Source organism: Thermobia domestica, chromosome 4 (genome assembly GCF_964235325.1).
Source record: "Thermobia domestica chromosome 4, izTheDome1.hap1.1, whole genome shotgun sequence".
NCBI lineage: Eukaryota > Metazoa > Arthropoda > Insecta > Zygentoma > Lepismatidae > Thermobia > Thermobia domestica.
Window position 1 is genome coordinate 14,764,289 of NC_137457.1, and position 119,069 is coordinate 14,883,357.

General features: G+C 35.7%; 2 protein-coding genes across 6 annotated transcripts; one reads left to right on the plus strand and one right to left on the minus strand.

Moving 5' to 3' along the window:
* The first annotated feature begins 19,068 nt into the window (after positions 1-19,068).
* LOC145683739 (uncharacterized) lies at positions 19,069-28,253 on the plus strand. Its single transcript, XM_081755267.1, has 2 exons — positions 19,069-19,491; positions 28,091-28,253. Exon 1 carries the CDS (start codon positions 19,098-19,100, stop codon positions 19,431-19,433), a length of 336 nt encoding a protein of 111 aa, XP_081611393.1. The 5' UTR covers positions 19,069-19,097; the 3' UTR covers positions 19,434-19,491; positions 28,091-28,253.
* Positions 23,489-112,223, minus strand: LOC145683738 (trophoblast glycoprotein-like). Of its 5 annotated transcripts, XM_081755263.1 has the most exons (4): positions 111,915-112,223; positions 70,465-70,529; positions 43,528-44,574; positions 23,489-23,641 (listed from the first exon to the last, which is right to left on the minus strand). In XM_081755263.1, exons 3-4 carry the CDS (start codon positions 44,539-44,541, stop codon positions 23,603-23,605), a joined length of 1,053 nt encoding a protein of 350 aa, XP_081611389.1. In that variant the 5' UTR covers positions 44,542-44,574; positions 70,465-70,529; positions 111,915-112,223; the 3' UTR covers positions 23,489-23,602. The 5 variants fall into 5 exon arrangements, with proteins under 5 accessions (XP_081611389.1, XP_081611388.1, XP_081611391.1 ...); XM_081755262.1 differs by lacking the exon at positions 70,465-70,529 and having other exon boundaries at positions 111,915-112,222; XM_081755265.1 differs by lacking the exons at positions 70,465-70,529; positions 111,915-112,223 and adding an exon at positions 57,951-57,973.
* Between the last annotated feature and the right edge of the window lie 6,846 nt (positions 112,224-119,069).

Below are 119,069 nucleotides of genomic sequence, written 5' to 3' on the forward strand. Positions count from 1 at the left end.
TTTACGTTTCGGTATCATCTAAACGGCGTGACAAACATCTTGGTATTTGAAGGCGGCGCTCCAAGTTCCCTTTAAATGCTGCTAGCAAATGAGAGGCCAGCGGTATTGCCACGTTTATTTTGTACACAACCACATCTATCCTCTGGCACCTCACCGCGCTGTAGTTCGTCCGCTTAGCACTCGGCAACGTCGCGTTAGAGCTTGCGTTTTATTCGTTTAGCTGAAATGCCAAGATGTTTGTCACAGGCTTTAGTCCCATTGATTCCCTGATGTTAATTTCAGTAGTGAAAGCAGATAAATATGACTGAATTTTTGCTGTATCTATATGATGACTATGTAGTTGGTTATATAGAATATCTAGATGTTGCGTAACTAAGTGAAAAAACTGGCCAGAAACAAAATTCTTCATTCAATAAGCATTAGGGCAGACGCTTAATGTTGTAGTGCTTGAGGTCTCGGATTCTGACAAAATTTGGAAGCACTCATTTAGTTCTTCCTGCTTTTCGTACACCACATTAACAGACCTAGATACCGCTTTGCAAAACAAGAATCTAAAACTGCCGTTCTGTTATGAGAGTGAGAAGAAAACCGGGATAGCAGAAAGATTAGAAAATAATCATCTGGCTTTAGTGTTTTAGCTGAACTATTACAAAATTTAATTGATAATCAAAACAGTGCACAAAATTTTACAACACCATTCTGCAGTCTTTCAACATCTTCTCTTCCCTCCTAGGGTGAACGTGAAGAAACATTGAAACACGAACGTAATTATTTTAAATAAAAAAATTTAGTACCAAATTTCATGTTTCTAGTATTAATACTTACAATTCCTACTCTCATTTTCCTTTTCTTCATTTTCTTCCCTTCCTACCCTCATTTTCCTTTTCTTCATTTTCTTCCCTTTCTACCCTCATTTTCCTTTTCTTCATTTTCTCCCCTTCCTACCCTCATTTTCCTTTTCTTCATTTTCTTCCCTTCCTACCCTTATCTTCCTATTCTTCATTTTCTTCCCTTCCTACCCTCATTTTCCTTTTCTTCATTTTCTTCCCTTCCTACCCTCATTTTCTTTCCTTTATTTTCTTCTCTTCCTACCCTCATCTTCCTTTTCTTCATTTTCTTCCCTTCCTACCCTCATCTTCCTACCCTCATTTTCCTTTTCTTCATTTTCTTCCCTTCCTATCCTCATCTTCCCTTTCTTCATTTTCTTCCCTTCCTACCCTCATCTTCCTTTTCTTCATTTTCTTCCCTTCCTACCCTCATTTTCCTTTTCTTCATTTTCTTCCCTTTCTATCCTCATTTTCCTTTTCTCCATTTTCTTCCCTTCTGAGTCAAATGTGAAAAAACGCTGCAACATGTGTCTAATAATTCACTTCCAAACTTCGTACACATAAGTGTTGAAAGTCTCATACAAGGACTATTTATGTCGATCCGTTCGTCTGCCCATTTGTAGACATCGACAAGTATCAGAGCAAAAACGGAAAGACATCGAGGTTTTTTTTTTCAATCAATTCAGCGTCCTAAGAATATTCTTCTCCCCTCCGTTAGCCCTCTATTGAAACCAAAAATGCTTGAAAATTAATCATTTATGGTTTCAACGTTTATCGTCATAATGAAAACGATAATTAACAGATTGCGAAAAGCTCCTTTTCCAATCGTCTCGGCGTCTCGAGACAACATATCATGACGGTCCACACCACTCTACCAAAACCGGAAGTGGTTCAAATTTACTATTATTTCCAGTATCAATAGCGATTTTCATAAAGTAAAAAATGCGAAAAGATATCAAAAAGCGTTGTTTTTTGCAATCGACTCAGGGTCTCAAGAATACGTTCCATATTCTCCGTTAACCCTCTATTCCAGTGGTTCTCATCCTAATTCCTAGTACGATCCTCATTTTATCACATCCTCTTGCCAGCGACCCCTTTATAATTTCTGATTTGTAATAAGCTTGTGTGGGATTTTTAATATACCTATTGCGGAGATCTCACGATATCCATCTATTTCTATAATAATAGAATCCATTTCTTGTATATAGTGGATACAGTAACTTACTTCAAAGCGAATGGAATCAAACCAAATTTGGTCAGTTCATTCATATTACAAACATCGAATCCGGTCTGTCATAATGTTTCAAAATGGAGGCCGTTTGAAAATTTTAAAACTTCATAACTCCCTTAATTTCGAGTCATATAATAAAAAATAAGTGATTTCTAATTTTGATTTTAAAAAAACTTACACAGTTGCTGAAAAAAAAAAGTTATCCAGTGTTTTAAATGAGTTGATAATGTTCGTCAGAACGATTGAGCCGTACATTGCCGCACTAGTGAAATCACACCATGTTCAGGTATCTCGTTAGTTTCAATTTTAATTGTATTTCAATGTCCAAGTTTTGTTGCATTTGTAATTTTCTGGTATTCCAATATGCAGTTCTCATTAATTTCATATCGTACCTGTTTCATTTGAATTGATTTTTAAACAACTCTGCGCCTGTTGAAAATGTTTGGTAGACCAATTTTTTGTTGTCCTTAACAGTACGTATAAAAATAAAAATATGTTTATCAGAACAAAATTAAAAAAAAAAATATTTGAAAATGGTTCCCGGTATTACATTCTAATTCTAATTATATTTATGTAATTATATCTAATTACATTCTAGTTATATAAAAATATGCCTATCAGAACAAAATTTAAAAAAAAACCGGTATTTGAAAATGCTTCCCGGTATTACATTCTAATTATGTACTGATCTTCGCGACCCCCATGAAACCTTCTCGCAACCCCCAGATTGAGAAACCCTGCTCTATTCAAACCGGAAGTAGTTGAAATCAACTGCTTCCGATTTCAACATTAGTCTACATAGTACAGAAACGGTAATAGCGAGAAGCTGTTTTTTTTTTTTTTTTTTTTTTTTTTAATCGATTCAGTGTCTGAAGAGAACATACCACTACCACCCGTAACATCCTATCAAAACCGAAAATTCTTGAAATTTACTAGCACTTCCAGTTTGAATATTAATGTCCATAGACCAAAGCAGAAAGAGACAGCGAGTAATGACTCTTTCGTATGGATTCAGAGTCCGAAAAACAGGTTCTATCTTTGATCTTATTCCCCCATTGCAAGCAGTAGTTAGACAGGGCCGGATTTAGCATTTTGGCGCCCCTAGGCCCAATATTTTTTTCCGCCCCCTAGTCTGGTTAAAGTTACTTTCCTAAAAAAAACTTTATTAAAAAATTATATCAGGCCTATATGTTAATTACTTAAACACCACTCCACGATGCAACTTTATCATTGCAAGTTTTTTGAGGAATTTACTTGGTTCTGGGCTTAACAAAATACCGTTAATGTATTAACAAAAGATTGGTGAACTTTACCAACAATTGTTTGTTCCAATGAACTTCAAAATCAGAATGCTTTACTAGCCTGATTTTTTAAATCAATTCAAAAAATATGTTAAGTTATGGCTATTTATTTTTATTTCTAGATATTTTTAATTTTTTCTCTCTCGGCCGTGCGCCCCCTGGGAGCTTGCGCCCATAGGCCCGGGCCTACCGGGCCTATTGGGAAATCTGGCCCTGGTTATAGAGTATTACTTCAAGTTTGAGAATTGAATTCGTGAAAGTTTGGAAGTCTCCAATAGAAACTCACTTATTTTAAATGATAATTCCATGTACCTAACTTCATGGGCCTTATGCAGAGTCGTTTTGACCCGTGATTAGTGCCATACTGAAGAGTTCGACTAATATATGTTTCCTGAAGTAGTCAGGTCTTTAGTATGACGCTAATCATACGTCAAAACGACTCTGCATAAAGCCCCATCTCTCTAACCTTCTCCGATATATGGACATTTCAATATAATCATTATCACCCCTACTTCTCCCCTTCCAGAAATCTTTCCTTAGTGGGACCTTAAGTAACAAATCCTATGAATTGTCCAAATTTAAAGCTTTTATCTTAAGCGGTTTGGCCTGATTTTTGATTAGTCAGTTACTTACTCAAAACTTACGCTATTATTCTATGTATAGAGATAAGCGTTTTGAATCACGTAAAACGGAAAGAAACATCTTAAATTTGTTTCTGTCTGTTAACTTGTTTTGAGGAGCAAATAGTACGACGTGCATTGAAGATAACTAACTAACTAACTAACTCTATGGTCTATGGAAGCCGAAGGTTCAATGCCGCGTTCACAAAACATCTCAACTGACTTCTATCCTTAGCCAATTGAATCCAGTTTCTACTTTGTATTCCTATCTCTGCCAAAGTTATAACACCTCCATATTTTCCCCTCAGGACTAGTAACAGATAGAAACGTGCTGCTTGTTTTAAAATACGCGTGCACTCGTTGTCTATGCGTGACAGAGATGGCAACTCTGTTACTCTATTACTTTATATGTTACTCTTAAATTTTCTTTACGTATTATTTCTGCTAATGCCGTACAATGTTTTTCTTCCTCTGAATCGAGAATATTTTAATGGTTCTGGGCAGGGTCGTGCCGTGAGCGGGCGAGAGGAGCGAGGGCCCCGGGAGCCGAATAAGGGGGCGAAAAAATCAGGAGAAAAAATGAAAAAAGATAGGAAAAAATACTTGGAATATATATATATATGGGGCGCCGTGGCGCTGATTTTCCACGGCACGGCACTGGTTCTGGGTGATTACAATTCTTTTCTCTTTTTCAGAATTTTTTTGTTTTCATACGTTTTGCTTTGCAGTATGGCATTCGTTGGAGAACCTGAAAGAAAAATCAATAAGTTATTAGAAAAATCAAGGGAGAGTGTAGTATATGAGATGACAATAAATGTTAGAAAAATAAAAGCCATAGTGATTGAAACGAAGCAGTCGTTGTCAAATAGAGAAGTAGGAGGGAAGAAAATAGAACAGGTGACTAGTTTTCGATCCTGTGTAGTATTATTAGTGATGATACGAAGTGCAACTATGAAATTCAGGAATGGCCAAAGAAGCCTCTAGGAGGAAGAAAAGATTTTGTGGGAGATTGAATAAAGAGCTGAGAAAAAGACTCATAAAATGCTTCGTGTGGAGCAGGGCCGTGCCGTGGAAAATCAGCGCCCGGGGCAAGAGTATACGACGGCGCTCCCATATATATTCTAAGCATTTTTTCCTATCTTTTTCCTTTTTTCTCCCAAATTTTTCGCCCCCTTACTTCGGCGCCCGGGGCCGTCGCCCCGCTCGCCCCCCCCCACGGCACGGCCCTGATGTGGAGTATTGTACTATATGAGTCAGAAATATGGGCATTACGCATAAATGATGAAAAACGACTGGAAGCTTCCGAAATGTGGGTGTGGAAAAGAATGGACAGCATTAGCTAAGTCTAGCGGAAAAAGATCGAGGTGGTGTTAGAAATGGTGGCGAAGGAAACAACAGTTTTAGATATTATTTTAAAAAGAGGAAGAGAAACTGATTGGGACATTGGCTAAGAAGGAACTGTATTATAAAGGATGTGCTAAAGAGTATGGTGGCAGGAAAGACAGGGAAGGGAAGAAGGAAGTTACAAGGAAGAGGATAGACGGTATTAAAACAAAATCATACCTGAAGACGAAGAGGTTAGCGGAAAACCTTGGAGCATGGAAGCTTCTCAGTGGCGGCAAGTGACCCGTAAATTATAGCAAATACCTATGACGATGATGATGATGCTTTTTGGTGTGATGTAAGGAGCTATTTTTCTTTATTTACGAAATTCCAGCACACTTTTATCAATGTTTGTTAAAATGTTCTTAACTGCAGAAGTAAACTAAGTTCAAATGTTGATACTGTGTACTCAAGCAGATTTAGAGATTTTTCTTGAATTGAAGAAGTCCTGTCATTTCACAGTCACAATCACTTTTGAACGCGAAGTATCATTTTTTTATCACATTATATACAGCACTTATCATGGTATATTCAGCCCTCTATCTATCTTCACGGTATTTGTATGCGTATTTCTATTGAAAAATATTGCACTAAAATCAGAGGCATGGTTCATAAATGTCGAATTGAAGTAAAATCTTGAATTATATGCAACACATATCACACATCACTGAATTTACACATCAGTCTCTGCATATCAAATGATGTGATCATAACACAAATATTGTAGATAAGTTTAAATGCTCTTACGTAAACAGTTTTTAACATACCGTAAATTCTTAGAACCAAAAATAGCTACAAGCTGTCAGTTCTAACACACAGTTATTATAAATATGAAACTGACATATTTTGAAACACATATTAAGACTTATCAAGTTATTTTCTTCGTAATACACCCTGGCGTATTTAGGGAGGCTATCGGGCTGAAGTCCCCCTTCCAACGAAATAAATTTGTTAGTTTTTTGCATTACACGTACAACAATAATCCTTCTTACCATTTCTAAGAATTTCATTGACTTTCCATTTTCTTATGCTCTTTGTTCAGAAATAATAGCTACTGTGTTTGTCAAATTTCATTCCATGTAAGAACTGTGTTCTTTTTCCTTTCTTTCGTCCAATCTATTCTTCTGTTTCTTTGTTTTAGTCATTAATTTCTTTTGTTTCTCCTAACCATACTTTCTACCGTTTTTAGTTGTAATTCAAGTCGGCTGTCGTCAGTAACACTAAAACAAGAGGAGCTGATAAGCGAAACTTGTGTTCAACATCAACTTGCACGGATACCAACATAACGGGACTTTAGCTATTATAGCAAATGTATATTTACATTGTTTAGTTATAAAGGTAAATGTTTGAATTAAAGAAAATCAAGAGGAGAGGATAAGTAGCCCGGGAAATTAGGAAGGCCAAGAGGATGCTTCCCTTTTCTTCTATGAATAGAATAAAAGGTTAGATTAACTACTAAATTTTAGTCTGTGTTATATTACATAAGATTCACCAGTCTGCAATTCATGCCAATAAAACTGCAATCAGTATACAGTGAAACCTCTACTAACGGACACCTCTATAAAGCGGACACCTCCCGTAACGGACATATTTTGTAATCCCCAAACACTGTAATAGGAAAAATCATATTGGCAAACCTCTATAAAACGGACACTCTCTAGTACGGACACGGACAGTATTTTCTGTCTTTTATAGGTATTATTTACCTCTGTATTACGGACACTTTCTCTAGAAACAAGTTGAAAAATACAGTAAAAATTCATTTTTAGTACCTGTACTTCATACATGTGTCACCAAGGAATCATTGTGACAACATTTTGCCTCCTCAATTGTGTACTCAGCAATCCAGACGAAGCATTATCTGTTTAACAACACCCTCATGTCCTTTGCTCGCATTTCACTCCCACTCAACCTGTTTTAGACGCAAAAGTGATTGACAGTTGCCTGTGGACACGTTATTCTACTTCCCTCTATAATCTCTGACCAAGCAGAAGACAAATTTACAGTGCCCGAGAATTAACCTGGCAGTGACGTAGACTTCGCTCTTGCTCAAATGCTATCCCACTGGTTATAGCAGACGCTTCGTTCAATTCAACGTCCAATCACAGGAAAGAGAAAATGCGCGAACACAAATACCAACTTACAAGCACGCTCCCTTCTGTACAACAGGAAAGCGAAAGGAAATGAACCGAAATGGGAGATTCATTTTTGATAAATATACTTCTCATCTTTGTATAACGATAACTGGAGTTCGAGGAGACATAAATGCTACATTTTTTGCTATTATATTTATATAACTTTCATGAAGAACATGGTTATTTTATATTTGAATTTTATATTATAAGTATGTGGAAAATAATTTTAAATGATAGTCATTTATGTTTATTATGTTCTAACAACACTCAGATTTCAACATGCTACAAACTTTCGTTCTATTGAAGATAGACACAAACATGCTGTGGACGAAATGGGAAGGGAAGTCCATACTTTATTTTAATGAAACTCCCATGTCTTTACATATCTCGGTTCTTGAGTTAGAGGATGATATGTGAACGTGTTTCCTGGTCGCGGAAACAGAACGTGGGGGTTAGTGAATGTAGCTTCGAAAAGTATAACATTTACCAATAGGACATAAGAACAGCACTTCCAGGAAAAACAAACAAATTCAAAAACAAAAGCTAAATGAAATGAACTGAAAAGCGCATGTTTTCTTTGTGTAGGGCTGTACAGTCTGTGCTGACTGGTGAAAGTTGTCAATCCTTTGTTTTATTCTCGTTCTCGAAATTTTGTGTATAAGAATAGGTGATGGTACTCTAAAGAAAGGCAAGCCGTTGCATTGTGATACAGGAGACATTGTTTTTAATGTTTACAACTTTTCTTGCAGCAAACAATAATAAATCTGACAGTGTTCATGAAACCTCCCGAGCAACATGTGTCATTGAGAGATCCATGTGGTGAATTGTGAAAGAGAAGGAGTAAAGTCTGGACAACATGTCGTAACACCCTGTAAAGCAAGGCCAAATACACAGAAAAGATAAATAAATTTAGATTCTTTCGATGAAGTAGTAGTTCGTAGAACAATTCACAATCTCTATGCTGAAGGCATTGTCGCCACCTTAACCCTTATCCGGGTAACCGGGGCCTCCCAGGCCCAGTAGCTTCATTTTTCTAAAATTTCTCAATAACCATACATATTTCGAAGACATAAAATACTGAATTCTTCTATCTTTCGTCGAAGTTAAAATCATGAACATATCGAGTTGGTAAAGCTTTTTTTTTTTTAATTTGAAAATCTTTTCCTGGCGTAACCGGGCAACCGGGGCCTAGGAGGCCCCGTATAACTTTAGTGAAATTCCTGTCAAATATTAGATCAAATTGTCACATAATTATATATTGAACACGTGACTATTGTAACCTTTAGTCGGAACAGTATGCGGCAACAGACATTGAATTTTGAGTGTTCTGCACTTAAAATATATACTGGGCCTGACAGGCCCCGGTTGCCCGTTGATGTTACAAAAATGTCTGGACCGGATTTGCTATTCTGCTTGGGCGGCTTACAAAAGCGTGACACGAAGTTTCGCTACTTGACAGAAATATATACCGGTACATTCTAGACTAGTCTGAACAGTAAGTGACAATAGGCATTGATTTTGTGTATTCTGCACTTAAAATATATACTGGGCCTCAGAGGCCCCGGTTGCCGGTTTACGTTACAAAAATGTCTTGCCCGGATAAGGGTTAAATAAATTATTGTGCGAAATTAACAAAAACATTGACTTCAAAGGTTTTGAGTGGGCATTACAACAAATACTGCGCATGTTGAGATTTAGGTTAAAAAAAAAAAAAAAAAAAAAAGAATTCTATTGGAAATAGAAAACTGCTTTTTGAAAGGAAAGATATTGTCGTTTGACGACATGAATATAGGGTCTAATCTTATTTTTTCTTTCTTTGTCGTAACAATGCACATATATATGCTAGTATTATTCAAATACATTGTTATCTAAATTCTCTCTACTTCGCTACCAGCATTATTTTAAACTGTAGTTACGACGTGACGTGCGAAGCGTTCAGTGTGCCACTTAAGCACTATTTGTGAATAGCGTAGGTTGGTAGCCTTGCAACTGAGAGCGTTGACGTCACTGCCAAGATAGTTCTCGCCGACTACGCATAATGTCTAAAAAAAGAAAAAGACACTACTGGACTGCAATTAACCTACAAATTAAAGGAACATACTGTAAACGTAGTAAGTAGTGATAAGTGTAAAGTGCAGAAAATTATAACATCTTATCTCCATGTTGTGTCTAGAACATAGAGTACTGAATGGTAGAGGATAATTCCAGGTTCAGTATCATTTTGGTAATATTCTTAAATACATGATTCATGCAATTATTTTCTTCTAATTGGACATTACATTGTTTACTAGTTTACGTAAGGAAATATTGATACCTCTCTAAGGCGGACACCTCTCTATAACGGACAGATTTTGATTCCCCACGGCTGTCCGCTTTAGAGAGGTTTCACTGTATTTAAGTTTCAACTTGTCTCAACATTTTCTTTCAGGTAAAAACGTACACTGATAAAACAATATTTTCATTTTTTATTAAAATGAAATCAATTAAGTTGAAATGAAAAGACAAATATTCAACGTGTGTTTGCAGCAGCGTCATCTCAAATTTGCCTGGGGGCGGAGTAAGATCCTCTACTAACATACGAGTTTCACGTTTTTTCCTAGTATATTAGTAGACAATCAATTAAAATATATTTAATTCTCAAATTCAGGTGGGCAGTTGCCCCCCTACTTCCCTGTGTTGTGCATAGTTCCCCGAAACAAAATCTTAAATACGCCACTGGTAATACAAATTAGCACCTGAACCACTTCAATTAACAGTAATCACGTATAGTGAAATGTAATTTACATCTCATTTACAGCACTTTTTTTTTATTGTAACATCTTTGCCAATATTTTAACTTTTAACTATTATCTCAAAAGTATCCAAATTTAGCTCAAAGTTACAATGCATAGCAAACTGTTATCCTTTTTAACAAAGATTATGACCAGTGGCGTATTTAAGATTTTGTTTCGGGCGGATATGTACAAAACGGGGAAGCAGAGGAGACAATTGCTCACCTGAGTTTGAGAATTAAAATTATTGTAATCAATTGTCTACTCATAACTTATAATAGGAACAAACGTGAAACTTGTGTCAGTGAAGGCTCTTACCCCCCCCCCCTCCAGCCAAATCTGAAATGACGCTTGTGTAAACACACATTGAATATATGTAATCTCATTTCAACTTAAATTATTCATTTTACAAAAAATTGAAATATTGTTTTATCTGTGTACGTTTTTACCTGAAAGAAAATGTTAAGACAAATTGGAACTTAAATATACTGATTGCAGTTTTATTGGCATGAACTGCAGACTGGTGAATCTTATGTGATATAATACACTCCAAAATTTAGTACCGTCAAATGGGGTGAATAGAAACATGGGGGTGAATAGAAACAAAACTCCCAGATTAGTTTTGGATTTATCTGGACGATAAATTAATCAAGAAAACTGAAATTTCTTAACATAGTCTTATAAATTGTTCAGGGCAGAGACAAAATGTTTTCCTGAGTTGGAAACACTGAGATAGAAGACAGTAGCATTAATGTGTTACTGAAATCTTACACGGTATTTTAGCGCTCCTCAAACTTTCTTGGTAAGTATGACATTTTCATGTTTCTTGTATTTGAACATATGCCTATTTTGTAGTTTGTTGTTTCATTTACTGACGTTCATAGTTAAAGTTTTCCTTTTGTAAATTATTTTTAATCAAAATTTAACTTTACTGGGTTATTGTTATGATTTTTAATTAGTGGGGTGAATAGAAACACTTCTTGAGGAGTGGAAAATTCTTGAGGAGCGGAAAAAGAGACCTGGTAGAAATGAATTAACCACCCCTAAGGACAAATTTCCAAGTCTTCTTAAAAACAAGAAATGTGTGACAAACTGAAGGAGGAAAATATCAGGGCTGGATTTGAAAAGTGTGGAGCTTTTCCCCTTTGTCGAAGCCAAATGCTGAGGATGCTGCCAAAAAGAGACAATGAACGGGAAGAAACAGAGCAGCAAAAGACATCTCAGACTGTAAACCGTTCCCTTATGTTTTTTCAAGAGCATGAGAAAAGATGAAAAAATTAAACAAGAGAACAAGAGAGTACGAATAGATGTTTCTGGTAAGAGTTTTGGTTTGTTTTCTGAAAATGATGCATTTTCATCAAATCACAACGAAACTCAACCTACCCTTGTATTGTCGGAAGAGGAGAAAGACAGCATTCCAGACGATCACGAACTAGATTATGGTTTTCTAAAGCTGGTGATTTTGCAGTGGTAAAGGTTTATGAGAAGCTAAAACTCGATGAGACTATTCACTACCCAAGTGCGAAAATGTGAACATGATGGATATGTGGGAGTGTTTTAGAAGCGAGCACATAAACAATGAAATTTTCAGAAACTTCTGAAGAATCGTTCTTACTACATGAGGATATTGATACGAAACTGTTCGGTTTTATTAGGAGTTCGTCACCACACTTTAAGTATATGATAAGTTTCGGGCTCCTTCGTGTCTAAGCGGTTAGCGTACGCGCCTTTGGCGTGGGAGACCCGGGTTCGATTCCCGGCGGGGGCTCATGTGGTTCTGATTCCACGTTAATCAGTAGGTCCACGTCTCATATAGCCTCGCTGCTGAACGGGACGGTAACCTCAAAATCAACTTAACTCATGATAAGCTTCCCTGGTGATTTCAGCGGTTTAAATCTTATTCAAATATCATCAAAACTGTATGGTCGTTTGTACCTATATTGTGCATTGTATTGTTTTATAAGTTTGTAACGTAGGTAATACTGGTCTTATTGAACTTGTATCTTGCAGATATCAAATAAATAGTTCGTTTCAACAAATACGCTGTTTCTTTTTACCTTTCCAATAGTATAAAAGAAACAACAATGAAAATAAAGTCATTGTTTCTATTCACCCCTACCCATGGAGTGAATAGAAACATTAAGAAAAATCAAGGTGAAGAAAAGTGGAGTTGATAAATTAATATGACGTTTACTGAAGTTCATTAGCATATTAAGACTCTTTTTTTGGAATTATCTGATACGCGAAATCTTTAACATCACCAGACTTATATACTCATATAGCCAAAAATGTGTTTCTATTCACCCCATTTGACGGTAGTGAATATAACCTTTCATTCTATTCATAGAAGAAAAAGGAAGCATCCTATTGGCCTTCCTAATTTCCCAGGCTACTTATCCGCTCCTCTTGATTTTCTTTAATTCAAACATTTACCTTTATAACTAAACAATGTAAATATACATTTGCTATAATAGCTAAAGTCCTGTTATGTTAGTATCCGTGCAAGTTGATGTGTAACACGTTTCGCTTATCAGCTCCTCTTGTTTTAGTGTTACTGACGACAGCCAACTTGAATTACAACTAAAAACGGTCGAAGGTACGATTAGGAGAAACAGAAGAAAGTAATGACTAAGAAAAAGAAACAGAAGAGTAGAATGGACGAAAGAAAGAAAGAAAAGAACACACTTCTTACATGGAATGAAATTTGATAAATACAGTATTATTTCTGAACAAAGAGCATAAGAAAATGGAAAGTCAATGAAATTCCTAGAAATGGTATGTACAGATTATTGCTGTACGTGGAATGAAAAAACTAATAAATTTATTTCGGGGGAGGGTTTGAGCCCGATAGCGCTCCAAATACACCACTACTCATAACACATCAAATACACCACTACTCATAACACATCAAATACACCACTACGCCACTATACAACACATACGCCGATGACACATGAAATTTATTTTTTTCGTAATTCAAGTTACCGTCTAAATTCTTTGATTACTCAGCAATCATATACAATGAAATATAATTTTCAGCATATTTCTTGATTGTAACATCTTTTCCAATATTTTAACTATCAACAATTCTGCGAAAAATATATTGAAACTCATTTATATCTATAAGTAACTATACACAGCAAACTGTTATCATTTCCAACGCAGACTAGAGCACATCTCATTTTCTTCATAGCAGAAATTAGCACTTTAATCACTTATGTGTAGAGCAATTATGTATAATAATTAGATATCATTTTCAGCACATTTCTTAATTATTTATAGCATCTTTGACAACATTTCAACTTTCAACTATTCCCTGATAGAACTATTGAAACATTTTCTCATCTTCTACTTCACAAAACCATTACGAAAAGTCATGTTTGTTTGTTGCTAAGTGAAAAGGCGGAATTTTTCGATTACACTCGTTGCAACATTTGAGAATTGTGTACCAAAAATAAAATTGTATTTTGTATGAATCATTGTTTATATTGCTTTACAAAGCAACATTTCAATTACTTTTGCTGTAAACAATGATGAAATATTGTTTGTGGAATTGTAAATCAGAATCGAACAATAACTAACATATTTTTATTTAAGTTCACATGATTTTGAACTTTTTTTTTTTGTATTTGAATTGTTATTTCACTGACAATAAAAGAAACATGATTTGTTTCTTTATGTACTTAACTTTTAGCAACTTTCGTTTGTTTATCTAAAACTAATGTTTATGAAATCCTTGGTAATTAATAAGCGTGAGATTCGTTTGTAAACCATGTAGGTATTTGCTTGCACATATGAATACTTTCCTCGTCAGTTTGCTTTACATTCGGTTAATTCCTTAAAACCCATTACACATCATTTAAAGTTAGGAATGTCTGTGTCATGGTTAAGAATGTGTGTGTATATCATCGTTAAATAAAACACAAAAAGCAATTGATAGAATCTTCTAGTTAGAATACAAATAACAGAGGATACAATCTTCTAGTTAGAACACAAACAACAATAGATACAATCTTCTAGTTAGAACACAATCAACAATAGATAGAATCTTCTAGTTAGAACACAAACAGCAATAAATAGAATTTTCTAGTTAGAACACAAGCAACAATAGATAGAATCTTCTAGTTAGAACACAAACAACAATAGATATAATCTTCTAGTTAGAAACAAACAACAATAGATAGAATCTTCTACTTAGAACACAAACAACAATAGATAGAATCTTCTAGTTAGGACATAAACAACAGAAGATATAATCTTCTAGTTAGAACATAAACAACAATAGATACAATCTTCTAGTTAGAACACAAACAACAATAGATAGAATCTTCTACTTAGAACACAAACAACAATAGATAGAATCTTCTACTTAAAACATAAAGAACAATAGATGGAATCTTCTGGTTAGAACACAAACAGCAATAGATACAATCTTCTAGTTAAAACACAAACAACAATAGATACAATCTTTTAGTTAACACAATATATTTTTCAGAATACGCAAATGAACAATCTATTCCAGCAGTATAAAATCTGCCGATCGTTATTGGAAGCAAGCGATATACTTAGTAACACCATTAAAGTTAGCTTTTAAGGATTTTCTCAAAACCCATTGGAATTTACCTTCATTTTGTTAAGGTAGATATCCTCTGTTGATTTACATATGTTTGATCTTGCAAATAATATACGAAGAATGACCGGGAAAAATTACAAAGCTTATTGTGGTTATGGTAAGATATAGCTGGAATATCAACACACTTAATGATAGATGCCATTCAACATTACTCCTCGATGTAATCACCTTATTTATTTATTTATTTATTTATTTATTGTATTTATGGACGTTAGTGTTTTCAATAAATAAGTGTTTGTTACTTACACTTAGTTGTAATCAAGCTTTTGTCACAGTGGTAGATGAGGTTTTCAATATCGGTTGCACAGAAATCCGCGTAAAGTTTTCGTATCCACTGTCAGGCAGCTGTTGTTGACATCATCACATGTCAAATGACGGTGGCTAGCCACATTCCGTTTTCAGAGCAGGGAAAAGCTGAAGATCACTAGGGGGCTAGATCGTCGCTGGAGGAAGAGACGTGCTATAGTCATTCCAGGCATAAACGCTGAAAACACCAAACAGATTTCTTTTTCTGCTGAACAGGATCTCGCATTATCATTCACAAGAAACACGACGACGGAAGAGACAGCACATTTTTGTTTGATGGCATCCCACAACTTCGGAAGTGTCCTGCAATACCTTTCAGTATGCATAGTCTCTCCATATTCCAAATAACTGTTCACCAGCACACTTGATATTTTCCAGAACACAGTGCACTAAATTTTCTCGGACGAGGCAACCACTTTGGATTTCTACTTTCATAAGAAAGATACATTCCTCCATTCCATAGATGCCTGTTTTATTGATAGAGTAAACATATATAATACTGTTCCATCATAATCACTATCTCATGAAGAAAATTGTTCCCCTCCATTGCATAACGCTGCAAAAATTCGCCGACGTCGCCATTCTGGTTGTTTTATGATTCTCGGATGGCGCCCGCGGGACCCATTTCTCACACACTTTCGTATACTTAAGGGCATTAACTACTATCTTCTGTGCAACATCATATGGTAGCCCCAGCTCAGCTGATGTTGAGCGTAATGCTCGTCTTCTGACTAAACAAATACACTGATCCACACTACCCGACCTCAGGCCAGTGATTGTGGTAGTGGGTCTACCGCTGTGTCCTTGGTTGTCATTAACAATACTGGTCCATCCTTCTTTCAGGACCACTTTGCTACATGTTGCCTTGAAATTGAGTCTTCCCTATACAGCTCCACAATCTGCTTATGAATATCATCAGGTGTAGTATTTTTAGCCCACAGGAACCGCACCACCTATATTTCTCCTACTATTAACCAATTTTCCAAACGAGTCACCGTTTTAAATGTCCGCTTCTGGGATAAACACGGTTAGAATTCGGTGTCCTTAAATTTGATGTAATTAATCTTATATGTATTTTCGTTGTCACAGTGAATAATACAAGATCTTTATCACCTCTTCTTCCAATCATTCTTCGTAATAAGGCTTGTGAGAAGAAACACCAAATTTTTATAATAAAAACCAAAAACCATAGTTTATTTGATTTAAATAGGTTTTTATAGTTTAAATCTGGTTTATTTGTTTATATTCAACACTTGTTCTGAATTTCAGTATTAGAATACTAAATACAATTCCTTGCCGTCATGCCTGAAGGCCCTGCAGCAGTTTGTACAAAATGTTTTCAATGATCTTATCTTTAGACAGAATGAGAATTCCCGTTCTGCCTAATCCTGGGAGACAGGGAATTTTATGCTGGGAGTTTTTTTTTTCGGAATTCATGTATATAATGGCTGTAATAAGGAGGGCGGGGACAAAATTCAAGAGGTCAAAATGCAAAGAAAATTCTGACAAGACGGACAAAATCTAAGGAACAGAATCATAGGAATATACCTAGGTATATTGGATATACCAGTGCATACCCTATATGATTATTTGTTTTCCTTCAAGTGTCATATGAGGGGTAGGTAAATTTGGATAAAGGCGTAACTAGCAATTCCTCATTTTTTCAGGAGAGCAGAAAAACAAACGCCCTTATCCAATTAACCAACGTATTCACGCAATATTTTTGGACACAGGCGTTTGCTACGGAGTAGAGATATTACCTTAACATCACCTAGACACACGCGGACATGCTCAAACTTACAGAAAATATGTATGTCTCATTTTACTGGAAATAGGTCGATACACCCTTATCCAAATTACCCCTTCAATATTTTCAAATGTTATCTGTAATTTTTCAGTTTACTGAAATAACTTTTTTTTTTAATATTGGAACCCAATAAAACGTAAAAATGTTATTATAAAAGACCAAATTAACTTTAATTACTTTTACATATACCCATATGAAAAGTTCAAGGTACTCCTATTTATCATACATTTAATACATCTGTTCAGTGGTAGAGCGTTCACCTCTGGTGCATGGGGTCCCGGGTTCAAACCCTGCTCCCGCCAAGTGAACTTTGTGGTGGACAAACACCGTGTGCGTGGGTTTTCTCGGGGTTCTCCCGTTTCCTCCCACTTTCTTCATTCCACCATTTCCTTCATTTCTCATAATCACCGTCTCCTTTAGCCTAACCGGCATAACCGTGGACGTAAAACTCACAGATTTCATTTCATTTCATTTAATACATTTGAAATACGTTCAGCATATTACTGTAAGACCATTAATTTCAATTACGAAAAGTAACTCTGATGTTATTTGGTTTTCTTACAAAAAAATCATCTTTATTATGTAGCACATAGCAGTCTTTTATTTTGAGTGTTGTACAAATATTTACTTATTTTAATTTTGAAGTACTGATCAAGATGTTTTAGCAAAGATCAAAATGTGAAATATAGATATACATACCATAATAGTCTTATGTGTTTTATTGGGTTTTCAGTATTTTTTTAATGTTTTTTCAATAAAGTGAAGAATTACAGATAACATTATAGAAGCATGACAGTTAAAGAAAAAAATAATAATCCTTTTATTAGGCTGGGAATATGATTCTGTCCCTTAAATTTTGTCCGTTTTGTCAGAATTTTCCTTAGATTTTGACCCCTTTTCCGTCTTGTCAGATTTTGTACTGTATTCGCAATAATCTTTTTTACTAATTCTAACAGATTCTGTAAGAAGAATAACTATTTCTTCAAGTTTCATCATAAACTTTAAAAGTTATTCTACTTGTTCTCCGAAAAATAACTAGGATACAGTTCTGCTATTAGCAGTGTTATTCGTATCTACTTTAGTAAACATGAATGTAATTAAAAAAAAAAAAAAAAAAAAAACTTGCAAGGAAATGGAAAATTGATTGACTCGGTTGTAACAAAATCCTTTGACATTGTAATTGAAACGAATATAAAACAAACTTACTTCGGCCTAATATGAAGTCACTTCACAACAAAATTTTATTGTTTTCCAGTAGTTATTTTTCATTGTGCTAAGACCTGTAGTATGAAAAAGATGCCACGGTACACATCCTCAAGACATCTTTGGCCATATATTAAACAAAGAATGCTAGAGGATGCATAAGACGACTCTTAAAAAAAAAAAGCATTTGTCTTTTACTTAAGAGTCTTCATCCCGGCGAAATTAAAACACCGCTAATTTTACATTAATTATGTGATATCTTCAAATAGATAAAAGATAATCGAAATGTGGAACAAGTGCGCCCTAGACAATATCATTTTACATGAGATACCGTTATCACGACTCACTTATCTGCTTTCGATTTCGAGCCATTTTGAAAATCGGCATTTATTTTCGCGTTTCTAAACAGCTGAAAACATAAAGCCACTAGGTGACTTGTGATAACGGTACCTCACTCAAAATAATATTGTCTAGGGCGCTCTTGTTCCGTATTTCAATTATCTTTTATCTATTTGAAGATATCACATAATTACTGTAAAATTAGAAGTATTTTAATTTCGCCGGGATGAAGACTCTTAAATGTTACTTAAACTACTTATTTCTACATTAAATATAGTACAAATAGTATTCATATTTAATGCAAATTAATTTCCACAAAGGAAGGGATTTTTAAAGAAACCTAAACAAGAAGTCAGTAACCAAACCATTAAAATTTTAATTCGTTTCCAAGAGAAAAGAAACACCCTGTATTTGCCTAGCAATGAAAGAAAAATGCTCGGAAGTACTCAAAATCCTTAATATTATAGATGAGATATTGAAATTACATTACTTTTTTATTTTTTCAGTTCGTCCAAACATAACCGCTCCAGCTTTTCAACCGATGAGGCCCGTAATCCCTCCGATGCTGGGGCTTAACTACCCCGATTACGACTATGGAGGGGTTAACTATGGACCACCAGGGATGCCTCGAGTTCCCCCACCACCACAGCCAGGAGTTGCAGGGATGCTGGATAACATGTTCGGAGGTACTCCACTGGGAAGTTTGTTTCAAGGTATCTTCGGAGGACCAAGTACTGGTGGTGGTTTACTCGGAGGAATTCTGGGAGAACCTGCCAGACAATCTCTTTTTGGAAACTTCCCTGAGTATCCCATGTATTTCGATGCTCCCCAGAATGAGACAGGTGTAAATTTCACACCAATAACAGGTGCAGTATGAAGATGAGAACTTAAGACCAACAGTTAAACCAGATTCAGCAATAAGAGCGAAACATAAGGTAAGTTATTTGTTAGAGTTAATCTTTATTGATTAGTATGCGTAAAACGATTTTATAATAAATATTGTCATGTTCATACGTGGGTAAGTCTAAAATTATCCGCAATGTAGCCATAACTTATCCGCAATGTAGCTATAACTTATCTGCAATGTAGCCATAACTTATCCGCAATGTAGCTATAACTTATCTGCAATGTAGCCATAACTTATCCGCAATGTAGCTATAACTTTTCTTACGTTGTTCATATTAATCTCTGTCCTCGTTTATTTTATTGTTATGCTGTTGTGGTCATGCTATGAAAGTTTGATCCTAATTCCTCCGTTTGTCTTCCTTTTATTGCTATGCTGTTGTGGTCATGCTATGAAAGTTTGATCCTAATTCCTCCATTTGTCTTCCTTTTATTGTTATGCTGTTGTGGTCATGCTATGAAAGTTTGATCCTGATTCCTCCATTTGTCTTCCTTTTGTTGTAGATAGATCATGGCCGCTCCATTAGAAGTTTGTACCAAAGATGAACAACGAGCAGTAATCCGGTTTTTGTGGTCGGAAGGTGTATCAGGGCCGCAATCCATCACACGGTCCACACACGGCACGACATGGGAACAGTATCTACGAATGGATCGAAAAAATCAAATGAAGGGTAAGGGAAAAAAAAAAAACAAGGAATGTCCATGTGTGTGCTTTAACGGGTGCTTTGTCCTAAATGTTGGTGACTCTTGATACTATTTGACTGTATATGCCATGCATGTGTAGATGTAGAAATCTCCATAAAAAAAAAAAAAAAAAAAAAAAATTAACTAGTCCTATTCTTTTTATATAAGGTTTCAATATTAAAATGCAGTTTTCTGGAAAATCCAGTTTTGTGACATTCCTTCTTTTTTTTTCCTTACCCTTCAAATTAATATGATCGCACAAATGTTATACATATGACAAAGGAGCCGGATGACCATCTACAGAAACAAGTGATGACAACATTGAGCGTGTATGTGACATTTTTCTGTTAGTCAGAAGATTGACTATTGATGAAATGGCACATCGTCTGGAAATTAGTCATGGTTCTATGTACGAAATCATCCACAACAGACCTCATAAAATTATTCGTTCGGTTCCTTCCTCCTACGTAACACCTGTGCGATATTTTTTGAACTTTTCAATCCATTCGCATACACTCTGTTGCGGCAAGACACTGTTCCCGTATTATGCCAACAGTCTTTCACGGATTCCGGCTCCTGATACACGTTCCGACCACGAAACAGATAACTGCTTGTTGTTCTTCTGGGTAACATTTATAAGTCCTAAACAGCACAAGACCTAAACGGCGTAAGTCCTAGAAATATAGCCACTGGATCTAAGTTTTAGGTCTTGTGCCGTTTAGGAGTTGTGCCGTTTAGGACTAGTGCCGCGAAATGATTTTTAGGGTCTGGTGCCGTTTAGGTCTTGTGCCTTTTCCATTCACCTGCTTTAGTTCTGAAATTCGCCACCACCACACGAAATTGCGCCGATGCAGTAACTAGTTGACAATAATGTTACGAACGTAGCTAATTCCAACGGTAACAGGTATATTTGTACTACTAAAATTATTATTATCATTATCTGTTCTGCAGTTATACATGAATTACATTATATAACCTATTTCATTCTAAGAATAAATTATATAATTGATTAAGAAATTTGTTTCTTTCAAATGGAGATACGAGAATCCCATGACACATTCCTTAAAAAATAATTAAATAAAAATGTTTGAATATAATATTTTACCAGACTTTTCTGAAGCCAAGCAAGCACTCAGAACTGCAGTATATATTGGAGTGTATTTTATTAAGAATAGGACAAAAACCCACTCTAACTTTCCAAAGGTAGGACAAAAGCCCACCAAAGTTTGCTTAATTAGGACAAAAGCCCACTAGATATTTCACAAGTTAACACTAAACAGCGACTATAACGCAGACAGTTACTATATTTCACAGTGTGTTTTGATAGAGTTGATATGTATAAGCCAGAAAAAATCAACAAATAACGCTAAATTACTAATGTAATAGTGCAACACAATACGTTTGAAGAAACCGATACATAGTCATTTAGGGGTGTGGCCTACAAACTTTTTTTTAGGGAAGTAGGTTTTTTAACATATTAAAAGCAAACCAAAGGTATATTTCCAAATTACGAAAGCTTCAATAATACAATAAATATATACATATTACACAAGTACATAAATACATATTTTATTATTATTATTATTATTATTATTATTATTATTATTATTATTATTATTATTATTATTATTATTATTATTATTATTATTATTATTTTCAGTTTCTTACTGTTTTGAAACCAAGATCTTGACAGTACGTGAATTTGAAACTACAACTTCTGAGAAATGTACGAATAAGTTAAGTCAAAAGAAATAGGAAACAGTTCATGAAAGTCCATGAGTTTGTGTTTATCTTCTGTACTCTTATATAAAAGAGTTAAGATAAGTGACTTTCTGGGCATACTATTACAAGTAGAGTCGTTAGACTTTAATTTTAAAAAGTCATTTTCTTACGAAAGCAGGATATAAGAAATTTTTTTTGGAAATACGTATAGTAAAAAGAGTGGGGTAAGATTTAAAAAAAAAAAAATACTAGTGTATCTTGTAAATCTCTGAAGCTAGTGAAATGAAACTTGGCATATGAACTTTCCACTGTAAAACAAACAAAACCTAAAATTCAACACATAAAAGGGAAGTAACAAAGAGTGCACTTTCTTTAATGTTCGAATTCCCTATTTATTGTAGAACTAAAATAAAACTTCATGCGCAGCAAACATTGACCAATAGAAAAATTAGCTAATAGCATTTATTCAGAAAATATTTATAAAGTAAAGAAGAATTTTCTAATCCTGGATGCGTGAAACTCGGTGTTTCAACTTGTAACTAAAAGTAATAAAATATATATTTCAGAGTCTTGAAAATTACATTTCTAAGAGGGAAGGAAGTTCAATTTTTATAATATTAAAATTTCTCACTGGTTATGAGATTTGGGCAGAAAACTTTTTTCCTTTAGGTCTTAGTTCGTCCAGTTAAACAAATGAAAGTACAAAGTGGATGATTAATTAAGTTCTTTAAACTATTTTACCATTTTAACGTAGTTTAATTTTTTAAAAGTGTTTCTTTCACATTCTATTATAAACATTATTAATTTACTGTAATTATTAAACACAGACGAACCCCCGCTTGAGGGGCAAAGAATTTGTTTTGGGTGTTAAGCCATCATTTGCCGTCCGTGACATAACCTTTGATTTTAGCTTCACGTACAGTAAAGGCTCAGGTCTCAAAAATGTAGCATATCTGAAATATATGATTGTTATTATTATTATTATTATTATTATTATTATTATTATTATTATTATTATTATTATTATTATTATTATTATTATTATTACTAATAATAATAATAATAAACTCCAACGGTAACAACTATGTTAGTAATATTAAAACTATTGTTAATAATGGTAACGAGTAAAGAGTAGTTAATTACGAGTATGATAACTATTTGCTACGGAAAGAGTTGAATATGATAAATATATGTGTAAAAATAATTTACTTCAAATCAGCACGAAGAAAGCAAAATTTATGGCGTATATAACTAAAACACAACATTATGTTACTAATACGAGGTCAATGGTGTCGGAATAGAAAAAAAACAGACATTATGAAAGATCTGGGAATCACATTTGATAGGTTGTTAACAGTTTGTCACCACACAAATACTACCATGCAAACAACAATAAAGAACAATAGGCTTTATTTACTTATTTATTATTTCAGAACGATAGAATGTGTATTTATACAAATTACTTGTAAGAACTAAGCTAGAATCTGGTTCTGTAATATGATACTGTGTATCTAAAACTTTGACTAACAGATTGACAGTATACTTGGCACGGACGCGATGGTAGCGCCACAAGGGATTTTTAGGTCCAGTGCCTTTTAGGACTTGTGGCGCGAAATGATTTTTAGGTCTTGTGACGTTTAGGTCTATTCCGTTTAGGACTTGTGCCACGAAATGATTTTTAGTTCTTGTGCCATTTAGGACTTGTGCCGTTTAGGACTAGTACCGTGTCCCCGTTCCTCATTGAAGAAAACTTTTAATGGAGCGGCCATGATCTATCTGCAACAAAAGGAAGACAAATGGAGGAATTACGATCAAACTTTCATAGCATGACCACAACAGCATGACAATAAAATAAACGAGGACAGAGATCAATATGAACAACATACGAAAAGTTATAGCTACATTGCAGATAAGTTATAGCTACATTGCGGATAAATTTTAGCTCCATTGCGGATAAGTTATAACTACATTGCGAATATTTTTTTTATTTATCCTCGTACATTGTAATTAATTATTTTTCTTATTCGATATTTTTATATTCCGTATTAAATCATGGCTCTTATTTATCACTCAAAATAATAATATAATCAGAGCACAACATTGTCTGCGTAAGGTTTGACTATTTTCTATTGCGTACTAAATAAATTTACAAAACCCAATGGGAATATAGGTAATAATATGCAAATGAGAAAGCTTCGGCACACATGCAAAAGGTTCTTACATACCACAATCCATTATGAAACTTCAGCAGCATGCGCCAAACGACTCCTACAAATTATATTCATATACAGGACAACTAACCCTAAATCTGAATTTCAGAGAATGAAAAATATACTACTAAACCGTGAATCAAACATGGGTCCCACGAATCTGTGGCGGTGTGCAATCTATTATATTATCGAGTCCTCTCCCGAAACATACAAATTCACTTCTGTTTTGCAGTCATTCTTCAGATATTGAGATTATATAGCGTATTTATATATTTATTATCATTTGACTGTCTCAATATTCTTTCATCCGATCCAGTGGTCAAAGTTAGACGGTATGAGGTAGTATGCCATACCGCCTCTGTTTTTTCAGTGATGAAGGCATACCGTCTCGGATTTTTCAATGATTAAAGTCCAGAAGGTATAAGGTCGTTGCTTCCCGCGCTTGGACCTGCTCGTCACTGGGGGTGTGGTAAGGGGATAGCCAATCACCACCCGCCAGCCTTAGCGCTCAGCGAGCCACAAATAACCAAGCTGGCAACTCCCCATAAACGTCACTACAACTTTTCGCGGGAAGCCAACCAGGTTATACCTTCCGTATTATAAAACCGTCATTGGAAAGTAGATGCTAAATACCTTTAATAAATCCATTTTTATCCACAATAATTGACGAATAGCTTTGGACGTAAAAGGATTTTATTTCTTACGTAGAACTAATATCTAAGTTGACAACATAGACATTTTTCTTACCTTTTTCCAATTTTTTGTTCTTAAAATGAAGTGTCTTCATAGAAGTTCGACTAGTTTATATTTTGATGTGGCATATTGAATTTGTTTCTTTGATATGTATGTGTGATGCCGTGTTTTGAACATGGGCGGATTTAGGGGTTAACTGCTGTGGGGGCGGACTTTCCGAGTGTTTAGAATACCTCACAGTCGACTGGGGGACCGGCAGTTTTTCCGGCAAGAAATTGTTAATATCCTCATTCGGTTATTGAGCATTTTCGTGTATAATTCTCTTTAATACAAGATAAGAGGATATATTTTTTAAACTTCTTTTTTCAAAAAGTTGTTGACGGGGATCAAATTCTCTCCATATCCTCCCTCTTCTCGCGTTACTACAGAGTAGCTCTCCAATGGTTTTCAGTCATTATGTAAGTCGAAACGCAATCTTTTAGACAACATATTCTCACTGCATTTCAACATTTAGATAGCCAGTATGTCGAGTAAAAATCGTAATAAAACATGTCGTCTCTGCTTCCCCCCCCCCCACTTCGAACACTGAACCTATCGTTTGATTAAAATTCATGTCATAAGGGGAGAAGACAACCTGGGGTCCGATGCACAGAACTTTGTATATATATATATATATATATATATATATATATGTGTGTATGTATGGCTGTGTAATTATAGGCTAAAGCTCATTAACCAGGATGGCACTGTCTTAATGAAAAGCGTAATGATTTATAATTGAAATTTCTGGGCTTTCGGCATCTAAGGCCATTTGGCCCTTCACGGTTTGAGGGATGGCGTCCCTCGGTGAGCACAGTATCCGGGGAAAGGTTAGGAAGAAAGGATTGGGGAAGAAAGGAAGCAGCCTGGGACCTATAAGTTAGGTACCACCCCGGCATTTGCCTGGTATGAATGAGGAAAACTCAGGAAAACCTCATTCAGGGTGGCTGGCCTGAAAAAGCTTTTATACTTTTTCTACCGAGTGCCCCACCGGGAATCGAACCTGGGACTGTTCGCACCAAATGCGAGAGCGTTAGCGACTATGCTACCCGGGGCCACGAAAAGCGTAATGAGAGCATATTTGAGTACCAGTTCCACTTTAATAAGTGGCATGGTTCTCTTATAGCATCAATTTTTAGGTTTACAAAAAATCTTGTTTTTCCTCATTTTCTCCCAAACTAAGCATGAGCTTTTACATATAATATTTTGTTCCGCTTAATAAGAACAATCGATTGGTAGATGTCTCATTTTTGGACAACCATTTCCATTTAACTGAATGATCGAAATGAAGTGAATTCTCAAAGAACAATACAGTAAAATATGGACTTATGTCAATGCACAGCCACGTAATAAATCTCAAAAGTTACACGTATATAAACATGCTTGTGATTTTTGAGGCTTTGACGTCCATTGTAGTATGGAACAACATACGTAATATCTATCTTCCTGTATAACGGATTACACATAAAGCAGGGTTCCTACTGATCTGTAGAAATCTATTTCCCTGACTTTCCCTGATCTTTAGCAGGAAATTCACTGACTTTCCCTGACCTTTGGCAGCAAATTCACTGACTTTCCCTGACCTTTGGCAGGAAATTCGCTGACTTTCCCTGACCTTTGACAGGAAATTCACTGACTTCCATGATAGGTGTAGGATGACGTTGACATACAAATAAGAACCAGATAACGGTGAAATTTATATATGAGACAAATAGACATATACTCTATAGAGACAAATAGTAATCAATTGTTCATACGTACATTCCACTTACCCTACCAAATAGTTATAATAATGATTGGCTAAGCTGAAATTGGTGTACAATTAATGTTAGAAAAAAATATATTTTTAAAAATTTCCCTCACTGTCCCTTGATTTCCAGTCTATTTCCCTTAGTTTCCCTGACTTCCCTGACCCATAGGAACTCTGTAGAGAAATCTTCATACATATTCTATTTATTTTTCATATTTTCTAGTTCATGGCCAAGTAAATATTGCTGGATGATGCTCCATTTATAAAATTTTCTAAACTATATACTGTACATAGTGCTAATAAACTATACCGAAAAACTGTAAGTAGTAGTTCCTCGCAGTTTAAAAAAAAAAAGTCGTACTTGTACGTAAGCAAAAGTGCATACTTTTGGAGCTAGGACGATAATCACAGATATTAAGGATTATTTATTCCTTACTTTCAACTCACCTCTATGTCCAAAGTTATCTGAAAATTATTTATATTTTGTGGGGGAAAGTTTGCGCACACATTGGGCATCACTGAAATATACATTTTTGGATGGCGTATGTGTAACTTCCTTCTCGCCAATATAGGTAACCACACCTCAGTTCCACGTGTTAGAAATAAAATACTGCGTGTTTCAATGAAGTTTTCCATGCTTTTAGGTGACCTTAGCTCCGAAATTATGTACTTTCATCCACACGTCGCCAAGAACTAATTTTCTTCTTACTTTGATGTCAAGAATCATCTCTTAATTGTCCGTATAGTTAACTAAAACCCTATATACATACAGTGTATATATATATAATGTAATTGCTTGCGAAGATACACTTAAGCAATTTACAATTCAAATTAGGTAAAGGTTTATGGAATGCATTATTTACATATATCGTACACCCGGTAGAAGACTTACAAGTCAAAATTACACATTTGTGGAAACATGACTTTAAAAGTTTGTTATTCTTTCAAAATCGCTCTCTGGAATACTGGTATTTCTGCCATCTACGGGTTAATTTGTTTAGTTACGTTTTTGCGCAAATACCACCAGGTAGAGTTCGCTTCTCTCTCTCTTCTCTTTCGAGCGATGATAACTCAAAATTTTCATTTTTTTAGTTGTAACACTCTTCCACCGGGTGTACGATATGTTTAGGGTTCTATATAAATTTAATAATCATACCCTAAGCGGGATTGAAATTATCGACGAAACGATCGCCAATGCTAATCCGAATATCATACTATAATAAAATGTTATTTCAACTTGATTCTTCCATCAAGAAAAAGAAGTATATTCTTGCATCCTAGTGAATAGTTGTCAGGAAATATGGTGAAATTTTAATCAAAATATAGACAAAATGTAACTTATGTTTCAATTATTCTTAACTAAGGTTTTCGACTAAATTCGTTGTCCTAATTAGAACTCTGACGAGAAGCATTTTTACAGTCTTTAATGCGAGAAAAATAATAATCTTCCCACGGAAGACACAAGTTTAAATAATCTTATAAAAACGTCTTAGGTGCACGTCTTCTAAACTAATATACTATTTTTTCTTTCAGTTTGGAGAAACATGGTGCCTTGTCAGGTTTATTATCACTACTTTGAACTTCAAATGCAGTTGATGAAAAGGTTTTGTGCCACAAATTGATTGTGATATTCAAATTGTAGACGAACAAGAATTAAACTGCATCAATCTAATATTATTTTCAAATTTTGAAGAACATTTATAAAACAAGAAAGGGAAGTTCATCATTAAGAAAACGCCAATTAAACATAAGGGCACGAAATAAGGTACAAAAACTTTAATCACAAGTTTACAAAATGTGAGAATTATAATACAAATGTTATCGCCAAATTACTCTGAAGAAATATACAACAGGTGCATTATGGTAACTTTCTTTTCCATTTTTTTCTTAATTGTTATGATTTGTAATAAACAAATCTAGTATCTGCAACTAAATTGCAATCAAGAATTTTAAAATTTAAATATAACGTAATAAAGGAGTAAACAATTAAACTCATTAATATCAAATTAAATTATTAAATATGTTTAATTTCCAAATAAAATTTCAAGTAACATGATAATGTACATGTTATCAACAAATGTCAATTAAAAGTATACATCTTAGAATTCATTCATATCTCGAAAGACAAGTTTACATTTTTTGTTTGTTTCATAAAAAAATGATAACAATATTAATTTCAATATCCGTAAGATATTTGGTTCAATAAGTATTTAAAAACTATAAAGGTGTGTTCTGATGCCATCAAAATTTGGTATCTGTATATAACTTATTTTGATACAATCCTTGGAAAAATGTAGCTTATAGTTTTACATGCACCAAAACAAATATTTCTCTGCATTACAGAAGTATGTATCCATATGTATTATCAGTACCTTAAAATTACCGAGGAAGAAACTGAGTTAGAACATCCATTACTTCAAATGGATTTAATGTCTTGAATATTCAGTTCTAAGAAAAAGCAGTGGTCTTTATTTCATAAAATGTTTAAAAAATTGATGGTTTTAAACATATCTGGCTGTATTTTATATCCATGAGGACATTTTAAGATACGTAAACAAATTAAACAAATTTAACCCTGCAGTGCATGAATTTTTGAAATTATTTTTTCTTTTTATATGACTTTCGCATTCGCATTTAGTGTTTACGCTACCAAAATTTAACTACGTGAGATCTAGCGGGAAAAATTACAACTAGAACCCAGCAGAGCATAGTAAATGCATGATACAGCTGTTTGGAGTTGTACTATTGCGTCTATAGCAAGATATATATATAGTAGCCAAATGGCAAAAATCATGCACTGGAGGGTTAAAATGATATTCAAAACTTCGTATGTTTTAACTGCAAAAGAGTACCAAAAACTTGTAGCTGTTTTCTCTTCAAAATTCGACGCGTGTAGCAACAACCATTAAGGAAATTTTCTCCACACATTTTGGTTTCTTCTCTATCTTATTACATTTTTGATATCTGAAAAAATTAAAATGTCAAAATTAATTAAATGTACGTATACAGTAATACTTAAGTTACGTGTATCTCAATCTATTCTCTTCTTACATTCATCGAACAAATTCCGTACTTTTTTTCACACACTAACAATAAATTTACACACATATCCTTTCAACATATGTAGATATATGTAATAATAACTAACATTATTTTAAAATTGTATATATGTTGGTGAATATATTGTACCAAAATGGTATACATATTGTAAGTAAATTTACGTGAGATATGCATTACAGTTTCTTACAAATACATTATAAACTGTAGTATAAAATTTATTTCGATCAATCTTACATACAAAGAAGATAAAACTATTCTATTAGGACACAATACTAAATTACTTAAAATTTATTCCCTGATTGTTATTTTTTTTAATACTGTCCTAAATTTTACGACTGAAATCAAACTTTTTATACACTAAACTTCTCTGTGTTTTTGACTTGGTAACAAATAGCTGTGTGAGAGGCGAATTTGCCACACTATGAGTCTCACTATCGGTTGGGTAACTTTGGTAATATGATTGTAAATTCCTTATTAGTTTCATTTCCAACTCATTGGTCTCCTGTTCTCTTCTAGACCTCCTGTTCTCTAAAATTATTAGAAATTTAAATCAAAGTGCAATACTTTTAGGAGCCTTTATAGTGGACAAATTTAACAACGGGACGTATTTCGTACATTGATTTGTTATTTTTTCATAAAAGTTGTATAATTTACATGCAACATTTTTATTAAATATGTTTATTTGTATTATAATACAGTATTATAATTTTAAAAAAAATAACAGATCTTGAATGGTGTTTTTAGTTATTTATTTGCCTAATTTACTAATAATATTTAGTTTCTTCTTATTAAATGTTACTAGGATGTTTCGTGGTTAGCATGTCCTAGATATATGCCAATATGTTACTAATATAATTGATATTGATTATCTAGTGTACAGAAATAAAAACATTTATTCACTTACTATTTTATTTACTTCTGCATTAATCGGAACAAGTTCATTTTTATCTTACACATTTTTTAAATTAATACTTAAAGTAACAAATTATTTTATAAGAAATTATTACAAAAATTGCTTGTCTGTAATAGTTGGATTAAAGCTGTGAAATATTGTATTCAAGTTTAATGTGTATACGAATATAAGAATCTTATTTAAGTAATTTGTGTGTTTCTAATTTTGAAATAATTGCGAATTTATTCACGAAATGAATTTATTCTTATTAAATACTATTGAAAGTTGTTAGCTGCTTTGATGCTAGCAGTATTTTTTAAGAATACATTAGCAGTATTTTGATGCTAGCAGTATTTTAATGAAGAAAATATATGGAAATAGAGACTCTTTGCTGTATAATTTTGATGCAATATTCGGGTATGTGGTATTTCTATTTAGTATTTAAAGTATTTTTACTTTGCTCCTTCAGAAAGATAGCAAAGATGAGTAAATGTGGTGGTTGAAACGTTCCAATTGGTACTTCAAAATGGTACAAAACTGTATAAACTAACAATAATCCCAAAACATGAGAAACTACAGTTTGATACTGACAGAAACGTTGTGGAAGTTAATTTGGTAGATTCGAATGGAACCATGATATGCTTGCTTGCCATACGTACTTTGCAAAGTGACATCAAAGTAAATGATGCTAATGTACTGTAATTCATTAAGAAAATCGAACATATTAGAACGAAACCAATAAATTTTAATTAATATATAACTGATTTCAGGTGTTTTGTAGTTCAAATCTAGTAAATGAGAATAAGATGTTTACTTTCGAAGTTGTCTTTTGTTTTGTTTAAATTTACTTTTTAAATTATATAATTTATGATCTAAAGTCAAAATTTTGGATCTGTAAAATATGTTTTTATAGTTACTGAAAAATGTCAAAGTGAGTAACATTTTGATGTTTAGTTTACATGATACTAGGACACAGTATCCATTTTATGAAATGCATGTCATTTAAAATTTTTAGTAAATTTCTTCCTAATACACAAAAATGTAATGTTAGAATTAGTTTAAGCATTAACAACTGAAAAGGTAAATATCTTTTTGGAAGGTGACTTTCTAGATTCTATCTACTTAAGACAATATCCTAGCACTGACATTGTAAAGTGAGAAAAATACTTGAAATACTGGTCAGATCATTATTCGTGAAATTCGAATCTGAAACCTCGCTCTTACGATGTAAGAATGATGATAATTTATGTATATCTCTTTGACACAGTGGCGGATCCAGGGGGTGATCGCCCCCCCCCCCCAGAAGTGAAAACTTTCTTATTTTATATATATAAATAACACCCATCCCAGATTTTCAAGCTGTTAAAAGTAGCTCTAAGTAGCAGTATGATAACCCACCGCGCCCCCAGAAGTCGGTCCTGGATCCGCCCCTGCTTTGACATGGCTATGGGCTAATAGATTTTTTATCTCCTTCCCTATATTTTTAAGTTATAGGAGAAATCAAAGGAATAATAATAATAATATAGTAATAGCTATAATATAATATTTAAAAAAAACTAGTCGATGTTTCTAGATTGTTTTCGTCCTTTGCTGTCAATAGTTTTCTGAGTTTCCCCTCGTAACTGATTGAAGAACTATTCTTTGAAGAAAGAGTTATTTTCCTTAAATAGGTATTATCCTAGATTATTTAGGTATTATCCTAAGTAATGACGCAGAAAAATTTAGGATTACTTTTCGATTTCTGAAATATTTTTTATAAATTTGAGAAATACTGACGAGCCTGATTAGCACTCCTAAATTTAATAGATTAGATAGACACAGTTAACTCTTGCACCTTCCCTAGTAACTTTCTAATATCACCATCACTATTCATCTTCATATTCAATTTCTAATAGCACCATCACTATTCATCTTCATATTTAATTTCTAATATCACCATCACTATTCATCTTCATATTCAATATCTAATAACACCATCACTATTAATATTCATATTCAATTTCTAATAACACCATCACTATTCATCTTCATATTCAATTTCTAATAGCATCATCACTTCATCTTCATATTCAATTTCTAATAGCACCATCACTATTCGTCTTCATATTCAATTTCTAATATCACCATCACTATTCATCTTCATATTCAATTTCTAATATCACCATCACTATTCATCTTCATATTCAATTTCTAATATCACCATCACTATTCATCTGCATATTCAATTTCTAATATCACCATCACTACTCATCTTCATATTCAATTTCTAATAGCACCATCACTATTCGTCTTGATATTCAATTTCTAATAGCACCATCACTATTCGTCTTCATATTCAATTTCTAATAGCACCATCACTATTCGTCTTCATATTTAATTTCTAATATCACCATCACTATTCATCTTCATATTCAATTTCTAATATCACCATCACTATTCTTCATATTATTCATAATAGTGAGAGCGGCTCTCATGGCAGAAAACTCAACTCAACTCTGAATGGTTTCTGGTTCGATTCCAGGCCATGAGAGTTTGTAAGAGACAACATCATGTTCCTGGATTTTCTGCCATATTTCGTTTCTTCTCACACTCTCACTTCATCAATTACTCCAAAATCATTCACTTCCATTAATCAATCCTTTCCTTTAGCCTAAAGGCATAAACGTGGAACACTAAAGGTTTTATATAATTTCTTCATACTAATCTAAAAGGATTAAAGTTTTACTATTTTTTACATAGTATAATCTAATATTTCAAAATATTCACTTTTCAATTTCAAAATAAATGTTTTATTTGTTGTTTGTCTAGTTGAATTAGTGATATTTATACACCACAGAAAATTTTAGACACTAAACTGATCTTTAAATCTATGATAAGTGTGGAATTGTGCGCTTTAAAGTACTGTTCTAACTGTAAATGTCTGGTCACAAATTCCAAGATGCATAATCAGTCCTACTGAGTACAAATGGATAAGATCAAAACATAAAATTCATTACTTTCCTTTCTGTAAGGTAATGTTAATGATTATAAGATTCCCATGAGACGTGACCATCTTTCTTTATCATAAGGAAACATAAAATACACTAGTGTAGATAATACAAAAAGTGTAAGATAAAATATTTATTTAAATATTAGAATTTGAGTAAGTTTTCTGTATATTGTGTTTCTCGAAATTTCATTTGAAGTGTGAATAGATCAGATTATTTTATATGACAATTTCTTAAAAACTCATTGTAATTATGAGTAATAATTGCAATATTTATCCTAAGATAAATTAATTTGAAGTTCACAGGTAATAATGATATCATTACATAAGTATATTTCAGTATATACTTAAAATAATTGTAGTCTTACACACTTAACAAAATTTAGTTATTTAAGCATTATTTCGACTTTAAAAAGAGACAGACACAAAATAATAATAATTAAAAGATAATATAAGAGGTTTGACTTATTATCAGTAAATGATGTGATCACTGTTTGTATATTGATAAAAGAATTACCTAAAAGCAACTTATTCATTATGAAGTACATACTTATTTAAACAAGAATAAATTTATATTAATGAAGTATGAAACAACCAATTTAAACTTATTTTTACACACTACAATCCTCCGTAGTTGCGAATTCAATAACTTACAAAAGAGTGAAAAAGTGTTTTGACTGGATCGGGACACGAATGCGGGATCTCCGGCATACCATGCCGATGCGTTAACCACTACGCCACACAGTCCCCTTCCCAGAAAAGCCAAACACTGTGGTCTGACTGGAGAGCACCGACTGCAGGAGTGAGAGGTATGGCGAAGATCCCTGGTTCGAGTCCCGGTCCTGTCAAATTACTTTTTCATTCTTTGTAAGTTAAGAATAAACTTAGTTTCAAAAGGCAACCTTAATTCAGAAACTTTTTTTTTTTACGTAAAACTTTTAGAAACATAAAGTGATATTATATATATATATATATATATATATATATATATATATATATTAGATATCAACTCGTCTTATATCATTAATTAATAAGATGTGATTCGAATAACCCTGTCACTTTTTCTTTTACAAGAATCAATTTTCACATATAGTCGAAAGTTTACATGTATGTATTAGTTATATTTCTAAAAATAACGTCCTTATTTAGAAACTCATGAAGAATCATTGACAGAAAACATTGTATATGTTATCATCATTATAGACCTATCTTTTCTCTCCATCATTTCCTTTCGCGGTAGTATTTTTTCTCATCTCTCCATACATAATTCCTTCTAAGCCAATATTCCATAGAGTTTCTCTATCTCCTTGTTATTGTCTCTCCCATTAATTTCAACTCTTCCTCACTGACTTTCCGTTCAACTCAATTTAAGAGCCTGCCTTACCAAAATTAATACAAAATTTACCATTTTTCTTTTGCTTGTTCATTTATAAGTGAAAGGAGATAATAAAATGCAACTTACCACGATTATAGATAATGTTATTTTACAACAGAAAATATGAATCTGAAGAATTTTCAGTGCTACCATCCATAGAAATTACAATGTTGCCACAATAATACTCCCACAAATCTAAGTTAAGGCAGCAACTAGAGGAACGAACTCAACTGCATTTGATTACGTATCATGTTGTTTTGATTTCATGTGAACTACATTTTAAATAATAATTCTATTTTATTTGTAATAAACAAAACAGCTTTAACATACAGTTATTAAAATTAAATAATAATTATGTAGAAAGTAGTTCGCAGGATACCAAAATAACATGATACATAATCAAATGCAGTTGAGTTTGTTCCTCTAGTCGCTGCCTTAACTTAGAGTTTGCGAGAAATGTTCTTCTAGTAACACTCTAATTTCTATCGATGGCAACACTGAAAATTCTTCAGGTTTATATTTTCTGTTGTAGAATAACATTATCTATAATCGTGGTAAGTTGCATTTCATTATCTCCTTTTACTTATGAATAAACAAGCAAAAGAAAAATGGTAAATTTTGTATTATTTTTAGTAAGGCAAGCTCTTAATTTAAGATGTTCTTCATACCCATATTTCGAAAACTTTTTTTTCTTTAGTGTAGTGTGCAAGTTTCTGCCCAATACTAAAAACAAAATTTGACGTGAGCGTTCGATAAGTGTTTTTCAAACTCTTCATTGAAAAAGCTACTAAATACACTTTTCTCCTTTCCCTTCACTATTCTTATCTTTTACTCGTAACATTATTAAAATTGAATCTCTTTCATTGTAAACTCTGCTTGCAAGGAGTTCCTAACACTTTTCTTAATAGACACTGTATTCAATCTAAACTTACTTTTATAGTTGAACTTTTACAGCAGCATTAGGTTTTCTTTAAGGTGGGCTTACACTAACAAATTTAAAACATATACAATGGAAATTTAGTTTACTAGAGGGTTTTTTTTTTTTTTTTTTGGTCTTAACACACACTGGTATAGATTTACTGAAAGATACATAGTGAATCACTATGACAATAATCTAAGAACTTGTAAGTTAAAGTTGGTGTCTAAATAGGAAAAAGAGCTCCTCCGTGGCTAAGCGGTTAGCGTACGCGCCTTTGGCGTGGGAGGCCCGGGTTCGATTCCCGGCGGGAGCTCATGTGGTTCGGATTCCACGTTAATCAGTAGGTCCACGTCTCATATAGCCTCGCTGCTGAACGGGACGTTAAACTCAAAATCAATCAATCAATCAATAAATAGGAAAAAATACGAATCATGAAGTATTAATATCTGAAGAAAACTATAGTAATACATATTACCATAAGTATTAGGTATGTAACAACAATCTAAGGTAATTTATATAGCGTTTCACCTGCTTCTGTGTTCTGTATCAGTTCTACAGTTCAAGACTATGAACAAAATTTACAAAATGAACTAATTATTATATTTCTACAGCGTAACAATAGTTTCCTCACATTATCCTTTTTTTTTTTTTCTTTCTTGTGATAGTTTAATATGAAGAAGGTATCATTGTGGTACCGAAATGCAAAACAAAGTTCATGTTTTTCTAAATGTATATATAATCTATACTCAGTAGAACTTCTATAGATGATAGTATCATAATTTCAGAGTTATTGATAATGGTTCACTATTATTCCATAGCCAATCATCACATTTCTGTTTTAATACTAACTGAATACAAAAAACACAAAGTACTGATTAATTCTCTAAAACATTGTAAATACAACAAAAAAATACATAATTGGAACATAGAGAATAAATTTCTTTATGATGATGATGTAATTGTGCGAGTGTGGTGTAAGAATATGTTCGAAAGCATATTTTTATATATATATAAAAAAAAAGTTAATGAAAAATTTATCAATATGATTTCCTTGTCATATTCAATCTGTTCCAAACCAAACTGTCCACCTATTTTCCTTATAAAATTTCTCATATTTCTGCAAGTGTATATAGAAAATTTTAAAATTGTCTTGTATTAAAAATCTGTGTCAATCAACGATGATTTACATTGTTTCATTTGATTTCATTTAGAAATAAAAAATTTTCACAGAGAAATGACTGGACATTTTTTACTTTTTTTTATTGAAGAAGACTGTTTATTTTTAGACCTCATACAAAGATTTACTTCGATGTCTTGTCCTTATTATGGGAAAAATCAAAGATTTTATCATGATGTTTAACAAAACTTAAAACAATATCTTAACCACATTTAGGAGTTATCTATGATTTTTTACTCAAGCCAAAATAGATTAATCCCTTGCGTTTCCAGAGACATCCATGAGGATGTGATAAAATACTCCGTTGCAAAATACCAGTGACATCCATGAGGATGTCATAAAATACTCCATTACAAATTACGATTACATTTTTTTCACGAATGTTTATCCTATATCAGGATAGTTGAAAACCACAATTAATTATTTTTTACATCCCATGGCGACGCAACGGCTGCCGCCATTTTGCGTTTTTTTTTTTTTCGATTTTAAGCGTTTAGGTTGTTTTGAATATCTCATCATGTATTTGTCCTAACGAATTGAAAATTGCTGGACGTCTCCAACTCATGAGGAGCTAAAACTTTGATCTCTTAACATTTTTGCCTAAAACCATTTGAAGGGGGTGAAATCAAGGCCTACAGTAGCAACATATTTGGACACTGAAAACATGTCTGGGAAGAGGAAATAACTGATGTAGAGGTCTGAATTTGTGTGTGCATGTAGTCCGGGGTCATAAGTTAATACACAAAAATTTAGAGATCTGTAGCTGCTCCCAAAGGCCTGAAAAAAATCGTAAAGTTGCACTGAGAAAAATCCGTTCTCCAGACAGCGGTATATTGTACAAATATATGGAATCCTCTTGCTTACTACAGAAATCAGTATGGAGCATACGTCATCCATATGCTACATGCGCTCTGCCCTTAGGTATTACATCGTGCCGTTGCAGGATGTCTGACATCTGACATCTACATTCCTCAGCTATATGTTATATACGTCCATTTGTATGTGAAATCCTGACCGCCTATATTGTTTCATACTGAAAGTACGTATAGATGGAACACTTATACAGAAAGTATTATAAAACATGTGTTTTCAGTTATACATCTGCTGTACGTTAAGTCCAAAAACTACAGGAATTACGAATGTGACCTACCTTTTTAAGTATGCCACCTACAATTTTTTTCTTAGTGTGGAGAATTATGCCAATTCGATAATTGCACTGTTCAATATCTCCAATGGGTCTCGATTAAAAAGTCTAAAACTTTGGGAATAGTTACTCCTTAAGTATAACATAACACACACAGCATTTTGTGATTTTGAGCAGAAGGGGATCAAAATATTAGGGAATGATGTCATACTGTAGGAGTTGTTTTATTCACAAATTCAACTGAAAACTCATTGTTGTGAAGTAAAATACAGTACGATAAATGGTTAGTGCAGTCAAGGCTCTCAAGCTCGTTTCTTTCCTCTGGTTGGACTCACTGTCCTATCACACCCACAGCAACACTGGTGAAGAATACTGCTATCAGCAGAAGGTGAGGAAATTCAAAATGCACCCTTGACAAAAAAAAACTCCGTAAGTATTCCTTGCTCTTGCTGCTTGCTATATCAATGATACTCAATCATATTTATTCTTGTTTTAACTGTCAACTCATGCAGGAGACTATTGTCCTTTCTTTTGATCCACATTCTCAACTCAGTGAACACTTACTCGCTGTAAATACTGACAAATTTCCAGTAGATTTTATGAACAAAACACCTTCTAGAGTATGACGTCATTACTTAGTACTTTGACCCCCCTTCTGAAAACACAAAACGCGCTTTGTTGTTGTGTTATGGTATACTAAAGGACTAACTACTCCCAAAGTTTCAGATTTTTCTATCCAGGCCCATTGGACATATTGGACAGTGAAATATGCTAAATTGGCATAATTCCCCAACTTCACGATTTTTTTTTTTTCAGGCCTTTGGGAGCAGCAACAGGTCTGTAAATTTTTGTGTATTAACTTATGACCCCGGACTACATGCACTCACAAATTCAGACCTCTACGTAAGTTGTTTCCTCTAGAATCAGCGTTAGTGACATTTTTAGTTTGGGAAATAACCAAAAGTCACGAGGATCCATGTCTGGTGAGTAGAGATCCTGACGACACACAGGAATGTTGTGTTTGGCGATGAAAGCCTGAATCAAATTTCGCGTACACTCTCCTCATGCCCAAATTATCGTTCAAAATTGAATGTATCGATCCGATTGAATGGTTTCCCGTTTGGGTATCGTCAAGTTTTTGGCAAAATTTGGTGCAATATTGCTGCTCAAGTTTTTCTGTCATTGTAGAAAAAAAAAAACTGATATCCGACGACCGCTCACTAGACATTCTGACTTGTTGGCCGACTGCCAGCTACCAGTGATGCCAACCTGAAACAATATAAAATCCCATGTCGAGGCAAAAAAAAAAAAAAAAAAAAAAAAAGTGTGAATTTCCCACGTTATACTAATTAAAAGTGTGCTGTAATATTAAAAATTAAATTTCTTTGTGTTAATCTCTTTTTACAATATCTAAATGAATAAGCCGTAAATTTCGATCTTCTCCGAAAAAACCATATATGCTGCTTATTATCTATCCCTTTCCGAGAAAATAAGGTCAAAAACTCCCACGATATGGGATTTTTCCCAAGGGTTGGCATCACTGCCAGCTACTAACGCTTTGTGCGGCGTGTCTAAAATTGACGATTACACATGAGTGTCCCCTCTACATCTATACTAAACAAAATCTCCAGTGCTTCATTGGTTTACGCGTGAAAAAATAAGGTTCGATACTTACTTTATATGTTTGCAGACAATTTAAATATGATATGAAAAGCACGATTTTTAAATTAAATTAAATCACCTTGAACCACGAAGACCCTTTATTCTTCCAGGGTTAAGAAACTAGGGCATCTTAGGTACGAAAAAAAAAATTATACTATTTTATCCTATTCTGCGTAAATTAAGTGTAGCCAGTGTTGGGAAAGTTACTTGTAAAAATGTAACACGTTATAACGCCTTACTAATGCGTTACTTGCCCCCAAAAAGTAACTGTTACTCTACTTCGAAAGTAACGCGTTAATAACGCGTCACTTTTAGGTCCGAAACTTTGAATATGTGAAAAAGAAAGAAAAAAACATTCTTATTACTTAAATTTCCCACACTATTATTATTATTATTATTATTATTGCAGTTCTGAATCGCTTTATGTAGATACAAGAACAAATCCTTACTTGAGAGCTATATGAACATTTTCTTATAATGTAACACTGACAAAAGATGTCATACTGTTTCAGAAAAAATGGCTGCTTATTATTCTGCTAAACTAATCATATAATAATAACAATATTTTATGGAAAATTAAAAATACAGAATATAGAGAAGCATTACACTACAACTAATAAAATGAGAACACATGAACTGGGGGTGGATCAAAACTTCCGAGTAACTCTAAAATCGATACATGCTTTTTAAAGCTAGTTGTTCTAAACTCTATAATCAACGGGACTCTAGGATACGCAAATTGATCTGAAAGAACTCCAATATTATATACCATCAACAAACTATTTTCTAGTAATAAGGTAGGCCTGCTCATCAGAACACAGTTTATTCATATTAACCCCTTAATGTACAGTATATCGTTAATTATGGCATCCTAGCTGTTGATAAATATTTCTCGCCGGGGCACTTCAGATTCTTTACTTTTTCAATTCTGTCCGCCATCATCCTCAGCTTTTAAGAAAAAGCATTCTTACAAGTGTTTGAACGGTGAAATAGTTTCGTTCTCCATCTTGATAAAAACAACACCAATCAAAGTATAATTGACTACCACGGCACTCGTAGTTCATTCACTGAATTTACTGATTTGGAGCTGTCAAAATGTATGACAAAATCTTCCAGGTGCTTGCAATCAGTACACCAGATTTCTCTGAGGCTGTCCTCATCTTCCAAAAGCAGCAAAGCATCACTAAGATCTTATCTGTCTCTCTGTCTGTCGGTCACTGACATATGTAGTTCATGCTCCATTGTTCCATTCTGAGAAGTTCACTCATAGGAAAGAAACATTTGTCCGAAAAAAAGTATAAATATATTGTAATTACTCATCCGAAATGTAACGCAAACTAGGTACGTTACTTTAAAGTTTGTAACGCTTTACCGCTACAGTTACTTTGGGAAAAATGTAACGCGTTACTTCCGTTACTTATTTCCCAAGTCTGAGCGTAGTTAAGATTGATACGTCCTATATCTCCTAAATCTTGTTTTATGTTAACATTCACATCTTGCTCTAGAGCCTAACCAGAAATGTCTGACCTAACGCTTTTAAACTAGAATTCTACCTAAATTAAGCGAACTTTCCATACAAACGATAAGTCGTTGTCTTAAGCATCTTCGTTTAATTATCTCGTATAATTTTCAATGAAACGAACACATTATAGAGTTTCACGGTCATCTAATTGTTCTTCTACTTTAGTTCCAAAGATTTTCCTGAAAAACTTTCTCTGGCCCCTATTTTCGATCCCAGTTCCAGCCAAGTGGGCTTTGTAAATAAACAACCACCACAAGCGTGGGTTTTCTGAGGATTCTCCCATTTCCTCCCACTTTCGTTATTCCGCCATTATCATACATCGTCATCACCGCCTCCCTTAGCCTCAGTAAATAATTGTGGGACTTTAAACTCCAAAAATATAATCCTATTCTTATTTATTTCTTGCACCACCAGGTGAACCATAAAACCACAGACATAAATTCCAAGCAGCCTGTATTAAAGTGTAAATTGTATCACATTATTTGTTATTTTTGCAACTGGTATGTTCCACATCATCTAATTCTAAAATTTCACATTATACATTGCCCCTATTTCAAAGTGTATCAAAGAATAAAAGTGTATGAAAAGCGAGTTCAAAACTTTGATACTTATCTGGTCGCATCTTTTTTTCTATTTCCTGGCTACTTTAAATTAACACAATAGCAGTAAATGCTGTGTCCTCATTACAACCTGGTTCTAATTTTGCATACATAGTCCGATTTCTTAATTTATCCTGCCTACAGAAACAACGGAAAATTTCTATAAAACATCATCTCAGTGCAATGAAAATGCTTCAATACTGACATGTTTTATTCTTTCACTTACTTCTATTTTCTTGTTGGAATCTATTTTTCCATGAAGATGTTACAAGAACAGTTTCGAAAATGTAGTACGAAATTTAACTCTGTGTAAAAGGCTCAGCATTTTCAGTATATGAAGTTGAATTTCGTGAAAAAGAGTCTCTATTTACTACTATATCAGTTAAACAATGTTTAAAACAGTAACCACTTTCTCTATTTTAAGTTGAACACCATATAAAAAAAAAAAAAAAGTTTCCACTATACCGAGTTGAACTCCACGGAAATTTGTCACCATTTCAAAATTTGCTGAATTCTAAGTGGAATTCTGTGCAAAAAGTTAACAATGTTTTCGCTTTACTAACTACTAACTTGAACTCCGTGTAAAAGAATAACCAATTTACGCTTTACTAATTGAACTTCGTGTAAAAGGATCACCACTACCCGCTATATTAACTTTAACTAAATGTTAAAAAAAATCGCTACTTCCCACTATATAAGTTCAACTTCTTGTAAAAGATTCGCTACTTCCCACTATACTAAGTTCAACTCCATGTGAAAGAATTGCTACTTCCCACTAAAAAAGTTCAACTTCATGTAAAAGAATCGCTACTTCCCACGATACTAAGTTCAACTCCATGTAAAAGAATCGGTACTTCCCACTATACTAAGTTCAACTCTATGTAAAAGAATCGGTACTTCCCACTATACTAAGTTCAACTCCATGTAAAGGAATTGGTACTTCCAACTGTACTAAATTTAACTCCGTGCAAATCATTCACTACTTCTATACTAAATTCTAAGTTGAACTAAATTGAAAATATTAACAATTTCTCGTTATGCTAAGTTAAGTGTAAAGGAATCAGCAATTTCAGTTATACTAATTAGAACACAATGCAGAAGAAAGCCATTCGCCATACTAAGTTTAACACCGTATAAAAGGAAAGGGTTAAGTGCTGTATCGCCGGACCAATTTTAGGAAATTTACCAGGTCAATTGGAGATTTATTTAAGTTTGTGAGGATGAATGAGTGAAAGTGAGGTCAGTGGAATACTCAAAGTGAAGAAAGTTTTTTTTTTTTTTTTTTTTAATGTTCTAAGCGGCACTGTATGTGGAGGCGGAAGGATTATTTCGGGGAGAGGTACATTTCTTATGATATAGTAGCGTAGAAGGCAGTGTGGAAATGGCGGCTCTATGTCAAGGCTGTGACATATCATGTCTTAGTTATGTGGAAGTGTATAAGAATAACGAATGACAATTAAAGAAAATAGGTGTGTACAAGGGCAATGGATGTAATCCAACAAAATGTAACCGAATGCAGTTCTTTTTTTCTTCAAAGTGGTCCGGCGATACGGCAGAAAAGCCAAAGGAAATTCTTCCGTCTAAGTAATCTCTAAGTTAAAGTAGAATCTAAATAGTAAATCTTTATACGTTACCTCTTTGGATAAAGGTCTGTAGACCATTTCTTCATCTAAAAGAGGGGGAGCTGGTTTCTCATAGCTTCTGAGTCTTTCCCGCCTCCTTTTGAGGTAAGTCACAACTCCTCCTAAAATAACTCCAACTATCACTGCTCCAACAAGAAAGCCTATAAACAATGGCTCCAGAAGACCTTGTTGTGATACATCCTCACCACCGCCATCTTGAATCAATGCCATTCTCATTACCGATTCGCCTCCGGTGCAGAATTGTTGTTTAGCCTCCAGCAATGGAATCCCACGGACAACTTCAGGCTGTTGGCACAAAGGATAAGTTACATGGATGGTATTATTGATTATCCATTCTTCTAGTTCTTGAATGGCTGTGCAGTTGCTACAATCCCACGGGTTTTCCGTTAAATCCAAATGTGTTAAATCTGGAAGTGCCTCAAAAGTCTGCAAATCTAATTTTTCAAGGACATTTCCTTGGAGATTTATCCACCGTAGTTTAGGCATTTCTACAAACATTTCTTTTGGAATTATTTCCAGATTGCAAAATCCAAGATCAATTCTTTCTAAATCGTGCACTTTTAGAAGAGCACCAGTTTCCGGTAGAACTAAAAGAGGATTATGATTCAGAACTAACGTTCTTAAATTGTAATTATCCTGAAATAATCCTGGATCTAGTTTCTCTAGATGGTTATGAGATAAGTCTAAAAGTGTAAGAATTGTTAGTCCACTAAAAGCAAGTAATTCGATTGTTAATAAACCATTATCAGCCAAATAAAGCTCTTGGACGTTGTTTAAACCGTGGTTCTGTAATGTATTTTTTTCTAAATGTGTGATGTTATTGTTACTGAGATCCAGTATAACCACTTCGTCGTCTACGTCTGGAATCTGCACAAATTGTTTGCCTTGGCAGCTGATGTGACCATTTTCGTCATCGCACAAACATGTTTCTGGGCACTTCATACTCGCAACATTCCCTATTACAAAGAAGCAGACCAGCAGAAGGTACTTTAAACTTGCGTACATCTTGACAGATCAATACAACTTGTCTTGATTTGCCTGAAACGAAAGAGTCATAATATTAGATAATGAATACTTAAACAATGAAACAAACAAAGAAAAATTTATTTTCTTTAATATTCAATACTTACACATCCAGTAACGTATTTAGGATTTTGTTTCGGAAGGGGGCCATGTAGAATACAGGGAAGCAGGAGTGCAATTGCCCACCAAAATATAATTTTAATCGATTGTCTTACAGGAGCGTCATTTCAGATTTTGCTTGGGGGGGGGGCAAGACCTGTGATATAGCTAAGTAAAATTTTAAGTTTTTCACTAATTTACTACTATTTTATTGATAAAATCTATACCAATCTCAAACTCAGGGGGGTCAATTGCCCCTCCCTGCCCCCCTAAATGATGCTCCTGATTGTCTACTAAAATACTAGTAAAAAAACGTGAAATTCGTATGTCTTACCCCCCGCCCCTTCTCCAAGCAAATCTGAAATGATGCTCTTGCAAACACACGTTGAATACTTGTAATGTCGTTTCAACTTAACTGATTTCATTTTACAAAAATGAATGTATTCAGTTTTATCTGTGTACGTTTATACCTGAAAGAAAATGTCGAGACAAATTGAAGTTGAAATATACTGATTGCAGTTTTAATTTTAAGAATTGTAGACTGGTGAATCTTATGTAATATAATACAAACAAAAATTTAACAGTGAATCTAACCCTTTATTGTATTCATAGAAGGGGGGGGGACGCGGTGGCTCAGTGGTAGAGCGTTCACCTCCGGTGCTTGGGGTCCCTGGTTCGATCCTAGGTCGCGCCGTGTGGACCTTGTGATGGACAAACACCGTGCTCATGGGTTTTCTAGGGGTTCTCCCACTTTCTTCATTCCACCATTTCACTCATTTTTCATTATCACCGTCTCCTTTAGCCTAACCGGCATAACCGTGGGGCGTTAAACTTAAAGATTTCATTTTTCTATTCATAGAAGAAAAAAGGAAGCATCCTCTTGACCTACCTAATTTCCTGGGCTACCTATCCCCCCGCCATCTTGATTTTCTTTAATTCAAACATTTACCTTCCTTTATAACTAAATGATGTAAATGTTATTTTGCTATAATAACTAAAGTACCGTTACGTTGTTATAAGTGCAAGTTGGGTGGAACACCAGTTTCGGTAATCAGTTCCTCTTAGTTTTGGTGTTACTGATGAATTCCGACTTAAATCACAAGTAACAACAGTCGAAAGTATGATAGGAAAAACGAAAGAAAGTAATAACTAAGTAAAAGAAACAGAAGAGTAGGATGGACGAAAGAAAGAAAAAAGAATGCGGTTCTTACATGGAATAAAATTTGACAAACACAGTATTATTTCTGAACAAAGAGCACAAGAAAATAAAAAATCAATGAAACTCCTAGAAATGGTAAGAAGTATTATTGTTGCACGTGGAATGCAAAAAGCTAACAAATTTATTTCGAGGGAAGGTAGGCTTCAGTCCGATAGCCCCCTTCCCCTAAATACACCACTGCTTACATCCAATTCTAATCAGAGGTGGAAATATGGATCCCAAATGCAGCAAGCGAAGAAAATACCAGATCTTGAAAATGTCCAATAAGAAAAGTTTCTCAAACCAGGTGTTTCTAGTCCGTGTTAGCATTTGGTCAAAATCGTTTAAAATATTTCCTAATTAATTTTTACTGATTAATTCCTAATTAATTGGTCAAAATCGTTTAAAATATTTCCTAATTAATTTTTACTGATTAATTCCTAATTAATTAATTTTTAATTCAAAAAATGTATGCAGACTACACTAGAAAAGTAGTGTGATGTTTGCTCAGCAGATGGCAGCAGATGTTAGGCAGATACCGCAACTCTGCAGCCACTTGTGAGCAAGGGCGCCGATTTCTCTGTAAATTTCGGGGGAATTCAAAATCTTTTTGAGTTTTACGTCCCACGGTTATGCCGGTTAGGCTAAAGGAGACGGTGATAATGAGAAATGAGTGAAATGGTGGAATGAATAAAGTGGGAGGAAACGGGAGAACCCCGAGAAAACCCACGAGCACGGTGTTTGTCCAGCACAAGGGGGGATTCACATGCAGAAGGTATATATATATATGAAGATTTTAAGACAAAATGCACTCAAATTATGCCAAATATTGTATATTCATAAATACAATAGGGGGCCAACAAGAGTTTTGGTGGGCCTGGGCCCCCTTTCCCCCAGGATTGGCGCCCTTGCTGGTGACTGTTTCATATCAATATGGTGGAGACACGGTTGATTTTTGCAGAAAGAATTTGTAAAAAAGAAAGAAAGAAAAAGAAAGAAAGAAAAAGAAAGAAAGAAAAAGAAAGAAAGAAAATGGAGAGGTAAGTATTATATTAATTTCCCTTTACGGCTCATAATTGCTCATATACGTGACAAATTTGAAATGTGTAGAACAGTGTACACAGCAGATTACAGAAATATAGAGCTAGAAAAGAACACTATCTAAAAAGAAGTAATTTTCAAAAATTGACGTTGTGAATTATTGTATCCTAAAATGGCAAGTGAAAATTGTTTTAATTCTTATCAGTATATGCTTTCTACCTGACTTCTCATGCAGAGATGGAGTGGGTCAGTGGGTCGTGGGTCAAGATTTGTAAGTGGTTCCTGGGTCAACAGGGCGTGATCCATTCATTGCACTACTCGTCTCGGACGGGCGTGTGCACGTGTGGCGTCAACAGACAAAGCTATGTATCCCTCGTGCATGGTGCGTACTGTACAGATAAGTGATGGCGGCTGCATGGTTTTGGGGTGCTTCTGTTGCCATGGATTAGAACCGTTGGTAGGTTTGGACCACAGCAAGACATCCGTTGTGTACCTGCAGGTGTTAGAGAATCACGTACACCCTACAATGCAACACTTCTACTAACATGAAGACGGCATTTTGCAAGACAACAATGCACGATGCCACTAAGCCAGGACTCTACGTACTTGGCTTTAACACTAGAACGGCGGCTGGGTCATTTTTGACCCATTTCGAACTTTACGTTTTAACAACTTTTCTATTTTCTTACGAATCGGATCGATTTTTTGTGACTTTTACTCGTTTTCTTCAAGAAATATTTGTGCTAAGTATCACTCTTATCCACACTTTGCCTTTTGAAATAACAAACAATTATACTCGAACGACGGCGTGGGTCAATTTTGACCCATCTCTTTTGTTAGTGATATTTTGTTGCATTGTAGCAACACTGCTTGCTAGCGTCTTTATCTTGCGACTGTTCTTTCTCATAATACTCTCCCATTCCATCTCGTGTTCAAGACCAGCTTCTTAGCAATTTTGTCAGTTTATTTGGAATTAGTAATACTTTAGAAAGTCTGTTGATTAGGAGAATCTCATTATTTTCTTACTGATGTGCTATTTCAAACACTCATTATGAGTAAGAAACTGATGACACTGGATGAAATACTTGCAAATTTCAATGACATAAGTGAGTCTGACGCTTGAGACATAAGTGAGTGACGCTGAATGCCTTGATATTTCTTGAGATGAAGAGTATCTGCCGAATAACAACGAATATGATGATTCGGATGAAATATTGAAAGAGGAAGAGATAAGCACAGAAAACCATACTTCTGCAAATAAGCGTCGTGAAATAGGTAAGATTATTATTATTATTAAACACAAATTATAGGTCTTACATCGTAACAAAATATTCATAATAATTTCAGTCATTTTAACAAAACATTTGCAAATATTTTGCATGCTATTGTGAAAATATATAGCTTGTGTGTTCTTTTTTGTTGGTATCACTATGTTGAAATGTTTCATAAGAAGACGTTTATAGCACAAATAAATAATAATAAATAAACCACAGCCATATTCAATCCACTATTTGATGAGGCCTCTCCCCGGAGCGAGGACTTGGTCTACTGCTCCCATGCTGACCAGACGGATTGGGACAAGGTTCCTATATACCAGACGGGTTGGAAGAAGAAAGCCGAAGTTCTCACTGCGATCGCCACTATATGACCGCCCCGCTGGTCTAGTGGTGAATGTGGCTGAGTACAGATTGAGGGATCCCGAGTTCAATTTCCGGCGCTGCCAAAAGTTATTAGACTACTAGCCTGTGACGTAACCAGAAATTTTAAAACTACCGAAACCAAAAAGTTTAGAGGTCTAAATGGGAGACAACTTACTTTCTCTTATGTTTGGATAAGTTATATTTCAACCAAAGAAGTAGAGTCTCTAGAGGAGTTGTTCGAAAGAACAGGTAGTTTACCATTCTTTTCATGTCAGAGCTTTCATGATTAGAACCTAGCATATCTTATTTATAAAACAATCACTCTATGCTGACTTTTTCTTGTTTGAACTACTGCAAGTTTACGACTGCGTATGCTATTTTAGATTATTTCAGGTTATGTGTTTCCACAAATTCTAAATAGGGAGAGGAAAGTTATAGAAATGCATATATGCGTATTACAACCATATTAGTAAAATATTTTTTGGGTAATACGTCACGTTTTTATTTGTGAACAATGTCTCTGTATGACCCTTCTCCTCGTAGAAGAGTGACTGAACTTTATTCCGTGTAAGACTGCATGTTTAGATGTGTGTAGATTAGGTTAGTTTAGTTCAGTTAGGTTATGCGCTTGAACAAACTATCTAAGAATAATAACTATCTAGGAATTAGAATGATATATAACATTACTATATAATAAACTGACATTGTATATAATACATTCAATAATATCATTCTAATAATATTATATTCATAAAAATAGCATGCTTCTTAATATTGTATTATTGGCAAAAAAAAAAAAAAACATTTATCAATAAATATTAAGCTAGAGTTCAAAGAAGTTTTTTGTTTTCTTGAATGAAAATCACGTTTTATTATGCAATAAATATTAGTGGTTTAGAATACAAATATTTAATAAAAATGGAATGGGTCATTTTTGACCCACTCCCGCCGTTCTAGAGAGTATCAAAAACACCGCCGTTCTAGTGTTAAGAACATTCCACGGGGCTGCAGGGTATGAATTGGTCCCCTAAGACACCGGATCTTAACCCTATAGAAAATTTATGGGATGTTGCGGAACGAGCTCTTCTCACCATGACTTCTGCATCAACATCTGTGGGGTCATTGTGCGATGGCATCAGGAATATATGATAATAGATCCCAGTGGAAATATCAGCAATACCAGAATCCATGCCACGCCGTGTCCAGATCGTCCTCTGAGCAAAAGGTGGGCCAACAAAGTATTAGATAGATGGTTGGAATTCAGTGAGCACTCAATGTAGATAGAGGCAATTGTCTAGTATAAAACCCCGTGTAATGGCATGGATTAACAATAGATAAAATCTTATATACCGGGTGTATTAAAAGTACAGGACCATAAGCCAACTCCGTTAAGAGTGAAAATCCTTCAGATTAAAGTCTTACGATGCCCTTTAGGTTAAGGCAGGCAATGTTGAAAATAAGCGAATGGTGATAGAAGAATTGGTGGAAAGAGAAAGTGGAAGGAAAGGGGAGTAGCCCGAGAAAACCCGACACAATGTTGTCCACTACAAACTTCCTTGGCCGGAGATAGAAGCAGGAACCCCACGCGCCATAGATAAGCGTTCTACCACTGAGTCCCGACCAGTGTTTCTTCCAGACGTTTTTTGCGGAGCACTGCCCCCCTCCGGAGCTCTGAGAGTGCCCCCCGGACGAGACCAAAATAATACATCTATAATATAATAATAAATAAAATAATACCGGAAGTGTCCCCCGGAACATTTTTTCTGAAAGAACGACTGGTCCTGACCCATGAAACTTTGCGTGCCGTCCGTCGCGATTTACGAAGAACATCTTTGAGCGTGTGTTGTCTCATTGCCGCTAAATTTCATTTTGTTGTTATTGTTGTTATAGTTGCTTTATATTTTTCCTCTAACTATTGTTAGTGTTAGTGTTATAGTCCTTTAAGTGTTTGTTTCTGTCGCTAGTTTGCCATGTGTTCTAAATTTGGCAACATTGTCGTTCGCATTTTCTCAAGTGTGTGTTCGGAAGGCAGTTCCACGAATAATACCGAATTCTCCCGAAGTATCACCCTTAAGGCAAAGCAGTTCTATGATTGGTATAGGGCTCAGGCTTCATGAGTCACAGCGGTCACTTTAGCGAAAACAATACTACATACGGTCTACTGCAGTTGTTCAACAAAAATAATGTCGGAAGCTCGATCTACGTATATCAGTAAATATATGACGTTGTGCTGACCAAACTGACATTCTTGAAACTAAATTCCTATGCGTACTTTTTGAGAAAATCGAAAAGAAACTCAAATTTGAGGCACTAAAATGTATGTCATTCGAGTCACTTACTATCTGTTCGAAAAAAAAAATGTCTTCTGTATTTTTAAAAAATACGCTGATAACTAGCATATCGTATCTGAAAGCATTTGAAATGTGGTGTTGGTGCAGAATGCTGCTCACATCATGGACCGAAAGGAAAAAGGAATGAAGACGTACTAAAGGAAGATAATGAAGGACGACAGATCATAAAGATAATAGGAAAAAGAAGAAACACCATGCTTGATCATCTCATTCCATACTCCGATTGGATCAGCGTGTTGATAGAGGAAAAGGCAGAAGGAAAACCAGGAAGAAGACGACCAAGGATAGAATATCTAGATGCAGTTACGAAGAATAGAGCTTATCAAAGTATAAAACAACTCTCCGAAAAGAGAGAAAAGTTTTAAAATTTCCATGCTGCCCACCAAACTATGGTTGACGTGAGAAATAAGATAATGTTTATCTCCTTCTAAAGGTAACAGATGCTCCTAATACTGTAGTTATACATATACTACTTATAACCTTAACACAAGATTATATTATTTACACAGCAGAAATTTCCTCTAACATCTATATAAAGGTAACGCAGAAAGTTCAAACGCTTTTTGTGGAGGTTTCTGTTCAACTGACCCTCACACCGTGAGTTGAATGCCAATGGAGATAAGGCGAAGGTCGGTTGTTAGTGCGGGTATATCCAACATACTACCTGGTTGTGGCAGTTTACTTACACCGTGAACTTGCGTAAGGACAGAGTGAACATGGGACCTCCACAGAGCGTCACATGGGTGTGTATGCTGTATGAGTTCAAACTGGGGTCAAACGCCGTTGTAGTGGGGTGGAAGATATTATGCCTTTGATGAGAATGTCGTGACTACGCGCACAGTGCAGAGGTGGTTTAACAAGTTTAAGGACGGTGACGAAACACTCGAAGACGCACCATGTGCCGGAAGACTAACACATGTTCAAATTCAAGATCTTGAGGCAGCAATTGAGACGAACATGGCCAGACATGAGAAGAACTGGGACTACAATTCCGTATGAGTGGAGAAACCATTCGGCAGCACGTCCATCAACTTGAGAAGCACTACAAGTTGAGTCGATGGGTCTCACATGATTCGACTCCGGGCCAGAAGGCAACGCGAGTGCTGAGTTTCTTTGATGTCTTGTCTGAGGAAGAAGCCATTTCTGGACAGAGTGTTGATGTGATGATAAGTGGGTCCAGTACGAAGCTTCACGGCTCCGTCATCATTTGGTTAGCATCCCATGAACAGGCTCCAAAACAGCCAAAATCAGCACTGCACCAAAAGAAGATCCTCTTGTGTGTTTGGTGGACTGATCGCGGCATCGTACATCGGGAACTGCTACTAATTGGTCAGAACATCAATGCAATTGTGTACTGTCAGTAGTTCAACCATGTTCAAGAAAAACTCAACATTCTGGAACCAGTACTTCTGAATCACAAAAGGGTCCTCCTGTTACAAGGCATGCTAAGTCTCACGTGGCTAGGATGACCGGGACACCATTCTAAGCCTTGGATAGGAAACAGTATTGCATCCGTCATATTCCCCAGACATTGCACTGTCCGACTATCACCTGTTCCATTCCTTGGACAATGAGCTTAGATTACGCCAGTTCAAATCCCTGGTAGAGGTGAAAAATGCACTTGATACCTTCTTCGCTTCACAGCCCACCAGTTCTACCGCGATGGAATCCATGGCCTTCCAGAACGCTGGCAGAAGGTTGTCGATGCTATGAGGACTATTTTTGATCTTCCAGGTAGTCCTAAGTGATATATCGATATTCGAAGATGGTGGGTGAAAGAGCGACAGAACTTTCTTGGTTACCTTTATAAAATACTAGCTTCAATTACTCGCTACGTTGGGTTAAAATAAGAAGGTTAATTAGTCAGTTTTGACTATTACTAAAGCGCTCTCTGACAGACGATGTTTTTAATCTTAAAAATTAAATATTGCCGTTGTGGGCTGAATTTGGCTTTACAACGGCATTGGAAGTGTCACTATTCGTCTAATCGACCCTGAAAACTATGAATTCGACACTAATATCAGTCATTTTTGATTTTTATATATATTCCCCCTCCCCCATAAGTTCTACCGTCAAAGTGAAATGATAAAAACCATCCCGGGCGCGAACATAATCTATGTTGAAAATTCGATCGAGATCGGTCGGCTGGTTCAACAGCAAGATCACCCATGTTGTAGTATCCAAGGGGGGGGAGCAAGCATAAGCGATATTTCAAATGTAGTTCAAATTTTGCAGTAACTATTCTAAAATATCTATTGGGTTTTCAATCTTCCGAAGCACAATTTCCTCTAAGGGGAGAGAGCGCCCCACTTTGTCCCCCCTGATGGGCGCCCTTGTTCAACAGTTATTAAGTGATAAACATAGTCACTTCGTTTTGATACATAGAGAGATTTTTAAAAGATAATTCGTGTCGCATTGAGGATACTCAATCCCGTAAGGATTAACAGCCGATTGGGAAAGGGTGTTGTAAATGTTTATTGCCTCTAGGTTTTAGGCTCATGACATACGGTACATAAGCCCACTAAGAGTTCGCTGCTTGTTGTCTTGTTATACGGATAGCGTACGCCACATCTTTGGCACTGGAACCCGGTTTCCATTTTGGCTAAAGTTCGTGTGGTTCAAATCTCAATGTTAAGCTCCACGCCTCATTTAGCCTCGCTGTTGAAATGCTAGATAAACTTTGAGAATCAACCAACTGACTACATTCTCAGTCAAACGAAGTATTTTTCTTGCTTCAGTCATTAAGAATCACTAATCATGATTTGATAAATTTCTACTGTTATAAGAATGGTAATCAATTGTCATGTGTCATATTAGGAGACGTTTAATGTGCGTAAATATTTCATTTCTACCGATTATCTTGTCACAAATAACTAATGAAAAAAATAGAAAAAATAAAAATGTGGTGAAGATTTATCACTAGAGACAGAGAAAATATAAAATGTCATATTTTAATGGCAGGGCAACGGAAATTATAATCTTAAATGTTTCGTGGAATGCTGGTTCAAAAAAAAAAAAAGCGTTTTTAAATGTTAATATTTCATGATATTTTGACAAAGTATTCATATTTAACAAAAACCTCACTATTTCTTCATATTCCTCATGTGTGGTATGCCCAGTGGCGTATTTACGATTTTGTTTCGGAAGGGACTTTGCTAACTTTCGGGGGGGGGGGCTTTGCCTGAAAATGTGAAAATTCTGCAAAATATTATATTTCATATACTTTACTATAGTAAGTAATATTTCGGGGGGCTTTAGCCCGGAAGCCCCCCATAAATACGCCACTGGGTATGCCTAAACTGAACTGTAACTACATTCAACCCACTGTGTGCGTGGGTTTTCTCGGGGTTCTCCCGTTTCCTCCCACTTTCTTCATTCCACCATTTTCATTCATTTCTCATCATCACCGTCTCCTTTAGACTACCCGGCATATCCGTGGGACGTAAAACTCAAAAATTTCATTTCATTTCATTTTTACATTCAACAAATTCTTCTTTTGACGTCAGGAGGCATCACGATATCACAAGATCGGAATCCGATGGCAAACCTCGACCCCGTAAAGTCCAATTTATTATCTGGAAACCACTGGAAATCACGAAGGGACTACATAATCCGAGCCCAGATTAAAGTTGAGATCTTGAACCAATGATTGGTGTAATTTCCCCCACTTGAGAGTGGGACGAACCTCTGCTTCCCTGCCGGGGTGTCTTTTCGCATTTGGTTCACCTTACTGTATGAGACACAAAGAGAACGTCAGCGAAGGTTTTACGTGGGGTCAGAGTGCCAAATCCTGTGGGGCGAGACGAGGGTAAATTCCCCCTACTTAATATTTTTGGAAGAAAATTCTGTTCTCACTAAAAACTTACTGAGCAGTAACTAAAATGATGCTATTGTTAAAAGCTTGCAAATTAATTACACTAATTCATATACAGGGTGTTAACGAACTATACCGACAAACTGTAAGAGGTGATTCCTCATATTAAAATAAGAGAAAAAGTCCATATGGACCTATGGCGAAATATTCATAGTTTCAGAGCTAGGGCTGTCCAAAATTGCGAAAAAGTTAAATTTCAACAGGCCCCATTTCGAATTCCATAAACTGTGAATGGTGGTCCTTATCAGCGTAAAGGAAGACACACATACACAACACAAAACTGCATATTTCATCAATTTTCAATAAGTATACACGGTATTATCTACAGGGTGTAATTCTCAGATATGCTCTCAATAGAGTTTTCAAATATACTCTGATTTCAAAGAGGGTCCAAAGTAGGCAGAAGGTAAGCCTTGACAACAATGGACATCCAATGTTTCGGAGGCAAGTCAAAAGTGTTACAAAGTGGCAGCTCCATTTTTTTTTTTTTTTTTTTCAAAATAATGTGAGATTCGATGTATTTCGTCACGGTATATTTCATATTTTCTTCACTTATAAGCGTGAAAGGAAACATCGCAGCATGCGTTTTCCCGAGTACGAGAGACCGTGCTCCTGACGATGTTTAACACTTCCGACATCGCACCAAAGGATGCTTTGTTCACTGCTATCAAGGCTTATCGTTTGCCTACTTTGGACCAATCATAAAGTCAGAGCATATCTCAAAATTCGGTTGATGGCAGGTCTGGGAATTTCACCCTGCAGGGAATACTCTGTACACCCATTGAACATTAATGAAATGTGCAGTTTTGGACTGCGTATGCATGATTTCCTTTACGCTGATAAGCACCACCATCCACAGTTTCTCAAATTCGAAATAGGGACTCTTGAAATTTGGCTTTTTCACAATTTTGAACAGCGCTAGTTCTGAAACTATATACACTTTTCCCCACAGGTTCATAGGAACTTTCTCTCTTATTTTGATGTGAGAAATCACCTCTTACAGTTTGTCGGTATAGTTCATTAACACCCTGTATAAAGCTAATGATATATTCTATATGTAGGCCTAATTAATGAGTGAAGTGGCGGTCAACGGTTTCCCTAATCTTACATAGTTTATTAATTATGGATGTTCAAATGCGTTAATTCTCCAGGCAGGCCCGTATCCAGGGGGGTCTAGGGAAGGCCGGGCCCTTCCTAAATTTTGGCTGCCACCCTAAAATTTTCACGGTAGGCTTCCAATTGAATTATAATATGGTGATAAACTATAATATAGTTGGATCGAGTCCCCCCCCCTCTAACTTCGGCCGGGCACGCACTACATTTTTGGCCTGGCTACCGACCTGTCTTCAGGTGAATTTTATACTATCATCCATGCATTATGACGAGAGTGTGGTAGTGAAGAAAGAAAATAAACCAGAAATAATCTTGTAGTAGAATGACACGAAAGGAAGTGTGAACACCTTGGATCAAATGTTACATGAATATTCCTGAAAGAGGAAAAGCAACCATTAGACTATGCATTTTTTCATTAACCTCATTATTGCTCTTCCCGCGTACGTTGTGTGGACAAATCCCAATCTTGAATGGGAACAATTCAATCCAAACAGAAGGCGATTTAAGTTTTTGATAAAACTGAGTCGACAGTCGAAAGAAATCTGCAGGAAAGAAGTCAGATTGGACTCCCAAAGCAAATTGAAGAAACTAAATCAAGAATTTCGGGTAAGCACAAAGTGAAGATTTTAGATCAGCATGATAATGCCCAAAAAAGGTTTTGTGTGTGTGCATGTGTCAAGGGCGCCGATCCGGGGAAGCCGAGTGGATCCGGGCCCCCCATAGCTCATGTGGGGCCTCATTTTATTTGTAAATTTGCAATATTAGGCATAATTTGAATGCAATTTGTCTTAAAATCATCATATATGCTTTCTGCATCTGAATAGCCCCCCCCCCAAATTTATAGAGAAATCGGCGCCCTTGGTCTGTGTGTCCAACGAAGAAAGCAAGGAAACAGAAGCAACACTGCAAAGTATACAACAAGAATGTATATAACGAACATTTTGTGGTAAAGCGTCTGTGCATTAGTTGTAAGTAAATTATTCGATGCTGTGATTTTCCGCGTACCTCGACGATCACACTATTCGGGGAAAGGTAAAGAAGGAAGAGGCCTGGAACCTGTAAGTTAGGTTCCGCCCCGGCATTCGCTTAATGTAAATGAGGAAAACTTCATTCAGGATGGCTGGACTGAAAAAGATTTTTACACTTTTCGACCGAGTGCCTCCACTGGGAATCGAACCCTGGAACCGCTCACATCAAAGGCGAGAGCATTAGCGACTATACTACAACGGACCTACCTTGAACATTTTTGATATAAAATACCATATTGGTTCTAGAGTTAATATATATTCAGAAATCTGGGAACAATCGCCCTCCCTACCCCCTCAATGACACCCTTGACCTGAAAGAATAACACTTAAGGGTCTTCACTACAGCGAAATTAAACTACCGCTAATTTTAGAGTTTTTCTGTAATATCTTCTAAACAAATAAAAATATTTGAAAAACCCAAACATAGTGAACTAGACAATACAATTTTGCATGTGATACCTTTACTATAATTCACTTATCTGCTTTTGGTATGCCGCTATTTACAAAACCCGCAAAAAATGTTAAATCTATCTACAATTGCAAATCGAAAACAGATAGATGAGTTGTGATAACGGTATCATATGCAAAATCGTTTTATCTAATTCACTACGTTTCTGCTTTTCGAATATTTTTTATTTGTTTTGAAGATGTTACAGCAAAACTCAAAAATTAGCGGTAGTTTAATTTCGCTGTAGTGAAGACCCTTAAAAGAGACTTAATTTTAGAAATGTTCTGGGTGAGCAGACAGACAGACACACACACACACACACACACACACACACACACACAAAGAAATGTTTAACCGAACAGTAAAAGCTGTCTTATGTTCGTTTCGAAAACTTGTTCCGTATAGGTTTAAAATTAATATGAGTGAATAACATTTTCACCATTTGAAGTAGTTTTCGGTTGCCAGAACCAGATCAGACTGAAATAGCTCAAAAAAGAATTTAATTTCTTCTGATAATGTGAAACATGGGAAACAAGAAGAAAGAAAAAAAAACCTAGAAAATTCTACTGAAACATTGAGTCATCTATTTGCTTACTTACTTGTGAATGGCGTAAGAGGATTTATACGCTGTGAACACTTGGTTTCTTATCAGCAACTGATAAACGATAAGCAAAGGTGTTAAATGCAGGAAATAGATAAGAGAGTTTGCCCTTCTCAGATAATATGAAACTAAATAAATATAACATTTCAATGAAGCAGGAACGGAAATATTTGTTCAGTGAGTCACAAAATCGACAAACTGAAATTATTATTCACTGTTTTTAAAAATAGATTTCCAAGTATTATTGCACCTCCAGAATGACTTTATAGCTGGCTAAATTAAAATTATAGCTAGATATAGAGTAACAAACTTTGAAATAACTAAATGAGGAAAACAGTATTTAAAAATGATTCATTCCCAATCTGCTGCTGTAAGCAGGTGTTAATACAGTGTTGTGTTAGTTTATAACTTCCTGTTTCTTCGTCACCTGACACATCAAGCTACTGCTTCCGGTATATTTGACACTTGATCGAGTAAAGATGTTATTGGTGATAAAAGTTAATATTTAGAATAAAACACATTCTTGAATACAACACTGAATCCATATATTTTGCAAAGTGTATACGATATATGAGCAGGCCCGGAACCACAGAGGGGCTAGGGGGGCCTGCCCCCCTAAACTTCCGTCTCCCCTCCAGACCTTAACACAAAATGATATTATTAATACAAAAAACACTATTATTTGTAAGAGAATTTTTAATGACTTGCCCCCCCAACATATTCATGCCCCCCCTGGATCACGAGGTTTCTGTGGCTGGTTTCGGACCTGTATATGAGTTTCTAAGTGGAAGAAACGAAGTTTCTTAAGCTTTTGTGTTTTAAAATACCTCCTTATACAACATCAAAGTTACAATAGACGTAATCTAATGTTAACGTAGGGGCACGGTCAGTGGCGTAACTAAGGGCTTGGGGGCCACACGCAGACAACGTGGAATGGGGCCCCTTCTTTACGTCCTACATCACGATTTGGGGGCCCCGTGATATCTTGGCCCCCCCGCAATGCGGGGTCTGCGGGGCCCTTATTTACGCCCCTGGGCACGGTAGCTCAATAATGGAGTACTTATCTGTGGTGAACGGGTCTCTGGTTCGTTCCCCGGCCAATTAAGTTTCTGGTGGAGAATATCGTGTCCGTGGGTTTTTTGGGGGGTACTCCAGTTTCCTCTCACATCCTCATTTTACCAATTCTTCCAGCATCAGTTATTTGCCTTAATCATCCGTCTCCCTTAGCCTAAAGGACATAATTTGTCGGACGTTAAAATTAAAGATTTCATTTTCCATCGTTGTCGCCTAGGCTAAACGGAAAAGACGGTAAAAAAATAAAATGTCACTTAGGTCAAAGTTCTTCTCTACTTCCGTTAATGATTTCTTTTCTACAGGAATGTGCCAGGCCCGTAGCCAGCCCAAAAATGTAGGGGGGGCGGCTGAAGTTAGTGGGGGCCCGATCCAACTATATTATAGTTCATTTGCAAGCCTACCGTGAAAATTTTAGGGGGGGCAGCAAAAATTATGGGGGCCCTAGGCCACCCCTGGATACGGGCCTAGAATGTGTCATGAGGGATCTGCAAATATTGATCCTAACGCGTCTCTCTACCCTGAGTAAATACTTAAGTGCGAAATATAAAATATCGTATTCGTATTCCTAGCATCCCTATCCGCATCTGTGTCTACATCAGCCACGTCAGCACTCACAGGAAATATGGCAAAAATATACAGGTTGTGTGAGAAGTGCCTGTAGCAGTAGGATTGAATATTCAAACAGAACATTGTCAGTGTAATTTTACATACGGTATTGGTAGCACTGTTTTCATGGTAACAGACAGCATATTCTGGTAACCTTGCTCTCAAGATCGCGCGGAGCATTTCAGTTCGGTGTTGTCAGATGGCCGGAAATTTCCCGTAAAACGGGAAATTCTTAGCATTGGCGGAAATGCGGGAAATTATGCTTGAAAATGGGAAATTCTGTCAACTTCCTTTTCATGTCGACTCTTTCTCACTCTTTGTCTTTATCTCTTTGTACATGGATTCGAAGCTTCTTTGAAGGTCAAAAGAACCAGAACAGAAAGAGAGATTTATAAACATATCCAAATGGAATTGAGTGTTACTAACGCCAATATCCATATTCTGCGAGAAGAATGAAAGGAGCGAGGGTTTACGGCCCTTTCCTTAGTATATTTGTTATGGTGAAGAGAGGGAAAAGGGGAAAAAATATAATGTTTGGAAGTAGCACACACATTCACACAAACACAATTTTTATTTTTCTCTATACCAAATAAATTTCTGACAGAAAATAGGATAGCCCTATAATAGATTTCACCTCCCATAGGAAAACATGTACTTCTGATTGATTATTCATAGTTATTTGATTTAATTTGAAATTATTATATAATTAATCATTAATATTAATGAAATAATTAACGATTAATATTCTTCGATGGCGGGAAATTTTGGAAGCGATCGGGAAACTTGAGGGCTTTTGGGCGGGAAGTCTGTTATTCTGAATCTGACAACACTGTTTCAGTTGTGAAGCCATAGCTGATGTTGGTGGAATGTTTCTTTCAATCAAGCATGGTTGCTTTACGAGATGGGTCCTTCTCCAAACGTAGTCATTATTTTCCGTATGTGTGGTAGTTCGAGCATCCACAGCCATGCTATTAACCGTTTCTCAACTGTGTAACTGCAATCACTCATACCAGTATTGGCTTCATAACTGAAACACTCCATGCAGTTGTCATTCAGCCGGTTAACCGGAAACGTTTCTTAAAATTCCGATTCCTAGAACCGGGTGTTAAAATTTCTCGCATTCCTGGAACCGGTTGTTAAAATTTCTGAACTTCCTGGAACCAGTTGGTAAAATTACTCACAGTCCTTGTACCGGTTGTTAAAATTGCTCTGATTCCTAGAACCGGTTGTTAAATTTTCTCATATTCTTGAAGCCAGTTATTAAAATTTTTCAGATTCCTAGGATTGGTTGTTAAAACTGTATCTTCACTTCTAGATCTGACATTTACGAAAGAAAATTAGTTCTCTGCTATTGAAAATAACAATATGAAAATGTTATGAGACTTAATCCTAGTTGCCTTTACTAGTATCATTGTATAAATAATAATAATAATAATAATAATAATAATAATAATAATAATAATAATAATAATAATAATAATAATAATAAATTAATCATATAATAATATTATTAACCCTGCTCATAGTCAACTTGGTGATGATAGAACCAGTTGCTAAATTATTTAAATGACACAACTGGCTCCACGTCATTTTTGAAAGCAGAGATAGCAGAAAGTATTGTTAGCAATACCACAACTAAAATTACACTCGCATAGTTCTCTGTTATACTCGAAGCTAAGGGTATGGAAAATTCTCGGACACCCTGTATACAACATCTTTGTTGTAGGGAAAGTAGGGGCATAATGACCCCCGGGGCAAGATGGTCACAACGGTATATAGCGATGTTCCTCTGGTGACAGAGAATTGGTACTATTGCACATGTCGTAGTTAGTATGACGCAAAGTGTTTAGAAAGGGAAGGGTTGCTACCTTCAATAACGTGTGATATAAGTAGAGAAAACCATTTTCATGGTACGTCGATATAAGGTATACAGTGAAATTCTACCTATTGCTGAAAAAGGTAATTACTTGAGTAAAACATGGTACACACATAGATGAAATGAAATCTTTGAGTTTTACGTCCCACGGTTTACACACATAGATGTTGAGAAAGGTCTGGTCATCAAACAATCATACATGATTTCATTGTGGAAGGTGGTGGATAGCAGATAAAGGGGTTTTGAAAGTTATATCGGGATTGTTACAAAATGGCCTCTTAAAATTGTACAGGGGACCAAAATATCCCGTGTCGAATTGAGCAGGGTAATATATTACTCTGTGAATAGTATGCAGTCAGTGCTCCCTGTGATCGAGCGTGTATCCTTATTTTGTCATCTGTTTGGCATGTTAGACACCTAGTCAAAAATTTTTGATAGCCTCTCTATTCCATTTTGTATTTTCTTTTTCATTTAGCTTTATTTTAGTATTATTTTCGTTTTTATAGTTTTCCGCTTATTGTTTTATAGTTGTACAACTAATTGTTTCATTAACAATTTCAATAAATAAGGAAACTAGCATTTACTTATCGAAACAGAACATAATTTAGGTTAATATGTATATGTCCGAAGGATGGGGCCATTTTACTCAGGGGGTTGGGGTTAAACGGTAATTCACAATAGGTCTATTTATTTGCGCATAGAGCTTGTTTGGTAAAACTTTCATGCCTTCCACCTATTTACATATGTAGAAGAGAGAATAAAGAATATTGTACTGCAAAATCATCGACTTTACATTCATACCAACGTTGCTATTTCAATTTCAACCTTAAGGTGTCTATTATGCCCCCACCTTCCCTATGGATATTATGATTTTCAATATTGTTTTCAGCATAACAACTAAGGAATTATATATATATATACTGTATATATAATAGGGGTCCATACTGGCATAGGCCCTGAAGGAATGTTGAAGATATAATTACAATGTAAGCAAAATAAAAAATATATAAAAAATGAGCAGGATCTTGCGTATGATTGCATCATGGGAAAATCGCTAAACCGTGTAAAATGGATTTTTTGATATACTTATCACGTACTTCAAACTGAGTTTTTATGGTGTTACTTTGATTAAAATGCGTTTCTTAAGGGGGAAGAGAGAGGTCAAAATGTATGGGGGGAAAAAAATGAGTATCTCACGATCTTTTCAAGTTAGGAACACGAAAGGTTAAGGTCATTAAATACAAAAGTTATTCATGTTTGGAATGCTTACACATCATCTCAAAGCATTGTTTCCTGAGAAGTTTTCAATTATAATACCTCTTCTATGCGTTTATAAACTAAGCTCAGTGACAGATTCTCACCTCTGGGCAGGCCCGTATCCACGGGGGGGCTAGGGGGCCTGGCCCCCTAAAAGTTTCACGGAAGGCTTACAAATGAACTATAATATGGTGATTAAGTATAATATTATTGGGTCGGGCCCCCCTAACTTCTACCAGGCCCCCCCCCTAAATTTTTGGGCTGGCTACGGGCCTGCCTCTGGGTAAGAATCTCTGGTTCGATCCCAGGTACACACAGAGTCTGAAACGACTCAAAACGATACAAAAGTGCCTGTCTTCAAATTTGGACATACTTTAATGTGTACAAACGAATTGCCTTCTAATGGTGCACATAAGGAAAGATGTCGATTTTTCGACATTACGGATATGTCCGCCATGAACATAAAAAAACGTGAGCAACTATAACATGTCAAAATGATCTACTGCCTTGTTTTCATTAGTTTTGACGGATTAGTATGTTATGTTTTGATCATTGGGGCAATGTTTGAGATGATATAATTGTACGTCAAAAATTTATACAAATGCGCGGAAACGTGAGGTGGTTGTTGTTTGTCTCTTGTTATCAGTGTTACCAATGTAGCACTTTGTCTCTTGATCTAGAAATTTTTAAGGATATTTTTATCAAAAACAATTAGTTCATTTATCATTGTTAGAATAGAAAATTTAGCACTTTTTAAATGTTGTCTAGTGACTAAACTAGCATTATTTCCAGTAAAATTAATATTTCTAACGTCTTCTTGCAGTGTGTTTAGCGACAATATTATTCACGTTGTTGGCAGTGTATTTAGTATCATTACGACATGTGTGTGTGCTCTATTACGGACAGGTTTGACATATAATTTTTATGCCATACCTTGTACTTCGGGCTCTGTGTGTAGTGTGCTTGTGCCCAAGATCGTGTCCATGGGTTTTCTGGAGGTTCTCCCATTTCCTTCCACATTTCATAACCATTTATTTTCATTAATTATCCGTCTCCTTTACACTAAAAATAGCATAACCGAACGTTAAATTCAAGATTTCATTTTTTCGCAACAAATAAAATATCAATAAGATTCAAGCTAAATATTAAATACAATATTTTCCTATTGTAAATAAATTACGTTAAATAAAATGAAGGATCATTGTGGCTCAGTGGTAAAGTGCTTACCTCTGATACGTGGGTTTTCTGATTCGATCCCCGGGCAAATAAGTTTGTGGAAGAGAATATTGTGTCTGTGTGGTTTTATCGGGGTATTCTCGTTTTCTCCCGTAGGCTATCATCATTGCAAAAATTCTTCCATCATTATTGATTTTTTTCTTATATTCCTATGGTACGTGAAAAGGAAACCACAAGCCGAGGTGATCATTTGTTTCCTATTCGGTGGAGGTATTACAGGCATACACCCAGGGACGGATCCAGGACGGACTTCTGGGGGGGGGGCAGTTGGTTGTAATACTGCTACTTAGAGCTACTTTTAAGAGCTCCAAACTGGGATGGGTTTTATTTATATAATATATACTAAAATATAAAAAAAGTTTCCTCTTCTGGGGGGGGGCGATTGCCCCGATCGCCCCCCTGGATCCGCCACTGAATACACTTATTACGAATTGCCAACAACGTACTTCAGAAATTCAGGAGAATCTTAGAAGATCCACTCGACAAAGGAGAGCGCCTGTCAGATGGAGATACACTTAAGTGGCTAGCAGCAGCTCTTAATAATATTTAATACTCAAGGAACCATAGATGAGCTGGTATTTGATTCACTATTAAATAAGGTTAATTAAAAAAGAAGTATTCTTAATTTTAAAAGCTACAGATTTCTTCCTCACTGGAATAAATACCATTGTAACAATGGCAATACCTAGGTATATTGTCTAATTGCCAAGTGTCCCGGCTTTTTAGGCTTCCAAACTATGTTATGCACAAATATTGGAATTCTAATAGAACGGCTTTCTTCGTCCGTCTGTCGACAGGTGTCAGAGCAAAAACGGTAAAAGATATCGACAAATGGGTTTTCTTCAATCGATTGAGCATCAAAAAAAATTGGTTGCATCTCCTCCGTTAACTTGTCATTCAAATCGGAAGTAATTGAAATTAGCCTATTTCGGGTTTCAACGCTTTTCGCTGTATAACAAAAACAGTAAAAGATAATGACAAACGTTTCCTTGCAATCGATTCAGTGCTTCCAGGGAACATATCATCACCATCCGCTACACTCTACTAAGTCCGGAAGTGGTTAAAATTTATTAGTATTTCCGGTTTCAATAAACTATTTATTTTAATACAGTAAAACGGTAAAAAAAGATGTCGAGAAGCTGTTTTATGTAATCGATTCGGCATGCCAAGTACAGGTTCCGTATCCTAGGCTAAAGCTTTATTGAAGCCGGAAGTGGCAGAAATGAACCATTTCCGAATTCCAAGTTTATTGTCATAGAACAAAAATGGCAACAGATTGCGAAAAGCTGTTGTTTGCAAATGGTTCAGCGTGTCTAGAGAACATATCTTCATCATCTAAAACAATGTGCCCATTTCAATTCTGATTTTCAACGGGCAAAATAGTAAATGATTTCGAGAACCGGCTTTTGTAATCGATTCTGCATCCCAAGAATAGGTCCCACCTCCCCTGTTAACTCTGTATTTTAACTGGAAGATAGAGAAATGTATGATTTCCCGTTTCATCCTTCATCGCTATAGAACAAAAACGGTAATGAACATCGAAAAGTGTCTCTTTGAATCCATTCAGCATCTTAAGAGAACATACTGTACCATCATCAGTCGCAACATTTTATGCGAACAGGAAGTGGTTGAAATTTACTAGTATTTCCAGTTTCAATATTCATTTTCACAAAGTAAAAACAGTAAGAGAAATCGATTCAGTGTCCCAAGAACAGGTCCCATCTCCTCCGTTAAGCCTCTACTGAAACCGAAAGTTGTAGAAACCAGTCCTTCCGGTTTTAACCTTGATCACCATACACTATAACAAAAACATTAACATATAGTGATAAGCGGTTCTTTGCAACCGGTTCAGCGCTTCCAGGAAACACGTCATCACTACCTGCAACGCTCTACCGAAACCGGAAGTGGTTGAAATTTACTAGTATTTATGGTTTCAATACTGATTTCTGTAAAGAAAAAACGGCAAGTGATATCGAAAAACGGTTTCTGACACAGATTCAGTATCCCCAGAGTGAGTTTCGTCTCGACTTTTATATGCCTTTAGAAACCGGAAGTGACAACACTAATTGCGCAAGTAATAAAATGGAAATAGTTATCGACAAGTAGTTTTACATAGGGATTCTGTACCAAAGAATGTATTTCACCTTCAACTAGAACTTATAGCCATCAATTACCACTTCCAGCTTTTATGTTAACCTCTATAGAGCCAGAACAGTAACAGGCAGTCAGTATTGGTCGTTTGATACGTATTCACCGTCAGAGAAACAGGTTCTTTCTTTGATTTTATCCCTCTCTTGTAACAAGTAGTTATGAGGCTACTTCAAGATCGAGTTTTTCAGTTTGCATAGTTTGGAAATGTACCATCGTTTCACACTGTGAAACGAAATTCACTTGTTTATTATTTTATGTTGTAAATATGGTCACCCTAATCTATAATGAATAAATTTTAAGAATTGTAACCAACTGATACTTCGAGAACAAAAAAGTACAAGAAAGTAAAGTGTCGTATTGCTTGGTCCAGTGGTTAATGCTTGCGCCACTGCTGTACAGTCCGCACCAAAAAAAAAAAAAAAAAAACCTGCAACATGAGCATGTAAGTTTATTGTGTATGACGAAGGCTTTTGCTCCAAAATAAGTGTGCAGGGGAGGACGCCGAGGTTTCTCCTTTCGTGGTTCATGCCACTTAGACGTTATGTTGATTCCCTGGGCTGTTAGGCGTAGTTTCACCGTAAACTTACATGCTCATGTTGTAGGTTTTTTGCTGCGGACTGTACAAAGTCCTGGGTGGGATACACGATGCATCGAATGTACGTCAAATGTTACTCTATATAGCGTCTTCTGCTGCTCACAGGCAGTGATGTAATTAGAGGGGGATAAACGGGGCTTTTGCCCCGGGCGCCAAACTGGGCAAATATCTATTTTCATTATAAGGCAAGAAGAGTTTTAGCAAACTAAAGATAATAAAAGAAATACCTTAGAAACTTAACAGGACAACAGTGACTCACCAACCTTAGGATCATATATCCATAGGACATTAGTTTGCTTCAAAACTATCTTTTGAAGACATTTTAAAAACCTTTGCAGCCAAAAGAGTCCGCAAAGTTAAATTTTAGTTCCAGCTTTCTGTGTTTTCATTTAATTTACCTCTATTTAAGATATATATAAAATGTCCAAGTATAATATGGAGTATGTTTAGTACAAGGGGTCCAGAAGCACGTAAAAAACACAAAATTTACAGAAGAAATGAATGATGCAAGTACTTAGACGTAACAGAACGTAACCAAATCTAACCTAACCTAACCTAAAGTAACCTAAGCTAACTTGAACTAACCTAAACTAACCTAATATTAGTAGAAATAAGCGAAATTCTATCATTTTTTGGAAAATTATGCGGGACCCAAACACTAATATAGCATAAACTAACCTAACATATACTAACCGAACCTAACTTGAGCTTACCTAAACTAACCTAATGTGAACAGAAATTACCAAAATTGTAACATTTTTTAGAGAAAAGAGCTGGACCCCTTCTGCTAAACATAGGCCTATAATACTACTGGAGACAACAGATTGACTGTTTGCCATAATTAAATATTCTATTCCAAAGCAACAGTCTGTTGATTCACTGTACACATATGCACATCCCGATATAATTTTAAGAACATTGTGATTTGTAGTTATTATGATAAGACTATAAGAATATGTCAACCATGCTACTTTCAGATTATTTGACCACCAAATACTAATTAGTTTGGTATTTTATCTTGTACTAAAAATTAAATTATGTACTGGGGCGCGGTGGCTCAGTGGTAGAGCGTTCACCTCCGGTGCTTGGGGTCCCTGCTTCGACCCGAGCTCGCGCCGTGTGGACTTTGTGGTGGACAAACACCGTGCTCGTGGGTTTTCTCGGGGTTCTCCCGTTTCCTCCCACTTTCTTCATTCCACCATTTCACTCATTTCTCATTATCACCGTCTCCTTTAGCCTAACCGGCATAATCGTGGGACGTTAAACCTAAAGATTTCATTTCATTAAATTATGTACTGCAATTTTGAACTCAAGCTTTACTACATGAAGAAGAACTGGAAGAGCAGAATTACTGTGAGATGCCAGTCAGGGTGCGTTTTCATTTAGTTGGTCCTAGGCCGCTTCCTTCATTCCCTAACCTTTCTTCCCTCCCTTTCCCTGGGTTGTGTGCTCGCCGAGGGACGTCATCCCTCAAAACGTGACGAGCGAAATGGCCTTAGATGCCGAGAGCCCACAAATCTAAAATCTAAATCCTAAATCCCCCATTTAGTTGGTCAGGGGGAGGGCTCTAAGGCCAGTTCTTGCCCCAGAAGACATCTAGACTAGCTTCGTCACTGCTAGCAAGGGGCTTAAACATAAATCAAACGGTCTATAAAAATGAAAATGACAGAGACTAAAATTAAAATTTTAAAAAATTAAATCTTTCAATTTAACGTCCCAAGATTATGCCGTTTAGGCTAAGGGAGACGATGACTAAGGCAACTAAATGATAATGGACAACTTAGTGGAATGAAAATGTTACAGGAAACAGGAGTACACCGAGAAAACCACACGAACACGATGATGTCCTCCACAAACTTACTTGGTCGGGGATGGAACCAGGGACCCCACACACCAGAACTAAACGCTCCACCACTCACCACTGAGGCACCGTGCCCCTCAGAATTTGAAAAAGAAAATCTTAAAATGTTAAGTATTATTTGTTCCTGCTCTAATAACCAGTTAAGCTACATGTACACTCATGTCCAAAATGATTGTCGCATATCTATTAACTGTCTTCTTCTATGAATATAATTTGATAATGATTTTTGCAGGATACTTTTAATACTGATACTATGGGTATAATTGGGAAATGTATATTTGTGATAAATTTCATAGGAAAAGAATTATAAATACGAAAATTATAATGAGTAAAACAAAATGTTGCTAAATGGACATGGATGTTTTGTTTTCGTTTTAATATTCTTATTTACTGCTCTTTTGACATGAAATTTGCCACTGTACATGTCTTTGCCGATTATACACATACTAACATTATAAAAAATACCGGGCGAATTCGTTATCAAATTACATTCCTACAACAACATATTTATAGACATGCAATAATAATTTTGGACATGAGTGTACAATACTGACATCGATATAAGTAGGATATAAGGAAGCAGTTTATTTTATTTTTTTAAAATGAAAAACAATGTTTGAGACAACCTTGTGAATTAACCTTGTATATACATTAACCTTGTAAATGTACAGAATGATGTTCGTGAATTAGTTGTTTCAATTCACTGTTCATACTCTGACAATACCTATGGTCAACACCTTCCTTCTGAGAGATGTTAACGGAATTGCACTCGAACTCAACGAAACTGGTCAGCCCATGAAGTAATCAATTAACACAATAAAAGATGAAAAAAACATGCACACTCGTTGTTAAAGAAAAAAACTCACCTTTAAAGGAAGAATTAACCTGCTAGAAGCAAGTGTTCGCCTTCACTCGCTGTCGATTGACTCTAGAATGTCACGCAATTCTTTTTGTTTTTATCAGTCAGTCGCTTGGATATTATCAGTTCATATCAGTAGCATCTAATTTATGATAAACTAAGTCCAATGTCTGGCTACGTAAGTGTCGGAGTAGTACGCGTTCAGTTGAAAAAGAACTTATCGGATTCCACGAAACATATACAATAACTTATATTGTTGTAGAGGCGTTCAAGCTTCCTTTCCGAAAATTGTGGCCTAGGAGGGGTTGGGGCGACTTGTCTCGGATTGAGTATTGGTAGTCACAAGACTTAGTCATTGATCCAGTCACGTGGTATGACATCATTCGTCAACACACTTAGAATATTTGGGAGGATTGCATTGGCTCACCACTTTAGAATTTGAGGGTTCTTCCTCGTTCCATTGAATGTATAAAAAATTGTCAAAAATTCAAGTTTTGAAGGCTTATATGGATGTTTCCGTTTATGATTGATGTTTATCGTGGTATGCATGGGTATTTCGTTGTCTTTAAAGACCTTGTATGTACCAAGGATGTTATAAAATAGAGGATCTGCCCATACCACAAAAGCGTGAAGCCATACGTCACAGCTTCGCCACACCTACTCTGCCCACTCAGAGCCACTAAGATCGCAATTTTCCGAGCCAACAATCATGGCGGATACGACAGTAGCCAATCAGACGTGCCGGCTCAGAGATGCTCCGTTGTTTTTTGGCTTCATTGAGTTCATATGATGAAGATACGTATGGGCAGATCCTCTATTTTATAATATCCTTGATATGTACGGTAAGTCCATTTGTTTCATTGGAAGGATGGTGTGTGCCAGTCCTGCAAGCAGTAGCCAGTAATATGGGTGCTTATGATCCTACATTCATGTATGGGTGATTGGTCTAACACTAATATGTGAGTACTTCACTGGGTATTTAGGACTAAGTACGTATCCCTGTGGTTCACCTTCTTCCCTTGAATATATGGAGTAATCCGGCAATGCCCGTCACGAAGTAGCCTAGAAGAAACGAAGGAGTTGTTTTGAATTATTGATGTGAATGGTAAAGTTACCTTTAAGAACAATGAAAACTTTGTTTTTGAAACAAAGCAGGCAACCATATACAGTATGTATGCATGTCGTGTGTTTAGCCCAAATGCAGCCAGAGCGACCTTAAGCAATGGCTATGGCCGCCCCATGCAATGGTATCATTTGCCGCCCCCCTTTTCCAGAAAGAACAAATCTTAAAACGATTATTTTAAGTACCGTATGCTACTCCATCATGAACAACGAAGGGAAGAGAAAGTTTACTCGCACTCAGAAAGGCCTATACACTACAAATCTCATTGTGTTTTTTTTTCTTTAAATAATAATCTATTATGTTGGTGAAAGATAAAGCAAACACCTGCAGAAGGAAACTGGTAATCCTTTTCAATATCGAGTTTCAATCTCAATATATCAGTTTGCAATTTTAGTGCAATTACCTCTTTTAGCTTTATTTCTTGATTTTATTTCTATGTCTGTCAAAAATTAAAGAAAAAAAAAATCGTTTCCACCTTCAAGGATAAGGAACTTGTTTATGACAAAGACAAGACTAGCTTCTATATCAAAACTGTGATACCGATAATTAACTAAGTGGAACAGGTGTTCGCTACTGTTCGAGAATGAAGTGCTTGTATTTGCCAACAATAGAGCAATTCATGCTGGGATTTAACATTTGTTTTAGCACTGTCCATGTGACCTTAAACTAATGCGACCTAAACATGATTTATAAATGTAGTATTCAAATAGAAGATCAGCTCAGTAAATTTAACTACCATCATCATGAAGTCTATTCCCAACAAAAAATATTTCTTTTAAATAGTATAGTTATGACAAATTTTATCTCCTCTCGAAACTTGTCGCCCCATACTCGTGCACTGTTGCACATATGACATAGCCTTGCAGTTAGTATAATGTGGAAAATTTTAAAGTGAAATGGGACTTTTTGAGTCTAGATATGGGATTTTATAACTTTTCAGTTTGGCATCATTGGTTAAGGTAGAACTGCGTACATTCCATAGTGTCTCGTCATATTTTTCTCTGTATACAGTAAAAGCTCCTTATTCGCGCTTCCTTCGTTCGCGTTTTCACTATTCGCGGATTAAAAAAATGCGACCCAATTCCTATATTCGCGGCTAAAGATTTCTTTATTCGCGGACCTAATCAGTACGTACATACATAATAATAAAAAGGATTCCAATAGGTATCCAACCCAATATCCTTTGTAAACGCCGTCAAATGGACTAATAAAATGTAAAATAGACTTTATTACAACTTTACCTAAAGTATGTTGTTAAATGATATCGCCGCTGTATTGGTTCGGACTTTGACATAAGCCGCCTTCGCCGCGATCGGTGTTTTTGAGAATGTAAACAAACAGAATGAAAGCAACCTTATTACTCAATGAATAAAGTATATTTTTAAATGCCGCCACATTATTAGACGTTCCGTCCTTTGGTAAGAGTCGCTTTGCGTGTTATATTGTTTCGTCTTTCCATTCGTTACAAAAATTGTGATCGAGTAACACGTCTCTACCGCTGTCTTCCTAATTTATACAGTAATGTCAACTAAAAAAAAAAAAAAAAAAAAAATGAGAAACGAGTTTCAACACGAAAAAAAATCTGTGTTACCGCTTAAAGTGAAAATAGAAATGCTTGATCGTTTACACTTTGGAGAGTCGTTTGCATCCATATCACGCTCATTCAATGTCAACGAATCAACTGTACGATCGATAAAAAAAATCCGAAGATAAAATAAGATCGCCTGTAGCTTCAACTTCACTGTCAGCGAAAATTGTTCGTGATCCAGCAATAGAAAAAAATGGAAGTGGCGTTGTCATTATGGATCGAAGACCGCAACCAAAAAAGGGTGCCCCTGAGTGGTCCAATGGTCCGGGAGAAGGCAAAGCGCCTTTATGCTCATTTTAAAGAACCTGATGGTAGTTGTAGTGGTGAGTGTACAGATGGAGGATTTCAAGCATCGGAAGGTTGGTTCAATAAATTTAAGGTGAGACAATCATTGCATAACATTAAAATCGTTGGAGAAGCTGCATCTGCAGACACTGCTGCAGCAGAACGATATCCAGAAAAATTTGCAAACTTAGTAGCTGCTGGAGGATACAAACCTGAGCAAGTATTCAATGCAGACGAAACTGCACTGTTTTGGAAGAGAATGCCAAACAAAACATTCATTTCTAAAAGCAAAAAGTCTGCTCCTGGATTTAAGGCAGCAAAGAATAGAGTTACACTGCTGCTATGTTCTAATGCATCTGAAGATTGTGTCATTAAACCACTGATGCTTTACAGATCGTTAAATCCTCGGGCTTTAAAAAATCAAAACAAGGACGACCTGTCAGTTTTTTGGGTACTAATAAGAAAGCGTGGGTTACAAGCGCTATTTTTGTGACTGGTTCCGGAATTGTTTTGTTTCTGAAGCTGAAACTTATTTAAAAAAAAGAAAAGAAAAAAGAAAACAGAATTTAGACTTTAAAGCAGTTCTAGTTTTGGACAATGCACCAGGTCATCCTCGCGAACTTGAAACTATGCATCCAAAAATAAAAGTGACATTTTTACCTCCCAACACGACGGCTTTGCTTCAACCTATGGACCAAGGAATAATCCAGGCCTTTAAGCTCTACTACATTAGACGAACCTTCAAAATTGTATTGGATAATATGGAATGGAATCCAGATATGAATGTTATGGAATGCAGGAAGAAATTTGACATAGCAAAATGCATCATAAACATAAAAGTATCATTGGAAGAACTGAAGCCACACACATTGAAGTCATGCTGGAAAAAACTGTGGCCTGCTCTGACTGCGGAAAATGACGAAGAATGTGTGCAAATTCAAACTTTGGCTGCAAACATAGCTGAAATTGCGAGTGGAATAGGACGAGATGGATTCGAACAGATAGAATCAAGTGATATTCAGGAATTGCTTGAATCGCAAGATGAAGATTTGACTGAAACTGACTTGGAGGAAATGTTATATTCACAGCCCATTGAAGAAGAGGCTTCAACAAGCACTGGAAACGTGACATTTAATTTGAAAAATCTTAGTGAAGGTTTAAGAATGGCAAATGAGCTTTGTGATTTCTTTATGAAAATTGATCCGTCTATGGAACGAAGTCTTATTTTTAAGAGGCAAATTGCTAATGCCACTGCTGAATATCAGTCTGAATTGAAGGAGCTTTTAAAAACTGCCAAGGAAGAAAAAATTACAAAATTATCCAAACCATTGCCTAAGCCTGAAGATAATAATTAATGAATATGGTCAAAAACTTCAATTACAGTAAATTGATTTTTTTTATATATTTGTTTTTTTTTTTTATTATTTTGTCACCTAGAAACGTATCCCCTATAATCCCATATAAATTACCATCCCGTATTCACGGTTTCTGTATTCGCGGCATATTTATGGAACAAAGAGCTTTTACTGTACTGTAATAGATAAATGTCGGTATTCTATTGCTATATTTGTGTCGTCACCAACTATTCCCTTCATATTTCCTTCATTATTAGACTTAAACGGAGAATTGAGTTCTATTTCAGTCAGATCATCTTCATCGAAAAACAATTGCCTTTGAATAGGCCCCACTTTTCTACAACTTACAGAGAACCCATTACTTTTTCCACTTCAAGGAGTGTATTCATTACATGAAATTTGTGTGGCAATAGTATCAAGCTGGTTTCTAATTTTGTCTGCTTCTTTATCGCCCATCATGGGCGCCCGAAGGTGGCGACAGGGTGGGGGCCCGACCCCCTAGTTCACGAAAATATATACTTAATATAGCAAACCACGTATATTAACCCCTTTCTGCATGATTTTTTTAAGAGAAAAAAAATAATCAGTATTGGAAATCCTTATATGGGAACTTGAAAAATAAATTAAAACTTGAATTTTAGATTTTTCACTTAATTCCGACGAGAAATATGTAAGTGCCATATATGACACACTTACAACTCACAAAGAACATGCCAGATGACATCAAAATCTCTTATTCATATACGTCAATATCTCACACAGCAGACAAAACAGTCATTTGATGCCTTTGATAAATCATAAAAAAACGAAAGTGAAAAAAGGGTATGTGCCATATATGGCACGGCATGCGGTAAAGGGTTAACTACCAGAAATACCATACATAATATAGCAACCATGGAGATGGGCCCCCTTAGAAAATTTTATTCCGGCGCCCCTGTCGCCCGCTCATTATGTTTATTCACCAGTATGTGAAATACTACTAAAATCAGAATGAACACAGTAAGATCACAGTTATATAAATGAAGAAAGTTATAAAAGATTGTCTGAAAAGAGTAATTATTATTTTTACATAATGAGAGAAATCGCTCACGGTGCAATCGACCTGCCATTCTTTCTCAAGGAGTCGCACACGGTCGAAAAGACCGGTTGATACACATCACGTTTGTTACGAGAAACATAATACAGCTAAAAGAAAAAGAAAATAAATTTATATCTGTAAGGAACGAGCTCACATGAAGCTGTAGAAGAAGGGAGGTAGATGGCTGCAGTGACTTGTAATCTAGGTATATGCAACATAATTCTTCAGCAGTGATGCCAATTTAGCCAATTTTTGGCTAAATCTAGCCTATTTGGAGAGGCATTTAGCTAGTGATGCCAATTTAGCCAATTTTTGGCTAAATCTAGCCTATTTGGAGAGGCATTTAGCTAGTGATGCCAATTTAGCCAATTTTTGGCTAAATCTAGCCTATTTGGAAGGCATTTAGCTAGTGATGCCAATTTAGCCAATTTTTGGCTAAATCTAGCCTATTTGGAGAGGCATTTAGCTAGTGATGCCAATTTAGCCAATTTTTGGCTAAATCTAGCCTATTTGGAGAGGCATTTAGCTAGTGATGCCAATTTAGCCAATTTTTGGCTAAATCTAGCCTATTTGGAAAGGCATTTAGCCATGCAAATCTACGAAGTGCTTATAGTCAGCGTTTCCCAACCTTTTTCAACTTGCGGCACACTACAGGTGTAACTTGAATTCTCACGGCACACTCATAGATATTATTATTTGCAAATATGGTAATACCATGAAATGAAATGAAATCTTTGAGTTGTACGTCCCACGGTTATGCCGGTTAGGCTAAAGGAGACGGTGATTATGAGAGATGAGTGAAATGGTGGAATGAAGAAGGTGGGAGGAAACGGGAGAACCCCGAGAAAACCCACGAGCACGGTGCTTGTCCACCACAAAGTTCACTTGGCGGGGGCAGGTAATACCATGGTATATGCAAATACCATGGTAATTTTTTTCTGTGATTACTGATCTCCTTCTCACAGAGATGAAAGCTCGATTACTGGTTTTTCCCTATGCTAATTCATTCATTATGCTTATTTTTTTTATTCTAATTTTAAAATAGAAAACAATTGCAATGAAATATAGGACTCAGTTTATTAAAAATACGCTTTCTTTTTCGAAAACTGTATCCAACCTTTCACTAAGAACGAAGATCACTAAATAACAAACAAATGTTCTGTACTTTTAGCTTTGCTGTTTTAAAAACCGGTGCATATTATTGCAATCACACAGCTTGCGATGTGTCGAAGTCAAAACATACCTGTTGAAGAAAGTGTTCTGTCATTCACGTGCGAATGAGTGTTCTACGAACGTTCACTTGACGCGTACCGTACAAGTGCTTCCATTTCTCGGTGTTAGTATGACTCTCAATTGAAGCGTAACATAACAGCTAACCGTGGAAATGTGTACGAGCCGAAATACTGTCTGCTACACAGTAATAGATGTAGAATAATATATTACAACTACAGTAATTTTTTCCATGGTAGAAATTCATAGTAATGTGAAATACAAAAATATCAATTTTTTGCTATGTCTTGCAGTTTGGTTGCTATAGAATTAATAATTTTGTTTCGATTTTCTCGCGGCACACCAGTGTGCCGCGGCACATCGGTTGGGAGACGCTGGCTTATAGCCTTAAATATAGCTTATTTTATGAAGCTCTTTTGCCATTTTTGGCTTTTTTTTTACAAGCTGTTAAAGTACTTTTAAAAATACTTTTTCTTTGAAAATAACATGTATTTTTTTTAAAATTAGCCTATTAGTCATTATATGCTGTTGTATTAGTTTATTTCTGTAGACAGAGGGTGTTTCATTACGCAACAAACACTTCTTTTTAATTCTCTTCTCTCCTTACCCACAGGTTTACAACTAACTTATCGACTTAGAAAGATTTTTAATGTCGCTCCCGTAATGGCCGCGTCTGCTACTCCTTAATTATTTTAATTTTCGCATTTCATTGCAATAATTTCTTACACAAATTTAGCAAACTATTCGGTTCTTTAAGCCACAGAGATTGTTTTTGTTTATTAAAGGAAACAAATAGGGCAGGGGTGCCCATAAGGGGGGGGGCTATGACGCAAACTGCGTCATTGAAATATTTGTGGGGGGTTAAAATCTATATAAATATGTTTGAGAGGGTGTAAAAATTAATCAAAAAGATTTTTTTTCATGGAAGAACACCTACGGATAGGCAATTGAGGGGGGGGGGGTGCGTCATGGTCATGAGAGGGGGTGGGCACCACTGAATAGGGTACCTAATTTGCTTGAAAACTTTCAATGTAATCATGATGATTCATGTGGATGTACGGCAGTGTTGCCACACTTGGTACAATTGTACCAAATTCAGCCCTTTTTGTCATTCATCGGCCCGTTGGTACCACGCTGGCATTTTCAGTCCTTTTTTTAAAAAAAGTTGGTACAATTCTACTCAATTCAGCATCATTTAACATATACTTGTCACATTTTCAAAAGTGTCGGTAAGACTTTTCCTACATCTCATGTTACTCATACCACTGTGACTTAAAATTATTAATAATGTGTTGTGATGTTTTTCAGGGAAGGTTCTAGGACCCTGGACCAGTTCTACATTTTCTACAAATGTCAGTTTACTTACCTTATATTCTCCTTACAGTCTATCCTCCTCCTTCGGTCGTGAAATAAGTGAGAATAAAGTGGATAATTATATTTTATTATTTTATATTAACGTACTGTTTACACATGAACTCGGAGATGATTGATTTGTTTCTCGTTATATATATATATATATATATATGGCCAGAATGCCGTTTTGGTTTATTTCACTTTGAAATAAAGGCGCGTTTAATTTTCTTACAATACATAGCAAAGATGATAACCGTTTTCCCAGTGGCTGGTCTAGCCTGAGACCGGGGGCTTAGCCCCCTCCCCACTTTTTAGGTGACAAAAATAATTTAAACTATTACATATGTATTTTTGAAAGTTTATAGTAAACTCATGATATAACTACTTATCATAGCCTGGGTTCTGCCTGGCCCCCGCCACTGCGTTTTCCCTTGTAATTTGCGGCCTCTGTTATATTTCCTACATGTGAGAAACGTTTCATTTACTTCCACGGTTTTTCCGGGCCCTACGTTTTCGATGTCTTTGAAAGGTAATTCTTGAAAAGAGTAGTTTCTTTATTTGTACTCTTGGAAGAGGGGGTGGAGAGTGTTCTAGAACTTTACACTCTTTTAGTTTCGTGTTATAGGGCCATGTATTACACTAGTATAAAATAATGAATTCAGCCCTTTTTGTTCCAATTTGGTACTATTTTTCAGCCGCTCTAGAGCTAGGACTGTGGCAACACTGCTGTACGGAGAAATAAAAAAGTGTTTGTAAGGACTATGACCTACCGAAAGAAGTACTACTGAAAATTGGGACAATAGCAGTCTACACAAACACAACCAATCCACAATCCAACGATGGTGCATCCAGTTCAAGCGCCTCGGATAGCTGCGATGTCATCGATGATGACTTATTTCAATTCAAGAGTTGTTGATGGATTTTATTGTAATTTAAAGTCATGTATGTTGCTTGTTAATCTTCAGCGAATAAAATTCAATATTTGAAATTTTACTATAACTCAGTAGTAGTGGTCCGCGTATGCCCGAATGACTCATCCTCACTCTCTTTTATGACCGGGGTGAAAGGTCAATGACCTGGCCCGGGGTCCATGACCTAGGGGTACCTAGGACCACCCCCTCTAAATTTTGGCAGGGGTACCATGGCCCACCCCCTAAATTTTGGCAGGGGTACATAGGACCACCCCCCTTAAATTTTGGAAATTGCCAAATCTAAAAATTTGGTATGGTAGCCTAGGACCATAGTATGTACCTCTATTAGTATTGGGTGTCTATGTCGTTCCCTTTTATGGGTAAAAAATTGCCAAAAAGTCAAATTTCGGGGTTTTTTGACCTAATTTATCCCCTTTGATGAGGTGTTATTACCCTATATAGTTATATGGGCGTATACAGGGGTCCATTACCTTTCATAACATATGGGTATATTAATGCACCCCTTTAAATTTTTGGGAGGGGTACCTTGGCCCACCCCTTAAATTTTGGAAATTGCCCAATTTAAACATTGGGTATTATAGTATAGGACCCTAATATGTATTAGGTTAAATTTGGGCGGTCCACCTTGTTTCCTTCTAGGGGTACAAAATTGCCAAAATATAAACGTAAGCAATACGTTATACCACGTGTTTGGTTTTCGACCTAATTTATCTCCTTGGATGAGGTCCTATTACCTTATATAGTTATATGGTCATGTATAGGGGTCCATTATCTATCATAAGACATGGGTACATTGGTGCACCCCTTGAAAAATTTGGGAAGAGTACCTTGGCCCACCCCTTAAATTTTGGAAATTGCCAAATCTAAAAATTTGGTGTGGTAGCCTAGGACCATAGTATGTACCTCTATCAGTATTGGGTGTCTATGTCGTTCCCTTTCATGGGTAAAAAATTGCCAAAAATTCAAATTTCGGGGGTTTTTGACGTAATTTATCCCCTTTGATGAGGTGTTATTACCCTATATAGTTATATGAGCGTATACAGGAGTCTATTATCTTTCATAAGATATGGGTACATTGGTGCACCCCTTTAAAAATTTGGGAGGGGTACCTTGGCCCACCCCTTAAATTTTGGAAATTGCCCAATTTAAACATTTGGTATTATAGTACAGGACCCTAATATGTATTATGATAAATTTGGATGGTCCACCTCGTTCCCTTTTAGGGGGTACAAAATTGCCAAAATATAAACGTAAGCAATACGTAGTACCACGTGTTTGGATTTTGGTCGATTTTATCCCCGTTGATGAGGTCCTATTACCTTATATGGTTATATGGGCGTATACAGGTGTCCATTACCTTTCATAAGACATGGGTACATTAATGCACCCCTTGAAAAATTTGGGAGGGGTACCTTGGCCCACCCCTTAAATTTTGGAAATTGACCAATTTAAACATTGGGTATTATAGTATAGGACCCTAATATGTATTATGATAAATTTGGATGGTCCACCTCGTTCCCTTTTAGGGGTATAAAATTGTCAAAAATATAAGCGTAAGCAATACGTTGTACCACGTGTTTGTTCTTTTGGCCCATTTATCCCCTTGGATGAGGTCCTACTACATTATATAGTTATATGGTTATGTATAGGGGTCTATTTCCTATCATAAGACATGGGTATATTGGTGCACCCCTTGAAAAATTTGGGAGGGGTACCTTGGCCCACCCCTTCAATTTTAGAAATTGCCCATTTTACACATTTGGTATAATAGTATAGGACCCTAATATATATTACTATAAATTTGGATGGTCCACCTCGTTCCCTTTTAGGGGTACCAAATTGCCAAAATTTTAGTACAACCACGTGTTTGGACTTTTGACCTAATTTATCGCCTTTGATGAGGTGTTATTATCCTATATGGTTATATGGGCGTATACAGGGTTCATTACCTTTCATAAAACATGGGTATATTAATGCACCCCGGGAGAGGTACCTTGGCCCACCCCTTAAATTTTGGAAATTGCCCAATTTAAACATTTGGTATAATAGTATAGGACCCTAATATATATTACTATAAACTCGTTCCCGTTTAGGGGTACAAAATTGCCAAAATATAAACGTAAGCAATACGTTGTACCACGTGTTTCGTTTTTTTTACCTAATTTATTCCATTGGATGAAGTCCTATTACCTTATATCGTTATATGGTCACGTATGGGGATTCATTTCCTATCATAAGACATAGGTACATTTGTGCACCCTGGAGGGGTACTTTGGCCCACCCCTTTAATTTTGGAAATTGCCCCTTTTACATGTTTGGTATTATAGTATAGGACCCTAATATAGATTAGTATAAATTTGGATGATTCACCTCGTTTCCTTTCATGGGTACGAAATTGCCAAATTTTAGTACAACCATGTGTTTGGTTTTGGCTCAATTTATCCCCTTGGATGAGGTCCTATTACCTTATATGGTTATATGGCCATGTATGTATTGGTCCATTTCCTATTATAAGACATGTGTACATTGATGCACCCGAGGGAGGGGATTCGGTATCATAGTACATGCCTCAACATGTATCATGATAAATTTGGATGGTCCATCTTGTTCCCTTTCATGGGTAAAAAATTGCTAAAATATAAACATAAGCAATATGTTGTACCATGTGTTTGGTTTCTGGCCCAATTCTTCCCCTTTGATGATGTTCTATTACGTTATATGGTTATATGGACATGTATATGGGTTCATTTCCTATCATAAGACATGGGTACATTGACGCATACTTTAAAAATTTGGGAGGGGTATCTTGGCTCATCCACTCGGTTTTAGAAATTGTTTAATATAAGCATTTGGTATCATAGTACAGGACCTCAATATGTACCACTATAAATTTGGATGGTCCACATCGTTCCCTTTCACGGGTAAAGAACTACCAAAAATCAAATTTTGGAGGTTATTGACCCCGTCTTATAAGGTTTTAACGCGTTATATGGATATGTACAGAGGTTTATTACCTTCATATGTTTATGTTCCCTTTTAAATTTGGGAATTATCAAATAACAAAATTCGGTAAACGTTTTTTAGGACCCATTGGTGTCCCTCTTATGGCCAAATATTCAAAATTTAAAGGTTATTGACCGGCTTTATTATTGAATAAGTACAGGATTTATTACTTTTTTCATAAGACACAGGTGTGTTTGTGTACCAATCTTAAATTTTGGGAGGGGGTACATTTCTTATTGTCATATCAATAATTGGTAATTGTTCTTAGAATTGGGTGGTATCTCTTTCTTTGGGTAAATCATTGTCAAATATGAGTATGATCACGTGATCAGTTATTGACCTATGATGGGATTAGGAGCCCAGGACATTGGTACATTGAAACTTTATAGGATAATTTGAGAATGCGTCATTGGTATTGATTATTACAGCCAAATATAAACGTAAGCAATACGATGTACCACGTGATTGACCTTGATGAGGTAGTGTACAGGGATACATAGCTAACCTTATTGAATCTTATGACTCATAGTCTTAAGGAAATACATGCTACAACACTGGCAAAGTTATTGTTGATGCAATTTGATTGGTGGATCACTATCTTTCGTGCAATCTGATTGGCTGATCACTATCTTTCGTGCAATCTGATTGGTTGCTGATGTTCAAATCTTTGCTGCATTCAGTTTTAAGTTTTGTTTAACATTTAAAAATCTTGGTTTCGTTCAACATTTTGCACTCACTGATAAATATGATCAAAACCGTTTATTTGTTAATCGAATAGTTAAAAACCGGATAAAGTTTGACGGTTAACCGTGAAACGTAAATTTTTTTTGTTTGAAAGTTTTTGTTTGAAAACTCTTGTTTCAAATTTGTTTGAATTTTTTTGAAAACCGTTTATTTGTTAATCGAATAGTTAAAAAACCGGATAAAGTTTGACGGTTAACCGTGAAACGTAAAATTTTTAGTTTGAATTTTTTGTTTGAAACTTTGCTTGAAAATTCTTGCTTTCAAATTTTTGTTTGAATTTTTTGTTTCAGAATTTTGTTTGAAAATATTTTGTTTCAAAATTTTTTGTTTAAAAATTTTTCGTTTGAAATTTAAAAAAATTTTTGTATCAAAATTTTGTTTAAAATTTTTGTTTGAAATTTTTCGTTTCCAAATTTTTTGTTTGAAATTTTTTGTTTCAAAATTTTGTTTGAATTTTTTTGTTTAAAATTTTTTGTTGAAATTTTTTGTTTGAATTTTTTCGTTTCCAAGTTTTTCCGTTTCAAAAAATTTTTTTCAAAATTTTGTTTCAAAGGTTTTTGTTCGAAATATTTGTTTGTAAACTTTTTTGTTTGAAATTATTGTTTGGAAAATTTTGGTTTGACATCTTTTAAGTTTGTGCACTCATTAGTAAAGAACCGGAACTGTTTAGAACTAAAACCTCTGGCAACATTGTGGTGCACGTCAGAACATGATAATGCAACGACATCGGTTTTGCATCATCGTTCGAGTTAGTATTCGTGGTAACGTCATCATGGCTACTTGTCTGCAGTTTCTAAATACGCGTGATGTGATGAAATCATTTACCAAGATTACTGATTTACAACAGAATGTACCTTATAGAATCTTAGCTAGCCAAAAAATCCCTACAAAGTTTGGATTAAGAATCGTAGTGAAGCTTGAAAATGATAAGAATATAATTTTACCAGCAAGATATTTACCCATGGAGGCATCAAAACAAGAAGAACTGCTGCGTTTCTTAAATACTGGATCTGTATCTTTATGTTACAAAGGATTCTTGGGTCGAAGTCATCAGTACACAGCCGGATTCGTCAGCAATTGTGATTCAAACGTTAGCACATTAGACATAGTTGTATGAATTTGGTTGGTCGGCATGACGTCTGTAACTGTGATGAAATCATGAATCAGCACATTCGACATCAGCAATAACTATAAACCAGCAAATACAGTGTCATCCCACGAAATCATTTGAGCAAGTGCTTTTCAGGAGGAAAGATGTGTACTTCTAACGATAAAGAGTTCATCTTCGCAAGCTATTATCCAATAAACAAAACATGTGATGATTGGTATCAGTGCTAGAACATTTGAACCAGTGATTCGATTGGGCAAAGCAGAACAATTTGGTGTACAACTGACCTGTGAAGAATGGCACGAATCGACCAAATGAACGATGAGCTAAATGTGACCATAGTCAAATCATTAGGCTCAAATCATGAAGTGGTCCTCGAAGAGAAGATGGTGCTGTTACGTAAAAAGAGTACATTCCATGTCCCTCGCAACATGGTGTATCTAACACAAACGGAATGGAACAAATTTATCAACGTATTTCAGTGTGTGAAACATGCAGTGGAAGTGTGTAACAAAACAAGTATATTCCTTCAAAATGTGTTATGCATATTGTACAACATGTATCTAGATATTGTGATGGTTGTTCGTGGGTGCATACCTGTATTGATAAACAGTTTATTTGTGATCAAATGGACATTGAGTTTCCACCAATTGATATCGCAATAGACCTTAAAAGACTTCAATTGGAATTAAAATTATATGCTAAAGACAAACTAGTGCACGAAGTTCAAAATACATTGTATCGACAATATCCAGAACCACTATCTGGTATGGATGTATGTGGAGTGTAATAAAATGATCCATTTCAATGAAGTGTTTTTTTTCATTTCAAGTACAACCCCATGTTCTGACGTGCACCACAATGTTGCCAGAGGTTTTAGTTCTAACAGTTCCGGTTCTTTAAAAATTCGAAACAAAAAAAAAATTTAAACAAAAAATTTGGAAACGAAAAATTTCAAACGAAAAAATTTTAAACAAAAAATTTTCAAACAAAATTTTGCAACAAAAAAATTTCAAACAAAAAAATTTTCAAACAAAAACTTTCAAACAAAAAATTTGAAACAAAATTTGGAAACGAAAAATTTTTTCAAACAAAAATCTTGAAACAGAAAAAAAAATTGGAAACGAAAAATTTTAAACAAAAAAAATTGAAACAAAAATTTACAGACAAAAAATTTTAAACAAAATATTTTCAAACAAAATTTTGAAACAAAAAATTCAAACAAAATTTTGAAACAAAAAATTTCGAAACAAAAATTTTTAAACGAAAAAATTTCAAACGAAAAAATGTCAAACCAAAGTTTCAAACTTTTTAAATGTTAAAATAAAACTGAATGCAGCAAAGATTTGAACATCAGCAACCAATCAGATTGCACGAAAGATAGTGATCAGCCAATCAGATTGCACGAAAGATAGTGATCCACCAATCAAATTGCATCAACAATAACTTTGCCAGTGTTGTAGCATGTATTTCCTTAAGACTATGAGTCATAAGATTCAATAAGGTTAGCTATGTATCCCTGTACACTACCTCATCAAGGTCAATCACGTGGTACATCGTATTGCTTACGTTTATATTTGGCTGTAATAATCAATACCAATGACGCATTCTCAAATTATCCTATAAAGTTTCAATGTACCAATGTCCTGGGCTCCTAATCCCATCATAGGTCAATAACTGATCACGTGATCATACTCATATTTGACAATGATTTACCCAAAGAAAGAGATACCACCCAATTCTAAGAACAATTACCAATTATTGATATGACAATAAGAAATGTACCCCCTCCCAAAATTTAAGATTGGTACACAAACACACCTGTGTCTTATGAAAAAAGTAATAAATCCTGTACTTATTCAATAATAAAGCCGGTCAATAACCTTTAAATTTTGAATATTTGGCCATAAGAGGGACACCAATGGGTCCTAAAAAACGTTTACCGAATTTTGTTATTTGATAATTCCCAAATTTAAAAGGGAACATAAACATATGAAGGTAATAAACCTCTGTACATATCCATATAACGCGTTAAAACCTTATAAGACGGGGTCAATAACCTCCAAAATTTGATTTTTGGTAGTTCTTTACCCGTGAAAGGGAACGATGTGGACCATCCAAATTTATAGTGGTACATATTGAGGTCCTGTACTATGATACCAAATGCTTATATTAAACAATTTCTAAAACCGAGTGGATGAGCCAAGATACCCCTCCCAAATTTTTAAAGTATGCGTCAATGTACCCATGTCTTATGATAGGAAATGAACCCATATACATGTCCATATAACCATATAACGTAATAGAACATCATCAAAGGGGAAGAATTGGGCCAGAAACCAAACACATGGTACAACATATTGCTTATGTTTATATTTTAGCAATTTTTTACCCATGAAAGGGAACAAGATGGACCATCCAAATTTATCATGATACATGTTGAGGCATGTACTATGATACCGAATCCCCTCCCTCGGGTGCATCAATGTACACATGTCTTATAATAGGAAATGGACCAATACATACATGGCCATATAACCATATAAGGTAATAGGACCTCATCCAAGGGGATAAATTGAGCCAAAACCAAACACATGGTTGTACTAAAATTTGGCAATTTCGTACCCATGAAAGGAAACGAGGTGAATCATCCAAATTTATACTAATCTATATTAGGGTCCTATACTATAATACCAAACATGTAAAAGGGGCAATTTCCAAAATTAAAGGGGTGGGCCAAAGTACCCCTCCAGGGTGCACAAATGTACCTATGTCTTATGATAGGAAATGAATCCCCATACGTGACCATATAACGATATAAGGTAATAGGACTTCATCCAATGGAATAAATTAGGTAAAAAAAACGAAACACGTGGTACAACGTATTGCTTACGTTTATATTTTGGCAATTTTGTACCCCTAAACGGGAACGAGTTTATAGTAATATATATTAGGGTCCTATACTATTATACCAAATGTTTAAATTGGGCAATTTCCAAAATTTAAGGGGTGGGCCAAGGTACCTCTCCCGGGGTGCATTAATATACCCATGTTTTATGAAAGGTAATGAACCCTGTATACGCCCATATAACCATATAGGATAATAACACCTCATCAAAGGCGATAAATTAGGTCAAAAGTCCAAACACGTGGTTGTACTAAAATTTTGGCAATTTGGTACCCCTAAAAGGGAACGAGGTGGACCATCCAAATTTATAGTAATATATATTAGGGTCCTATACTATTATACCAAATGTGTAAAATGGGCAATTTCTAAAATTGAAGGGGTGGGCCAAGGTACCCCTCCCAAATTTTTCAAGGGGTGCACCAATATACCCATGTCTTATGATAGGAAATAGACCCCTATACATAACCATATAACTATATAATGTAGTAGGACCTCATCCAAGGGGATAAATGGGCCAAAAGAACAAACACGTGGTACAACGTATTGCTTACGTTTATATTTTTGACAATTTTATACCCCTAAAAGGGAACGAGGTGGACCATCCAAATTTATCATAATACATATTAGGGTCCTATACTATAATACCCAATGTTTAAATTGGTCAATTTCCAAAATTTAAGGGGTGGGCCAAGGTACCCCTCCCAAATTTTTCAAGGGGTGCATTAATGTACCCATGTCTTATGAAAGGTAATGGACACCTGTATACGCCCATATAACCATATAAGGTAATAGGACCTCATCAACGGGGATAAAATCGACCAAAATCCAAACACGTGGTACTACGTATTGCTTACGTTTATATTTTGGCAATTTTGTACCCCCTAAAAGGGAACGAGGTGGACCATCCAAATTTATCATAATACATATTAGGGTCCTGTACTATAATACCAAATGTTTAAATTGGGCAATTTCCAAAATTTAAGGGGTGGGCCAAGGTACCCCTCCCAAATTTTTAAAGGGGTGCACCAATGTACCCATATCTTATGAAAGATAATAGACTCCTGTATACGCTCATATAACTATATAGGGTAATAACACCTCATCAAAGGGGATAAATTACGTCAAAAACCCCCGAAATTTGAATTTTTGGCAATTTTTTACCCATGAAAGGGAACGACATAGACACCCAATACTGATAGAGGTACATACTATGGTCCTAGGCTACCACACCAAATTTTTAGATTTGGCAATTTCCAAAATTTAAGGGGTGGGCCAAGGTACTCTTCCCAAATTTTTCAAGGGGTGCACCAATGTACCCATGTCTTATGATAGATAATGGACCCCTATACATGACCATATAACTATATAAGGTAATAGGACCTCATCCAAGGAGATAAATTAGGTCGAAAACCAAACACGTGGTATAACGTATTGCTTACGTTTATATTTTGGCAATTTTGTACCCCTAGAAGGAAACAAGGTGGACCGCCCAAATTTAACCTAATACATATTAGGGTCCTATACTATAATACCCAATGTTTAAATTGGGCAATTTCCAAAATTTAAGGGGTGGGCCAAGGTACCCCTCCCAAAAATTTAAAGGGGTGCATTAATATACCCATATGTTATGAAAGGTAATGGACCCCTGTATACGCCCATATAACTATATAGGGTAATAACACCTCATCAAAGGGGATAAATTAGGTCAAAAAACCCCGAAATTTGACTTTTTGGCAATTTTTTACCCATAAAAGGGAACGACATAGACACCCAATACTAATAGAGGTACATACTATGGTCCTAGGCTACCATACCAAATTTTTAGATTTGGCAATTTCCAAAATTTAAGGGGGGTGGTCCTATGTACCCCTGCCAAAATTTAGGGGGTGGGCCATGGTACCCCTGCCAAAATTTAGAGGGGGTGGTCCTAGGTACCCCTAGGTCATGGACCCCGGGCCAGGTCATTGACCTTTCACCCCGGTCATAAAAGAGAGTGAGGATGAGTCATTCGGGCATACGCGGACCACTACTACTAACTCACCTATAATCCTACATACAGAAAGGGGGTTTAAATGTGGGTTATAGGTTAGTAGTTCAAAATCTAGACATTCTTTTTGCGTAAAAAAAGGTTATTTCTGAACGCCGTCTAGCCTATTTTCTTCAAAGGTTGTTGGCAACACTGTTCTTCGGCACGGTCTTTTAGACTGTGACGCGACTTCTCAAGATCGTGATCCTCTACATTCTGGACAAAATTGATGCTGATCCATCAGGTAACCTTTGAGATGTTTGTCTCTCGGACGAACGGACGTCAGATTAAATACATAAAGGAGTTCTGGTAAACCAAACTCGTTAAAAACAAATTTTCATGACATATGACTTGTATTTCCTTCGGAGCTTTAGCATTACGTCTATCGGTTGGTGTTGATATTGGTCAACAGACAAGTGGAGGAATCTCGTAACTTAAAACACGAACAAACAAACACAGATAGGAAGAGATACACTTGGATCCAGTTAACAACCAAAGACTTCTTTAACTGTATAATTTAAAAGGCAACAGTAGTTTTGTGCAAAGCTTTACTGGAAGTCAGAGCTCCTTCGGGAATAAGAAATGAAATTAAATGAAATGAAATCTTTGAGTTTTACGTCCCACGATTATCCCGGTTAGGCTAAAGGAGACGGTGATTATGAGAAATGAATGAAATGGTGGAACGAAGAAAGTGGGAGGAAACGGAAGAACCCTGAGAAAACCCACGACCACGGTGTGTGTCCACCACAAAGTTCACTTGACGGGAGCAGGGTTTGAACCCGGGACCCCATGCATCAGAGGAGAACGCTCTACCACTGAGCCACCGCGGCCCGCGTTTCGGGGATAAGAGGTTATATTAAAGGCTCTCCAAATGGTCTAGTGACTAGTACGAGCGCCTTTCATCACGATGTCGCATATATTCTATTATTTATGGGAGAGCATCAAACCTTAGTCCCATTATATTACTGCGGATTCCACCTGTTATACACTCACGTCCAATTATTGTCGCATGTCTATAAATATGTTGTTGTAGGAATATAATTTGATAATGATTTCGCCCGGTATTTCTTATAATGTTAGTATGTGTATAATCGGCAAAGACATGTATTTGGCAAATTTCATGTCAAAAGAGCAGTAAATAAGAACAATAAAACGAAAGCAAAACTTTCTTGTCCATTTAGCAACATTTTGTTTTACTCATTCTAATTTTCATGTTTTTAATTTTTTTCCTATGAAATTTACTATAAATATACATTTCCCCATTTTATATATATATAGTATCAGTATTAAAAGTACCCTGCAAAATCATTATCAAATTATATTCTTACAAGAAGACAGTTATAGATATGCGACAATCATTTTGGACATGAGTGTACATTTCGTATTGCTTTCTCGATGTTGACAGGGTCGCTAAACTCTACTCTGACCAACCATTTGAGAATGAAAAGAAATCTTTCAGTTTAACGTCCCACACTTACACCCTTTACTCTGACAGAGATGGATGATTAAGATAAGTGAATTATGATGGAAAAATTGGTGGAACGAGAACATAGGAAGAAACGGGAGAACCTCGAGAAAACCTCCGGGCACTATGTTGCCCACCACAAATTTACTTGGCCAAGGATCGAACGAGAGATCCCATGGATCAGAGGTAAACGCTCTACCACTGAACCAATGTCAAGCCTCCCGAACGCCCATTTAAGTTAAAGGTCCACGTCTAACGTAAATCCGGTAATGAAAAGGAGCGTCGAATGCTAAACCAAGCAACCAACCACAAGTATAGAAAACAAACTATTTACATAACACCATTATTAAAAAAAAAAAAAAACATTTGTGACAGTCATCAATTTGTCCTGACACTTATCAATTATTCAAATCATCATCATCAACATCATAATCATCATAATCTGTATTCCGCCATCACTCTCAGGTTAGTTGTGTCTATCCACCAGAGCCCTTTACCAACCTGTTCTTCTTCACGTAGCAACTGACCAATGAGAGTGTTTTCTACCGTCAGCCAATTGGACTCCCTAACTCCCTACTTCTCTTCTAGTTTTTCTTTCAACGTACCATCGCTCATGATCCCACTAATAACCAAGAGCGCCGATCCTGGGAAGCCAAGGGGGCCCAGGCTCCCCCAAAGCTCATGTGGGACTAGGAATGCGCACGAGACAAGATTTGTGGCTGTCTCGTCTCGAAAATGTGCTGTAAAAGTGGTGTCTCGACTCGAAAAATGTATATTTCTCTATTGGAAGAGCCGTGTCTCGACTCGAATTTTGTCAGGAAAATCCTGTCTCGACTCGTCTCGTGCGCATCCCTATGTGGGTCCCCGTGTTGTATTTATGAATATACAATATTTTGCATAATTTGAGTTCAATTTGTCTTAAAATCCTCATATATATACCTTCTGTATCTAAATGCCCCCCTCCTCCCAAATTTACAAAGAAATCGGCGCCTTTGCTAATAACACAAATTCTTCTTAAATAATGTCCTAACTGGCTTATATTCTTTTCTAAAATATCTTCAGTATTGTTCTTTATCTGCAACATTTATTTTTATCTTCTATCCCACATAAATAACACCATTTATTCTCAAATAATGTCTAAAGCAGGCCTCGTTTATAAAACTGTCTTCAATATTGTTTTCGTTCTTCAAGTTCCACTTTAACATTCAATTTCGTTTACATTAACCCTTTCACTACCACTTTTTTTTTCGGAGTGAGAAACATTAATATATGGTTACTTTAAACTGTTTTCACACGTATAAATATAAAAAGAAAACCTTTTTGGCCGTTTCGTTTTTCGACGTGGGAAGGGTAGGACATATGTAACCGACTGTTATTTTTACGTGCGACCTATATGTCCCACTGGTAATGAAATAAGTGATCATCTTTTATTTTCAATTATGATGTGTATATTGTCAGAAAAACAGTTGGGTCGATTTATGGTTACAAATATTTTACATTTCCTCAGGCTTTTCCAAATTACAGTACATGCAACCACTGCTTTATCACTAGCACCTTGTTTTTCATTTTCATCTGTTCCATTATTACCACGTTTACTTCCATTACTATTTGATAATGTTCATAAGAATTCTGTAAACCATTAGCAGGCTTCTCTTTACCAGTGGAACATCGATTTAAAGCAATAACATCCGGTTAATTACCAGGGGTTCTCTGAGAATATATCCTAGAACATATATGTCCCAGTGGTAGTGAAAGGGTTAAAGGGTCACAGGACTGTTAAAGTCAGTTCTTCCATCTGATATTAATCAGAGAGGAAGTGTAGACAAAAAAAGATACTTTTTTTTTATTAAATACAAATTCAGCGTTCCAAGAATAACTTCCATCTCCTTCCTTTACTCTGTATTCTAACCGGAAGTGGTAAAAAGAAATAACATTTTAGGTTTCAAAAGACGGATCTGGCAGTTGAGAGGCAGTTTTTATGACGTCAATTCAGCGGTGCAACAACTAGTTCCATTTCTGCCTATATCTCTGTAAGTAATACAGAAAGTGATAGAGATTTAATGCAAATGCCGGTTCTAAAAGAGCAAAAATTGTAATAAATAGCTAGATACAGTTTCTAGATACAGATTCAGATTCCCCAAAATGGATTTAATTCTCTGTTTGGATATTTTGTTACCTAACTAACTCTATGGCTTATGGAAACCGAAGGTTCAATGTCGCGTTCATAAAAGCTCTCCATTGCCTTCTATTTTTAGCCAACTGGATCCAGTTTTTATTTTGTATTCCTATCTCTGCGAGATCCATCTTAATATTGTCCTCACATCTGTTCCTAGGTCTTCCTAATGGCCGTTTTCCGATTGCATTTCCAGTTGAAACTTTGAAAGCGTTCCTACTTTCTTCCATCCTGACTCTAACAATGTTTGGTAAATGATATAAGTTATGTAGTTCCTCGTTATGAGTTTTCCTCCATTCACCATTCCCGTTCCTTTCGGATCCAAACATTTTTCTCAGGACTTTGTTCTCAAATACTTTCAGTCTACGTTCTTCCTTCAAAGTATGCGAGCACACAAAACAGCAGGCATGATTATCATTTTATATATTGTAAATTTCAAATTCCTCTAATTCCCGACTACAAAAGATTTTGAAATGAATTATAACAGGAATTTCCTGCTTTTAGTCGACATTTAATTTCTTCGTTAAACAGGCATGGATATACAGAATAAATACTTAAATTAGTTTTAGTTGCTCAATAACGAAATATATATATCTAATTATTAAAATAATTTTGTTAATTAAAGATAGTTATCAACATGTATAAACATACAAGACAAAATGTATTCTAGAAACTCCCAGCATTTTGTCGAAAACAACACACTATGAATTTATGTATTATTGTTAGATTTTAAATAAAAATAAGAAAAATAAGTTATTCTCTTGAAGGCAGTTATGACATTAGTTTGTGAAAAATAATAAGAAAAAACTTTGGTGGAAATTGAAGTTGCGTGAAGAAAAGCGAAGCATGAGTGAGATTGAGAAATGGCTGCTCATTGTTTTCACTATTTTTTGAACTTTTAGAGAGATTTATGAGAAACTATAACAAATGGTGACATTCCGACACATTGTTTTGTGCATGTTTGTGTAATATTTTCACTGTTAAAAAATAAAATAACCCATTGTAATAACAGCTAGGAAAGCTGTTGATTTGAGTACGTTGTGAATCTAAATCTAAACTGTGACAATCGAAAGACGTTAATTAATGAAAGGATACTGTGTATTGTAAAATGAGAGAAAGTTAGTAATAATAATAATAATAATAATAATAATAATATAATAATAATAATAATAATAATAATAATAATAATAATAATAATAATAATAATAATAATTGTTATATTATTATTATTATTATTATTATTATTGTTATTGTTATTATTATTATTATTATTATTATTATTATTATTATTATTATTATTATTCAAGTAACCTCTAGTTGTGTCTTATGAAGATTGGCATACCTCAAGGATCTCATTTTGCACCCTTTCTTTCATCCCTATTTATTAATGATCTGTCTGAAAAAATTAAGTTATATAGCGATGACAAAATTGTTTAGAATAACAAATAGTGAGTATGATAACTATTTGCTACAACAAGATGTAGATATTGTTATAAGATCCAATATATTTTAGTCAACTTTTTTTTCTTTTAGGCCTTATATCTCGAAAACTACATAAGTGTAGCCAAACTCAAACTATCACTTAACTAAGTATGATGTGCTTATTCCGAAAAGAAAAAACGAACGAAAACTCGATTTTGAGGCAGTTAAAAAAAATTTGTGGCCCCTGATCCAAAAACTAATTTTGGCCAAGATTGCAATCTTTTGATCCATTTTTTTTTCATTCCTAAAATTCTTATTTATCCAATAAATTCATGCACATAAACAAGATTATTATTTACGAACACGTGATTTGTAGAAATATATATAATCTTGTTCATTCAGTATACAAATTACAGAAAATACACCTTACGAAAACAAGTACAAAAATACTACCTCCACAATATCGATAAACGCATTTAAGCAGCTTTGAAGGAATAAGCCTAACAAATAACATCTTTCTAATATCTGTTGAAAGATGTAGACTTCTTTAAAGTGTGAAACACGACATCTATTGTTCAATGTGGGTCCGAACCACTATTCGATGCAGGTACCCCTCTGGGAATCTAACCCCGGACCTCTCACACAGAAAGGCAGCATTTTGACCACTAGGCCACGAATGAGCATCATAAGGATTATAGCAACAAAATTTAGATATACAGGGTTATTCAAAAACAAGGATCAGATTTTAAATATTTATTTCTAATAAAGGACGATAGATTGAAATACATATACGATACATCTCTGGATAAAGAAAAAGTCGAAGTTTTTTTAACATCTTAGCTGCCAATAATGAATTTTGTTATTCAGCGGTAGATTGCCATGCGTACTTGCTTACATTATTCTTGTTTGGTTCATATTTTCAAATATAATGTTAATGTTGAAACATAATCTAAGCCAAGGGATTGAATCCGCGAGCATGAAAGTTTGGGGCTTCGATCGGACTTATGTGTGTATTTTTCGTTTACGGGCCAGCCAGGGAATAAATTACAGTTGAACTGGCAACTCTGATAGTCATTTGTTCATTATTACATGCGTAAGCTAGCTTTGTGTGAGAAGAGAGAAGTGTGGATTAATTCCTCTGGTTTTTAGTGCTAATAAGTAGTTTCTTTGTGCAATGAAAAACGAAGAAATATATGCAGAACTCGATCTCATTAGAAATAATAGTAAAGTGATCCAGACCTTTCTGAAAATTCAGAAAATCATGTGACCACTGGCATCTTATCAAAATAAATTAGAATAAATAATGAATCGATTGCTAAACTTTTAATATGTCATTCAAAAAGCAACACTTAGGTCCGACCGGCCCTATAAAAACAGGAAATAGGCCCTACTTGTCACTTGATATTCAGCGCTGAATATCAAATGACAGCGTCCCTAGCGGCGTTAATCAGCAACATCTCACAACAAAATCTACAGGGTGTCCGAGAAGTCCTTCCCTGATTACAGAAATTGATAACTCAGGCTAGAAATAAGAGAGAAATATGAGACTGGTGTTGAATTATTTACAAACTATAAAAGTTTTTGTCTGTGTTAGGTTTGTTCTGTTTTACCAAGTCTCAATTCACCAGAGGCAGTCCAAAGGTGAATGTTTGGTGCGCATTATTGCACGATCGAATTATCGGGCCATTCTTCTTCACTGAGGATACCATCACATCTGCAGTGTACCTGGATATGTTGCAGCTGTATGCTGTTCCTCAGCTGCTTCAGTATCGCCCAGATGTCGTTTTTCAGCAAGACGGTGCACCACCTCATTGGGGTTTGGACGTCCGTGCCTATCTCGATAGGACATTTCCTGGGCGATGGATTGGTCGTGATGTACCAACAGCTTGGCCTCCACGCTCTCCTGACATAACCCCATTAGACTTCTTTTTATGGGGTTATGTCAAGGATGAGGTCTACCGAACACGTGTACCAGATCTTGAAACCCTGCAGCAACGAATAACCACAGTCGTTGCATCGATCCCTCCAGTGATGTTGGCTAATGTGTGGATGGAAATTGAATATCGCCTAGATGTGCTACGTGCTACCAAGAGTGCTCATGTGGAAGTGTACTGATGTGACCAAAACTTTTATAGTTTGTAAACAATTCAACACCAGTTTCATATTTCTATCTTATTTCTAGCCTGAGTTATCAATTTCTGTAATCAGGGAAGGACTTCTCGGACACCCTGTACAACATAAATCTCTACGTGATAGAAACGCTACAGTTAATGCTAGGGTTACATACATATATAAAAGCAATACAACGATAGCCCTATATCATATCTTACATTGTAATTATTTGAACGTGTTTTCCTTTTTTCCCCAGAGCGTCAGTATTTATCATCATAATATTTACAAAAGCAATGCGTATTATTATTATTATTATTTAACGTTGAGATATGCAGCCGGACACATACGAGAACAATACTGCCTACAGGAACACACATTTTCCTTGCTTTAGAAAAAAAAAAAAAGAGAGAGAGAGAAGAGAAAGAAACAAAATTTGTGCTCCAGGTGTATGACATACTCTTCTGCTAATTGACTGCCCCACTCGTATTCGCAGAATGTGACCAACATTAACTGCTATGTCCCCCATCTCGAAACAAAGAGGGAAGACTAAACAAAATTATTATTAATTGATTTTACGACAATTAAAACTATGGCGATATAAATTTTGAGACATAATTGCCAACCTAAGCCTACCCATGAATGTTTCAAATTCAAGGATTGGGGTTGAATTTGCAATAGCAAAGGCAGTGGTAGCAGTGTTCATAGTTTGAGGATAATTCCCCTTATCTAGGGAAATTTCGTAGATAAATTTAGCAAAAAAGGAAAAACGGATTTTTTTAAATAAAACGTCAAAATCCAGGAAAATTCTCCCACTGACTGACTGACCAATATAAATACTTAAATATTTCTTTGTTCTTCAGAAATCAATCTATGCATTAGCAGTAGTTTGTGTGTGTGTTTGTTCGAGTAGAACAATTTGCACATTATTGGTTAGGTACATTTGTGGGTATTTTTGTTTTTTAAAAAAAGGAAGGAAAAGGTAGAAAAAATAGAAGTAAAAAGCAAATAAATAAAACAAATGTGGTTGGCACTTCCTTTAATGTAACTAAATTAATCTTATCACGTAATTTCTGTCATAGAAATTGGACGCTCAACAAACTATGGAAAATTTGATCGGAAAACGGAAAATATTGTATCAGTTGTGGGATTTTTTTTTTTTTTAACGAAACCTACGAATACTGAGTTCCACGTAGACCATCAGTGTCTGAAGGTATTGTGGAGCCAATTCGTTTAGCCTACTTTCGTAGTCAGAAGAAATCGATTCCTGTTGAATTGAGGAACAGTGGTGGATGTAGAAGGTAAGAACTGGGGGGACCACCAGAACCCACACTATGATAACCATATCATGAGTTTATTATAAACTTTCAAAAATATATAAATAGTAGCTTAAGTTACCTTTCTGATTCAAACAAGTGGAGGAGCCTGACCTCCCCCCTCCGGCCCCAGACTAGATCAACCACTGCCCAGGAAAGTTGAAATTCCATCCACAAGGTCACAGCTTATTCTATTCAAACGTATAGCCGACAAAATCACACCCAACAAGTCTCAATCAGATGCTAATACCGATGACCATCGTACACGGAAAACATTCTGTACTGGTATGCAAATGCTCGTAGTTGAGGATGACAGCTTTTCCGAGAACCTGTTTTTTACAGACGAGGCGACATTCCATATGTGCGGAAAAGAAAACACATAATGTGCATATTAGGAGAACGGAAAATCCACATGAGTTTGTTGAGTTACTTCAGGGACTCTCCTAAAGTGCATGGGCTTTATGTAGAGTCTTTGTGACGAGTGATTGGTGCCTTTCTAAAGAGTTCGACTAACATATGTTTCCTGCATTAATCAGACCTTTAGTATGACGCTAATCATACGTCAAAACGACTATGCATAAGGCCCAATGTTTTTTGCGCCGTGACAAGAGGAGAGGTTTATGGTCCATCCTTTTTCAGTGCGTAAACGATTACTGGACTCATTTTCCTTGATGTGTTGACCAAGGTTATTTTCGGAGGAAAGATCTTTTTTCTTAAACAGAGGATCAGTTGGTCGTGTTTCAAGATTTGTGAGTGGGTCTGGGCCAACAGGAGGAGATCCACTGCAACACACCACCCACCGTAACGCACGGACCTACTGTGCTCAGTGCATTGTAGGCAGTATCTTCTGAACACGTCAACGTTTTACTTTCAAAGTCTGTATTTTTCCTCTTTTTTTCACTTGTTTCTATTTACGTACCCAAGATGAGTAAAAAAAAAAAAAAAAAAGGCACTTTTGGATATAGATAATATTAATTGTAATAATAACAATAGACCTAGTACTTACTAGTTAACTTTTGAGAAGTCGAATTTTACACTTTTTTTTTTTTTTTTTACGTTGGCCTACTTTATTTGAGACTCGAATTTCATCCTATTTTCCACTGAAAAGTATCTGTAATTCAACTAGGAAATAATTATACGTATATGATAATTAAATTGAAATTCATCATAAAATATGGCCAATGACAAACACTTTACCATTTTATATCGTAATGGTCAGATCCATCGATATTGTAACAGTGCGGTGCTTGAGCAATTGACCGTAGAAATTCAAACTCCGATTAATGATAATTTCACAGTCTTGTTTTATTACAAGTGAAAACTCTTTAGTCAGTAGAGAAGACGGCGAGGATCAGGGGGTCAGAGTTAATGATAATGGGTTTTCGTGCTCGTGGGTCAGAGTTGCTCATGGTGGTGGGTGGTGAGTCAGAGTGGCCACGGTACGTGGTAGGTCGGAGTGGGTCACAGTGAGTCAAAGTGGTTCAAGGTTTGATTGATCATGCCATCTATGATTGTTGAAATAAAAGAAGACCGTGTTCGATAATACTAATTAAATATACCATGATAATAATAGCTCACAGAGACATAGTAGCCGGTACGTTCAATCTTTTCGCGTTTCTCGTTTGAAATTTTCGATCGTTTTCAGCTGATAAAAAGACGAAAAAATTTTTAAGTTTTACGTCTCATGGTTATGCCGGTTAGGCTAAAACACGCAGTGATTATGAGAGATGAATGAAATGGTGAAATGAAGAAAGTGGGAGGAAACAGGAGAACCCCGAGGAAACCCACGAGCACGGTGTTTGTCCACTACAACGCTCACTTGGGGCGAGCTGAGATCAAAGCAAAAACTCCATGCACCAGAGGTGAACGCTCTACCACTGAGCCACCGCGGCCCCCTCTGATAAAAGAAGTTAGTTGTCAGACAATCTCTGTCAGTTTTCACGACAGGTTGATGATATCAAAGCTAATTATACGCTCTGTTTTTACCACTTCATTGACAAACAATTCCTTTCGTCACTTCAAAATAATCTGCATAGAACAGAGAACAGGACTAGTAAGACGAAAAAGTTCCGGGTATTTAACGTTCGGTTTTGAAGTACCGGATACTGGACAAAGAGGTCCAAAACCAAACTGTCTGTTAAAATACTGGACGGATGGCAACTCTACACCACATAATGATTTCTATTGAAGGAGATGTTCCAAGTGAAGAATTCTTAAGGAGATTCACTACAGCGAAATTAAACTACTGCTAATTTTAGAGTTTTTTCTGTAATATCTTCAAAACAAATAGAAGTATTCAAAAAAGCAGAAACTTAGTGAACTAGACAATACGATTTTGCATATGATACCTTTATCACAATTCATCTATATGCTTTTGGTATGCCACCATTTGCAAAAGACGCTTAATCTATCTACAGTTACAAGTCGAAAGCAGGTAGATGAGTTGTGATAACGGTATCATATGTAAAATCGTATTGTCTAGTTCACTACGTTCCTGCTTTTCGAATAATTTTATCTGTTTTGAAGATATTACAGAAAAACTCTAAAATTAGCGGTAGTTTAATTTCGCTGTAGTGAAGACCCTTAATTCAGGTTCTTGAGTGGTATAGCCTACATCCATAAGACAAAGGGCCTGTTTGGATTAAATAAGGAATCCTTGCAAGAATCATTAAGCAAATTAACAATGTATTGCAATAAGTAAAATAAAATAAAAGAACTTTTACTTATTTATCTGGCATTAAATTTAATAGATTAGATGTTTACAATAAAATATAGATAACCATTTAAATTCAACATGTAACAAGTTGCAAATAATTTTGTGACTACTCTAATTCGATTTATTGTAAGGCACTGCAGCTTTGAAAACCTTTACATAATAGATCTACTTCAAACTTTTTTTTTTTTTTTTTTTTTTTTTTTTTTTTTTTTGCTATTCAGTTAGAGAAACCAGTTGGAAGTGGTATTGTTTTCCTAGCTTAATTAGGGGCTGAACTATTGAGGTTTAAAGCCTTAACGCAGCAGGTGCATGAATGGGCGTTTAAAGGTTAACATATACAGTACAAATCGATAATTATGCCTGTTGTGTTGTGTGGTTGCGAAATATAGCCGCTTACTTTGACGGAACTAAGTGAATTTGTTCGAGTATTCAAAAAAAAAAAATGGATTCCTCCAATATTCATTAATATTCAAATAACAGCAGAAAATTATTCGAATGAACTAGGCAGAACGCAGACTAAAAGTATTTGAAAATAAAATGTTCCCGAAGTGAACACTTGAATTCAAGAGGGACAGGCATGGAGAATGGCGGAAACTTCGTAACGAGGAATTTCGCTATTTATATTATTTAGTTAACAGTGTTATGGTCGTTAAGTCTAGGAGGTTCAGGTGAGCAGGTCATGTAGAGTGAAAGTAAATAGTCACGTTTTCAATTAAAAAAAAGAAAAATGGAACTCATTTGGAAGACGATTCGGAAATGGCAGGACAATAATAAGACAAATCTTGCAGAAATAGGAATACACAATAGAAACTGATTGGGTAACGACAAAAATCAGTGAAGACCTTTTGTGCGAATATGGCATTGAATATTCAGGTTCCATAGGCCACAAAATTAATTACAGTAAAGCCACGATTATCCGGAAATGCCACAAACAAATTTAACCTTGCTGTATTCGCGTTCAAGTATATTTCATAAAGAATCGTTGCGGACTAACACTCCACATGCAAATAAGTGCTGCATGTTCTAAAACATAAAAAATAAATAGCATTGTAAAAATCAATATTTCCACCACTAGTGCACGTTTCGAAGGGCAATCTACTCTGGTACTACCATGAGCAAAATAAATGACGCGTCTCTTTATTTTGAAGTTTTTTGAAAATATCTCCGTTTTCTTTATATGTTCGAAATTTCGGAAGGTTTCCCCAGCAGGAAACGTTAATAACAAACCCGTTTTTAATATTTGTGTTAGATATTAGCTTAAAATAAAGAAATTAGAAGCAAAAAACATTAAATCGACAGAAATCTCGAGAATTACCAACTCTGCTAAAGTGGGAAATTTTCAAGAACGCGAGGGAATTCTGCAGTTCAACACGAAGCAGCGACATCTATGTCATTGAGAGAAGCGTGGATTAGATCTACAAACGAAAATTTTAACGAAATATTTCTAGTATGTCTTATTATATGCATTATCAGCGAACTCCAAATATATGAATCTATGCTAAGTATTAACGTATAGATAGTGCAAATAGTGGAAATTACCTATGGAAAAAGACGAATTGTTAGCCCAATCGTAATGAAAAATCGTCTTTACTGTAGAACAGGTGCAGCTTACGTAAGAAAGCAAATAGCTGAGTTAGGTAAAGCAACGAGTTTGTATACCGAAGGTAGACGGTTCGAATCCCGTGGAAGTAGTGTTGTCATTTTTATCACTAAGGTTATTTTATTTATTTTTTATTTGGGAAAGAATCAAATTGTAACATATGTGTAAAACTCATGACGATACCAAAAAAAAAAAAAAAAAAAAGAGAGAAAATATCGTCGCATTTGCATTAGTGTCTCTAATTTTTGTTTGCAAACAGATTCGTAATTATTTCCCCTGTGCTCACTGATGCATAACGAATGTTTTCCAGTAAATGTTAATTCTAATTTGGAGAATTTTATAGTTTCACAATGTTTCTCACTACATAGTCTTCTATCTACGTGTTCGGATATTTTGATAACAGATTTCCCTATTAAATGTTTAATTTTCTCTATAAATATTTGTCTTAAATTGAAATTGTTTTGAATTTACTACATAAGCAAAGTTGCCCGAAGGAGGGGAGCTCAAGTAATAGATATTCTACGTAAAAGCAACCTATTGTAGAATGATGATGCTTCTTACCTTCAGCACATAATCTTAACGTTAGAGAGTCAGAGAGAGAAAAATCCTGGTTTTTCCTCCTCTAGGACCATCCATCTTAAACCTCTACATATCATTGTTCGTCTCACATAATTTCGGCTCTCCAAAGACGTGCATATTTATTATTATTATTATTATTATTATTATTATTATTATTATTATTATTATTATTATTATTATTATTATTATTATTATTAATGAATATGCCACCCTTACATAATGTTGTAACTTCACACATCTTAGTTTAAAGTGCTTTCTTTAGTAATAATTTGAGCAACCACGTCACAAAATTTAAAACGTATGAGGGGGCACGACGTTTTATTTCCCCTCCTCTCTTTTCAGCACCCTCCAACAGAAGGTATATAATTTCTGAGAAGCAGGGCAGACAAAATGAATAAGAAATATATTTAGAGCATCCTTTCCTCCTTCGTGAATGTAATATCACGTAGCATTTTTTATTCTACTGAAGACGACCCTAGGCCGTTATGGTTAGGTAACAAAAGAAATACGTAATATATTTATAGCGCCCCTTATCTGTAATATTACCTCTTCTTCATTTGTTCGAGGCTTCCTTACACAACCAAGGGTGACAAAAAGAATAGGAAAAGTGTCTAAAGATTACAAAAGACTTTATATTTTGTCAGAAACAAGGCAGTATATACACAACATTGCTTTCGTTAACAAGTGTTTCACCCTTGAGTCGCTTATAAAATTATGCAGAATAACTTTTGCCGATCATTGTTCTAGAGGGATTTGTCCAGGATGGTTTGGTGTCGAGCTAATAACGATAAGTATATTTATTTACATCACTGTTAAAGAAATAGCAAACTTTCTGAAAGGAACTTACTTAGGAAACAGATCTTTCTTCTACTTAGCCAGAGCCCACTCTGAAAAATTGCATCTGGCATTCTGAGTGAAAGTTCTATGGGACTATTAGAAAAATATATTCCCGTTTTCACGCTGATGGTAGAATTTCTTAAACAGTTATTGAATTACGTTCGAAGGGTAGGCGTAAATAGCGCCCCCGCAACAATGTGGCGTGGGGACCGCACAAGCTGCAAGGCCAAAAAATATACAGAAAGTACGCAGGGGCGGAGCAGGCCAAATTTTCACACGGGCAAAGTGACTTTTTGGCGCCCTTCCCCTAGTAGTAGCCTATATTTTACATTTTGTCATAGTGTTTTTAATAGTTTAAACCAGGAGCGTCATTTCAGATTTTGCTTTGGGGGGGGGGCAAGACCTCTTGATATAAGTAAAATTTCGCGTTTTTCACTGATTTACTACTATTCTAATGATAAAATCTATATACATCTCAAACTCACGGGGGGCAAATGCCCCTCCCTGCCCTCCCTAAATGACGCCCCTGTTTTAAACCCATTTTCAAAAAGAAATCCATTACCTAGGAAAAGTTCACAAAGAATATGGCCCGCTATAAACAATACCAACTCCACCCCCCTGGTCTAGTGGCTAGCACGCCTGCCTTCTATGGTACCGGGTCCAATTCCCGGTGGATTACTGTTGAACGATAAAAGTGGTTCGGATTCCACTATAATTAGTATCCACATCTTCCTTGCCCATTAAGGCATAACCGTGGAACGCTAAACTCAAGCAAACAAACAAACAATACTTAATTCCCGGCACTCTTTATTCTACATGCCATCTCTCAATTTTTCGATACAGCCCCCTTAGTACTATGAAACTCTCTTCTTCCATAGTGAAATGGAAAAAGATCATATAATTGCCACTAGTTTACAAGAATATAAACCAAAAACGTCAGTAGAAAGCACATTATAAAATTTACTTTTTGAGGCTCGTTTTGGTGCCCCTCTTTCTCTGGCGCCCCGGGCAGTCGCCCGGCTCTTAGTCCGCCCTTGAAAGTACGGACGCATAACTAAGGACTGCGGAGGAGAGGTTAACCTTCATGTTATGCCACTGGTTTGACGTGTTTGAAATGTTCAGTAAGTGATCAGTTGGTGAAATAATTTCAACGGTTACTGATGTTTAAAGTTTAGCTAAGACAAAGCTACCTAATCAAATACATTTGATATCGCGATGTCACAATTTGATCTTTCCTCACATAAAAAAGATAAAAACAATAGTAATAAAAACCCTTACTCGTACTGGGCTCCTAACTAACTAACAACCTAATTCTTACAGACTAGTTGCTCTGACCAACTGAGTTTCGATTTCTTACGCGAAAGAAGTCTGTTATATTAAGAGGCATGCTTTTCATTATCAAAACTGTTCGAAGTAATACGAACATGGCTTAAGAACAGGGACGGAACTGAATTACCACTCGATTGACCTTGAGGGCAAATCACCAAAGCGTAGCTATAAACGTTAAGTTCAGCATGCATTTCTCTGGAGTTGTGTTCAGTATTCCTATCTGCCAGTCATGCTTGTTCGTAGGAGTAATATGTTACAAACCTAACCTTTCGATAGAGCACAATGATAGAGAATCAAAATTAATGAATTCTTGCCCTTGTGAACTTGGGACACCACCATGTGCAATAAAACTGTCGCGTCTTCTGAAGTGATATTTTATCGAAAATAACTCGTTTTCCTTTATATATCCGACGTTTTTGAGGGTTTCAAAATGAGGAAACGTTACTGACAAACAAGGACGCATTTAGGGGTGGGTCCAGGTGGTCCGGACTCCCCTCTGAAATCCCAACTTCTCTGTAAATTTAGCCTAAATTTAAGGATTATCTTTTAAATTTTATTATAATTTATCCTAATATTGAAGTCGGACTTCTCCCGAAATAAATTACTGCATACGTGGCTGCTGACAATTTTCAATATATTCCTTAAATAAGTAAAATAATGTTAACTAAATTAGGAGCAAAAAGCTTCAACACGGGCTAACTTTTGTCCATTGCCAATATTGTGAAGCAATGAAAATTATTTATCGAAATATGTGAGCAGGGAATTCTAACAGCCAGCCATTTTATTTAAATCGTAGTAAACCCTGTAACCGGGCGTTAACGTGAAGACAAAGCTTGGTCCATTGGTAAAGTGTTGGAAGAATATAAACTCAATGTTCGTAGGTTCGAATCTATCCACTCACCATAACATTTTGTTCTTATGTGTAACGATGAAATAAGAAAGAAAAAATGTATAACCGTTAAGACAAAACTTCAACCAAGTCTGAAGAGAACAATACTAAAATAGTAATACAATGACGTCAACCAAAAATTATTTCATGTAGCGTTTGGACGAAATTACAGCTGTTAACAATTGCAGAAATAAAAACAGGCTGTAATGCTGTCTAGACTTCTGAATGCATTTACTTCCTGAAAACTTCCGTCTCGTCATTGGTATGCCGTTAATCATTGTAAAACCTTTCAATTGGAAGTGAAATGACACAAACTAAAACAGTTTTAAATCAATAAATGTCTATGTGTAAAAGTAGGTGTCTTTTATCTGTAGTTCTGAGTTCCTTTTACTTTGAAGTGACAAATGAGAGAAGAAAGTATGGTGTTCGAAAAAAAAATCAAATTTGAGATTTCAACGAATTTACACGTATTATAGCCCCTAACACCGAAAAAGTTATTTTTCGATACATGTCCATCAGTTCGTCCGTCCGTTCGCTACACTTTTCTGTGCACTCGCCTAGAAGCCATACCTCGCCTAGAAGCCATACTTGAACATACCGTAAATTAGTTGAAAAATTTACGGTATGTTCAACTTATCTGCACCAAATTTTAGCTTAAGATTTTCATAGTATTTCCTATAGTTTTTTTTTATTTCCCTCCTACTCCCAAAACAAGGGTAGTTTCCTGTACGATGAAAATAAAAAAAAGATATTTTCTCATAACTGGCTCTAACGATCTTGTTTTCTTTCTTTTTTTATCAATCAATATTTAATTAGCAACCCTATTTTGTGGTATAAGGCATTTATCTGAGAAAAATCTACAAGGGGTAGTTTATACTAAGGGGGTGAGTTTTTTCTCAGTGATTTTCTCAAAATGGACTCAAATGTTTTCGTTCATATTTCATTAATAAAGATTTCATTAATAACTTATCAATATGGCATAACTCGTTTGTCCTAAAAAAATGCGAGGGGTAGTTTATTCTTGGTGGAGTGTTGTCTGGGCGATTTTCTCAAAAACGACTCAAAAGAGTTTATTCATATTTCAAAAATAAATATTTCGTTAATAACCGAACAATATGGCAAAACTCGTTTGTCCTGAAAAAATATGCGAGGGGTAGTTTACTCTTGGGGGTGTTTTTCCTCCACGGTTTTCTCAAAAATGAGTCAAGCAATTTTGTTCGTACTCAGAAATAAATATTTCATTAAAAACCTAGTAATATGGAATAACTCGCTTACCCTGAAAGAATCCTCAAGAGATAGTTTATTCGGGGAGTTATTTTTCCCTAACGATTTTCTCAAAAATTACTCGGACAATTTTATTGATAATTCATAAATAAGTATTTCATTAATAACCCTATATTTTAGTATAAGTCATTTCTATGAAAAACAATTACAACGGATAGTTTATTTTTGGGGTCAAGGTTTTTTCCCCGACAATTTTCTCGAACGACAGGCGATTTTGTTCAAATTTCGCAAATAAATATTTCATTAATAACCAAAAGTATGTCTTAACTCATTGTTCGAAACAATTCACAAGAGGTAGGTTACTCCTGACGTGTTCTTTTTGAATGACTTTCCCAAAATGACTCATTTGATTTTTTTCATATTTCATAAACAATGATTGCATTAATTGGTCTATTATATGTCTAATGAAAATGTGCTCAAAGTGTGAGTTAGTTTTGTAGTATAGATTTTCTTCAATCGAAGTTTTTTATTCGATAATCTGACATTCGATGTATTTGAATAATACGATAATTTTATTCGTATTATCCAAATACACACTTCAGTAACAACTGCGGCCTAACACAGTTAAGAAATTGAATTGAAAAAGTTTAGTGCGGTGGCCCTGTAATTGAATATTTTTTGAGAAACTCCCTAGCTTTTTGTGGTAAACTCAGGCTTTTCTTTTTCGAGCGACAAAAGAGAGAAGAAAATACAGTGATTGTGAAAATAATATCAAATTCAGATTTCAACGGATTTACATGTTTCATGGCGTCTACATACCGAAAATGTGACTTTTCGACACCCGTCCTTCCGGTCCGTCCGTTCGGCACACTTTTATATGCACTCGCCTAGAGGCCATACCGTTCAACTTATCTACACCAAATTTTAAACTTAGGGTTTACTTAGTATTCTTACAGGAGCTTTTCCATTCTTTCCTACCACCTAAAATAAGTGTGGTTTACAAACAGCCGAAAATCGAAAAACGCTATTTTCTCAAAAATGGTTTTAACAATTTTGTTTATTTTTCATTAATCAATATTTAATTAACAACCCTATATTGCAGTATCAGATATTTCTCTTAGAAAAACTTACGAGGGGTAGTTTATTCTTGGAGGTGACTTTTTCTCGACGATTTTCTCAGAAAAGACCCTGGCGAATTTTGTACACACTTCATAAATAAATATTTGACCTTACAACATGGTATAAATCAATTGACCTGAAAAATATATGAGTAGTAGTTTATTCTTGGACTTGAATTTATTCCCAGTGAGTTTCTCAAACACGACCAGTTGGCAACCTTGTATCTCGACAACGAAGCTGAATTCGAAAACTGCAAGAGGACCATTTGTCTCCTTTTGATGTCACGAATCACCTCCCGAAGTTTGTGCACATCTTTCAGGTTCACCCTTAATGAAGCTTCTTTTCGAAAAGTTAACTATTAACTTTAGGCATTGTTTATCTTTTTTTAAATCACAAATGTCGTTATTAATTTTAAGGCAGAGAACTACTTCTGAGAGAATAGATCTTGAAAGATAATATTAAAACTTAGACTTTTGTTTTCGAGACATTCCAGACAAGACGAGACATTTTACAAGCTATCTCGTGTCCAAAACATTTGCCTCGTATTATCTTGGATGTCACAAAGCGCGTCTTGTCTCTTTCTCGAGACATGTCTTATCTCGTGCGCATTCGTTAACACTTGGGAAGGATTATCTTTCTACTCAAAGCATTGTTTTTATAATGGTTGCATATTTATGATAATTGCTGTCCACATAAATTACAGTCCTTTCAGTTGAATTAATTTTTATTATTATTATTATTGAAATTGCAATATCTAGTTTAACGTTGGACGATTATGCATCTACGCTAAGGGAGAATGATGATGAATGAAATGGTGAAATGAAGAAAGTGGGAGGAAAATGGAAAATCTCAAGAAAACACACACGGTATTTGTCCACCTCAAATTTCACTTGGCACGAAGTGGAATCGAGCCAAGGACCCCCTGCACCAAAGGTCCCTGCAATGCTTTATTATTATTATTATTATTATTATTATTATTATTATTATTAATAATAATAATAATAATAATAATAATAATAATAATAATAATAATAATAATAATTGAAGCGAGCTTAACGAGTTTCAACCGTACGACTCAACCAACGTTTGGGTGCCTGTTCGTTCGTCTGCTCCTCTCATAAAAGACATTTCATTTTAATGAAACTAGTAAGTGCCTTCTTTTAGCTCTGCGAAGTAACTATTGCTTGGAATATGAATCTGCAAAACATAAGAGGTAAAATTAACCAAATGGTGCAAGTTTCCACTTATATATACAAAACAATTTCGCAATATCAACTACGTGAATCTTGTCCCATAAAGAAGCCGAAGCCCCTACACCGAAGAGCCCTCCGAGATTTGATCATTGCCCACACGGACTGAAATTGTCATTTGAAGCCAAGACTTTAATATGAAGCCAATAATTTCTTTAAAATAGACGAAAAATTCGGAAGTTATAAGCATTTTCATATTTTTACCTTTTCCCATAAGGGAGCCGTAGCCTCCTATACTGAAGACCCCCCGGAGATTTGATCATTGTCCACTCGGACTGAGTTTGTCATTTGGAACCAACACTTTAATACGAAGCAAAATATTTCTTTAAAATAGACGAAAAATTCGAAAGTTATAAACATGTTAATAATTATGCCTTTTCTCATAAGGGGGCCGTATTAGCCTACACTGAAGAGCCCCACGAGATTTGATCATTGACCACTTGGACTGAAATTCTCATTTGAAACCAAAACTTTAATATGAATCCAAAAATTAAACTTTTACATCAATTTAAACTGACTGGGTTCCAGTTCCCCCCACTATTGTTTAGTTTAGTTAACTGGTAATTTGTGACAGCTTCACATCATCAAAAGAATGTTTCACTTCCCCTCCCCTCCCCCAGGAGTTCGTGCTGGATCCACCACTGGAATCAATAGACACTCTTCCTATTCTTTTTGTCACCCTTGATTGTGTAGGGGCTCCCTCGTACAAATAAAGAAGCGGTAATATTACAATCAAGGGGCGCTATATATTAGGTATTTTTTTAGTTACCTACCCCTAACCGCAGAGGGCCATCTTTCGTAGAATAAAAAATATTACGTGATATTCCAATCATGAAAGGGGAGAGGATGCTGTAAATATATTTCTTATTCATTTTGTCTGTCCTGCTTATCAAAAATTACTTTCTGTTGGAAGGCTACTGAAATGAGAGGGGCAAAATAAAAAGTCGTACCCCCTCCTACATGGTTGCTCAAATAAGTACTAAAGAAAGCATTTTAAACTAAGATATTTAAGATTTAAACTAGGAAACTAAGATATCCTAATTATGTAAGGATGGCATATTCAGGATTATTATTATTATTATTATTATTATTATTATTTGAATGTTTTTGGAGCACCGAAATTCTGTGAGACGAACAATGATATGTAGAGGTTTAAGATGGGTGGTCATAGAGGAGGAAAAACCAGGATTTTTCTCTCTCTGACTCTGTAATGTAAAGATTATGTGCTGAAGGTAAGAAGCATCATCATTCTACAATAGGTTGCTTTTACGTAGAATATCAATTACTTGAGTTCTCCTCCTTCGGTCTACTTACCTTATGTAGTAAATTCAAAACAATTTCAATTCAATAAAAATACATTGTAAAACTTTTCCGTAATTAAACATCTAGGGAAAATTAAAGATTTAATAGGGAAATCTGTTATCAAAATATCCAAACACGTAGATAGAAGACTATCTAGTGAGAAATATTGTGAAACTTTATAAAATTCTCCAAATTAGAATTAACATTTACTGGGAAACATTCGTTATGCGCCAGCGAGCATATGGTGAGCAGTGAGCACAGGGGAAATAATTACGAAACTGTTTGCAAACAAAATTAGGGACGCTATTGCAAGTGCGACAACAGCATTTTTTTCTTTTTTTGGTATCGTCATGAGTTTTACACATACGTTACAATTTGATTCTTTCCCAAATAAAAAAATAAAAAAAATAACCGTAGTGTAGTGATAAAAATGATAACGGCACTTCCACGGGATCGAACCCGCTACCTTCAGCATACAGAGTCGTTGCTTTAACTAACTGAGCTATTTGTTTTTTTACGTGAATTGAGCCTGTTCCGGTAAAGACGATATTTCATTACGATCGTCCTACCAATTCGTCCTTTTCCATAGATAATTTCCACTATTTGCTCTATCTTTATGTTAATACTTAGCATATATTCATATATTTGGAGTTTGCAGATAATGCATATAATAAGACATACTAGAAATATTCGTTAAAAGTTTAGTTTGTAGATTTAATCCACATTTCTCTCAATGACATAGATGTCGCTGCTTCGTGTTGAAATGCAGAATTCCCTCGTGTTCTTGAAAATTTCCCACTTTAGCAGAGTTGGTAATTCTCGAGATTTCTGTCGATTTAATGTTTTTTGCTTCTAATTTCTTTATTTTAAGCTAATATCTAACACAAATATTAAAAACGGGTTTGTTATTAACGTTTCCTGCTGGGGAAACCTTCCGAAATTTCGAACATATAAAGAAAACGGAGATATTTTCAAAAAACTTCAAAATAAAGAGACGCGTCATTTATTTTGCTCATGGTAGTACAGAGATGTTCATCCTCGCAAGGGTGGCCCTCTCTAGGGCATCCTCACCTTCAAATTCCCTCACCCTCAATGACGCGAGAGCGGGGAGAAATTCCCATTACGAGGGCGATGGACAACTCCCTTCGCGAAGGCGAGGACCAACTGTCACTGAGAGGGCGAGGACAAGTTTCCTGCACGAGGGCGAGGACTAACTGCCACTTTGAGGGCCAGGGTGAGTGAGATCGGAGTAAAATGAACATCTATGCTCTGGTAAGCAAAAGCCGTGCGGAGTGAGAGTCCGCAGGTGACCACTGGACAGTTAATTAGGAACCTCAAAAGATGATAATAAGGTAATAGTATACATGAGAACCCCCTGTCTTCCGTGCGCGAGGATACTTCATATTATATATTTATACATTACCAAATTAAATCACTGCGTTGTCTTCATTATATGTGCTTAACATTCTATTTTTACTTTCTAGAATAAATTTTGTTGATTTCGATTCGAAAAATGTTAAATATTTTTAAATTTATATCATGATGCAAACCAAAATCCTTGTTGCATATAATGTAATGCGCTATAGCATATAAAGTACAAGGGCAAATATGTACGTTCTTTTTTATTTTCGTATCAGTGGATAAGTAAATGAAAGTGGGTTTGTTACCCCCTTTCTTAGTTCGTAGATACTCAATGAATAATCCCTAAAAGTATGAGCGTCCAGCTTCTTCTGGAACTCAGACGGTCTTACGTATACTATATCCATAATAATAATAATAATAATAATAATAATAATAATAATAATAATAATAATAATAATAATAATAATAATAATCCAAGCCAACAACAGGAAAAATACACAATGCGATTTCGAAAATTACTGACAGGTTTATTGTGCGTCATAATCCTACAGGAATTCTCGGAATTTGTGAATGAATGAGGCGCTCTTGCTCTTTTGTTTTGGTCATGACTTTCACATTCTCTGATCACTGACCTTAACGACCCGAGCAATACCCACAATAAAACATGCTGGAATATTGTATTTATTGTGTTTGTACCTCATTTTGTCTTTTCTCGGGTTATCAGGAGTGCCCTTGCCAAACAATTCCGCGGATAATCGGGATTTGCTGTAGTTAGCCACTGAGTTTTACTGTGAAGTTATTAAATTATCCTAAGTAAACTTGGTCTTTTTATTTTTTTGACCCTACTTTTAGGTTTTGATGGTATTACAGTATCGTATGGTTTGCCTCTATGTGAGAATAAGAACAATCTGTAAAAATTGTTTATAAAACACTGTTTTTACTATTAATAAATGACTCGTTGTGAAAAATAGCATATAAAAGAATAAATGAGCAGAAAAATAAAGAAATAAAACCAAACTAACCTTGCCAGTCCAACGGTGGTTTGTTTGCCGATAGTACCTTCCGATAAATTCCTGTAACATGAGTGCTACTTGCACTTTCGATAAACAACACACACACACACACACTGAGGCTTCTCCACAGCTTTCCACGTATGTTCCAACTGATAGCCGCAACAGCGAAAACATGTCAGCAACTAGTTTGACAAGTGGCGAGTAACCTGAGAAAACTTTCGTTCATTTTCCCAAATAACAATGAAAAAAAAAAAATGAATGATTACGTCTGTAGTTTCGCTTCGTTAGGCAGAGGTATGAAAAATGCAGTCTCACTCCATAGCTCACAACAAATGGATTTATTGCCTTTTAAACTCGTTTCATTTGTCAGTTATGTCTTTTAGCAAAAAAGAAAAATGAACTTTAATCCACGTGGTACGCATAGGGTTGCCATATTACTCGATTTTAGCGGGTACCAGCCGATTTTTAGGTCCTCTATTCGACCCCCGCTTAATCATCTCTTAATTACGCAAAACTACCCACTTTTTTTTGGATTAGAGAAAAATCTAAGACGACTTTGTTGATGAAGCAGGGGTGCCCACAAGGGGGGATATGACGCAAACTGCGTCATTGAAATATTTGGGGGGTTAAAATCTATATAAATGTTTGAAGGGGGTGTAAAAATTAATCGAAAATAAGATTTTTTTCATGGAAGAACACCTACGAATAGACAATTGGGGGGTGCGTCATTGACATAAGGGGGGGGGCACCACTGTTGTTATATTCAACGTAAACATCTCTTGTGTCAATCTCAATCACGATTGAGTTAAATTTTGACTCGTGCTCAGGCTCAGGCTGTGAGCTATTTGCCCAGTGCGTGTGCACAGAGCGGCTTGCTAATAAGATATTTGCTATAACGCACAATGACTTTTCTTTTGTGTAGTTCACGTGTTTTTAATGTAATGTACTGGAGGTTCTATATGAATGAATATTTGTAATACACAAGTTTACATCAGTATTTACGGTTTAGAATCCCCCGCTTTTCTAATTTTAAAATATGGCAACCCTAGGTACGCACATTCATTGAGTGGTTCAGAGATATCTTTAAATTCTTCATGAAATAGCCCAACTGCTTAGATTAAGAATACTTTAACGTACAACTCCAGGTATTCAGGGGCGTCATTTAATGGGGCAAAAGGAGTTTTATTACACGTCCATTGTTTATAAATCCCAAAGCTTTGAGCTAAATGGATGCAACGAAAATTGAAAAAAAAAAAAAAAAAAGTCTCAGACTGACATGTGAGTTGAATGAAGCACGCTTGTTTGCCTTATAGTCTTATATAATACCCTATCATAGGGTCCGATATGCGATGGTATTGTGTATTCTTACACAATTACAGGTGCGGATCTAGGCCGGAGCCAGGGAGGCCCAGGCCCGCTAGTTTTTTGACAAAAATAATTTTAGGCATTACTTATATATTTTTGAAAGTTTATAGTAAATTTATGATATATCTATCATATTCTGTGTTCTGGCTGCTCCCCCATTTTTTACCTACTAGATCCGCCACTGAACAGGGTTTAACAGTTAACCCTGTATGATCTATTGTTAACCTGAAGCAACGTACTACATAGAGACCTGCATGGGCCGAATTTTTCAGCCCGAGCCCAATCCAGCCCGAACGTAGCTAGGCCCGGTCCAGCCCGGGTCCGAAAAGTTTCGAAGATTTTCGGCCCGAGCCTGGCCCGGGCCCGATAATTTTTTAAAAAATTAGCTCGAGCCCCAATCTTTCTCAAAATTTAGTACTAAATTTGACCTAACCCCCAGAAACATTTTCTAAACTCTGGTTCACAACCTGACGCTTGCCTCCCGAATGGTACCATTGCCTCCTAGAATTTTGCCTGTCATCGAGAGAACAAAAACTCCATTCCCTGTAAGAAAAATCTAACTTAATTGACTTTTAGAATAAAGTGAAGATGGCAATATTGTTTAGCGACAGGCAAAACATTCCCACCCCTTCTTGTTATATTTTGAGTTCGGTGAAGGTCAAGGTCAGAGATCAATTTACCGCATAATGCCTGCAATCCTCTATAGTGAAAGTGGAGCCGCTAAGCAACACAAACTGTAAATAGCTATTACATTCTTTGTAACACGGACACACTTTTTCAACGTTTGGCTTTATTCCAATTATCGTTTAACGAAAGTCAATAATTATTAAAGAATTGCAATTGATCGGCCCCAACCCGACCCGACCTGAAGAGAAATCAGTGTCGGCCAGCCCAAGCCCGGCCCGACCCAAAGAAATAACAGTGTCGGCCCGCCCAAGCCCGGCCCGGCCCAAAGAAATAGCAGAGTCGGCCTGCCCAAGTCCGGCCCGTGCCGGTCTCTAACTACGTCGTCCCATTCATTCAACATAACATAACTCAAGTCACAACGGCATGTTGTTACTCGAAGTTATCAGTCTTAATGATTTTGGAGCGCCTCTAGTGGACTTTGTTCGAAGTATAGAGGCTTGGCACGAGGTGCAAGATTTTGTTCTGTTGCCACTAAAACTCAATTCAGGTCATACAGGCGGGTTAAATGGTGGTCAGTTCAGTTCGTAAGCAGTGGCTCAGACGAATGTCTTTTTATTATTATTATAATAAAAGTTTGTATTATAATTTGCATTACACTTCATTACAAGAACTGTATCTCACTTTGTTATTCTAAAAGTTTTATAATTTCAAAGCTCATGTACTGTTAGTTCCAATAATTCAGTAAGTTTACTATTCTATGATCCTATAAGTTTATTACGGGCCGCGATGGCTCATTGGTAGAGAGTTTACCTCTGGTGCATGAGTCCTTGGTTCGATCCCAGCTCGCGTCAAGTGGGTTTTGTGGTGGACAAACACCGTCTGCGTGGGTTTCCCCGACGTTCATCCGTTTCCTCCCACTTTCATCCTTCCAGCATTTCATTTCTTTTTGAACATCGCCGTCTCCTTTAGCCTAGCCGGCATAACCGTGAGGCGTAAAACTTAAAGATTTCATTTCATTTTTATAAGTTTATAATTCTACCAGTGAGTCATGGTGCCCCCGTGTATTATTCTAGTTGGTTAATGGTTTTGTTAGAATTTTGAAAGCAAGTGGCAAGAATATACGTACTTATGTTTTATGCCATTTTAACAGTAAAAGCTTCAGAGGCCATTTTGACCCCTTTCAACAAAATGCTGAGTTTAGACTTTTTTAGTATTTAAGTATTTATTTACTTACTTCTATTGTTTGGGTTATTCGGTATTATTATTATTCCGTACTTATTAGAATGCTTGTAGATTTTATTATATTATGTAATTATCAACATAAAGTTTGCTATTTTAGCATTGAACAGCATGACGGTACGATTTATTTATTTGTTTGTTTATTTTTATTGGTGCCTATTATCTTGTAAAATTAAAATGTCTATGTTCAATTTCCATCTATCATACTATGCGATTAAGTTATGTAACATTTAATTTGTTATTAATGAAATGACGTACCCTTGTACGTGACGGCTTCTTGGTAAAGTCTATATTTACAAGGGCTCTTCAGAAAGTAGCAGAAGTATCGAAATTAAAAAAAAAAAAAAAAAACAGAATGAACAAACCACATTGTATTATACACATTCGAAAAGTACTCATAAGCTGTTTTTCCACATAATCGCCATGCTAATAAAGTACTTATCATACTGTGGTACAAATTTTTCAATACCGTTGCGATTTCAACCACTGATTACAACGGCGTGCAGTTCTGCGTCAGTATCAAAGCGTTGTGCAGAGAGCCTTGTCTTCATCGCTGGGAAGAGGTGGTGGTCGCTTGGCGCCAAATCTGGGCTGTATTGTGGATGATCGAAACACCTCCCATCCGAAATCACCCGAGATCTCTCGGGTACGCTTGGCCGTGTGTAGACGTGCGTTGTCGTGAAGAAACAACACACTTCACGTAGTTGGCGATGGGCTTCAATTGGTATATGTTTTTATTTTCTAACAAAAGCCTAATCACAGAACGTAGCTCAAAAGAGGCGGAATTTTCTATTCCAACGCACATTGTAACACGTCACCAGAAAGCACAGTAAGAGCGCCACAGTCCTTACGCCACCACAGCTGGATGCGTACTGAACAGTATTGCCACAGTCCTAGCTCTGGAGTGGACTGAAAAATACCAAATTGAAACAAAAAGGGCTGAATCCATTATCTTATACCATCGGGGGTAAAAATGTCGGGGAACGCGAGGGGACGCCATCTATCCACTTTCAGAAAATATCTGTGGCGTCCCCCACTTCTAAAAAAATTACAATGGGCAAAGATAGGCACATGTAACGGCCTGACGTCGTGCATCACCCTACTTTTTCAGATTTACTTTTAACCCTGAGTGTAATATATGGTTCTATAACACAAAAGTAACAGAGGTAAAGTTCTACAACACTCCCCCCTTTTTCCAAGAGTTTAAATCAAGAAAGCGTTTTTTTTAAATAATGTTTAAAAACATCCAAATAGGACGACTAAAATTTTTACCACATTGCTTCTTTTTCGTGTCCTTCATGCGCGGTGCGGATGCGCTCACATAGCGTCATTTGTTTTCCGGTATAGTTCGAATTACGAATTTTCTACACAAAGTTCGCAGCGTTATGCGGTGTAACGTCACAGAAATGAATGTTCAACAGCATTTTTTAAGAGCCAACACACAGTTTGAGTAACGTGAGATGTAGGAAAAGTCTTACTGAAAAAGTGACAAGTATTTGTTAAATGGTGCTGAATTGGGTAGAATTGTACCAACTTTCTCAGAAAAGGGGCTGAAAATGCCTGCGTGGTATCAACGGGCCGAGCAATGACAAAAAGGTCTGAATTTGGTACAATTCTACCAAGTGTGGCAACACTGGTACTGAATATGGCAACGTTCTGACACCAAGATGGCGAGTCTAGCCCCATCCACTCCCGCGATATGCCAAAAGTCTGGTACTTTCTGAAAGGTCCTCGTATAAGGTTTAAACATTGCACCTTCTTCATTTTATAAGTCCTGACACTTTGAAAAACTAAATACTTTTTGGCTGTCTTTGTACACGATCCACATACACACTTGTTATAGTGAAGGCGTTGATCTTGTGTTATCCTTCGTTATAGTACATCCAACAAAATTCGGCCATGATTTTGCTTCATTGTTGGCTGCAATCCAGGCACTGAAAGTTTTATCTCTTTCCGTCCTAATTTGAGTCTCTTGCTTCCTTCCAGGGGCGGCGATTAGGGGGACAAGTGGACCACTTTTTTTTTTTTTTAAATGACCCCTTAATGTATATAATTTCATTTGTAAATGTAAAGTTTTTGTATGTATTACTGGTTCATAGAAAAGAATGGTGCCATATATAATATTTGCCGTTGCGTGAGTGCGTATTGGTTATTTATCTTCCCGTGAATTTACAAAGCTACAGGAATTGCGTCTTAATTGCAATTCAAAGCAATTACGAGTGCAATTGCGCATTTCTTTAAATGTCGTACCATATGCTTGTAGTATTTACTGTCTTTCATTTTCGAAGAGTAATAACATACATTTAATGGCATGTGTGGAATTAAACATATAGGCTAAGTTGTTCATTAATCCCCTGTTTCAATATAACTTGTACAAAACAAGCCTCACTGTTGAATTTTTGAGTTGATTTTTAGTTTAGCGTCCCATTCAGCAGCGAGGCTATATGAGACGTAAACCTACTGATTAACGTGGAATCCGAACCACATGAGCTCCCGCCGGGAATCGAACCCGGGTCTCCCAAACAAGCCTCACTATCATAGGTGTGCGCAACGTGGGTGCCATGGGTGCTTTGGCACCCCCATTGGACAAACTTTTTTTATGTAGAATTATTATAAACTGAGAAGAGATTACATGTAAATTATTTCCCGTTTGCATGTGTGCCGTGCGTCGCCGACGCAGCGTCGGGTGCAATGACGCTATCTTTTCTTAGGATAAGGGGGGGGCAGCGGAGGACGACATTCCATATGGTGGTACTTTAGATCTGGCACCCACATTCGGAATGTCCTGCGCACGCTAGTGCTCACTATTCATTACTATAATTAATATTATACTTTCTATTTATTTGTTTTGCAAATTTATTGTTAAATAATCTGGTCACACAATTTTCCAGACAGAATTTTAAGATGTTCATGAGCAAAGAATGAAATATCTTCTTACATCTTCGTTGTTTAAGAAGTAACTAAGTAAGTAGTGGGGATTAATGGGGACGAAAGCAACGAGGCTATATGTCCCCGTCACGATCGTTGTTTAAGAGTACAAAGGACTAGTACCTACAGGGTACTTGCGTTGCTCTTGTCAATTTATTTAATAAAATATGAAATTCGATATACGGTATTTTAACTGAAAACAGATAGTACCGGTATTCTATTACTTATATAAACCTTCGTCTGACAAAGTGTAAAGGCACATTACCACGTTAGAAGAACTTGTAGCTGTCATAAAAAACATCTTGAAGCCCTACCATATTTCACCATGTACACATAGTCTTGAAAGTGTTATAAAACATTTTTTCCATCTTGCAAGAAGTTGAACGATGCGCAACTTTTTGGGACGTCTTGCTTGCTACCTGCTCCCGCTGATATAAAAGAAAAAAAACAGTTTCGCCGCTTCCAAAACAACGGATTCTTTTGAACAGGGAGGGAAAGTGCGCCAAAATACACATTTTTAATGAGGAAGTTCACTGTTTGTCCACTAGAGTGCAGTGCTGCATGGGTGGAGATACCTTTCTTGCTTTCAAGAAATTGTAACATGTAAAGAGTAAATAGAAAGATCAGGCTGCAATTTTTTTTTTTTTTTAACAGCTACAAGATTCATTTCACGTGGCAATGTGGCTTTAGAAACAACCAGGAAAACTAACATTGATATACAAATATTCAGATCGTGTCTTCCTCCCCCTCCTTCAACTCTTAACGTTCAATTGCCGTTCTTCCTTCCGTAACGTCGAAGGAAATTGATGTCAAATATCTTACTCCAAATAACTACCTTGTAAAGCACAAATTCATTTATAGTGGCCATATATCCATTGTCCCATGATGGTATGAGTAAAAATTGTGGTCCCAATTCATTAATGCTAATATATTTAATTCCTAAACCATACGGTCAAACCATTTAAATATTTAAGCAGGGGCGGATCCAGGACCGGCTTCTGGGGG

What these genes read in the sequence shown, in the direction of transcription:
- LOC145683738 (XM_081755263.1), bottom strand. Translation starts at nt 44,541, where the DNA reads ATGTACGCAAGTTTAAAGTACCTTCTGCTGGTCTGCTTCTTTGTAATA. An exon ending in ACAGACCTTTATCCAAAGAG is followed by an intron (nt 23,642 to 43,527) that starts GTAACGTATAAA and finishes CTTTTGTTGCAG; the next exon opens with ATAGATCATGGCCGCTCCAT.
- LOC145683739 (XM_081755267.1), top strand. Translation starts at nt 19,098, where the DNA reads ATGAGGCCCGTAATCCCTCCGATGCTGGGGCTTAACTACCCCGATTAC.